This window comes from Salmo salar, chromosome ssa07, assembly GCF_905237065.1.
Source record: "Salmo salar chromosome ssa07, Ssal_v3.1, whole genome shotgun sequence".
In the NCBI taxonomy this organism is placed as follows: Eukaryota; Metazoa; Chordata; class Actinopteri; order Salmoniformes; family Salmonidae; genus Salmo; species Salmo salar.
In genome coordinates this window covers 16,230,786-16,358,861 of record NC_059448.1, presented here as the reverse complement: position 1 = coordinate 16,358,861, position 128,076 = coordinate 16,230,786, and the positions used below count along the sequence as shown (strand labels likewise).

Below are 128,076 nucleotides of genomic sequence, written 5' to 3'. Positions count from 1 at the left end.
CAAGTGCGTCGGCTCAGTCAAGAGTCGCCAGAGCTGCCCGTCAGTCAAGAGTCGCCAGAGCTGCCCGGAGATGCCAGAGTGGCCAGACTGCCCAGAGATGCCAGAGTGGCCAGACTGCCCAGAGCTGCCAGAGTGGCCAGACTGCCCGGAGCTGCCAGAGTGGCCAGACTGCCCGGAGCTGCCAGAGTGGCCAGACTGCCCGGAGCTGCCAGAGTGGCCCCTCGGCCAGGATCAGCCAGAGTGGCCCATCGGCCAGGATCAGCCAGAGTGGCCCACCGGCCCAGAGTCTGCCGATTACGAAGAACCAAGGGAGTCGAGCAGCAACCCTGAACTGAGTAAGCCTGACAATCCAGAACTTAAAGTGATTAACTGTTCAATTAATGAGTCTGCATACAGGGTGGAGAGGAGGAGGTCTGCCCATGATCCAGAGCAAGGGGAGTCTGCCTACGGTCCGAGGTTGATCGGGGTCGGCACTCTGGAGGACAATAGGCCGGAGCCTGAACCACCACCTGCATAGGTGGGTTGGGGAGGGGGGGGTGTAGCACTAGTGCCGTCGGTGACGGCAGCCACCCTCCCTTCCCTCCCTTTAGTTTAGGGGGATTTTTGTTGTTGTTTGGGGTTTTTGTTTTTCTTGAGGTGCTTCCGGGGTTAGCACCTTTAGGGGGGGGTACTGTCACGTCCTGGCCAGTATAAGGGTTAATTGTCATTGTAGTTTGGTCAGGACGTGGCAGAGGGTATTTGGTTTATGTGGTTCGGGGTGGTGTTTTTGTAGTAAGGGCATTTGATTTAAGTATTCCAGGGTTTTTGGGCACTGTTTGAGATTCATGTAATTCTATGTTTAGTCTAGGTAGTCTGGTTCTATGTTTAGTTAATTGGGGTGGGGACTCTCAATTGAAGGCAGGTGTGGTCTATTTGCCTTTGATTGAGAGTCCCATATATTAGGGTGTATTTGTGTTTGTCATTTGTGGGAGATTGTTTCTTGTCTAGCGTATGTGAGCCTGAGAAGACTGTCTGTAAATCGTGAGTTCGTTTTGTTATTTTTGTATGTTCATTTTGAGTTTATTAAATGTTCAAGATGAACAATCTCAATCCTGCTGCATATTGGTCCTCCTTTTCCGACGATGATTTCGCCATATCGTCTGACGACGAAGAAATCCGTGACACAATGTGAGCAAATGAGGTGAGAAGGGAGGTAAAGGCAAAAAAGCCATGGTGGCGAAGTAAATACAATATAGCAAGTAAAACACTGGAATGGTAGATTTGCAGTGGAAGAAAGTGCAAAGTAGAAATAGAAATAATGGGGTGCAAAGGAGCAAAATAAATAAATAAATAAAAAGTACAGTAGGGGAAGGGGTAGTTGTTTGGGCTAAATTATAGATGGGCTATGTACAGGTGCAGTAATCTGTGAGCTGCTCTGATAGCAGGTGCTTAAAGCTAGTGAGAGAGATAAGTGTTTCCTGTTTTAGAGATTTTTGTAGTTCGTTCCAGTCATTGGCAGCAGAGAACTGGAAGGAGAGGCGGCCGAAGGAGGAATTGGCTTTGGGGGTGACCAGAGAGATATACCTGCTGGAGCGCGTGCTACAGGTGGGTACTGCTATGGTGACCAGCGAGCTGAGATAAGGGGGAACTTTACCTAGCAGGGTCTTGTAGATGACCTGGAGCCAGTGGGTTTGGCGACGAGTATGAAGCGAGGGCCAGCCAACGAGAGCGTACAGGTCGCAGTGGTGGGTAGTATATGGGGCTTTGGTGACAAAACGGATGGCACTGTGATAGACTGCATCCAATTTCTTGAGTAGGGTATTGGAGGCTATTTTGTAAATGACATCGCCGAAGTCGAGGATCGGTAGGATGGTCAGTTTTACAAGGGTATGTTTGTCAGCATGAGTGAAAGATGCTTTGTTGCGAAATAGGAAGCCAATTCTAGATTTAACTTTGGATTGGAGATGTTTGATGTGAGTCTGGAAGGAGAGTTTACAGTCTAACCAGACACCTAGGTATTTGTAGTTGTCCACATATTCTAAGTCAGAACCGCCCAGTGTTGTGATGCTGGACGGGCGGACAGGTGCAGGCAACGATCGGTTGAAGAGCATGCGTTTAGTTTTACTTGTATTTAAGAGCAGTTGGAGGCCACGGAAGGAGAGTTATATGGCATTGAAGCTCGTCTGGAGGGTTGTTAACACATTGTCCAAAGAAGGGCCAGAAGTACACAGAATGGTGTCGTCTGCATAGAGGTGGATCAGAGAATCACCAGCAGCAAGAGGTCTGGCGGACTCACTAAACACAAAGGCTATCTATACATTTAAAAACATCTGAAATAAATGTGCCATCTCGTTTGCTTGATCGGACCCTTTTTTTCAATTTTCGCCTAAAATGACATACCCAAATCTAACTTCCTGTAGCTCAGGACCTGAAGCAAGGATATGCATATTCTTGATACAATTTGAAAGGAAACACTTTGAAGTTTGTGGAAATGTGAAGTGAATGTAGGAGAATATAACACATTAGCTCTGGTAAAACATGCGTTTTTTGGTATTTTTTTGTACTATCAAATCAAATGTATTTATATTGCTCTTCTTACATCAGCTGATATCTCAAAGTGCTGTACAGAAACCCAGCCTAAAACCCCAAACAGCAAGCAATGCAGGTGTAGAAGCAAGGTGGCTAGGAAAAACTCCCTAGAAAGGCCAAAACCTAGGAAGAAACCTAGAGAGGAACCAGGCTATGAGGGGTGGCCAGTCCTCTTCTGGCTGTGCCGGGTGGAGATTATAACAGAACATAGCCGAGATGTTCAAATGTTCATAAATGACCAGCATGGTCAAATAATAATAATCACAGTAATTGAAATGCTAGAGAAAGGCCATAATGTATTATTCAAGCCCAGGCACAATTTATATTTTGGCCACTAGATGGCAGCAGAGTATGTGCACAGTTTAAGACTGCTCCAATGAACCATTGCATATCTGTTCAACATTTTGTATCAAGACTGCCCAAAAGTGCCTAATTGGTTTATTAATAACTTTTCAAGTTCATAACTGTGCACTGTCCTCAAACAATAGCATGGTATTCATTCACTGTAATAGCTACAGTAAATTGGACAGTGCAGTTAGATTAACAAGAATTTAAGCTTTCTGCCAATATCATGCTAATCGCATTAGCCTACGTTAGCTCAACCGTCCCGAGGGGGACCCACCAATCCTGTAGAGGTTGAAATTATTTATACTTTTACTTTTGATAATTAAGTATATTTAAAATCAAATTATTTTTGACTTTTACTCAATAAGTATTTTACTGGGTGAAACACTTTTAAAGGAGTTATTTTCTATTAAGGTATCTTTACTTTTACTCAAGTATGACAGTTGAGTACTTTTTCCACCATTGCCCCTTTGCTAATATAACAGACTCCACTCTTCTGGGAAGGCTTTCCACTAGATGTTGGAACATTGCTGTGGGGACTTGCTTCCATTCAGCCACAAGAGCATTAGTGTGGTCGGGCACTGATGTTGGGCGATTAGGCCTGGCTCTCAGTCGGCATTCCAATTCATCCCAAAGGTGTTCGATGGGGTTGAGGTCAGGGCTCTGTGCAGGCCACTCAAGTTCTTCACACCGACATCGCTTTGTGCACGTGGGGCATTGTCAGGCTGAAACAGGAAAGGGCCTTCCCCAAACTGTTGCCACAAAGTTGGAATACAGAATCGTCTAGAATATCATTGTATGCTGTAATGTTAAGATTTCCCTTAACTGGAACTAAGGGCCTTGCCCGAACCATGAAAAACAGACCCAGACCATTATTCCTCCTCCACCAAACTTTACAGTTGGCACTATGAATTGGGGCAGGAAGCATTCTCCTGGCATCCACCAAACCCAGATTTGTCCGTCGGACTGCCAGATGGTGAAGCGTGATGCATCATCTCCAGAGAACGCGTTTCCACTGCTCCAGAGTCCAATGGCGGTGAGCTTTACACCACTCAACACTTGGCATTGCGCATGGTGATCTTAGGGTTTTGTGCGGCTCCTCGGCCATGGAAACCCATTTCATGAAGCTCCTGATGAGCAGTTATTGTGCTGACGTTGCTTCCAGAGGCAGTTTTATGCGCTACGTGCTTCAACACTCGGTGGTCCTGTTCTGTGAGCTTGTGTGGCCTATCACTTCGCGTATGAGCTGTTGTTGCTCCTAGAAGTTTCCACTTCACAGTAACAGCACTTACAGTAGACCGGGGCAGATCTAGCGGGGCAGAAATGTGCTTTGACTTGTTGGATAGGTGGCATCCTATGACAGTGTGTTATGAACCGGTTCGTAGCCCGTAACAAAGAGGGAGACAACGCGGAAATAAAGAAATAACAAACATATTTATTTATTTAATAAAGTAAACGATATCCAAGTAACAATGGTGTGTGTGTAGTCAGTAGTGTAAGTAAGTGGATGCGTGCATAGATGGTGATAATGAGGGGTGTTGAGAGGTGCTAAAACAAATGAACACAAAGAACCCCCAAAATGCCGCAACCAAAAACAACAGTATGTCTGAATAGAGAGCGTCTCCTCAGACTATGGGGGAGAAAGGTGTATTTATCCCCGGGACACATCCAAATCCAGGTGTGTCCCATTTCGCTGACGAGCCTCCGGGCTTCGCCCACCGACATCCTATTAAGGAAAACAAGAGCAAAGAGAAAGAATTCGGCAGACCGAGTGGGAGGGTCGTCACACAGTGCCATGTTGAAAGTCACTGAGCTCTTCAGGAAGGCCAGTCTATTGACAATGTTTGTCTATTGAGATTGCATGGCTGTGTGCTTGATTTGATACACCTGTCAGCAACGGGTGTGGCTGACATATCCAAGTCCACTAATTTGAAGGGGTGTCCACATACTTTTGCATATATAGTGTATCTTTATCCCCTGCAGCTCTGAGTCTGCCCCCCCCCCAGGCAGACCCTGCACAGGTAGCTACTGGAAACTGCACACTGGAACACATTTATTGAATTTACTGTTAACCACATGCAGGAATCCACATTTATTTAATTTGACTGTTCAACAAAAAAAACAAGTTCAACTCTATGGCACACATAAATATTACACGTACAATCAACGAGAAACAAGATTTTTTTCCCTTTTTGATAATTTGCCGGCCTTGTCGTGTACAGAACAGTAAACCATAGCAAATTGTTTTGGAACAGCTTAGTGCACGCCTTTGATTCTGTAATCGCTCCCTGAGCGCCTGTAGTTCTGCTAGTTAGGTGGGGAGAAGTAGGTTATTTATGCCTGTAGTTCTGCTAGTTAGGTGGGGAGAAGTAGGTTATTTATGCCTGTAGTTCTGCTAGTTAGGTGGGGAGAAGCAGGTTATTTATGCCTGTAGTTCTGCTAGTTAGGTGGGAAGAAGTAGGTTATTTATGCCTGTAGTTCTGCTAGTTAGGTGGGGAGAAGTAGGTTATTTATGCCTGTAGTTCTGCTAGTTAGGTGGGGAGAAGTAGGTTATTTATGCCTGTAGTTCTGCTAGTTAGGTGGGGAGAAGTAGGTTATTTATGCCTGTAGTTCTGCTAGTTAGGTGGGGAGAAGTAGGTTATTTATGCCTGTAGTTCTGCTAGTTAGGTGGGGAGAAGCAGGTTATTTATGCCTGTAGTTCTGCTAGTTAGGTGGGGAGAAGCAGGTTATTTATGCCTGTAGTTCTGCTAGTTAGGTGGGGAGAAGTAGGTTATTTATGCCTGTAGTTCTGCTAGTTAGGTGGGGAGAAGTAGGTTATTTATGCCTGTAGTTCTGCTAGTTAGGTGGGGAGAAGTAGGTTATTTATGCCTAGGTTATCCTCTGACCCCCATATCTCTCAGTAACTTTGAGGCTAAATCACGACACCACCATCTGCACTGTGGCTGCCGCAGCGTACAGAAACCATGGTGCTGCAAACACAAGATTTTACAAGCCAGAAACATAAACGCGCTAGGCTAGTACCTACAGTATTCATGTCCCTGTATTCAAGTCTCTGTCTTGTCACTACAATGCTAACTAGTAGCATCTTCAGGCACTGCAGTGCTACAAGTGAAGGAAGGATCAGATGGTTGATTATTGTGTTGGAGAACACAGGTGGCCATTACCTCTAAAAGGAGAGAAAATGTCCCCCCTCTCACTGTCCTCTAACCCCACCCCCACGATAAGCCATGCAGATGTTTGGGTTGCTAGGCAACAGGGCAAGGTCCAGGCGAACTGGGAGCGATAAGTGCGTTATGCTAATTTAGGCGTAGCAGTGGCAGAGCCGGCGCTCTCATGGAGCCGAGGGCTCAGAGAAAGACCCCTTTTTTCCTTCTTCTACCCCTGAAGGAAGGAAATTAGAAAGGCAGGAAGGAACGGAGGAAGGAAGGAAGAAAGAAAGAAAGAAAGAAAGAAAGAAAGAAAGAAAGAAAGAAAGAAAGAAAGAAAGAAAGAAAGAAAGAAAGAAAGAAAGAAAGAAAGAAAGAAAGAAAGAAAGATGAAGAGAAGGAGTGGAGGAGTGCTTTTAACCTCTTTGCTCTGGCACGAACATTCCTGCCTTCATACTATGAATTTGGTACCCTGGCACACTTCCATTGGTGCATTTAAGAGGATTCCCCCAAAATATAATTAACTGAAAATAGCTCTTTCACAGAGCACTAAACTTAAGTCCACAGCCTCTAATGCCAACATTCTGGGATGAAACCAGAGTTTTTTTTTATTTGACATTTTTTATGATTCTACAGATAACAGACAGAATAGGTAGAGGGCAGAACACACACTGATCCCCTACCAAATCAAACCCACCCCAACCCCCTATGCTCTAACAGAGCCCCACCCCAAAACCAGACTTAAAGCAGGCATGATATACAGTGAGTAAAATAATCAAATAGTAAAACAAATGCTAAGATATTATAAAACAAAATGTTAAAACAGTAAAAATAATGATACAAATTCTAATTTGGGTTGGTTTATGGAGTTGTGAAATTAGTCGGGTCCGTGTCTTCTACAAAGGATAGGAAAGGTTGTCAGATATTATAAAATGTAATTGCAGATACCCTAAAGGAGGAGCGTATTTTCTCTAGCTTGAGATGATGCATAACTTCCTTTATCCAATGGTTAAAAGTAGGAGGAAACTGATCCTTCCACTTGAATAGTATAAGACGTCTAGCTAGAAGAATAGTAAACACCGGTATGTTGACCATAGAACTGTTTAGACGGGCCTCCTGTGGTGCCCCTCTGAATAATGCAATAAAGCCAGAAGGTTCTATAGGTCTCTCCAGTATCTTAGAAAACGTCTGAAATTGATATCCAGAAATCTGTCAATTTCGGGCATGTCCTGTCACGGGCATCGTAAGGATTAGACCAACAAACCCCGAGACACTCTAAACAAACACCCCCTCTTACATAAGCACATAGACCAACAAACCCCGAGACACTCTAAACAAACACCCCCTCTTACATAAGCACATAGACCAACAAACCCCGAAACACTCTAAACAAACACCCCCTGCCACGTCCTGACCAAACTACAATAACAAAATACCCCTTTACTGATCAGGACGTGACAGTACCCCCCCCCCCCAAAGGTGACCCCGGATGACCCCGGATGCACCTTAAACAAAACACACAAAAATAAAACCAAAACCAAAATAATCCAAAACTAAAGGGAGGGAAGGGAGGGTGACCACCGTCACCGACGGTTCTTGTGCTACACCCCCCCCTCCCCCAACCCCCTACTACGGAAGTGGCTCAGGCTCCGGCCTTACTCCCCAACCTACCCTGTTCACCCCTGCTAAATACTCAGTAAACTTTACCCCTCCCGAAGTCTCTGGGCTATGGTGCATCGCTGAAGACCTCGGGCTGATGTGTGTTGCTGGAGACTTCGGGCTGATGCGCGTCGCTGGAGACCTCGGGCTGAAGGGCGACTCTGGCTGCGCCGATTCCGGACTGTAGGGCAACTCTGGCTGTGCCGATACCGGACTGTAGGGCGACTCTGACTGCTCCGATTCCGGACTGTAGGGCGACTCTCGCTGCGCCGATTCCGGACTGTAGGGCGACTCTCGCTGCGCCGATTCCGGACTGTAGGCCATCTCTCTCGGTTCCGGACTGTGGGCCGTCTCTCTCGGCTCCGGACTGTGGTCCGTCTCTCTCGGCTCCGGACTGTGGGCCGTCTCGCTCGGCTCCGGACTGTGGGCCGTCTCTCTCGGTTCCGGACTGTGGGCCGTCTCTCTACAGGGCACTGTCGCCGGAATCTCTGGACGGGGCACTGTTGCCGGACTCTCTGGACGAGGCAGTGTCGCCGGACACTCTGGATGAGGCACTGTCTCCGGACACTCTGGACGAGGCACTGTCACCGGAAGCTCTGGACGGGGACTGCGCACTGAAGGCCTGATGCGTGGGGCTGGCTTAGGAAGCGCCAGACTAGGGACACGCACCACAGGGCTAGTGCGAGGGGCAGGAGCAGGAGCAGGACGAGCTGGACTGGGCTGACGCACTGAAGGCCTGGTGCGTGGGGCTGGTAGTGGAGGTACCAGACTGGAGACACGCACCCCAAGGCTAGTGCGAGGAGCGGGAACAGGACGTACTAGACTGGGCTGACGCACTGGAGGCCTGGTGCGTGGTGCTGGCTTTAGAGGCGCCAGCCTAGAGACACGCACCTCAGGGCTAGTGTTAGGAGCAGGAACTGGATACACCGGGCCATGGGTAAGCACGGGAGGTCTGGAGCGCATCTCCTGCACAACCCTTCCTGGCTGGATGGTAATAGTAGCCCTGCACGAGCGGAGTGCTGGCACAGGGCGAACTGGGCTGTGCAGAGGCCTGATGGTTGCCGTGCGTAGAGCAGGCGTACGGTAGCCTGGACCTAGGAAGCGCACTGGTGGCCAGATGCTCTGTGCAGGCATCCTCCTTCCAGGCTCAGGTCTACTGCCTGCCCTAGCCAATCTCCCCGTGTGCCCCCCCAAAAAAAAATATTGGGGGTGCCTCTCGTACTTGCCCATCGGCGCGTATAATGCCTCATAATGACGCCGCTCTGCCTTGGCTGCCTCCAGCTCCTCCTTAGGGCGTTTGTACTCCCCAGCCTGGTGCCATGGTCCTGCCCCGTCCAGGATCTCCTCCCATGTCCATGATTCCACATAGTCCACATAGTTCCTCTGCTGCTCCTTCCTCCGCTGCTTGGTCCGTTTGTGGTGGGTAGTTCTGTCATGGGCGTCGTAAGGATTAGACCAACAAACCCCGCAACACTCTAAACAAACACCCCCTCTTACATAAGCACATAGACCAACAAACCCCGAGACACTCTAAACAAACACCCCCTGCCACGTCCTGACCAAACTACAATAACAAAATACCCCTTTAATGATCAGGACGTGACATGTCCAAAACATGTAAAGTAGCAAGAGCCTGCTTACATCGGTCACAAGTGGAATCTATTTCTGGTCTCATCTTGCATAATTTTACCTTTGGCCAATGCAGCTAATTAACTATTTTAAATTGAATTACAGCATGTCTTTGACATAGAGATGAATGTATTCTCTGAAGCATACTGTACTCTGCCACGTTTCGTCTGAAAGTTGCTCACCTAAATCCTCTTCCCATTGGCTCTTAAGAGAGTTCAGGGAATCCAGGTTGTGCAAGTTTAATAACGTATAGATCAAACTTATGCCCCCTTAGATTTGTTTTAAATGTAACCTTTATTTAACTAGGCAAGTCAGTTAAGAACACATTTTTATTTACAATGACAGCCTACCCCGGCCAAACCTGGACGACACTGGGCCAATTGTTTGCCGCCCTATGGGACTCCCAATCATGGAGGCCGGATGTGATAGAGCCTGGATTCAAACCAGGGACTGTAGTGACACCTCTTGCACTGAGATGCAGTGCCTTAGACCACTGCGCCACTCAGGAGCCCATTTTTAAAGGGTTCACTTTAAAAATAGAATCTAGAATGGAGGTAGGTGGGCGTGATGGGAAGTGACTAGAGTATGAAGATACAAAACTACGCAATTACAGGTGTCTAAAGAAATGGGATCTAGGAATACTGAACTTTTGTATTAACTGTTCAAAAGATGCAAAATCCATATCAATGTACAAGTCGTTCAGTGAGGAGATCCCTTTTCCAGACCAGATATGAAACGCCCAGTCTAATAATGATGGAGAGAATGTATGGTTCTTTAATAATGGGGCAGAAGTTGAAAATTCACTGAGACCAAAAGATCACCTGAACTGTTTCCAGGTTTTTGGAGAACGTTTCACAGTCGTTTTTTTTGTGCATTTGGAAACAGGCTCAGCTAATGAGGTGGGGCCACAGGATGAGATCTCCAAGGTCAACAATTTCGGACCTATAACATCAGGGATTTCTGTCATCCAATATAGAATGATTCATATATTAGCTGCCCAGTAATAATATTGAAAGTTCAGAAGTGCTAGACCACCATGGGTATGAGATCTCTGCAATACGCTCTTATGTATCCAAGGGGTTTTCTTGTTCCAGATAAAAGCAGATATCAGTTTATGGAGTCTATGGAGATAAAAAAATATTTTGTCAGAAAGATAGGAATGCATTGAAATAAGTATAAAACCTTACGTAATACATTCATTTTAACAGTGTTAATTCTTCTGCCCAAGGAAATAGAAAGTAAATCCCAGCATTCAATATCCTGTTTCAGACAGTATCAATGGAGGGAAATTGGCTTTATAGAGATCTTTGAAATTATGTGTGACCCAAATTCCCAAATATTTCAATTTCTGTGGAGTCATTCTGAAGGGAATATGACAAAAATAAATTTGCATGGCAGAAGGATTAATAAGCATCAATTAACTTTTTTGTAGATTAACCTTATGCCTGGATATTTACCAAACTTTCTGCTCTAAGCCCCCTCTTTGAATACCTTTGATAGTGGTGTTATTACGTATTGCTATGGCTAAAGGCTCAATTGTGATGGCAAACAGCTGAAGGGATAGAGGACAACCCTGTCTTGTCCCACGTTGAAGCTGGAAATAGGATGAAAGGTTATTTGTGCGCACTGCAGCCATGGGGAGGAGTAAAGGACTTTGATCTAGTACATAAAATTGGGACTGAATCCAAATTGTTTGAGAGTATAAAATGGATAATCCCATTCCACCTGATCAAATGCCTTCACAGCATCAAGTAATAACAATATATCTGGAGTGTCAGATGAAAAGGGATTATAAAGTATATTATAAAGACATCTGATGTTGAAAAAAGAATGACCATTTTTAATGAAACCAGTTTGATCTGTAGAGATAATGGAGGGAAGGACTGACTCAAAACAGCAAGCAATCATTTTAGAAGTATCTTTACATCATAATTCAGTAAAGAAATTGGCCTATATGAACCACACTCAATATTAATTTTTTTACTTTTTCAGAATAAGTGAAATACACGCTTGTCTCATTGTTGAGGGTAAAGAGTTTGAGGAGAATGATTCTTCAAATAGAGGGGAGAGAGTTGATCTGAGAATTCTTTAAGAATTCGCTCTGAAATCTGTTGGGTCCAGGGGATTTACCACACCGCATAGATTTAATTGCCAACACAATCTCTTCTACAGAGAAATGTTCTTCTAATTCTGCAGCTATATCAGGTTCAACTGTAGGAATATATCAGTTCTTAAAGAAGGTGTCGAGTAAGGTAGCATTACCAGCGGATTCGGAAGTGTATAATTGTGAGTAAAAGTTATGAAAGTATGAATTTACCTCTAATTGATCAAAACATTTGTTACCCAGCTTGTCAGTTATCTCAGGTATGGTCAATTATGAACATGATTTCTCTCCATGTTCATCATTTTTGTATTGAGATTTACTAATTAGAGTCTGGCTCTACACTTGACATCACGAACTGTATGTTTTTACTAATTAAAATGACTGCTCCTCTAGTTTTAGAAGGAACATTGGAATGATATGATTGACCGATCCACTCTCCTTTTAAACGAGTGGTAGAAAGTGTGGAGATGTGTCTCCTGAAGAAAGGCAATATCTTCTTGAAGGTGATTTACATGAGAAAGAACCCTTTCATGTTTCACTGGGTGATTTAAAGATTTAATATTCCAACTAGCAAAAGTGACTGAGCAACCAGCTGTCTATCTCATGATATTAGGCCTAGCCATGTAAAGTCAGGTGGGAATACAATAACAACTGATCCATTACATTTTTTTTCCAAAAATAGCAAATAAACCCCAAAAATTAAGTCTGGTATGAAAAAGAAAACCCATCCTGGTCACCTAATAGAACAAGGTAACCGCTAATCCCCACGCAAAGAAATCCACACATAATGTGCTTGTAGTGGGGAACACTAGATCTATCGAGTAGAGAGCCCTGCTGAGATAGGATTTAAAACAAGTGCATAATAAATAACATATACTTATTTACAACCCAAAACTAGGCTGTTTTAAAATAAATTATAAAACATTTTATAAATCAGATCTTACAGCAATACCACTAAATTAGCGGCAACGTCTTTAAAGTAATGATGTAACCTAATAATAGAACTGTGCTTTATCTACCCTGGATACTGGTACCGTCGATAAATAGAAATAAGCAACTTCATGGTAATAAAATAAAACGTTAAAACAAAAGGAGAATTGACTCACCAGAACTAAGGCACTAACATTACTTAATAATCACAATATCAACTCATGTCACTGGCAAAGCTATACAGCATCTACGAAAGAGAGACTGAGTCTGCAGTGGTAGACACATTCGTCTATTACCGTAATCGCCAAATAGGTGAACATTCAGCCATTTTCTTCGTCCGACCTCAGTAGAATGTTCGCCTTTACGAAGGTCATTGCCTTATGGGGGTCTTGGAACTTTTTCTCGGTGCTGTTGTATGTTATACGGAGCCGTGCAGGAAAACCGACACCTTACCGAACGTCGGTTCATCCACGGAGCAGACTCTTGACATCAATAAAAGCGGCACGGTCACGAGCAACGCTGGGGACATAGTCTGGGAAATAGAGATGGGTGCTCCATTGCATCGAATTGGGCCAAATTCTCTGGCACCACGAAAAACATCAATACAATCTTGATAGCAGTGTAGTTTAGCCACAATGACACAAGATTTTCCGCCAGGCTTTCTTGCTTGAGAGCCCCGATGTGAGCGGTCTACAAGGATGTCTTTATCCAATTTGAGGGCTTCCTTCAATAACTTTGAGACTGATGAAGTAGAACTTGAGCCCGGGTCCTCAGCTACCCCCATGATCCTGATATTGGATCTTCACATATAACCTTGTAAATGTATGCATTGTTCCTTAAGGCTAGCCACATCAGTTTCGAGCTTCTTAACTGTGGTATGTAGCATAGTTGTGTAATCAGAGCATGTTGACAAGCCTTGTTCCATGTCTGAGACAGTTTTCTTAACTGTATCCAGTTCAGTACGAACTACTGCTGTATGCTTTGCGAGTTCATTCTTGACTGCTTGTAACTCCGACTTAATAAAATTAAAGTCCTCACTGAGTGCCTTCTTGAGTTCTGACTATGTTCGCATAGATTAAATGTTCGCTCTGAGGGCAGCAAGAATCTCGGCCTTCAAATCCCTGGTGTTAATTTTTTCACCGAGCCTAGGGGAGGACCCGCTGCTCCCACTTGTTGAAGAACTCGAGCTCCTCATCTTGGGCCTAGTGTTTTCTCTTTTGTCAGTGACTCCACTGAACTTAAACTTTTGCAGGTTATGTGCCATTTACGCATTAAAACAAAAATAAGTAAAGCACGTCATTCAAAGGCTGTGTTTCCTAGTTCTTTTTGGGTCAAAGCACAAAGAAAGTATTAAATAAATGCAATTTCAGCAGGAGCTCGGAAAAACGTGATCTACCCCATGGCTTCCTCACTAGTGCCACGGGATGAAATCAATTTAACAAACATTCTCCCAAACCAGGGCAAACACAGTTAGGTGGAGACATGACATAAAAACATGTAGAGTAATGATGAAAGTGAAGAATGGTAGGCACACTGAGAGTGATGCAGAACACTATCAATCCAATGCATCCAGTTTGTGCTAACTGGTAAGGGGTATTCTTCATCACACCATGGTGTCCATAAGACCATGTTAATTGGCCAAATCATGAATGGTTCAAAAGAAGGAGCCCTGCGATCCATGGGGAGGGGTCAGAGGTTACAACCCTGTTAATGGGGGCACAGGGAGGGGTGAGGGTTACACATACGTCCCGCAGGACTCAAGGAGTTAATCCCGCGCTGTCTCAGTTCAGAGGTTAGAACAGCTGTTGGGGGTAGGAGGGGCTATATGATTTTAGGAGGGAACCACTGAGCAATCCCATTGCAGAGGTTGGTATTAAGCCTAATCTATACCTTACGTACGCAACACAAGAAGGCAAGGACGTTCCACGTTCCACGTAGCAAAAACACGCAAATATGTGCAGTGTATTTTTGTAACTCGCTGCCGCCAGTTTTGCATAGCTCATTGCTTTTTTGAGTTGTGTACATTCTATCTGGCCACAGTTTCTGTCTGGCCACATTTGACCCTAGGGACTGCTGTTTGGCAGACCTGCACGTTACTGTATGGCTGTATGTTGGACATGTGTGCATTACCTCATTTGTCCTGATTGCATAAATGTTTTATATATAGTACCAGTCAATGGTTTGGACACACCTACTCATTTCAGGATTGTTCTACATTGTAGAATAATAGTGAAGACATCAAAACTATGAAATAACACATATGGAATCATGTGGTAACCAAGAAAGTGTTAAACATTTTTAGATTTGAGATTCTTCAAAGTAGCCACCCTTTGCCTTGAGGACAGCTTTGCACACTCTTGGCATTCTCTCAACTAGCTTCATGAGGTAGTCACCTGGAATGCATTTCAGTTAACAGGTGTGCCTTGTTAAAAGATAATTTGTGGAATTTCTTTCCTTCTTAATGCGTTTGAGCCAATCAGTTGTGTTGTGACAAGGTAGGGGGGTATACAGAAGATAGCCCTATTTGGTAAAAGATCAAATCCATATTATGGCCTATTGTGAATAAAGCCTTCATGGTCAAATTGTTGCAAAGAAACCACTACTAAAGGACACCAATAAGAAGAAGAGACTTGCTTGGGCCAAGAAACATTATCAATGGACATTAAACCGGTGGAAATCTGTCCTTTGGTCTGATGAGTCCAGATTTTAGATTTTTGGTTCCAACCATTGTGTCTTTTTGAGACGCAGAGTAGGTGAATGGAGGATGTCCACATGTGTAGTTCCCACCATGAAGCATGGAGGAGGAGGTGTGATGGTGTGGGGGTGCTTTGCTGGTGACACTGTCAGTGATTTATTTATAATTCAAGGCACTTAACCAGCAATAGATATCCCAGCATTCTGTAGTGATACACCATCCCACCTGGGCTACTTGACCAAGAAGGAGAGTGATGGAGTGCTGCATCAGAGGACCTGGCCTCCATAATCACTCAACCTCAACCCAATTGAGATGGTTTGGGATGAATTGGAAAAGAGGCCAACAAGTGCTTAGCAAATGTGGGAACTCCTTCAAGACTGTTGGAAAAGCATTCCTCGCGAAGCTGGTTGAGAGAATGCCAAGAATCTTCAAAGCTGTCATCAAGGCAAAGGGTGGCTACTTTGAAGAATATAAAATATATGTTGTGTCCAAACTTTTGACTGGTACTGTATATATTATTGAAGGATATGAAAAAAGCAGCTATACAAGTTCAAGCTGTAAATCCTGTTTGTGTTTTATAACAAACGGCTTCATTTTCCTTTAGTTCCCTTTCCATATTCTCTTGTCTTGGCATGGGAGGATGATACCTCCACTAGAACTGACACTAATTTGGCTTGGGTTGTCTGTTTTGCCCCCAAGGCCCTACACGTCTGTCAGGATTTGTGGGAGGGAGAGAGAGAGAGAGCTTAGTTAGGAGTCTTGGAATGGCAAGAGCCTCCAGGGAAAGACTCTATAGTACAACTCTCTGTCCGCCTGTCTGTCTGTCTGTCTGTCCGCCTGTCTGTCTGTCTGTCTGTCTGTCTGTCTGTCTGTCTGTCTGTCTGTCTGTCCGTCCGTCCGTCCGTCCGTCCGTCCGTCCGTCCGTCCGTCCGTCCGTCCGTCTGTCTGTCTGTCTGTGAGAGGTTTGAAGGAAGGAAGGAGAGAGAGAGTGGGAGAGAGAAACAGAGAGAGAGGAGAGAGGGAGGGGGAAGAGTGAGAGAGACAAAAAGTGAGTGAGTGAGATAGAAAGGAAGGAAGGATTAAGAAGCTCCTTGAGAGAGAGAAAAAGAGTGAGAGACAGGAAAACAGAAAGAGAGTAACTCAGAAAGGAAAGAACAGGGAGCTCCTTGAGAGAGAGAGAGAGAGAGAGAGAGAGAGAGAGAGAGAGAGAAAGAGGGAGGGAGAGAGAGAGAGATAGAGAGAGGGCGGGGTTACACCAGTGCTGGAACGCAACTTTCAAAGTTCAAAGCCTGACGATTCCTTCACCACTTCCTTACCCTGTGCAGGGGCGGCGGGCCAGATGGATCGGGTGTGACAGTGTGCAGCTTAGTGCGGCCCGTAATGATGTGCGAAGAACTCGGCAAGAAAGTAGAAATGTTACCCCCATTTACTCCCTCTCTCTCCCCCATACAATAAAAAAGTACTTCAGGATGGCATGCCCTCCTTCCTGTCTGTCTGTCTGTCTGTCTGTCTGTCTGTCTGTCTGTCTGTCTGTCTGTCTGTCTGTCTGTCTGTCTGTCTGTCTGTCTGTCTGTCTGTCTGTCTGTCTGTCTGTCTGTCTGTCTGTCTCACTCATGTTCTCTCTCTCTCTTCCTCTTTCCCATCTTTCTCTCTTTCTCTCTCTCTCTCTCTCTCTCTCGCTCTGTCTGTCCCCCCCTCTCTCTCTCTGCAGGTCCCATCCCTCCTTCCTATTCTGTTGTTTAAGCTGGGGAAGGAGTGGGACCCATACTTGTTCCACGCTGTCCTCTACTCGCTGCCAAACCTTGGGACCCACAAGTTACTTCGTCGTATCCCCAAACACAGGGGGATATCCTCAACGTAGTGGGGAATTACATACTTTTATCTGATATAACTAGTACGTCAAAAGACAGCGGTCAGTTTTATAGAAGACCTCCAGCTAAAGAAATGATGGGATTTTGAATGTCTCATGCTAGAAATGACATGTTAGTACTGTGGTCAATTGACATATATTCTGATCAAACACTCAATTTGGCACCATTATCAGTTTAGCACAAATGCTAAAGTGTGAAAATATAATGCGAGGTAAAGAAAAATGTGAGTGTGTGTGAAAGAGAGACTGAGTTTGAGTGTGTAAACAAGCTGAGGAATAGATTACTCAGGTTTGCATCATTGTCTTTCATTGAATAAGATGCAAAGCCTGCCAAGAGAGCCTGCTTTCATGTGTACTAATTCATGCATGAGTGTCTTTGAAAAGTGTCATGGTTGTCGTGTGTGTGTGTGTGTGTGTGTGTGTGTGTGTGTGTGTGTGTGTGTGTGTGTGTGTGTGTGTGTGTGTGTGTGTGTGTGTGTGTGTGTGTGTGTGTGTGGGTGAGTGTGTTTGTGTGTGTGTTTGTGTGTGTGTGAGTGTGTTTGTGTGTGGTCTTCTCCTCTGAAGTGTGTGTGTCTGTATCAGTTGTGTGTTCCCTCCACTGTCCCCTCAGTCTTCGCCCTAACCCCTCCACTGTCTCCTCAGTGTTCACCCTAAACCCTTCACTGTCTCCTCAGTGTTCTCCCTAAACCCTCCACTGTTCCCTCAGTGTTCTCCTTAAACCCTAAACTGTCCCCTCGGGGTTCTCCCTAACCCCTCCACTGTCTCCTCAGTGTTCACCCTAAACCCTTCACTGTCTCCTCAGTGTTCTCCCTAAACCCTCCACTGTTCCCTCAGTGTTCTCCCTAAACCCTCCACTGCTGCTTCCGTGTTCTCCCTAAACCCTCCACTGTCTCCTCAGTGTTCTCCCTAAACCCTCCACTGCCTCCTCAGTGTTCTCCCTAAACCCTCCACTGTCTCCTCAGTGTTCTCCCTAAACCCTCCACTGCCTCCTCAGTGTTCTCCCTAAAGCCTCCACTGTCTCCTCAGTGTTCTCCCTAAACCCTCCACTGCCTCCTCAGTGTTCTCCCTAAACCCTCCACTGTCTCCTCAGTGTTCTCCCTAAAGCCTCCACTGCCTCCTCAGTGTTCTCCCTAAAGCCTCCACTGTCTCCTCAGTGTTCTCCCTAAACCCTCCACTGTCTCCTCAGTGTTCTCCCTAAACCCTCCACTGCCTCCTCAGTGTTCTCCCTAAAACCTCCACTGCCTCCTCAGTGTTCTCCCTAAAGCCTCCACTGCCTCCTCAGTGTTCTCCCTAAACCCTCCACTGCCTCCTCAGTGTTCTCCCTAAACCCTCCACTGCCTCCTCAGTGTTCTCCCTAAAGCCTCCACTGCCTCCTCAGTGTTCTCCCTAAAGCCTCCACTGTCTCCTCAGTGTTCTCCCTAAACCCTCCACTGCCTCCTCAGTGTTCTCCCTAAACCCTCCACTGTCTCCTCAGTGTTCTCCCTAAAGCCTCCACTGCCTCCTCAGTGTTCTCCCTAAACCCTCCACTGTCTCCTCAGTGTTCTCCCTAAACCCTCCACTGTCTCCTCAGTGTTCTCCCTAAAGCCTCCACTGCCTCCTCAGTGTTCTCCTTAAAGCCTCCACTGCCTCCTCAGTGTTCTCCCTAAAGCCTCCACTGTCTCCTCAGTGTTCTCCCTAAACCCTCCACTGCCTCCTCAGTGTTCTCCCTAAACCCTCCACTGTCTCCTTAGCATCCTATCTAACATATGGAATTGTTTTAAGATGGTCATACCAAGGATAATTTAGCTATTACAATTTTAAGACCCCTTAAGGTATCAAAAAATATATATACTTTTTTGGGGGGGATTAAACATTGAATTTGGCATTTCTGCTATTAGCTAATAGAAACGCATTGAATAACAGATTCAACACATGGAAAAACAGATAGTCTCAAAGAAAATCTAAAAGCAGTTCGTTCTGAAGTGTCTGTATAAGAAATAATATAAGAAAGATCAGGAAACTTTGTTTTATTTCGTTTTTACATGTATTTATCCCATTATTTTAGGCACCAAACTATCTCCATATATACTTGCAGACATTGTTTTAACTGGCACCAGGGACCTTCAGACAAGTCTTGTGAGGCTTGTGGGTGTCCTAGAGCAAACGGAGGCACCATAGGACCCCTCTCAGCTGTCCACAGAGGGGTCCTATTAGTGTTCTATAGCTACAGATGTTTTTGTGAGAAGACCGATATTCAGGGTGTCTCATGGTCTGACAAACACCGCTCTAGCTCTTCCACCTTCCACCGCAGATGCGGAGCGGAGATATCATCGGATGCGGTGGATATATCTAGCTTAAACAGACAGATTTTGCTTGGGATTTTTTTATTATGTTCATTCGATTTCCGTGGGGGCGGAATACTGTCTTACTCATCTATTGCAAACATAGGATAGCTTTGTTTTCTGGCGGTAAACATTGATGATGTGTTTATTCAAGTTGGTGGACATGGGCTCCACATAGAGGGCCCTGGGCCCCAAGCTGAGCTGTGGTTCCAAAGGCCATAGTGAATTTCGTGGCTCACTGTCAAGACAGAGGAGTATGAGGTACAGTACCACTCTAAATGGTCAAAATGGTTTCTTATGAATGTAGTGCATTTGAATTAGATTTAAGCAACACCCGAACCTTAGACCAAGACTTTTTCATGCACATTAATAATTTGATATTAAACGGATTATGGCAGTAGGCAGATTATGCATTAGTCATGTAAACACCTTACTCTGCTTATCTTAATCGGGGTAAGATGAAAATCGAAGTAAGCATACGCCGATTAAACATCTGGTTTTCTGAGCAATCTTTCGAATTTTTAGGACATGTAAACACCTTAATCGGTGTTCCAGCGGTGTATTTGATCTGGGCATATGCTAGCACCAGCCGAGAGCCTCCCTCTTAATAAAAAGGGAAGTGAGTTCGGAACAACTGAGTGTAGCGTAGTAAAGGTAGGCCTCACATACAAACTTTATACGTCCGAAATCAGAATCAAATATGCTTCCCAAAAATAGTGTGTTCGCTGTGGTGGAACGTTTATTTTGATTGCCAATTTTTGGGCATTTATCAGAGTGCCATCAGGTAACCTGATGTCAGATGTGTCCATGTAAAAAGGATTATTAGGGGAATCGTTCTTCTTGCAAAGCATGTAAACCTTTTAATCGAACTGCCCATGCACAGTAATCGCGTTATTGTGTGCATGTAACCGTACTCATTGGTTTGTCACCCTACAGAAACTCAAAGACAGGTGGTTAGCTTTCTCTGGGGCTTTGCTCTCAACAAGGTTGGTGAAACCAGAGAAATCAGCATACATTTTTCATACACAGTTTTTTTTCACTACAGTAATGTTACAGACGCACAACATTGACACATTTGTGTGTGTTCCAGGACTCTGAGGTAGCCAGTTGTGGCTACAAGACTTCAGAGTTCCCAGAGGCAGCACACACACTCCTTCACCTCCCCAAGCTAGTGAGTCAACACTCTCAACCACCCAGCAACGTTATAGTGTTGACATTCCGCTTCATTCCCGTGTGGCTCAGTTGGTAGAGCATGGTGTTTGCAACGCCAGGGTTGTGGGTTTGATTCCCATGGGGGACCAGTACGGAAAAAAAAAAATGAAATGTATGCATTCACTACTGAAAGTCGCTCTGGATAAGAGCGGCTGCTAAAAATGACTAAATTCCAAGTCTCAATAGATATGAATTTAGCCAAAAGGACATGTCAAATATTTTGCCCATCGAGTCTTGCTATGCTGTTTTGTCTTCATATTTTTTGCCAATCATGTGTTTGGTATGCTGGCTTGTCTCCCTGATAGGCCAGGCCGGCCAGAAAGCTTCCTGAAAGTGAGGAGGAGGAACAGGGGAAAGAGAAGGAGAAAGAAGGCTCCTTGGCCTAACATCCCTCTGAGTCCTACCAGGTAGAAGCTGTACCTGTCCAATATACCCCACATCTCTGACTACCTTGGTTCTTTCTCCTTTCAAGTTTAAAAACAAGTCAATAAGTAGATAAAGTCATATAATGAAAAAGGAAAAGGAAACTAAAAATGATTGTCACACAAACCTGGTAGGTGCCGTGAAATGTGTTGTTTTACTGGGTCAGCCATAGTATTACGGCGCCCCTGGAGCAAATTAGGGTTTAGTGCCTTGCTCAATGGCACATTGGCAGATGTTTCGTCTTGTCGGCTCAGGTATTTGAACTGGTGACCTTTCAATTACTGGCCCAACAGGCTAACCGCTAGGCAACCTGGCGCAGTATAGCTGAAGTAAGATAGCTGATGTCAGTCCTGTAATACACGCCACAGCGGCAGTATCGAGCACCGTGCCAACTTTCGGGGTTTCGGGAACTCAATTCAATACGGTATTTGTTCTGTGTGAAACTATTCAGCAATACTCACCGAGGACTGTCTCTGTGCTGAAACGCAACACCACAGAGCAGTTGACTCAAATAAATCAGAAATTCGTCCCGATCCTTCAAGACAGTCGCTTTTCGCCAAATTCTACCCCTGTCCAGTTGCCTGCTCCAATGTAATTTAATGAATCGTGTCATTTATATTAAACGATAAGGAATTCTGAGAAGTAAACCAACACTAAATGTCCTTTTGCCGACTTGCTTTGTTCACATATGTCCCCTGCCACTCTTTCCCATCTCTTCCCTTCTCTGCCTCGTTAAAATAAAGTATGTTTGTTTACACCATAGTCTCCCATTGCGTGTGAAACTGTGAACATACTTCCCTGGTCTTACACTGGCTGGGGACTTCCATTATGACATCCCTTACATAGGCCTGGGTTTAAATAGTATTTGACTGAGGCTTCCAGCTCACGCACTTGAGCTCATCCTGACATACCCGGTGAATGGGCCAGGTGCTCCACAGGGTGTACCGCTCTGCCCTGACAGGGGTCAACCTCCGGTCAGACCAGGGGAACACCGTAGCGAGGATCCCAGCCGTCATGCTGAAAACCTATGACAAAAACAAACAGCCTGGTCTCCAGCCTGGCAGGTAGGAAGGAACACACGTACACCCGCAAAGAGAGAGGTTCAATAAGATCTCAATGACGTCACCTGAATTGAAATATAAGGATACATTAATACAAATGGTGAATCATCCAGTCAGTTAAATGTATTCAAAATAAACTATTCTTGACTGCATGATTTACTATGCATTTAGTATACTGTTCATGAAAATAAAGGTAACATTTCTCAAATTAATATTGATCATTTATTTGACTAGGACCAGGTTAGCTAGGTTTTCTGCAAATGAAGGTTTATGTGATTACTGTTTGTATGTTCCAGCCTGCTTCCTTCTCTCCTATGACCTGCCTGTCCAGACCGACAACCAATCAACTGCTTCCTCCTCAGCAGGGGGCGGAGCTACCAGCAGATGTTAGCCCATGGTTTCCCAAACTCGGTCCTGGGGGCCCCCCTGGGGGCCCCCCCTTGTTGCACGTTTAGTTTTTTTTGTGCATGCCTTGGGGTCCCCTGGACCGAGTTTGGGGAACGCTGTGTTAGCCACTCTCTTTCACGAGGTGAGCTCTCCTCTGTCCCTCTCTCTCTCTCTCTCTGTGTAGACACCTTTCCATTTCTCCCCATCCAGCTCATATTTCTTCTCTCTTTCCTTCGCTCATATTCTCTCTGTCTACTCACATTCAATCTTTCTTCTTTTTCTGCTGCCCTTACTTTTTCAATTTCTCTTTGTCTCCTGTCTCTCTTTCTTTCTCTCCTTCTATAATCATCAGTGGCTGTCTGTCATGTCCATGCCTGAGATATTTGGTTCTCTTGAGGAAAGTAACCTGACCATTTCTACATTTCTTCAAATGTATTATCTTAATTTGAGCCAGTTTGCTACAGCAGGAAAATAATCCTGCAGCAACAGGAATATAAGTATTCTGTGGATTGTAATTAAGGGACATTTTTGTAGGGGTTGATACATTTTTCGTAAGGGGTCATCAAGTCTGAATTTTCAAAGTAGAAATGACAAACTTCATAAGCCTTTTTAAATCTCAAGTACACTACAGGTGTTAAATGTCCTGCATTGCAGGAAAGTTATCCTGCAACAGGGTGTTCAAATGTAGATCCTACATCTGTACACACTTCCAGAGGTTTCATCTGGTGATCGCCTGTGATGCAACCAACAGCCATGTTTCAAATGGACAGTTGGTTGTAAGCTACAGTAACAGTCTCATGCATCCTCAACATGCTCCACAAACTGTTTATTATAGCAGTCCATTCATCCCAAGTGTTTTCTATATGAGAGTTCATTTTCTAAACGAGTTTGTGTACATACAGGCTTCCACTAGCCAGACAAAACGCCTTCCATGAAAACTCAACACCAAGGAGTGTTTTTGTGTGGGATGATCTTCGATCTTTGGAACATGTTCAGTTATTTTCATATGAACATGTTAAAAGATGGACGACCTACGTCCACATGTTTCTGTTCATTTGTACACATACTGTGCTGAAACACATGTACATGTATGCACATAGACTGTCAGTCTTTCTATTCTTCTCTCTGTGGTCAGGTGAACGTTCAGCCTTCCGAGTGGCATCGTGCCCGTCTCCTATCACAGGCCTGGCGAGGGTTCAGGAGGCGAGCTAATCACGCCATCCTACAGGTGTGTGTGTGTGCGTGCCGTATGAATACTGCATGTCTTTCTGTTTATCTGAGTTTGCTGTTCAGTATGAATACGGTGGATTTGCGATCATGTTGCTGTCATACAGATCCTATTAAATTACTAGAGGGGCTATGTCATCAACCCTAAAAGTTCCAGGATGGGGTGAAAATGGTATGCCATATTGGTCAGGGAGAAATCCATACCAGTCTAATTGGAATGAATGGCAGTAGATGCATAATCCTGATTTTACTTATGTAGGAAAATAAAAGTAAGGCATGTGATATATCAGAAATTGTGTAATAGAATTATTGTCAATCTAAAATATTGTCATATAACAGTTTATACAGGTTTTATACCAATCTTCTGTATAAATAGTCTCTATAATACATGTAAACAGACTATAAATGTCTAAATGTTTGTTTTCGTGGAAAGCTGAGAGTGCTATCATGTGATACAATATCAGTACTTGTTGCATTTACAACTTGTCTAAGTCCCATCATCAACTGATTTCAGCCAGTGTACTGCTGTGGCTTGACTGCATTGTTTGAATGGAATGTTGGCATCAGTGGCGGCTGCTGATGGGAGGACAGCTCATAATAATGGCTGGAACGGAGCGAATGGAATGGTGTCAAACACATGGAAACCCCGTGTTTGATGTATTTGATACCATTCCGCTCCAGCCATTACCACGAACCCGTCCTCCCCAATTAAGGTGCCACCAACCTCCTGTGGTTGACATACTGGCAGTATGGCATATCACATGCTTACATCTAACGTGTACATGTGGAGCACGTGGGGATGTGTGAAACTTACTCCTCAGTCCGAAGTGTTCCCTCTTGTGCCAGCGAATAGCTAGACGCTCTTTTCACATGGCACCACCTGGTGAGATGCCTCAGAGGAGGAGTCACGTGCTCGCAGGGTAGAGCTCGTGCCAGGTATCGGCCAATTGTGGTACTTGCTAAGCAACCAGCATGACATCTTTTACACATGCGAATAGAATCATTTACATTTGAGTCATTTAGCAGACGCTCTTATCCAGAGTGACTTACAGGAACAATTAGGGTTAAGTGCCTTGCTCAAGGGCACATGGGCAGATTTTTCCACCTAGTCAGTGTAACGGTTGTCGTCGGATAAAGTGGACCAAAACGCAGCAGGAATATGTGCACTCATCTTCTTTTATTTGGTGAAGAAGGAGAACCAAAATAAACACGTACACAAAGAAAACACAACGACTATTCACAGGCTGGTAAGGCACAAGGCTATACACAGAACATAGAAATACACTAACATAGAACAGTGCCCAAAAACCCCCGGAATACATAAATCAAATACCCTACTAAACAAACCACCACCCCGAACCACATAAAACAAATACCCTCTGCCATGTCCTGACCAAACTACTATAACAAATAACCCCTATTACTGGTCAGGACGTGACAGTCAGCTCGAGGATACTGGCCCTATGCTCTTAACCGCTAGTCTACCTACCACCCATTCCTCTAAAACTGCATGGTTAGCTAGCTACAAAACATACAGTGCAGATAAATTCTTAAAATTCACTATTTTACACAATATTTTATCACAGCATTGACAAACCATGGTTGACCAACCCCCTGATCAAAATGGCTGGCCTTTATCCCATCATAAGAAGGTTCATGTCCATTCTGGTAATTCCTAATTGTATGTTTGCTGTACGGTTCTGCTTGTTGTGTGTATGTGGTTGCTGTGTGGTCATAGTTGCGATCCAGGGGAAGATTAGGAGCAAGTGACCATAATAAGTGACCATAATACCTACAGTATTACCCATTGAGCTGTAATATAATGAGATAACTAAAGAACAGAACACATGAAAACACACACACACACACACACACACACACACACACCTGTCTTTAAATAGGGGTGGCAGCGTAGCCTAGTGGTTAGAGTGTTGGACTTTTAACTGAAAGGTTGCAAGTTCAAATTCCTGAGCTGACAAGAGGTACTAATCTGTTGTTCTGCCCCTGAACAAGGCAGTTAACCCACTGTTCCTAGGCTGTCATTGAAAATAAGTATTTGTTCTTAATTGACTTGCCTAGTTAAATAAAGGTAAAAAAAAAACATGCCGTTCTATTCCACTATAATGTAGCACATTTCCTTGGTCCCTGTGACCTATTTAAAACTACAGAAGAACAGGGGCTGACTTGTGCTTTGTGGAGATGGTCATTTTCTGAATCACTTCCTCTGTGGCCTCCACCATAAAGCCTTGTCATTTCATCCCTCTCCCTATAATCAAAAACATCTCAGCTCTTAACATTACTCTGCCCTTTACTGCTGGGGAAACACTAATACCTGGTAAAAATATATTTAGTCGTTTCTGTCACTGAATTACACTACGAGATTGAAAATAGTTTGTGTAGTTGTTGCATACAGTTTCACATGTTTTACCCAGAGCAACTTACATTAATGCTTGCATACATTTTCCGTATGGGTGGAACTTGAACCCACGACCCTGACGTTGCAAGCGCCCCGCGCTACCAACTGAGTCACACAGGACCACTTTTCTACTATTCATGGCTGACAACGCAGATTCTTCCAGAAAGATAACTGATAACTTATATAGTGCACTATTTTTGACCAGGGAACATGGGACACACACACTGTACTAACCCTGGCCTGCACTCCTCGCCCCATGGTGCAGAGCCCCACCCTTTACCTCAAGCCCAGATGGTCCACTGTTTAAGCTCTCTAGGCTGGTAAATGAATGACTGGCTGGCCAAGACACAGCGCATGGTAGAGACAGGCAGGCTCTGTGCGTCATGTACCAAGCAACACATCCATCTACTGTGTGCATGCAAATGTGTGTGGGCACACACACACACACGCTCATTCCTATATGATATGTGTACATATATACTGTATATGCATACACACACACACACACACACATTCCTATACGATATGTGTACATATATACTGTATATGCATACACACACACACACATTCCTATACGATATGTGTACATATATACTGTATATGCATACACACACACACACATTCCAGCAGGAACATCGGGGTTAGTGGATGCTTTCACTGGGGCAGACATCCGCCATTTCACCCAGCCATGTGAGTGATGTTCTGTGCTCTGATGAAAAGAGTGTGTGTGTGTGTGTGTGTGTGTGTGTGTGTGTGATCATAAATCAGGCATGAGGAGATGAAATATCCCCCATCCCCCCTCCATCCAGCAACAGACTCTAAATTATCCTCCTCTATCCTCCTTGTCTTCTGCCCCCTCTTTTCTCCCTCTATCCCCTCTTTTCTCCCTCTATCCCCTCCCTCCCTCCCTCTATCCCCTCCCTCCCTCCCTCTATCCCCTCTCTCTCCCCTCCCTCTCTCCCCTCCCTCTCTCTCCCTCTATCCCCTCTCTCTCCCCTCCCTCTCTCCCCTCCCTCTCTCTCCCTCTATCCCTGGGATAGACTGGGCAAATGCCATCCTTCAAACCCTTGAGTAGTTGAACCAGGTGGGTTAATACAACACAAGGATGGAAGAGCACTGGCCTATAGCCAAGCTGTGTGGTTGGCGAGGGCGATCAGTCCTGCTACGGTTGTCATGGTCATCCGGTGCGACACCTGTGTCTTCGTGGCAACAGGGGTAGTCCGACGGTGCAGGGAATCTCTCCATCTTGGCTCTCAGTGGTCTGGTTGCGGTGCTGGACAAGTACAAGAGCAACCTGCCCGCTGACACAGAGGCTTGGGGAAGAACATACTCCACCCGTTATGGGAGTATTGTATTTTACAGCACCAGTACGTACTTGTTATTTACTAGGAAATGATGTGGTGTCAAGGCATACTAGTTCCGAATAGTGCCTAGCGGTGCTTGTATAATGAATTTGAAGTAAAAACAACCAGGTAATTCATGCTAAGGTTGTTACTGTGTAATTATCATTCGATCGTGTTATTTGTTAGTAAACAGACACGGGAGGCAGATGGTTTGAGTCTTTGATATTTATTAATAATCCAAAAGGGGTCGGCAAGAGAATGGTCGTGGACAGGCAAAAGGTCAATACCAGTTCAGAGTCCAGGAGGTACAGTGGCAGGCGAGTACAGAGTCCAGAAAACAAGCAAGGGTAAAAACCGGGAGGACTAGTAAAAGAGACTAGAAAAAGGCAGGAGCACGGGAAAAACACGCTGGTTGACTTGGAACATACAAGACGAACTGGCACAGCGAGACAGGAAACACAGGGATATATACACCGGGGATAACAAGCGACACCTGGAGGGGGAGGAGACAATAACAAGGACATGTGAAACTGATCAGGGTGTGACACAAACCAGAAAGAATCCAGTTTTACCACATCATTCCATGTATGAACCGAAGCAGGACTGCTTTTCTCACTGGGTGTTGCTGTAACTCTCTCCCTCCTGTGTTGTGTGCTGTAGGTGTGTCCTGAGATCCTGGCCACATCCACCTGGCTGGCCATGGTCCAGGACACTCTCCTCAGTATCGTCAGCAGCAGCTACAAGCCCAGAGGACAAGTCTTCCCCTGGTTCCTGCACGTCAGCCTTGTACAACAACAACCTAGCTCTCCTATAAGCCTTATTGAGACGTCACTCAATCACATAAATCTTGCTATATTATTCACTATGGGAATAAAACAAAACACTATTGACATCTAGAGGCTATAGAAAAACTAGTTTATGCTCTATAGTTTTAATTCATATAATGTTGTCTGGCTGGGGAGGCTTTATATGTATTGTTAGTTGTCAAATAAATAAATCAAGTCTAATAAAAAAATAAAAAAATAAAAAGATGAATTATCGAATTATAATGTTCTTCCATCCCTCCCATCTCAGCGGTCGTACTCAGAGGAGAACACAGGCAGTGCCATCGCCCACTCCTGTTCCTGGTGGTGCCCGTGCTGGTGGCCTGGCACAAAGATAGTGTGCCCCAGGTCCTAGCCACCCTGAGGGCAGGGCTGCCCGGCTCGCCCAACACAGATGACTCCTAGGCCGTCCTGTTCCATTCTGGCCCTGGGATGCTGCTGTCATGCCTACACCAGGAGAGGCTCAGGTAGGGGGGTCTGCCATGGGGTGGAGGGTGTGGAGAGAGGGTGGTTTGTTGTGTGTGTCAGAATTGACTCTTGAGATGTGATGTGTCTGTTTTGTTTTGTTTTTGTTATGTTATGATGATTGTTGGTATTGTGACGTTGAGTGACTTTGGGTGTTACTGTATTTATTCAACAGTACAAGTTAATTTTTGTATGAGGGAAGCCTTCAACAATGTACTCCCTACCATGTTCCCTTCCCCTCCTCCTCTCCTCCCCTTCTCCCTGAGTGCGGGCTGTGAGGTGGGCCTGGTGCTGGGGGCCCTGAGTGGTAGTGGACAGACAGAACACAGGGCCCATGTGGCCCTCACCCTGGACAAGCTGCTGGAGGCCCTACAGTGGGACAGCAGCAGTCAGGCTCGCATACTGTATAAGGTATGGCCCAAATCTTCATATTAGTCATACAAATATTATTTATTACCAATAACGTTGTCAATCACTGCTGTTTTACTGCCATTTTTGTTTTGCCCTTTAATAAATCATTTATAAGGTTAATAGATCATATTTCTTAATAGTCTGCTCACCTTTTATAAATCCTTATTTCTGCATTAGTAAATGTCAGTATGCTATCTCCTTCCTTGATTCCTTCCCTCCCTCCCTAGGTCTTGGCCTACTCTGTAGCAGGTGTGGGGTGGTACCCTGGATCTTATTGGCTGGGCCTTCCGAGTGGTGCAGCGGTCTAAGGCACTGCATTGCAGTGTTGCAGTATCACTACAGCCTGGGGTATGATCCCATGCTGTGTCACAACAGGCCGTGACCGGGAGTCCCATAGGGCAGTGCACAATTGGCCCAGCGTCGTCCGGGTTGGAGGAAGTTTTAGGCACTCTAAAAGGCACTCTGGCGAGTGCGATGAGGCGGGACGGGCGCCTACAGGCTGACTTCGATCATCAGTTGAACAGTGTTTCCTCCGACACATTGATGCGGCTGGCTTCTGGGTTAAGCGTGCGGGTGTTAAGAAGCGCGGCATGGCGGGTCGTTTCGGAGGACGCATGGCTTGACCTTCGCCTCTCCCGAGCCTGTTGGGGAGTTGCAGCGATGAGACAAGATCGTAATTGGATATCACAAAATTGACTCTGGAGCAGGTGGTTCATGGCCTGTCATCCTGCGGACACGATAAGGCTGAACACATCAAACCCTGCCTTCTGGCTGCCTGGATAAAGATCCTACCGTCTGAGGTTCTGGCTGCTGTCAACAGCCTGGTGCCTCTGCTGGGATCAGAGACTGGCCTCCAGTAGGTAAATATTTTTACGTTTGAGAGGGGATTAGTGAAATGTAATGCTTAAAAGTGCTGTACTGTACTGTACAAATACAAAAGGTAATCCTCCGAAATGAACAGTTCTTAAACATCCCCCCAGATGGAGCCAAACGTCCACTTATGGCAGTGTGTTCTGAGTGTGTTCTGAGTGTGTTCTGAGTGACAGTGTGTGTCTGTTCTCTCCCTTCCAGCTGAGGAATGAAACTGAGCAGTTCCCTTGGGAGCATGGCAGACTGAACAAGGTCCTTCGGGCCATCACAGAAGAAATTGTTCCAAAAGCTCACAAGAAACAAACAACAAGCAAACCCTGCTCTTGTCTTTCCCCTGTAGATCATGGTGTTCTCTGGGGCCATAGGGCTGTATTGTGACAGTACATTTCTGGTGGGACACCTCCACCTGGCTCACTTCTGCAGCAGCCACAGCTGCACAGCAGGTGAGGACCACACAACAACATGCCTCAACTATCATACCTACAGAAAGGTGGCTCCATAGAAATCCTCTAATTCAGTGATTCTATATGTACTTCTTGTAATAAACCCCACTGGGAACAAAATACAGAGTGTGAGAGCTCCATTAATTCTTCCTACACTGTCCCCTCTCCCCAGATGCATACTCGAGGCCACTTGAACGAGGGCCTCTCCGTGTGGATGAAACATGGGTCTGAGGACAAGCTCCAGATGTACGAGGAGACCCTGGGTCTGCAGCAGTTCCAGCAGGACGTCTGCCCCCAGTGCCTGGCCCTCTGTTTATCCCTCCTCCGGGCCCTGGTCTAGGCCGTTGCCCCCCCCCCCAACACCGTTTGGGCTGTCCTGTGTTCTACTACAGAGAAGATCTTCAACCTCCTCCCAAACCACATACAGGCAGGGAATTCTTTATTTTTAGGCTAGTGCACTGGTCAGTTATTTTTCTGACTGAATCACATGACAAGGAATGTCTGATGTGTAAGACCAGTGATCACTAAACACATTGAATTTTGACCATCCACTGAGATGTCTGTCCATGGTTTATTGTATGACCAAGAAGTGGACATGTACGTGGACCTGTACAATTGACCATTTATTTATTATGCAGTTTATTTTTATTTTTGTATTAATCAGTTACCCAATCACGGCAGGGCCCCCCAGTTACCCACGTGGGCCCCCTGCCTCCTCTCCCATCTGATGATTAGCAGAGTGGCAGCAGGCTGTCTACACTCATTGAGAGCGGGCTCCTGAATCCTACTGTGGTTGGTGGTTGCAGTGAAAAAATATAAATATATACTACATATATAATATATACAGTATATATTTCCTTAATAATTATTTTATAAATGCATTTTTTTGTAAAAAAAAATTGTTGCTGCCTCTTGGGCCCCCCACAAGCCTGGGCCCAGGGGCTTCAGCCCCGGTAAGCCCCTGCATTAATCCGGCCTTGCCCCTAACAGAAAACCTTTTTGTTCTAGTCACAAACTACTCGACTAATCATCAATTACCTTTATTAGTTGAATCCGGTGTGCTTGTGCAGGTTTAGAATCACAACATGTCATGTTGAGGGGTACTCGAGGACCAGCGTTGGTAAACACTGGTTTATTACAAGTATACTTTGTTGGTGTGTCCAAACTAATGCAGTGACTATTGGAGTTGATGGGACTGCTTACGGCATGACCACTGTCAAATGTTGGGACTCAAGGCAGGTGAGTACAGTATTTTAACCCGCGCTATTCACAGAAACATGTACACACCAGTGGAGGCTGCTGTGGGGAGGTCGACTCACAATAATGGCTGGAACGGATCGAATGGAATGGATTTGATACCATTCCATTGATTCCATTCCTGCCATTACCATGAGCCCGTTCTCCCCAATTAAGGTGCCACCAACCTCCTGTGATGCACACATGCTGTGTTATTTCTGTGTATGTACAGTATCAGTCAAGAGCTTGGACACACCTACTCATTCCAGGGTTTTTCTTTATTTTTACAATTTTCTTACAACCTCATGCTAATGACATTAGCCTATGTTAGCTCAACCATCCCGAGGACTAACACCGATCATATATAATTTATTTCCTTCTTAATACGTTTTAGCCTATCAGTTGTTTTGTGACAAGGTAGGGGTGGTATACAGAAGATAGCCCTATTTGGTAAAAGACCAAGTCCATATTATGGCAAGAACAGCTCAAATAAGCAAAGAGAAACAACAGTCCATCATTACTTTAAGACATGAAGGTCAGTCAATCCGGAAAATGTCAAGAACTTTGAAAGTATCTTCAAGTGCAGTCGCAAAAACCATCAAGCGCTATGATGAAACTGGTTCTCATGAGGACCGCCACAGGTAACGATGAGTTCTAAGGGTTAACTGAACCTCAGATTGCAGCCCAAATAAATGCTTCACAGAGTTCAAGTAACAGACACATCTCAACATCAACTGTTCATAGGAGACTGTGTGAATCAGGCATTCATGGTAGAATTGTGTTAGAGTGTTGGGCCAGTAACCGAAAGGTTGCTGGATCGAATCCTCGAGCTGACAAGGTAAAAATCAGTCATTCTGCCCCTGAGCAAGGCAGTTAACCCACAGTTCCCCGGGCACGAAAGACGTGGATGTCGATTATGACAGCCCCCCACACCTCTCTGATTCAGAGGGGTTGGGTTAAATGCAGAAAACACATTTCATTTGAATGCATTCAGTTGTGCAACTGGCTAGGTATCCCCCTTTCCCTAATGGGCACCAATAATAATAAGAGACTTGGTTCTGGCTGAATGGCCATCCTTCAGGAATTACTTTTGTAATGTTGCCCCTCAGGATGTTGAGCATGTGGAATTTGTAGCTGTGGAATTCAAGGAATGGCGTGATTTCTGACTTACAAAACATGTATTTGTTAGCACTGGTATGCAGTTATAGTCTGTTAATTGCCAAGTGCACTGTGCAGTCTTTAATCAGGAAGTCTATTGTGTGTCACATATACTTGGGCTGAATAACCTGGACTCCATTTCCCGTCATCCTGTGCAGGCAACAGACTTCCTGCCCCAGGTATTGGCCGCAGCGGTCGTCTCCTGTGGGCGACCACACCATGCCCCTCCTCCTGGGCATCAGGGCCCAGTGGTTTCCATGGCAACGGTGTTCGAAGCCGCCTCGGTCTACCTCACGCCATGTGTGTTAATGTCGCGTTGGTCGAGCAGTCTGTCTCACTATGCCTGCTGGGATTGCCCCACAGCCTGAGTTAGCTATTGGCTAAGGAGCCCTGGAGGGAACAGTCACAGAAGGTAGGTAAGTGCCCCAGCCTTCACATACTCTCGCAGCCCCAACTACAGACACCTTTGACAGGGCTTTAGTGGAATATTAATGAGTAATGAAAATGTTTGGTTTATCATGTGTAATAACACATTTTATACTTGCACATTATTGTCATTAAAGCGCATTGTAGATGCAAAACTAATTTCTAGGCAAGCAGACAACAAAGTATTTTCTCATCTCATTGACAAAATAAAAATGGTGTGTTTCTGTGTTAGTTCATTGACTGGCTCTTCAGCATCACAGAGGGTCCTGATACTGGACTATCAGAGACCTCCATCAACACAGCCAAAGGTGAGACAAAGCACCACACAAAATAAAAAGTATTGCGACAAAAGGGATCCCACACATTTTTCCCCCAAAAATGAACATTTTATTTTATTTTACATTGTCGGCACAGATGCAAATATTTGGAACATTGACCATTCTTCTACTTGCTTAGTAACATGTAGTCCCACCCCATCCCTACAGCTGCCTTGCTGGCTCTGAATGTGTGTATTGCGGGTGGTATACCAGGGCAGCAGCTGCGTATGGGTGGAGCCTCAGAGGTGATCTGGGGGTTAGGGATGGAATTAGAGAGGGAGAAGACGAACTCCCCCACTCTGAGCTGTCCTGCTTAAGACAAGGGTGTCCAATCTTATCTACAAATAATACAATTACTCCTAAAGTGATATATCCTAAAAGAAGAAATCCATATCATGTCCTTCTCATCTTCTTATTCCAGTTATCAAGCTGCAGTTTTCTCTCCCTCAGTGAATGCCACACTGTAACATAAGCACCTAGAATGACAAAAGGTTGACTCACAGTTGTTCCAGTGCTTGAAACATTGTTTTCAAACTCTTTTCAATACACAAAATAGACAAAGTGGAAGGCAAAATTGCTAAAAAAATGGCTTTGTTTTACTGTTGCAACTCTCTGTCCCACATAAGTTGTTCACGGCAAAACTCATGTTCTCTGTATTCACTAAAACACACACACACACCCTGGAGTTGGAACATGGTTTTCAGGTACATTTCCTGACTACAATATCTTGGTCAGGTCAGCCTGCTGTGCAAACTCACTTCCTGTCTGCTCTCACCCTAGTTTCCTCAGAACACGTACTGCCTGACACATCACCACCAACTGTGATGGGATAAAGCAGACACTGGGACTGGTTAAAACAATACCCAATGAAAGCGTACTATTACATTTATCTATCTATCTTCACTCTGTGTTTTTAGTCTTCATTTTCTTTAAAGGTGTAAGGGTGCGTGCTGGTGGCAGGGAAGTCAGGCGCAGGAAATCGAACTTGGTATAAAACGGAGCAGTTTAATAAGTGCTCAAAAACTCCGAAAACCAAAATATACAAAATAATCCAAGTGGGTACAAAACCCATCGCACACCAGAACATATCTTGCACAAAGCTTATAAACAAACAATCACCGACAAGGACAATGAGGGAGAACAGAGGGTTAAATCCACAACATGTAATGAATGGGATTGGAACCAGGTGTGATACAAGACAAGACAAAACCAAAGGAAAATGAAAAGAGGATCAGCGATGGCTAGAAGGTCGGCGACTTCGACCGCCGAACGCCGCCCGAACAAGGAGAGGGACAAAAGGGGCATTCCGTAAGTTGTAAACATGCAATGAGCCCTGAGACTATAGATAAAGAGTCTATAATGGATCTGTCGGTCAGGAACTAAATCCTGTCAGGAAAATAACATTCCAAACAACCTGTAAAACCACTGCTGAATGTTTACAGTCAAAGCATCGGTCTGACACCTTCATTGTTTACTGAAGCTTCATTCCCATTTAATAGAACCCTCATTCTTCAAAGAAAAAGTAGGAATTTTCACATCCCTGCAAGGAATTCTTTTCTAAAACCAAGGGCTGTATTTTACTGTAACGGTTGAAATAATCAGTAAGCTGTGGCAATGACGTCTTCCTGTAAAATACGAGTAATGTACATTTACCTTCTGTGATGACTGAGACCATGCAGAGGGGGATAGACAGGGTGTATCGAGCCCACAGCATGGCAAAGGAATCAAATCAAACTTTATTTGTCACATGCGCCAAATACAACAAGTGTAGACCTTACCGTGAAATGCTTACTTACAAGCCCTAAACCAACAGTGCAGTTCAAAAACAGTGAAGAAAATATTTACCAAATAAACTTAAGTAAAAAATAATAAAAAGTAACACAATAAAATAGCAATAACAAGGCTATATACAGGGGGTACCGGTACTGAGTCAGTGTGCGGGGGTACAGGTTAGTTGAGGTCATTTAGTCATGTAGGTAGGGGTGAAGTGACTATGCATAGATAATAAACAGTGAGTAGCAGCAGTGTACAAAACAAGTGGTGGGGGGGGGTGTCAATGTAAATAGTCCGGTGGCCATTTGAATGCATGCCCGTCTAACACAGGAGTGGATGGGGGGTATTTGCAAATGTCAGACACAACCAAACGTAACCCTTTAAGCACCCCCTAGGGTGGTAGACATTTTTGTTCCAGCCCAGCACTTACGCACCTTATTTTACTAATCGAGAGCTAGGTGAATAGTTGAATCAGGTGTTAATGCTGGGCTAGGACAGAAATGTGCAACCCTTACTTTTATACAGTACGTCTTAGTTCCGATGACATAACTTATCTAGAACGTTCCACAGGTAAAACTGGTTTCCTCTGGAACTCCTCTTGACTGATTACGAACAGTAGGACGTTTGTCTCCGTACTTGGACAAGGAAACGTTGACATGAGACTACTTTTGAGTTCTTTGATTTTGGCATGAACTACTACCACAGGAGTCAATGGGGTCATACTGAGCTTTCCGATTTGACATAGAGCATCACTTATCTCCATTTGTTGCTCGCACAATCACATACAGTCACATACAGACCAATCAGACATGAATTGCTCTATCCTAACCTGTCCAATTTGACCAGATTGGTGAACTGAACATCTTCAATTATTGGATGAAGGTTACACTTTGTAGTATTTGAACGGGGCCCAAACTGCAAAGAGACAGAACACGTTAGGCTTGGGAGAGGCACACACTTGAATAAATCGTGGCAGGAGGCGTCCCTTCTCGATCCCATCAGCGTTGTGGAAGAGCTCCAGCATGGACAGCATCTGGCATAGGCTCATCACAACCTCTACAGCATAGAACGTGTCAGCTCAACCTGGTCTCAGAGCATTTCGTATTATTCTGTATGTAAACCCGAGAAACTCCATTTAGTATGATATGTTGTTTCATATGGTATGTATTAATCTGTGGATATCCATCACCCATTTTGTTTGATATGTTACTACCAATTACAATTGATGCACCGTAAGTACTTAAAAAAAATCTCCATCAAAATCCATCAGTTTAAGCTAGAGATATCTGTTTTTTTGCATTGGATGTGTCTCAATCCACCGCATCCACTGTATTGCACTTCTGTTTGGGCTACAAATTAATGGGAAAGGGGAGATTCTTACAAATATGATAGTGTTCTCTGTTTTGCTCTACGACCCCCACAAGTGCCACGGGACTCGCCTGAAAGTAACTGGTTTAAAATGAATGGAGGTAGTTTAGTGCTTAAACTAAAAAAGGGGTTAAATATGTGTACAGTACCAGTCAAAAGCTTGGACACACCTGCTCATTCAAGTTTTTTTTTGGTTTTTTTACTATTTTCTACATTGTAGAACTATGAAATCAAACTATGAAATAACACATATGCAATCATGTAGTAACCAAAAAGGTTATATTTTAGATTCTTCAAAGTAGCCACCCTTTGCCTTGATGACAGCTTCGCACACTCTTGGCATTCTCTCAACCAGCTTCATGAGGTAGTCACCTGGAATGCATTCAGTTAACAGGTGTGCCTTGTTAAAAGTTAATTTGTGGAATTTCTTTCCTTCTTAATGCGTTTGATCCAATCAGTTGTCTTGTGACAAGGTAGGGGTGGTATACAGAAGATAGCCCTATTTGGTAAAAGACCAAGTCCATATTATGGGAAGGACAGCTCAAATATGCAAAGTGAAATAAAGAATGAATACAAACCATACAAAATGTAACATACTGTACTAAATAGAGCGTCTCCGATTTACATACAGAATAATACGAACTTCTCTGAGACCATGTTTCAACGCTGCATGGATAAACATAGGTCAGTGTGTCAATTCAGTGTGTTCAGTCAGTGGTGTTATTGCATGCAGAGACCAGTTGGCTACATTGATGTCAGAAGTGGGAAGACACCATACGGCCATTGGAAGAGTGAACAGACCCATGAAGGGGCTAGAGAGAAATTGATGTGTGGATGTATGGGGATGCAATAGCTTATGGAATTTGGCACTCCAGTTATGCATCTTTTTTGCTGGTGTGGGCCAGGGGTTTCAGTAGCAGGTTTCTGTCTGTCAGATGTGGAGTTAACGCCCTCTAGTGGTTGATTTTGTACATGAGCTATTCAAATACAGGCCTTGGGGGTTTTAAACTTTACTCTACAATCTGGTTTTCAACCTTACCCTGTAAACCAGTGGTTCACAATCAGGGGTACTGGGACCCCTGGGGGTACTTGGCCTATCCACAGTGGGTACTTGAGAAGACTCATGAGACAGTAGGCTTACTGGTAAAATGCAAATGAGGGGGTACTTCAGGGGTCAAATTCAGTTGGTGCTACAGTAACCGAAAAACATTGGCACTGCCGTACACCCCCCCTGTCTGACTTGATTTGAAGTACTTGAGGTAAAACCACAAACAGTTTTGGTATTTGTTTGGTATTATAAGGATAGCTCATGCAAACATCTCCACAAAGTCAACTTTGGGCTCATAGTGTAGTATGGAATGAATCCATGTGAATAACATGTCGTACCTCCCCCACCGTGGGTGTAACAGAAGCCATGCAGCGTGACATGCCAAGAGGTCTGGCCTATAGCTGCAGCCTGCCACTCTGGCACCTCAGCATCGGGGTGAGAACAGCACCCACAGGGTCCAATCAGGGTGGGGTAGGGGTGGTAATGGTGGGGGTTAAGCGTGTGTTCGAACAGAAACACTGGAGGGAGCGACCCTGGATGCCTTGCATGGCTTAGATTATTAATGACAGCTCACTATATCTTGCGTAGCATTTTTGAAAGATACATGCACTTTATTACTGCATAAAAGGGGCATCGAGCAATTTGCATTCTTCAGATCACACTGTCTCATCGACGAGGCTTTAGATTCCCATCATACAAGAAGGTCAAAGTGACACCGGAGAAGTACTCAAGTTCATTCCAAGTTTGCAGTTTTTAGATGCCGGTGTCGCTGTCTGTCCTTGCTCTACCACAGTACGGTATGAAGAAACGACTTACTGAAGGGGGACGTTAGGACGCTCTCCAAACAATTCCAAACAAAGCGACTTCATGTCAATATGACTGCCTAATGTGATTGATTACTGGTTAGGCTATACTTTATCTTACACTTGACTATTTATTTACCTGATGTTTAATTTGCAAATAGTCTGGGTAGCCATTTGATTAGCTGTTCAGGAGTCTTATGGATTGGGGGTAGAAGCTATTTAGGAGCCTCTTGGACCTAGACGTGGCGCTCTGGTACCGCTTGCCGTGCGGTAGTAGGGAGAACAGTATATGACTAGGGTGGCTGGAGTCTTTGACCATTTTTAGGGCCTTCCTCTGACACCGCCTGGTATAGAGGTCCTGGATGGCAGGAAGCTTAGCCCCAGTGATGTACTGGGCCGTATGCACTACCCTCTGTAGTGGCTTGCGGTCGGAGGCCGAGCAGTTGCCATTCCATGCAGTGGTATGGCAACTGCTCGGCCTCCGACCGTAGAATGGTATTTTAGTAAATACCAGGCAAGCACCCTCTCAACTGTCAGTTTAGTCCATGATCTTACAGACAGTCTAAGGTCACCCACCTAGAAAACAACCCTCCTCAAAACGGATTGATAGATGGACCAAGTGAGAATCATGTTTCTGTGAAAACATATTCTCTGTTTTCAGGGTCTCATTACGACCACAGGCTCCAGCCCTTAATATAGTTCTCTGTAGACAACCACAGGAGCCTGGTTGCTAACAGACAGCTCTTCAGAGAGCAACAGACCTGGTGCCACAAGGAGGCCTGGGAAAATACAACCCAATGAGGTCAGTGTTGTCAGGGCAGGTGACTAAAGAGAGGCCCAGTGTCCGCTCAGATCTCCCAGGCAACCAAACCGCTACCAATGTTTTCCATTGCCTCCCAACTTAATCCTAGACTTAGAGGTATGTGGCCTTTGTGAGATGGGATCAATCCATGGTAATTCATGAAATTTGTTGAAATTCCAATTCAAGAATGGAGAAGTCCCATGTCGAAAATGTTGATTGAAGTAACTATCAATCACCATTACAAGTCCAAAGGTTATTCTTATCACCCACACAACATAGGGTCCAGTAGCAGGTTCCATACTCCCATGCCAGGGGCCATATCAGATAACCTTTACACCTAGTATCTACCCTTTCTTTGGGAATCCCCTGTCCAGCTCCAGCCCTAACCCCATTGGCTGACTGGCTGATAAATACATAGTGACAGATGGTGAAGCGGTCAGACTCCCACTGCCCCGTTCACCAGGCCTCTTCTGGAGCCATGCAGGCTGTCAGGCTCCCACTGCCCCTTTCACCAGGCCTCTTCTGGAGCCATGCAGGCTGTCAGGCTCCCACTGCCCCGTTCACCAGGCCTCTTCTGGAGCCTTGCAGGCTGTCAGACTCCCACTGTCCCGTTCACCAGGCCTCTTCTGGAGCCATGCAGGCTGTCAGGCTCCCACTGTCCCGTTCACCAGGCCTCTTCTGGAGCCATGCAGGCTGTCAGGCTCCCACTGTCCCGTTCACCAGGCCTCTTCTGGAGCCATGCAGGCTGTCAGGCTCCCACTGCCCCGTTCACCAGGCCTCCTCTGGAGCCATGCAGGCTGTCAGGCTCCCACTGTCCCGTTCACCAGGCCTCCTCTGGAGCCATGCAGGCTGTCAGGCTCCCACTGCCCCGTTCACCAGGCCTCCTCTGGAGCCATGCAGGCTGTCAGGCTCCCACTGCCCCGTTCACCAGGCCTCCTCTGGAGCCATGCAGGCTGTCAGACTCCCACTGCCCCGTTCACCAGGCCTCCTCTGGAGCCATGCAGGCTGTCAGACTCCCACTGCCCCGTTCACCAGGCCTCCTCTGGAGCCTTGCAGGCTGTCAGACTCCCACTGCCCCGTTCACCAGGCCTCCTCTGGAGCCATGCAGGCTGTCAGACTCCCACTGCCCCGTTCACCAGGCCTCTTCTGGAGCCATGCAGGCTGTCAGACTCCCACTGCCCTGTTCACCAGGCCTCCTCTGGAGCCATGCAGGCTGTCAGGCTCCCACTGCCCTGTTCACCAGGCCTCCTCTGGAGCCTTGCAGGCTGTCAGACTCCCACTGCCCCGTTCACCAGGCCTCCTCTGGAGCCATGCAGGCTGTCAGGCTCCCACTGCCCCGTTCACCAGGCCTCCTCTGGAGCCTTGCAGGCTGTCAGGCTCCCACTGCCCCTTTGTGATGCTACAGATACAGGGTGAGGAGGCCATCCGTCAACTACCCAACACCTCCACGTCGGTGGACCACTCCTGTTCCTGTTATGTTCTCTCCTGTGTGCGTGAAGTGTGAAGCCACAGCCACGGCTAACATGGCGTAGTAGAAGAGGTCCAGGATCCATGTGTGAGGTTGTTACCTTTGTCGTAGAGCCTTTTGTATTTTAGCATACGGTTGTTTACGCTCTCTTTTTTTTATCTGTCTCTCTCTATCTCTCATTACATACAAAAATGCCACGGGCATATCACGAATCATCCAGCCATTGGGTAACATCTGCTACCATGTGCCTTTATAGATCACATTTAAAAAAGGTTGCTCTTTATTTGGATAGTCCGCAATAGATGATTTATAAATGCTCAAACTATCAACAAACTATCAACCGCAACTGTTGATATGCAACGGCTTGCTAGGGTTAGGGTTCTTGGATAGTTAGTTGAATAACTTGTGGATGGTTAGTTGAACATCTATAAAACAGCTGTTGCAGACTATCCAAATAAAGTGTCACCAAAAGTACAATAAAACATTGGAGCGTTACTTAACATCTGGATTTCAATCCAGACCCATAAAATATAATGTATGTGTGCTTTGTCTATGAATTGAGATGAATGAGAAGGCCCATCTAGGAAGCCTGTATCAGCTACGAAGAAAATCTCTTGCCTTGCCTCCAGATAGCTGCTAGATTTTACTGGGCATTTCACAAGACATCTTTGCTCTTGTACTGACCAATAGCAGAGTATAACCAGAGAATAGGCCCTAGAAATTGTCAAAGACTTCAGACACCCTAGTTATAGACTGTTCTCTCTGCTACCGCACAGCAAGTGGTACCGGAGCGCCAAGTCTACGTCCAAGAGGCTTCTAAACAGCTTCTACCCACAAGCCATAAGACTCCTGAACATCTAATCAAATGGCTACCCAGCATTGCCCCCCCCCCCCTTTTACTTCGCTGCTACTCTCTGTTGTTATCATCTATGCATAGTCACTTTAATAACTCTACCCAGATGTACATACTACCTCAACTAACCGGTACCCCAGCACATTGACTCTGTACCGGTACTCCCCTGTGTATAGTCTCGCTACTGTTATTTTACTGCTGCTCTTTAATTACTTTACTTTAATTTCTTATTCTTATCCGTATATTTTTTTTAAACATTTTTCTTTTTTTTTGTTTATTTCTATTTAAAAAATGTATTTGTTAAAAATGTTTATTTTTATGTAACTGCATTGTTGGTTAGGGGCTCGTAAGTAAGCATTTCACTGTAAGGTGAAACAACCAGATAGCATGTGACTAATACAATTTGATTTGCTTTAACTAAATCCATTGGGGTGAATACAGTACTGTGCTGAATACCTTGAGGAATTAGGTAATTGCTGTAATAATCACCTTGGAAATGTCTATAGTAACGTTGTACACAGTGAATACACATTGTACAGTGAAAATACACTGAAGCCGTGTTTGCATGTGGTGGACATACACGTTATGGGTTTTGTGTAACAAAACGTTGCAAAGTAATAGATCATACCAAATCACTGATCCAGTGGAAGTCTGCAGTGTGTGTATTGGTGAGGGATTGGGCATGTGCAGCCAGGTCACCCGTGATACAAGTCAATATTAGACGTCCATCCATGTCTGAGGACGTTGGGACATGACGTGGAAACCGGCCACTAGGCCAACAGTGAGCTCTGTTACCTTCAAGTAGGTTTTGGTAAGCATCTGCCTCTGATTCCAAAGGTTGCAAGTTCAAATCTAGTGATTTAAAAGGAGTTTTTTAGATTTTTGTTTTAAGCCTATCACAAACCTTAACCCTTACCTTAGTCATTCGGAGTAAATGCCTAACCTTAAGATTTCTGAGTTAATGCCTAAACTTAACCCTAACCTTAAAAATTCTGAGTTTATGCCTTAACTTAACCTTAAACACTTTGAAATTTGAAATTTGCAACAGCTTTGAAATTTGACATTTGAGAAACATGGACGAACGTCTAATTCTGATGTGAGACTGTGAGAGCTAGTTGGTGTGTGAGTGTGTGTATTCTTGTTAACTACCCGCAGAGGACTTGGAACCATTTACGATTAATGGCCGACATGATTTAACACCTGCTGTTTTGATATGGGCTCCAAAAGTAACTGTATCTACTCCTCAAGGCTTGCACAGACCAGACCAACTGTCTGAAATAGCCCTCTAAATTTACCCTGTTTCAGTGGGAGAAGGAAGGTTTAGCCTTGGTCACAGCATGGAATGGTGTTTTTGAATGCAAGGGGTCCTCATAGATAGACAGTGAGGTCTTGGTACTAGTCAAACAGGAAAACAAGTGACAGATAGACAGATAGGCAGACAGACAGAAATATACAGACGGATGAAACCATTTGGATTATGCAACGGGGGCCCGGAGTTATTCAGATGCAAGTGGCCCTGACATAACTGAGTGGCCCTGACATTGCCCTGCGGAGCCATGGGGATTTTACAACATGGGCCTCCTTGTTGGATGCCTATCCTGACTCCTCAATGGCAACTTTGCTCTGATTGCTCATGGGCCTTTTCAATTGATAGATTATTTTCCTCTCCTTCTTCCCTTAAGGTTATCACGGATCAAACAGAATTGGAAAAAGAAGTGCATGTTTGCATTAAATCTATTATCCGGTTATGGGATGTAACAAAAGATGGCTTGTAACAGAACGTGAGTCATGGTGAGTCAGATCACTGAGATTTGTGTCGTGCTGAGTACAGGATCTTCATTTGAGCCAGTTTGCTACAGCAGAAAAGTAATCCTGCAGCAACAATAAATGTGAATTATTATGTGGATTATAATGGACATTTTTTGTAGGGGTTGATACATTTTATGTAAGGACAAATCAAGTCTGAAATTTGAAAGTGGGAAATTACAAACTTTAGAAGGCTTTTTAAACCTTCGACACACTACAAATGTGCATTTCCTGCTGTGCAAGGAAATTCTCATCAACAAAATAGTGATCAAATTAAGATCCTCCATCTGCAGGGCGGCGGGCTGGTCGTGACATGACCAGTGCTGTAAGTCTTGGCAGGGGTGTGTGTGTCTCTCTCCGGTATGAGTCTTGGCAGGGGATGTGTCTCTCCGGTATGAGTCTTGGCAGGGGATGTGTCTCTCCGGTATGAGTCTTGGCAGAGGATGTGTCTCTCCGGTATGAGTCTTGGCAGGGGATGTGTCTGTCCGGTATGAGTCTTGGCAGGGGATGTGTCTCTCCAGTATGAGTCTTGGCAGGGGATGTGTCTCTCCAGCATGAGTCTGCAGATGTTGAATCTCAGAATGGAGTGTTGATAATGTCTGGTTGTCAACACTGTCTGTCACAGGGTGCACACGCACAGACGCACACACACACCCACACACACACACACACACACACACACACACAGATGCATACACACACACAAACACACAGATGCATATACACACACACACACACACACAGGGCACTATTCAATCTAAACCGGTCTCCGGGTCACAAAGTGAAAAATGGTGCTCTTCCACATCAGGATACAGTACACAATACAGTATATCACTTTCTACCATGTGGTAACATGTGATCAAACTATTTATGAAGCAGACCTACACACTACACACAGTGCTCCAGCGTGAAGTTTCCCCTAGGTACAGATCTAGGATCAGCTTCCCCTCCTCCAATCCTAACCTTAACCACATGGGGGAAATGCAAAACTGATCCAAGATCAGCTTCTAGTGGCGACTTCACCCTAATCCCCATCACGCACTTTTATGAGACACTGATAACAGATCATCAGATTGATATGAACAATAGAAACACATCAGTGTTTAGCGAGGCCAGGTGAAACCACGGCCTGTTTGTACAGTCAGGAGCCCTGTGCCTATTTTCCCTGTGAGCAGCTGCTCACTAACAGCCCATAGCTCATACCTAGAGCCCTATAGAGCCATTACCAAACACATTAATCACCTAGAGAAATTGCATATAGCGATATTGGTGTATAATGATAACACTTGACTAAATCCTAAAGGACACTGTCATAATACTGTCAAGTCATAAACAGCTGATGGCAACTCAGGGCGACTTACATATATGACTGTTATACATAAATAACTTGTATCATGACTTACGTATATTTCCGTGTATGTGCACCAGCTCTCATGGCTGTTGATGTCCACATGTCATTATTATGAGTATTAAGATAAAGTCTTTATCATCAATACATTTGCTACTATCTTTAATTTCACTAGCTGAAAAAAAGCTCTTCTCGGGACCGTTTAGAAGTTTTAGTTATGACTTGGTCAACAAGACGTAACGTTTCGAGCAGGAGATATTTGCACCAAACAAGTGTCAATCACATGTAGTCTAATTCTGAAATAGTAAACCTATAATAAAAAAATTCAGCTTGTAATGCATAGCGAATTCTCTTCGATTCAGAGCGAGATACGGTATGCACAGGGGCGAAAATCTGATATCAACTTTGGAGGGGACAATTACATGACATTTTCTCAAGAGAAATTCCTGAGGGGGACACCAAAAGTAGTGCTGTAACACATAGCCTACATTGTAATATGGTAAATATATATTGAAGAACCAAAGAAATAAGGTGTTTGCCGTACTCCTAACTACCGGTACCCAAAACTGCACAACTAATCACAACAGCAATACCATTGCCTTTAACAAATCTTAGTTCAGTCACCAGTTTAAGTTGAGAGTGGGGGTATCCATGGCATTTTCCAATTATGTTCCTAATTTACAAGTAAAAAAAATTGAGAACCTTTCATAATGTTGCCAAACAAAGACTCAACAAACTTACCTGAGACTCCCTGTCTCTGCCAGTCTGTCCCTGCATATCTGTCCCCAACTCTGCTGTCTGTGTGCCATCTGTTGCCTGCTCTGCCTAATGACATCATTGTGAAACATTTCCATTAGAATTTAATTTCTTTCTTATGAACACTTTATCAACTAGTCTTTGAGATATTAGGCTACTAGGGTTCTTACTTTACGTTTTGGTGTACTGAAAAATACTCTGATGTCTGTCTTTTATTTTTATGCCATTTTTCTACCTGGTTGGCTGGCTACACACACACACAGTGTGTAGGTTATTTACAGTAGGAGATGGGCTTCTATCTTATCTTTTATCATTCTATTTGGGCTTCGATCTAAAAGATAGCTAGCAAATGTGAAACGGATTAAAATGACAAGAGTTGACAGCTGTATGAGTTCACCATTTACACAACATATGCTGCAACCTTTTGTAATTTTAATAGTTTGTTTCATATTGGCTGGCTTCCAACAATAGCTGAATTTGCAAAGCTAGCGAGCACCAATTCCGTTTCAGTGGTGTTTACTATAATCTTTGCTACCCGGGTTAAATAAAGGTGAAATAAAATAAATAAATAAAAGTTCCCTTGCGACAATTTAGCTTTTGCAACGAGACCATTAAATATATTTAAGACAACGGTAGAAGAGAGTGTAGTTCTGTTCAGTTTGGACTTCAGTTTATCGCTAACCTTATCACAGGGACTTTGAAGCACTAACTTACATCATCTGCATGCTGATCTTGGAATAAATTGACGATAGCAAAGATTCCATCTTTGACGAGGCCACATAAATGGAATAGGTACTAGCTAGCTTAATAGTTCATATTTACGCGCTAGCTCTGCTAGTGTGTGTGCACGATTGACTGGATTAACCTCACGTCAGTTACGATCATTGAGTGCCTTTCAGACAGTGGATACGACCCCTCTGTTACCTTGCCAACTAAGGAACTGGCAGTGGATCAAACCATTGTGAGGCAAAGGGTTGGGGGGGTCGCAATCTTTTGAAACTTAAAAACACGCTATTAAGTGTCTATAATCAGCACAATTGCTTTCATTGCGTATTATTAATATTATTTAAATTACATAGTTATGTTTCAGTGATATATTGTGGGGGACAAATCATATTTTTCCAAGGATGGGGGGGTCGTGTCCCCCCCGTCCCCCCGGGATTTCCGCCCCTGGGTATGCATAACAGTTAATATTGCGAGCTCATTTGCATGTGAATTGACGGAGGCGGTCCTAGGAGCTGTCTACTTCCACGGTTGAGCTAAAACAATTCTGAAAAGGTGACTTTGAAGCAGAACACAGGAAAAATTGTTGTGTTGTTATGAAAATCAGTACCTTAAAATTCTATCTAACTCTAATTTGATGCATTATGAGTCATATTACATATCAAGAGACATTTGAGTCTATGTATAACTTTACAAAATAAGTTTATAAATGTGCTTTTATGGAAAATAAGATTTTAAGTGTTACATTTCATGATTTAATACATTGCCTGTAATGACTGTCATTAGCCTACGCAGTGCGATTATTTATCAACACAAATCACTAGGCCTATTCATTGACATTGGAAGTAGAGAATACAAAACATAGAGTAGGTTATTGAGGTGCAACCGTGCGTAATCACCATCGCCTGTGTGTATTGCGAAACAATACTGTCTTATTGTGGCATGTGCCCACAAGCAACGCTCACCACATGACTATCCTATTCCCAGTGACACGCATCTCAATTATCGTGTGGCTTAAACCCCTGTGCGTGAAAGTGTGATAATACACAGACACTTTTACAAGCGTTTACATTAAGCTGAAAATAACTCCCATCGTCTTGTGGACGGGGCAGCTGATGATTTGTTTGCTGGGTGGAATGTACGTGGAGACAGCCTCCCTTGTCTGCCGTGTGAAACAAAACACGCCGCACATAACAACCGACGTTTAAAATAGCCGTTTTATCATTTCGTCACCATTTCTATGTTTGTGTTCTAGCATGTATTTTAAGAAGGGCAGAAACGGGTCCGTTTCCACACAGAATGCCATCTCCGTTCAACCTCCCGTTCAGGCTTGGACCTGGAGCAAATACATCCATTATAGTAGGCCTAGCTTAAAACCTGTTTGGGCTAGGGGGCAGTATTGAGAATTTTGGAAAAAATATGTGCCCATTTTTAACTGCCTCCTACACCAACTCAGAAGCTAGAATATGCATATTATTGTTCAGGTTTGGATAGAAAACACCCTAAAGTTTCTAAAACTGTTTGAATGGTGTCTGTGAGTATAACAGAACTCCTATGGCATGCAAAAACCTGACAAGGTTTCATGCAGGAAGTGGCCTGTCTGACAAGGAGTCGTGCGTCTTGCATCTGTTTATTGAAGAGTAAGGATCTTAGCTGTAACGTGACAATTCCCAGGGCTCCAATAGGCTCTCAGAACCCGGGAAAAACCTGAACGATGACGAGGCAGCCTCTGGCTGAAACAGATTATCGCCTTATCCAAGTGGCCGATCAGAGGACCATTGAATGAGGCGCGTGCACGATTCGCCCCCGTGGAGAAATTTCATTCGGCTGTTTAGCTTATTGCAGATTCCCGGTCGGAATATTATCGCTTTTCTACGAGATAAATGGCATAAAAATTGGTTTTAAACAGCGGTTGACATGCTTCGGAAGTACGGTAATGGAATATTTAGACATTTTTTTGTCACGCCATGCGCCATGCGCGCGACCGTTATTTACCATTCGTATAGTGTCTAGAACGCATCGAACAAAACAGAGGATATTTGGATATAACGATGGATTATTTGGGACCAAACCTACATTTGTTATTGAAGTAGAAGTCCTGGGAGTGCATTCTGACGAAGAACAGGAAAGGTAAGAACATTTTTCTTATAGGAAATAGGATTTTGGTGAAGGCTAATCTTGCCGGGTGTCTAAATAGCTAGCCGTGATGGCTGGGCTATGTACTTAGAATATTGCAAAATGTGCTTCATCCGAAAAGCTATTTTAAAATCGGACATATCGAGTGCATAGAGGAGTAATGTATCTATAATTCTTAAAATAATTGTAATGCTTTTTGTGAACGTTTATCGTGAGTAATTTAGCAAACTGTTAGTAAATTCCCCGGAAGTTTGCGGGGGTATGCTTTTTCTGAACGTCACATGCTAATGTAAAAAGCTGTTTTTTGATATAAATATGAACTTGATTGAACAGACATGCATGTATTGTATAACATAATGTCCTAGGTGTGTCATCTGATGAAGATCATAAAAGGTTAGTGCTGCATTTAGCTGTGGTTTGGGTTTTTGTGACATTATATGCTAGCTTGAAAAATGGGTGTCTGATTATTTCTGGCTGGGCACTCTCCTGACATAATCTAATGTTTTGCTTTCGTTGTAAAGCCTTTTTGAAATCGGACAGTGTGGTTAGATTAAGGAGAGTCTTGTCTTTAAATAGCTGTAAAATAGTCATATGTTTGAGAAATTGAAGTAATAGTATTTCAAACGATTCAAAAATCGCGCCACTGAATTCAGGTGGCTGTTACACGAATTCGTCCCGCCTTGCCCATAGAGGTTAATGCGTTCCTTTTGTTCACGCCTGTGAAAGCGCACACCGGTTCGTAAATAGCTCGTCATTTTTAGATGCTTTGCTTACAATGGCTATGAGTTAGAATATCTGGAGTTCCGGCGTGTCCAATGGCCTCCGAAGTGACAGTCCCGAGCGCCGCTGTCGGCCAGAGGCTAGCGCACAGCAATACCTCCACTAGGAGCCTGTGGTTGGTTCTCTGGACATCAGGGTGTGAAGTAGGAAATCCTGAGGACTTCTATCTCTATTGTTTCTTTTCTATCCCATGCCAAATGTAAAATTGCCAGCATACAAGGTGTGCGTAATGCAATGGAAACAATGGACGCATCCGCGAAGAATCTAACTCACCCAAAGGACACCGACGTAAAAGCGCATACCCGATAGCAAGGATACCACTGGGACGCAAGATGAATCGAAGTACGTTGAATTGAACGATTTACTTAATTTGGATACAGACGTCACGAAAACTGTCAACGTTTCTGTCACCAGTGAAGGAAGTCAAATGTCGACTTGACGCGGGCAACTGGGAGTCGAGCGCAGAAGTAGAAACTCCTGGATACGGAGACATGGCGAGTAAGATGACTGATCATATCAACAGTGATACATTTAAGGAGGATATTGTCGCAAAGGAGTGTGCCAATGGCTATCTATCCGGGTTTCTTGGAACTTCCTGCTGCGCCCAGGTTCCCATTCTGAATGAAAACATTATGGCCAGCACCGAATCACAACAAGACGTTGGTAATGGAGCGCACACCCGAGATTTTACCCCAAAAGAGGACGCAGAAAATACACCTGTTGATGAACAAAATGACAATGAAGATTTACAATACACTGACATGTTAAGCGAGCAAAGTGAATCGGATGATCACGTGAGCTTGGTGCTGTCCGGTGATTGTGATGATTGCGCGCCTTGCAGTAGGGAGGATGAGACTCATTACATAACCACGCACGAGATCCAGCTCTCCGAGCTTTCAGATCACGATGTCGACTATGATATCGAGCAGGGGTGGGATGATAAACAGGTCAACTCTTTTGTCGATGATGCTGCTTTTGACAGTGATGGAACGACGGCAGGGAGAGAGGAGAGGGTGAAAAGCAATCAGGGTCTGGCTAATAGAGGAGCAGCAGTCAGCACTAAGATGGAAAGTGATCTCGGTGACAGGGACAAGGGCGCCATCTCAGAGAAAGGTCTGTCAAAGAAGCAAAAGAATGTTGCAGGGCAGATCCACCTGTCAATCAGAACGACTTCCCGAGTTATAAATAAGCCTAGCAACGTCCAAGAAAATCAAAATAATCTTTATCGTGCCAAGCACGCCGCAGACATGAGTCGCTATGTTTTTAGAGGAGCTGGGGATGCAAATACGGAGAAATTCTGTGATAGCGCTAAGTGTTTTATTGCCTCCCCCGGACGCTTTCACTTTGGTGGCAAATTAAAAGGGAAAGATGTTAACGAGTATTCCAGCGGAGCATCCAGCGCTTTCAGTGATCTTGACGACGCCGATAAGGAAGTGCGAAACTTGACTGCCAGAGCGTTCAAGAGTTTAGCATACCCGTATTTCGATGCCATCAATTTCAGCACCTCCAGCGAGTCCTCCGCTTCCGAGCTGGGGCTGAACAGGTGGTCAACTTTTGTTGACCTTAAATATGGCAACATGAACATGTATCAGAGACGGGGACCGAATATAGGGTCTAATAAAAGTTCTACGTCATCCTCAGAAATTGCTAAGAATAAAGACAATAAAGGATATAAGGGTTTGGTATTGGCTAACACTAAAACGCACCCGAACAAGCTCTTTGCTTTGAATGGCGCCCTTTCTGGTCACTATAACCCATCTTCCGCAGCAAAGAAATGTGAGTTTACGGGGGAATTTGGGCAGGGGCACAGTGGGATTATTACGCTCACAGAAACATTAAATGTTTGTTGTAATGTCACGTCCGGGATGTCGGGGAGTGAAAGGCGCTCAAAATGTGCAAAAAACGCAACAGGATCACGTTCCACAGATGACGTTACCAACACATTGCCAAGCCGCCAGGGGAGTGAGGCCAGCAAGCACCCATGTAATGAAGGGGAAACCATGGAAGACACACACAAGAAAGCAATATTAGCCTCGAGCCTTCTTAAAAATGTAATTTCTAAGAAAATGCAGTTTGAGCAGGAGCGCAAAATGGAGAGGGGGGAGATAAGCGAGCCCTATCACGCGCCATCTCCCTTTCTCAAACAAGAGCCCGAAATTACGCACAGGGAGAGGGATAGGACTACACCAAAGGAGTCTAAGGATTTTCAAAGGCAGAACTCGAAATACTCAGAGGCGAGTTCTGACCTAACTATTGTTTGTGTGGATGAATTAGGGGATTTAGTGGACACCAGCTCATGCGATGCCAAAGACGACTGTCGGAGACAAGACAGTTTAATTATTGCATCAGAAACGAATTTAGAGTCGACAAATGAAGTAGGAATCGATGCTAAAATAGGAGCATTCGAAGCGTCCAAAAGCACGCTGCTACGAAGTCAAAATAGCGCATTCAGATCCTGGAGGGACGGTGAGCTAGAGTTTCAAAAGGAACATAAAAACGATAAAACTCCAGAGGAGAAACCGTCTTCGTCCACCGACAACCAGGGGGAAATGGACTTGTACACTGATCCAGGCAACAGTAAGCTTATCAAAATGACACATTTGCTTGTGCCAAATATCCAACTACTACTATCCAATGAGATAGAAGTTTCAAAACCCCTGCAGACTATGAATTATTTAACCCGCGCGCCCGCGGATCAAGGAGAGGGAGGTGTGAAGTTGGGCACCAACAACACCCTATACGTCGCTGATCCTAGAAGTATTGTAACATCTAAATCGCCGGAAATTAAAATCAGTTTACGGAGTGTAAAAAAAAACAAAGGCGACCCGTTCAACGTTGCAAAGCTGGTGCCTCCCAATATAGGCTGTAACTCAGTCAAACTGATAAAGCCAGGAGACGAGTCCAGGTGCCAAGCGCTCGCTACGGCGTTGAAGGCTGAGTCTTCCGAAAAATTACCACACCTCATGGTCAGAGACATACGAGACCACAGGGCCAAGCTGCAAACACCTATACACCAAGTTAGAGATGTGCGTAAATTGGTTAAAAGTTCTTATCACTTTGTGTCTTTGGATAATAACGCTACCGCCTGCGACTTTCACTCAGATCAGAAACTTTCCAAAAAGGAATCTTATAGAAACCCTTCGTCGCTTTCCCCCATCAAAATAAAGTATCAGTCTGTGAATAGCAATAGCAATGTGAATGGGAAGCAATCTGTAAATCAAACAGAGAATTCTACATTTAAGCTCAACGAGGATTCATTTGAAGTTTTCAGGTCATCACCCCAGCAAGAGGTGGCCAAAAGCGGCATCCGAAGAGCGTCAGGGAGAGTGCCATTAGGCAATACAAAACAACTGAAAGGTGATTCGTCCCAAGGCCCCATTGAGAAAACACCTGACATCGGTGACAAGACAAAACCTGAGTCTAAATTGTCCAACCTGGCTGCCTTGGAGAAATTACAGGATGCAGTCAAAACCATGGAGCGGCTGTATGTTTTTGATAGAAATGAGTGGAAGAGGAAATCCGAGCCACCCTCTATATTATCAGACAGTCATGTGCTCTCTCTCATATCCAGCAAGGAGGATGGGTCAGAGAAGGAGGGAGTGAATGTGGCCAATGCCATGGTGGCCATGCCAACATTTAACATGGACAAGCTCATCTGGAGAGACTCGTACCCAAACTCTGACAAAATCCCACCTGCGATGACCACCTCGCCCAGCTGCAAAACGGCACCACCCAAGCGAAAGGACTGTGTTTAATGACAGCTCCGAGGCTTCAGGAAACCCCACCACGAGTAACAATATCAAGGCACCATCACAGCTACATCATTTTTCACAATCCCCTTACTGCAAAGGCTTCAGCCCAGTGTCTAATACACTCCCAGCAGCTGAGGAACGTGGAGGAGACAGAGAGAGAGAGAGAGGGCAAGGGAGAGGGAGAGGGAAAGGTCCAACAGTGTGGAGGCAGACAGGCCCGTCCAGATCAGCAGTGCCTCTGCCGAGCCTGAAAACTACCTCACTATCCCCGTCAAGTCTCACTACACCAGCGCCAAGCAAGCCGCCGTGTCTGCCGATGGTGGCTATGAGAATACAGCCATTTATACCTTCACCACCACGGGCGCCAAGACCCAGACGGCCAGCCCACCTGGTCACGGCGGCGTCCGGAAGCAGGAAGAGACCCGACAGTCCCCACAGAAACGCTCCACCATCGTCATAGATACGAGAGCCCAGGACACGTTAACCGCCACGATCTACCACATGCCCATGGCTCAAAGCATGGCGTCTGCCCAACTTCAGATGTACTGCTTCTCCCCGACCATGGCCCCACAAGCCGTGCCCCACACTCAGAGAAAGATGCTCTTTGACCCCAGCACAGGGAACTACTACCTGGTGGACACCCCTGTCCAGCCGGCCACCTGCCGCCTCTTCGACCCCGAGACGGGCCAGTACGTGGAAGTGCCCATCTCCCAACAGCCCATGTCCCCCGTGCCCATGTCCATGCCCCAAATGCCGCCCGTGCCCATGTCCATGCCCATCTCGCCCTTAGCCCTGAGCCCCAGATCCTACGGCCCCACCTACACGATCTACCCAGGTTTTATGCCCAGGGGTTCTCCAATGGGAAGCAGCCAATGATCAGCATCACCTCCCAGCAGGGGCCCTGCATCATCGCCCCGCCCTCCTTCGATGGGACCACCATGAGCTTTGTGGTGGAGCGTAGGTAAACGGCAGGACGTGTCACATGATACATAAGTGATTTTATTTGAGTAGGCTATCGTAAACCGTACCATGTTGTTCATGTGATTTTTAGCTTTTATTTGCTTCCCAGCAAAACTACTTGACAGACCATAAAGGGAATAGACGTCATTGAACTGTTAAGCCAATAGTGTAGGCATGCCCCAGATAGATATGGAAGTGAACATCAGTAGCATAATTGGTAGCATAATTGATAGCATAATTGACATATACAGTATGACAGTATAATTGACCATCTATATAACTTTCACACCACTGTATGTGTCCCTACACTATTGTGTAGTGAATCCATATTGTTATTGGATATTGTCCCAGGTTACTTTTTGTGTCAGGTCTCAGGCTATTTTAAGAGAGGGTTGACCGGTGTTCGGAGTTGAGGAGCACTGTTTTCCCACATCTCCTAGTATACAGTACTAGCTATTTACAGCAATAAAATGAAGGATGATATAAATGAATGAAGACCTGGGCTGGGCCAGGGTGGCGTTGGTTGATGTTTGTTTTGGAAGGGGAAGAGGTATGGCAAGGCCAGTATAGCAAGGGGGGGGAATTAAGGCCCTTGGCTGTGGCAGTGCCGGGCTGCAACGGGGCCACCTTTTTATAGGACACAGTCACATAGAAGGGAGAGAGTGAGAAGCGGACCAGTACCTTCAGCACTAAGCCATTACATAAACAAATCATGGGGACATACTAGCGGGGAAGCAAGCGCAGAAGACGGTTAGATTGGGACTTCCCCTACCCAACTAAAAAGTTATATACCAAGTATATTCACCTTGGTTACGGTTATTGACCCACACATGGACTCAGTACCGGGACCCCAGTATAAAGCCTCGTTATTGTTATTTTATTGTGTTACTTTTTTTACTTTGGTTTATTTAGTAAATATTTTCTTAACTTCATTTTCTTAAAACTGCATTGTTGGTTAAGGGCTTGTAAGTAAGCATTTCACGGTAAGATCTACACCTGTTGTATTTGGTGCATGTGACAAATACAATTTGATTTGATTGATAAAACAAGGGGTATCAATGTTATTTGCTGAACATGTTTGTGTTGTAATTTCTGTGGTTCATTGTTTTTTTGGGAAGGATATTTCCATACATACCGCATTTGTAGCAGTGAATAAGCATGAATGCGGCATGTATGGCTTATTGACTGTTTTATGAATTCCTGTAGGTACCCTTAAAAGTGTTACTGTTTTTTATGTAGGAAACATGATACATTTCCGGTTTGCTAATCCTAATCTCCCATTTCATTGTGTTCTGTGTCCCACACAGGAGTGACTTTTGATGTTTCCAGATGTGTTCTGGACCGTCCAGTGCCACTAATCCTATCGTCTGGACTTTATAGTTCATGCATCCATCACGGTCATCACGGTCATCATGGTTATTAGTCATTTCAACAGACATAGAATTGTTATTGCCTCACCCTTCTCTGAAGTAGATTACCATCCCCTTCTTCTAATCTTAACACCTCTGTGTTAAACTTGGGAGTTTGGTTGACATTTTAAATAGTTAAAAAATATCCACTGGTTAAAGAGATCATTTTGGAGTTTGGCTATGAGGCCCTTCATCTACTGTACCAGAATCAGATGAACCCGTAGATACCATTGTTATGTCTCTGTGTCCAGTATGAAGGAAGTTAGAGGTAGTTTCGCTAACTAATGCTAACTAGCGTTAGCACAATGACTGGAAGTCTATGGGTATCATCCTCTAACTTCCTTCATACTGGATACAAATCCCAAAGTACCCCTTTAATAAAAGCATTTTTTTTTTACCTAGTGCTGTATATTTTGATTTTGATTTATATGATTTTGTGTCCTTTGTGATTTCATAGTGCAATAGTCATGCAATTAAATATAACCACAATTGTACTCACAGGCATTCATGATAATCAATTTAATCTGGACATTGAATTAATAATAGTAATCATAAAAAAAAACATGTATTTTCACGAGAGAAGCATAATTATCAAACCATGCACCATTGGTCATTAAGAAGATTTGCCTTTCAAATCCATTTGTGTGGGACCGTCAGCCTTTGTGTGGGATCCCCACCATCTTTATTCTAGCCCAGCATTAACACCTCTGAGTAAACTAATCAAGGGTTGAGTTATGTTAGGTTTTCTGTGCAAAAATGAGCACTCCCTGAGGGGTCCCTAGGAATGGATTGGGCATCATGTTGTAGACATTTTAACATTGTAGTAAATTAGCAGACACTCTTATCCAGAGTGATTTACATTAGTGAGTGCATACATTTTCTTCATACTGGTCTCCTGTGGCAATCAAACCCACAGCCCTGGAGTTGCAAGTGCCATGCTCAACCAACTGAGTCACGCAGGACCATTAGCTTTTTCTCATTCTCCACTGTGTTCTCTAAATGTATGACTTCCGGGAGGGTGTAGGTTGTCCCATTTAGTTATTTAGCAAGTGCATGAAAGCACACTTGGGCAGCACACTTGAACTCAGTCTTCAGAGTGCAAGGTAGGAGAATAGGACAGGGCTTATGCATCTTTTTGTGTCTTTCTTGACCTTGATCTGAACCTGCACTTGGCTCCCTCCCTTCTCTCCGTCACGGTGCCACCTTCTGTTTGCTATCTCGTTGTTGGTGATTTTAGTTAAGTACAGGATGATCTTATGATATATATTTTTTAAAACCTTTAGCCTACAATTTCCGCTGCCCCACGGAAATGTAATTAACAATACAAAAATCCCATCAAAATCCGTCTATTTAAGCTAGAGATATGTTTTTTTGCATGGGCTGCGTCTCAATCCACCACATCCGCCGATATGGCACTTCCGCATCTGCGGTGAAAGGTGGCAGAGCTAGAGCAGTGCAATCTCACATTTATGAACTGAAGTTGTGTTTTGGAAATATTTTCTTTCCAGACCCCTATACAGTATATGCAAGCATATTACTGTTTTATATTGATGTGTATAGCAAACCACATGCTTTTGGAACTGCTGGTCAGTCCATCTGTCTCCCTTTATGAGTATGTTTTGGGATTGCTATTTGATATTTCTTATGCAGGATAGCCCACTGACACAATTTAGGGCTCTATTCAATCCGTATCGCGGAAGTTCAGCGTTACAGCGTGATTTAAACTGAAAGACAATGTTCCCACATTAGAGAGAGACTGCATTCAATGTCGGCTCAATCAGAAATTACCTTCACGTTTCTAGCGTGCAATCTGTAACGCTTCAGCAATACAGATTGAATAGAGCCCGTACTTTTATAATTTTACTTGTCTTAATGAATGAAACATTGCTCTGTGAAAAAAATACAATTGATTTGCAGCAGTGGAATGTTTCAGGGTTGTCTAGGGCTGAACGTTTTGTAACCCAGTACATTTTATAGGTTTTGTTGGATAAAAAAAATGTGTCACAATCTTTTGGAGGTGTCATTGTGAAGGGAAGTGTGTGTGCTAACAATCGGACAAAAGGACTAGAGAATGTTGAGGGTATGCACAAGTCTAAAAATAATGGTTGAAAGGAGGAAGAGAGATTGAGAAAAAAAAGAACATTTGTGTCTTTTAAATATTGAGATCTCTCCTTCCACCTGACAATATGGACGTAGAACATGAGAGAAAAAGAAAAGATTAAGATGATTTTTTGTGAAGTAGCAAAGGAATATAATTGGCCTCTACTGGCCACAGGAAATGTAGATAACTAGTGTCAGTTAAAGAAAACAAACACAGCACAGAATACTTTATGGTGGAAAATATGTTGCTACTGCGAATGAATGTGTTTTTGCAAGCAAATATACATTTTGAGAGTTGTTCAATGAATTTGAAATACTTTTCCAGAACTTGTTCTCTTTTTCTTATTTCTTTATGTTATATACAGAACAGAACACATATGTTGTAGTGAGTTTGATTTTAAAGGGGGGCTGAACATTTTTTGGCTTTCTAGCGGGCATGACGAGCGGGCATTACTGAAGCCAAAAGAGAGTTGTCTTGGGTGTGGTTTGATGTGGATGTTTCTTGGTTGTATAGTTTCCATTCAATCACATCAAACAAGGGCAGTAGTGAGCAGTGACAGCGAGGTAAGCTAAGCTAGCTTTGCTATGGAGAAAAGTTTTGAAGTTGAGGACTTCTCCCCTCCTCCCTTACAAAAAAAGATTACAGTTAGAGTGCAGTATAACAGCAGTATGCTGCAAACACTGTGTCCAAAATAGCACAATTTTGCAGTGTTACTGCAGTTAGAGTATGTGCTGAAAACTCAGAAATGCATCAGAAATCATCCTTTTTTTGAGAATATCAAGATCCGGATATGGACCTCAGTCAAGAGATATCTGGAATCAATATAGCTTCTTATCTTGAATGTGCTGGAAAAAAAACAGATATGCTATGTACAGTATATAGTTAGTATTTGTCAACATGAAGAGAGAAAATAGGATATCACATACTGTATCTCAGGATATTGAATGAGGCCATAGGAAATGTCCATGTGTGAGATTAGGAGTAATCCCAATTTTATATACAGTATGTCTAAAATACACATCTGGACTCCAAATATGTCAGGATGGTGCATTTCCACAAAAGTCCAAATGTGCATTGGAAATGGTCTGTATTCTATAGAACAGGTATTCCCAAACTGGGCTACGTACACGCAATGCTGTCGGGGCTACGTCAAATAGAAATGTGATTCACATTTTTTTTTAATTATTATAATAATTAAATCTTCACATTTTCAAACAGTCCGTTTATATTTTCCAACGGGGCTATACATTTGGGTGAGGTTTTTTTCTCGCCCGAGTAGCCTCGTTTCACCGCCAAAAATAAAATGAAACCATCTAGTGTTCGGCGAAATAAAAACACAATGTCAAATACAGGTAGCCTAGTCAAATAATTAACATCCAATCACTTTAACCGTTACTCGCGGGAATTCCACTAATAGTCCATATGTAGCCAAACGTAGCTGCTGCTCATTCCGTTTGCTCGAAAATTGATAAATAGTAAGGCCCGCGTCCATAGAGACACATACCAGCTCTTCTGGTAGCACTGCTACTACCAGCAGTACTACACCTGCACCTGTCGACGGCACAAGTTGTTCTGCTGGGAGTAGTGCCTTTCCTCAGCCACAGTGTGTTATATGTGTAAAAGTACTATCTCACAACTCAATGAAACCTTATTCTTGCACAGACATTTAGAAACAAAACATGCCAATATGAAAAATAAGCCACAGGAGTTTTTTGAGCGAGAATTAAGACGACCTTTGAGTAGTAAGACATGTATGAAAGCAACAGATACCACTAATAAGAACAGGCTAGAAGCGTCTTATATGGTGAGCTACCGAGTGGCTAGGACAGGCAAGCCCCATACTATTGTGGAGGACTTAATACTTCCTGCTGCCGTGGATATGGCTGGGACAATGCTGGGGGAAAAGGCCCAAAAAACTATACAGACAATTTCTTCATCAAACAACACTGTTTCACAACGAATCAGTGACATGGCAGGAGATGTTTTGAAACAATTACTGCTTCACATACAAGCCAGTGAATTCTATGCGTTACAGCTGGATGAGTCAACAGACGTGGCGGGCCTGGCACAGCTCCTGGTATATGTCTGTTACGTTTATGGGGGGGTCAATTAAGGAAGACATCCTCTTCTGCAAACCACTGGAAGCCAGGACAACAGGAGGGGATATTTTTAAAGTACTGGACAGCTTTGTGACATCAAATGGACTTTTGTGGTCAAGATGTGTTGGTATCTGTACTGATAGGGAGACAAAGTGGAGTGGTAACGTGCATGGCAAGTACAATATGCTAAAAAAATCAGAGAGAGAGAGAGAGAGAGAGATTTCCTCTGATATTGTGATTGCATTATCTGGTTTAGTTTTAACTTGTCTGTCCCGTGCAGTAAAACTCCATCCACATGGAGCGCCGTGTTGTGTTAATAGGCTCGCCACACGCTGATACAAAGAGAAGAAGAAAATGCGGAACTAAAAGTCATAGTTACGTTTCAACCCTCTTTGACGAAGGCATACTGGCTGAATTCCAAATTCGCAGTCGACTAAAACATGTCTAAACTACAGTCGTTTAGTGTATTTTTAGATGATCGCTTATCGGCGGCCGCTCTTGAGATTTTCGGGGCAGTTGAGAAAACAGTAGAGGAGTACCAGGAAGAGAATGATCGTTTAAGAAGAATGCTGCTGATCACGCCGGAGATAAAACTATGTATAGGTTCGTATGTAGGTCTACTAGCTAGTTATAGTTCTAATAAATTAATACACTGTTTAGGCTAGCGGTGATCATTATTCCATACATTTTTTAAACAGTTATCTACTGTTACTTTTACCGTGAATGGAGAAAAAAAGTGTCTGTCACGAAAATCTGATTGAAATAGCATAACGTTACATATATCTGCACTCAGTTATGACTAAAGGCTGAATTAAATCTAGCTGAGTATCTCACCTCCCCCCATAACATTTAAAACTATATAAATATAAAAATATATATACAAAAATAAGACTCAGAAATATCAAAAAGAAGTAACAAAGACTGATACAAACAAGTTGTAGTATATACATACAAATATAAAAGATAATCGAATTATTACACTATTACCCTATTACTAACAAAAAACACACAAACAAAACTAAATTGCAAAAATCCTATATCACACAAATGCACAAATAGAATAACACACTTATAAAGAAGAGAACCTGATTATTACACTATTGCACTTCAAACAAGAAACACGCAAACTAAATAGCACAACTGCCATCTAAACCCTGACCTTTCTTGCCTTCCTTGATGCAAAGTCATCAATTACATCATCATAAGAAATGTGCCCAGCAATTGCATGGTTAATACTGATGACAGCAAGGCCACTAAGGTGTTCCTGTAACATGGTGGACCTCAGGTAGGATTTGTTGAGCTTTGAAAAGCTCCTCTCAGCTTCAGGTACGGTCACTGGAAGAGTCAGACAAATTCTGAGACTGGTTTTATATTTTTAACGATTTCGCACAAACCAGAAAAAAATGCAACAATATGTCTGTGAAACTATATATTCATAGTATTATGAATTCATTGTGGTATATTTGGTAGCATTTCGTAGTGTGACTGATTCTACTAATTGCATTAGTACTGTACAAAGTTAGAGGTGCGCTATTTGATAGATTCCCCCGTACCCCTACCTTGGGCTTCCAGTGGGGAGACCTGAGCTCAACCTACCAACGCCCCCCTCCCCATCTCATACTTCTGAGTGGGAGACCTTCACAGGCAGTAGCTCACAAACTAGAATCAGGGCGCCCACTCCGACAAGGTTAATTGACCCACAGCCCCACACGGTGACATGATATCATTGACGTGACGTGCAAATGTCACCATTACAATTTTTTGTGTGCGGGCGCCCCGTGCCGCTGCCGTGGGCAGCTGCCCATGTTGCCGACACCTAAATCCGCTACTGCTTAAACCCTTACCATGTAGCAATGTTTGTCCTCTGTTGCGCTCCTTCCTTTGATTGCTGAAATCCATACTTTTTAATAAAAAGTGAATCAAATAGACCCACCGACTGTTTCCTGGTTGAGATTGTATTGGCACATGTGCAATCGCACTTAGTTGGCATCTTAGAGCAACTGTCGATGGTTGTACTTTAGGAAACAATCGTGGTTGTATTTAATTAAGGTTTTATTAAAACGTATGGATTTCAGCAAACAAAGGAAGGAGCGCAACAACAGAGGACAAACATAGGTACATGGTAAGGGTTTAAGATCCATTGTTGAAGTGTCGATGCATAGCGAGTCAGAAGTTCATTTTAAAAACTCTAGTCTGCTCTCAACTCCTCCTGTACTCTGCAATATTACATCATAGCTTCAGATTTGCAATGGTCGATATGCAATAATGTAATCTGTACTTGCATACACTGTTGTAACTTAGGTCATTTGAAGCCTGGCACATTTTCAACCAACCTTTACTTGCCGATACTTCTTTAATGATTCATTGGAAGGCACTGCAGTGTCTTATTAATGAGGGGATTAGATTAAACTATGTCCCTTCACGTGACTAGGCGAAGCCGGTGAGGGAGGCGCACCCTGCTCAAATCAAACAGTAGCGTAATCTGTGCTGCTCGGTCATATTGTCAACAATGCGGCATAATGCATCGTTTATAAACATCGTTCTATAAAATAAATGTCAAACTAGTTTTCATTGGGAAGGCAGGTAAAGCGTTTTTATCCAAATAAATCACTTTAGCATGTGAAAACACTACTCATTAAGCGCCTATCAGAGTCCAAAAGGATGTTCCTGTCCACCCAGCAGTGTTCTAGAATATGGATCTGTTTGCTCTAATTCTCAGAGCACCTCACACAATTTCCAACCGTCACCACATTAATAAAATGAATAGGAGTCGTGTTGGTTGGGACACAGTGGTGACAGAGCGGGACAGATATGTCACAATGGAGGTCAATCGTGGCTTTGGACTCTGAATTGCGCATTACTCCACATGCTCCTACGTCACTTTTCTTTTGAGGCAACTTCGCCTTAGGCCAGAGCGGGCCACCAGGCTTACGGCTGGGGTGTAGCCCGGTTCCAAAAGGAATGCTGTCACTTTATATAGATAACCTCTGCTCCTCCTCCTCCTCTCCAGACTCCTTGCAGCCCTCTCTCACCATCTCTGAAGAGGAGGTTCTCCCTGAGCAGCAGCACTGTGATCAGGAGTGGAGCCCCAGTCTGAGGCAGGAGGAACCAGAGCCCACACAGATTAAAGAGGAACAGGAGGAACTCAGGACCAGTCAGGAGGAAGAGCATCTTCGGCTCTTTGATACCAACGACTCCATATTCACGCCTTCCTGTGTGAAAAGTGAATGTGATCAGGAGGACCCATGTCAAGAAGCCATACTAGCTGAATACCCAACTCTCAGTCTACTGAAAATGTCTAAACTAAAGTTATTTAGTGTGTTTTTAAATGAGCGTTTAACAGCGTCTGCTGCTGTCGAGATTTTTGGGGCAGTAGAGAAAACGGTAGCTGATTACCAGGAGGAGAATGATAGGCTACGGAGACTGCTGCGGCTCACCCCAGAGATAAAATTACGTAGAATAGGTTTGTATGCAGATCTACCAATGTCTAACTACAGTTGTAGTCAATTCATAAACTGTTTAGGCTTTCAGTGATCACAATTTCAAAAAAAAGTAAAAGTCGTTTTTACTTTTGCCGTGAATGGATAAAAGTAGCACCGAAGTGCCAATGCTTCCCTCGCTTGGACAGCAGCGTCACACATTTTTCCATTGACGAATGTTGAATACAATTACATTTGAAGTTACTTCCCGAAAGTCCTTTTGTTGCCCTTCTGATTCCAATGCTACATTGGAGTTACTCAAGGTCCCTCTGGGATTTTTCTGCCATTGTAATCCTTGGGCGTGCCGCCTAAGTGTTTTTTTTATGTTCTCTTAAATTCAAACAGTGTGTTATTTAAAATAAAATAAAAAAATCAGGATCTAAAATGCTAGGGAACTAGCTTTAAAACTGCAAAGAATATGTAGAATTGCAGGAAATTTGCTTAGAAATGCACACATTTCTCTACACCGCCAAGATGGGGGCCTCTAAAATGTAGTCGGGCCAACCGGGCTCATTGCCACGCCCACCACCTAAGCCCCTTTTTTATCCAGAAACAACCCTGCCTTTTGATTAGCTGAGGATGATGATTTGATCAAGTGTGAAACGCTTTATCTAGAAACAATGGATTGCGATACGGTTTTGGAAACCTTGAACACTCAATTTAATAATAATCCAACATAACTTTACCACAGCTTTGAGGTGATATACAGTTGAAGTTGGAAGTTTACATACACTTAGGTTGGAGTCATTAAAACTCGTTTTTCAACCACTTCACAAAATTCTTGTTAACAAACTATAGTTTTGGCAAGTCGGTTAGGACATCTACTTTGTGCATGACACAAGTAATTTTTCCAACAATTGTTTACAGACAGATTATTTCACTTATAATTCACTGTATCACAATTCCAGTGGGTCAGAAGTTTACATACACTAAGTTGACTGTGCCTTTAAACAGCTTGGAAAATTCCAGAAAATGATGTCATGGCTTTAGAAGCTTCTGATAGGCTAATTGACATTTGAGTCAATTGGAGGTGTACCTGTGGATGTATTTCAAGGCCTACCTTCAAACTAAGTGCCTCTTTGCTTGACATCAGGGGAAAATCAAAAGAAATCAGCCAAGACCTCAGAAAAAAAATTGTAGACCTCCACAAGTCTGGTTCATCCTTGGGAGCAATTTCCAAACGCCTGAAGGTACCACCTTCATCTGTACAAACAATAGTACGCAAGTATAAACACCATGGGACCACGCAACCATCATAACGCTCAGGAAGGAGATGTGTTCTGTCTCCTAGAGATGAACGTACTTTGGTGCAGAAAGTGCAAATCAATCCCAGAACAACAGTAAAGGACCTTGTGAAGATGCTGGAGGAAATAGGTATAAAAGTATCTATATCCACAGTAAAACGAGTTCTATATCGACATAACCTGAAAGGCCGCTCAGCAAGGAAGAAGTCACTGCTCCAAAACCGCCATAAAAAAGCCAGACTACGGTTTGCAACTGCACATGGGAACAAAGATCGTACTTTTTGGAGAAATGTCCTCTGGTCTGATGAAACAAAAATAGAACTGTTTGGCCATAATGACCATCGTTATTTTTGGAAGAAAAGGGGGGAGACTTGCAAGCCGAAGAACATCATCCTAACCGTGAAGCATGGGGGTGGCAGCATCATGTTGTGGGGGTGCTTTGCTGCAGCAGGTACTAGTGCACTTCTCAAAATAGATGGCATCATGAGGAAGGGAAATTATGTGGATATATTGAAGCAACATCTCAAGACATCAGTCAGGAAGTTAAAGCTTGGTCGCAAATGGGTCTTCCAAATAGACATTGACCCCAAGCATACTTCCAAAGTTGTGGCAAAATGGCTTAAGGACAACAAAGTCAAGGTATTGGAGTGGCCATCAAAAAGCCCTGACCTCAATCCTATATAAAATTTGTGGGCAGAACTGAAAAAGCGCGTGCAAGCAAGGAGGCCTACAAACCTGACTCAGTTACACCAGCTCTGTCAGGAGGAATGGCCCAAAATTCACCCAACTTATTGTGGGAAGCTTGTGGAAGGCTACCCAAAATGTTTGACCCAGGTTAAACAATTTAAAGGCAATGCTACCAAATAGTAATTGAGTGTATGTAAACTTCTGACCTACTGGGAATGTGATGAATGAAATAAAAGCTGATATAAATCATTGTCTCTACTATTATTCTGACATTTCACATTCTTAAAATAAAGTGGTGATTCTAACTGACTTAAGACAGGGAATTTTTACTAGGATTAAATGTCAGGAATTGTGTTTCATATTCTTAACGATTTCGCACAAACCAGAAAAAAATGCAACAATATGTCTGTGAAACTATATATTCATAGTATTATGAATTCATTGTGGTATATTTGGTAGCATTTCGTAGTGTGACTGATTCTACTAAAACTGAGTTTAAATGTATTTGGCTAAGGTGTATGTAAACTTCCGACTTCAACTGTATATATATAATTTTTTTGCCTCCCTTGTTTCCATTAGCTAAGGAAGCATCATAGTTCAGGTAAATGTGCAATGGAAAACACCATCTTTTGTATTTTATAAAATAATTTTGGGGTAATATGAAAGTAAAGTTTCTAAGGTTTCCAAAACTGTATTGAAAGTGAGGACAAATAATGGTCAGAGAGTGTTGGGACTTTCGTACACATTGGCTTCGGTGTGTTTCATAGTAGGCAATAGGAGTGAGAACCCAAGCCATATGTGGCTTGTGTGAATGAGAGCAAATAGCTAGATATCTTCACTCAGACATGTCTAAAGGCTGTATACAGTGCCTAGTGATGGTCTCCACACCCCGTCCACAGTCATCACCTTCCTCTATGATATACAGTCACTAGTGAAAGTCTACACATTTTGCTGCCTTAAAATTAAATCTAAAAAGGGATTACATTACATGTGTTTCCCTACAGATCTACACAATCTATTCCAAGGAAAGAAAAGTATAGACAGTTGTCAAAATTGTTGGCAGGTTTTCCTTTAACTTTTAACCAGGGCTTTCCTCCTTTTTAAATGTATTTTGATCCTGACAAACTCCCCAGTCCCTGCCAGTGACACACATACCCATAACATGATGCTGTCACTGCAATACTTGAAAATACAGAGGATCAACAACATTGCATTCACTCCACATTACTGGCCTGTATGACAAAATGAATGTAAGAAAGCCTGTGTTAAAATCCACTCCAAATCATCCATTCTTTTTGCAACAAGGCCGTTAAATAATACTGTAAAAAAATATATAGCAAGGAAATTAACGTTTTGGGCCAAATTAATAAGTACAGTTTGGGTCAAATCCAATATAACACAACACAGAGTGAAACACATTTTCTAGTATTGTGGTGGGGTATGCTTGTTATGGGAATGCATTTCATCGGCACAGACTGCATAGTTTGTCAGAATCAAAATAAATATTAAAGGAACAAAGCACATTTAAAAAGTTAGAGAAACACCTGCCGTAGTCTTCCGAAAACCTAACCTGGAATAGAGATTTACATTTTTCAGTGGGACAATTACACAAATGTGAATGCCAAAGACAACAGAATGGCTTTCCAAGAGGTGTTGCGTGTTCCTGAATGGTCCAGTCACAGTCCTGACTTACATCTGCTTGAAAATCAGAGACACGGTTTGAATATTGCTGTTCATCAATGATTCCCAAACACAATTGACTGAGCTTGAGCACTTTTTGACAGAAACAATAGATATATGTTGCCCTAAGAGTTGTGCAAAGTTGGTAGAATCTGATTCAAAATTATTCACAGCTGTAATGGCTGCCAAATGTGCTTCCACCAAGTATTAACTCTTCAATGTGAAGACATTCACATCTTAATGTTTTATTCATTTGGAAAATGTTCTATAATCTTCTTTCATTTTGGAGTAGGTTGTGTATATCGGTAGTAAAAACAAAAATGTAATCTAATCCCTTTTTGGATTTAATTTCAAGACATCAACATTTGAAAACTGTTCAAGGGGTATGTAGACTTTCACTAGTGTCTGTATACCGTAGAGATATACAGTACCAGTCAAAAGTATGGACACCTTCTCATTCCAGGGTTTTTCTTTATTTTTACTATCTTCTACATTGTAGAATAATACTGAAGACATCAAAACTATAAAATAAAACATGGAGTCAAGTAGAAACTAAAGTGTTAAACAAATCTCTATTTGAGATTCTTCAAAGTAGCCACCCTTTGCCTTGATGACAGCTTGGCACACTCTTGGCATTCTCTCAACCAGCTTCATGAGGTCGTCACCTTGAATGCATTTCAATTAACAGCTGTGCCTTGTTAAAAGTTAATTTGTGGAATTTCTTTCCTTAATCTGCGTTTGAGCCAATCAGTTGTGTTGTGACAAGGTATGGGGTGGTATACAGAAGATAGCCCTATTTGGTAAAAGACCAAGTCTATGTTATGGCAAGAACAGCTCAAATAAGCAAAGAGAAATGACAGTCCATCATTACTTTAAGACATTAGGGCTCCCGAGTGGCGCAGGGGTCTCGGTGCTAGAGGTGTCACTACAGACACCCTGGTTCAAATCCAGGCTGTATCACAACCAGCCGTGATTCGGTGTCCCATAGGGCGGCGCACAATTTGGCTGTCATTGTAAATAAGAATTTGTTCTTAACTGACTTGCCTAGTTAAATAAAGGTTACATTTAAAACATTTTTTAAAGTGAAGGTCAGTCAATCTGGAACATTTCAAGAACTTTGAGTTTCTTCAAGTGCAGTTGCAAAATCCATCAAGCACTATGATGAAACTGGCTCTCATGAGGACAGCCACAGGAAAGGAAGACCCAGTGTTACCTCTGCTGCAGAGGAAAAGTTCATTAGAGTTACCTGCCTCAGAAATTGCAGCCCAAATAAATTCTTGACAGAGTTCAAGTAACAGACACATCTCAACATCAACTGTTCAGAGGAGACTGTGTGAATCAGGCCTTCATGGTTGAATTGCTGCAAAGAAACCACTACTAAAGGACACCAATAAGAAGAAGAGTCTTGCTTGGGCCAAGAAACACGAGCAAAGGACATTAGACCAGTGTAAATCTGTCCTTTGGTCTGATTAGTCTAAATTTGAGATTTTTGGTTCCACCGCCGTGTCTTTGTGAGACACAGAGTAGGTGAACAGATGATCTATGCATGTGTGGTTTCCACCGTGAAGCATGGAGGAAGAGGTGTGATGGTGTGGGTTGCTTTGCTGGTGACAATGTCTGTGATTTATTTAGAATTCAAGGCACACTTAACCAGCATGGCTACCACAGCATTCTGCAGCGATACGCCATCCCATCTGGTTTGCACTTAGTGGGACAATCATTTGTTTTTCAACAGGACAATGACCCAACACACCTCCAGGCTGTGTAAGGACTATTTGACCAAGGAAAGTGATGGAGTGCTGCATCAGATGACCTGGCCTCCACAATCACCCGACCTCAACCCAATTGAGATGGTTTGGGATGAGTTGGAGCGCAGAGTGAAGGAAAAGCAGCCAACAAGTGCTCAGCATATGTCGGAACTCCCTCAAGACTGTTGGAAAAGCATTTCAGGTGAAGCTGGTTGAGAGAATGCCAAGAGTGTGCAAAGCTGTCATCAAGGCAAAGAGTGGCTACTTTGAAGACTCTAAAATATATTTGTTTAACACGTCTTTGGTTACTACATGATTTCATATGTGTTATTTCATAGTTTTGTTGTCTTCTATTATTCTACAAACCCTTGAATGAGTAGGTGTGTCCAAACTTTTGACTGGTACTGTATATACTTCTAGTGTTCGATTTAATTCTGTGGTATATAGATAACCTTTGCTCCTCCTCTCCTTCCCTCCAGACTCCCTCCAATCCTCTCTCGCTGTCTCTGAAGAGGAGATTCCCTCTGAGCAGCAGCACTGTAAGCAGGAGTGGAGCCTCTGTTTGGGGCAGGAGGAACCAGAGCCCACACAGATTAAAGAGGAACAGGAGGAACTCAGGACCAGTCAAGAGGAAGAGCAGCTTCAATGGCTCTTTGATGCGGAAGACTCCATATTCACTCCTCCCTGTGTGAAAAGTGAATGTGATCAGGAGGACCCACATTGGTTCTTGACTCCTCCCCAAACCCAGACTGTGGAGAACAGAGAGAGTGACTCTAAACCAGTGAATCTCAGACCTTTTGGCACTGTGACTTACCTAAAGGGTCTAGACACTTCCTGTGACCCTCCAGATAATCAAAACAATGCCTCCAGCCACAACTCAGACATAAGCAGCGACCGGGTCGGACTGAACAGCAGCCCTTTACTGGATTCCAGCTCACCATTGAATCCAAACCCATCAATGGGGGAACACTGTTTGAAGCTCAGCACCACGTCTAGAAAAATTCACTGCTGCCGTGTCTGTGGTGAAGCGTTTGCTCTAAAAGCTGACCTGCAGAGGCATGTGACTCTAGCCAAGAAAAGACTCAGTGAATGCCACTTCTGCAATAAATGTTATAACTCCATCTGTAAACTGAAGGCCCATGTCAGACTCTGTCACAGTGGGAAACACTGCACCTGCCCCGTTTGTGGCAAGACCTTCAAATACAAAAAAGATCTGTCCAGGCACATGAGGATTCACACAGGAGAGAAATCATTCCACTGTGGTGACTGTGGAAAAAGCTTCAGTCAGAAGGGAGACCTAAATAAGCATATACGGACTCACACAGGAGAGAAACCATTTAGCTGTCGTGACTGTGGGAAAAGCTTCAGTCTCAAGGAGAACCTAACCAAGCATACACTGACTCACACAGGAGAGAAATATTTTAGCTGTGGTGACTGTGGGAAAAGCTTCAGTCAGAAGGGGGACCTAAGTAGGCACATACTGACTCACACAGAAGAGAAACCATTCATCTGCGGTGACTGTGGGAAAAGCTTCCGTCGTAAGGATAACCTAACAGATCATGTTCGGAGTCACACAGGAGAGAAACCATTTAGCTGTGTTGACTGTGGGAAAAGCTTCAGTGCCAAGGGGAACCTAAACGTTCATAAATTGACTCATACAGGAGAGAAACAACATGGCTGCTCAGTCTGTGGTAAAAGATTCACTAAGAAGGCTTCTCTGCTGACACATGTGAAAAACATCCACAAAGCAAGAAGACAAGACAAAAAATGAACGAAGAAAGAAAATTAGGACATAGATACAGAGAGTAGGTTTTCAAATTTGTACAATAAATGCATTATGTGGGTGGAATACTGTATCCACACAGAATAAAACAATAAAAGCCCTGTGATTGTAGTGACTGCCCATTACTGCTTGTCAATTATCAACCATTTATAGACATTACATATTTGTTTTTCATAAATGAATTGCAAGAAGCAGGCAGTAACTCTTTATATACACACACCTCACCAAATGCATTACCATGCATTACAGTGATGTCAATAATTAGTTTACTTGTCTAACTTTTGCGTTGTCCTGTCAAGCCATTTGGGCAAGATAAAGTTGTCACTTGGCCAGTGTAACTTGATTGGCGGCTATGGGTGCCTACTCTTGCCTATGATTAGCCAACTTTATGGAGGAGCTGTCAGATTATACGTCTGTCGACAGTGATGAAGTCAATGTCCTATTAATTTGATGTTGAAAAGTGGTGAAGTATTCTTTAAAGGATTGACTAACAGTAGTACTATTATAACTAACAAGACTGAACTGTACCTAGGTCATCAGCAAGAAGTCCTTAACTGCGCTCTCCCTCTTGCACCAATCAAAGAGCTGCATGGCCACAAAGTTTCAAATCCCAATCAGGAGCAGCATCCTGGGAAGAGACAGAGACAAATGGCATCTTAAAAAGCAGGCGTTTACGTCAGATAGCATATCACGTAGTATTAAGTCATGTTTTGCCGAGCATATACCACAAAATATGAAGTCATGTTTTTTTCACATGGAAGCCTTGAGCCTATCATATTTACTTCACACAAAGTTGGTCCACAAGAGACCGAATGCAGTTCTCATCAGAACTGAAAATTCAATCTGGTCTGACCCAAGTCCGGTGAGCTGAAAGGCGGAGCACTGGCCCGTCACCACAGAAATTAAATGAGCCCGAAAAAAGGCTGATTTCTAGAAAACAGTAGGCTATATTGATGTAAACTGGTGTTGAGAACAACGAGGCGGAGGTGGGCGTGTGAAGATATGAGGAAACAGTCATTGGGCCTAGAAAAAACGCAGAGGAAAACTCACATTAGTTAACTGAATGATGAAAATATTGGAATAAAGTTGGCTAATGCAATTGAAGGCATGTATCAAATTCTTGCATATACTGAAACTCCCAGTCATATATAACCGTTATACTAATTTAAAGAAATAGTTGTGTGTGGTCAGCACCGTTTTGATTGGGACAGCGCCATCGCTCTGCTTTGAGACAAGCGTGGGGATAATAAATCAATCAATGTCAGATCTTTGTTTCCACTGAATCTCCGTTTGGATATTTGATAACAATTAGGTTGGGAAAATGTTAGTTAAATTGAGCTGAATGCTAATGATCAATTGATCAGTACATTTTATACAAGTGGATTTTGCTCTTCACTCGCGTTAGTAGCCTGTCCTACTCCCAACAAAAAGCCTGTGATTTGCCTGATAACCAATGTGATTTTATTTCAATGAATCTCTGTCTGAATATTTGGTTAATTGATCTCTGGTCGGACAAGTGGAAGTGTTAGCTCATTTATTCGTTGGCTCGTCTATCAATGATCAGAAACATTTACCATTGTAACGGCCGTCGTCAGAATTAGACCAAGGTGCAGCGGAGGATGTGTTCATCATTAGAATTTTAATTCAAAAAGAGAACACTTTACAAAAACGACCAGAAACAGTCCTGTCAGGAAAACACACTAACAGAATACAATTACCCACAAAACCCAAAGGAAAAACATGCTTCTTATGTGTGACTCCCAATCAGCAACAACGAACTTCAGCTGTGCCTGATTGGGAGCCACACACGGCCCAAAACAAAGAAATACAAAAACATAGAAAAAGGAACATAGAACGCCCACCCAATGTAACACCCTGGCCTAACCAAAATAAAGAACAAAAACCCCTATCTATGGCCAGGGCGGTACAACCATGCAATAATGTAACCTGAATCAATCTACTGACTCGCGTAGTAGCCTTATAAGCATATACCAAGCTTTTTATTTTGAAAGCCTTTTAATTCAGCTTGTGTCATGCTAATGTTGCTTTTTGTGACAGGCTGAAACAACTTTAAAGATGACGACCACAACATGTAAAATCCTCTAAAGTTCTTGCGAGGAACCTGCACCTCTATGTCAACAGAGCTCGGTGCTTAGCACCGGATGTATGTATTAGGTTATGAAATCCAACTTTTTGGATATAATGTTAAAATTATAAACTGGGTGGTTCGAGCCCTGAATGCTGGTTGGCTGAAAGCCGTACGGGTATGACAAAACATTTATTTTCACTGCTCTAATTACGTTGGTAGCCGGTTAATAATAGCAATAAGGCACCTCGGGGGTTTGTGGTATATGGTGGATATACCTTGACTAAGGGCTGTATCCAGGCACTCCACGCGAACAGCCCTTAGCCGTGGTATATTGGCATATTCCACACCCCCCCGGACCTTATTGCATGAGTATATGTTAGAGGAAGACCCCACTGAACGACTAATAACATGAATAATCATATTTGGATTGGTAACATATATTTCATAAGGAAGTTCAATTTCATCAAGGTTGGGGTTTTACTACAAGGTACAAACCAGTTAACAGTCGACGCCTTAAGTGCGTTGTGTACGAGTGCATACTGTGTTTTACGTGCACTTCACTGTTTTTCCAGTACCAATTCAATAGCATTCTTAATTTCTCCTGATTTCTCCTGATAACTGCATTCTCTGGTTTAGTTATAGCTGGTCTGTGCCTTCCAGTAAAACCCATCCATATTTTGATAAACTATGAGTGAGAAAACGGTTCTAATTAGTAATGTGATGATCATTTATTGCATGAACTGAATTGGAAAACGCATTGAAACAGATGATTATTGATAACTGAAACAGCTTGGAGCGGATGTGGCAGCCCCCAAACACGTTTCAGTCGACTGAGAGTTGGGAATTCAGCTTGTTTGCCTTCGTCAACGAGGGAAGAATGGTAGTCACAAACAAAAACCCTCATTAAAAAAAAACTCTGACTTTTACTTCTGCATTGTCTTCTTCTTCTGTTTGCATCAGCGGGTGGCGAGCCCATAAATATAACACAGTGCCCCATGTGGATGGGGTTTTTCTGCACGGTACAGGGACCAGTCATAACTACAAGATATGCACTTAAAACACAGTATGCGCTCATACACAATGCACTTATCAGGAGTCGACTGTTAATCATTACTTCCCAAAATAAACAATATCATGAATGAGCAGCACTTGGTCAAACTATATGAGAAATACCCTTGGACAAATGCAAGGACATCTTTTCTGGAAAGCACTTTTTTTATTTTTATGTATCAATAACATCAATCACACCATTCTCTCACCCTGAGAAACATTCCAAAAACAAACAACCAGGAATTCCAGTTTCTTATGGCTTGAAGACATCAACAGTCTTTTAACAGCAGGCCTGATTCCCATCATACTGTGTATTCATGTTTGATCATTACCTCATCATTCAAATCAAATCAAACTTTATTCACATTATTCACATAGAACATTTTACAAAAGTAAATCCATCACACAGCTATTCATCTGAAACACACAGTATGAATGATTCAGAGTTGCTTTGCTTTCCTAAAAGTATTGTCCACATCCTGCCTTTTTACTCCCATCTTCTGACAGAAGATCTCTTAGCCCTAATTTCTTTCAGTTTTGTCCAGTTTTCTTACTTTGGGGGGAGCTAGGATCCAATAGTGGGCTAGGATGCAATGGTGGGCTTCTGTCAAGTCCTACTGGGTCTCTGCTTAAGGATGAGAGGTGGCTGGAGGTATTGTTTTGATTATCTGGAGGTTCACAGGGAATGTCGAGACCCTTTAGGTTGGTCACAGTGCCAAAAGGTTTGAGATCCACTGGTTTAGAGTCACTCTCTCTGTTCTCCACAGTCTGAGTTTGGGGAAGAGTCAAGGACTGAAGTGTGTCCTCTTGATCACATTCACTTTTCACACAGGAAGGAGTGAATATAAACTCTATGATATCAGGCTCCAGCACTTGAAGCTGCTCTTCCTCCTGACTGGTCCAGAGTTCCTCTTTAATCTGTGTGGGCTCTGGTTCCTCCTGCCTCAGACTGGAGCTCCACTCCTGATCACAGTGCTGCTGCTCAGAGGGAATCTCCTCTTCAGAGACAGCGAGAGAGGTTTGGAGGGAAGGAGAGAAGGAGCAGAGGTTATCTATATACCACAGAATGAAACAGAACACTTGAATTATAGATCTCTATGATCTATACAGCCTTTAGACATGCTTGAGTGCAGATATCTAGGTATTTCCTCTCGATCACACAAGCACTATAGGGCTTGGGCTCTCATGCCTACTATGGAACACAATGCGGTCAATGTGTCCAAAAGTCCAGACACTGTAACCTTTAATAATCCACAAACCTTAGAAACTCTATATTCATATCACCCCAAAATAATTTGATCAAATACAAATGATACACTTACTGTGCGCCCACAAATGATTTTTGCATTGCACATTTACCTGAACTACGACACTTCCTGAGCTAATATGGAAACATGGGAGGGAATAAAAAAAACGTTGGCTCAAATCTTTTGTATTTTTTGTGTTATTTTAGGATGCTAATTAAGTTGTGTTCAAGGTTTCCAAAACCATATTGCAAACAAGTATAAATTGTACTTAGACCGTTTCATGCTTTCCCCCTCAGCTAATCAAAAGGAAGATTCAATGTCTCCAATGAAATGCATTGGAGTAGGGATGTTGAACATTCAGCCTGCTGCACAGTCATATGGAAGCTCTAGTCTAGAGCACCTGGTTAAATTGTGGTTAGGCATTTTTTTAAACTCTGTCTATAGTTAAAGTAGTAAGAAATATGTAATAGTTGTAAAAAAATATCTGAGTGTGCTTGATTTAATATCATCCTAAATTGAAATAGTAAATTATTTTGACATTTAATTATTTTATATTTCACAACTTTCCCCATGGTGTTACTACATTACACAGAGTAACGTTTTCACCACACAAGAATTACAGGAAATACACATTGTTTTTACCTCAAATTGGTGATGTTAGTATAAAGGTTTATAGTCATCAGATGACACACAATTGATTGCCTAATTCAGATCAATATCTTTGGTTTTGTACCAGTGTTTGTCATAAGCGCCTGTCCGTGATGGAACTTATAATGCAGCTGTCATTTTCAGACCAGGGTGGCATGAAAAAATCTGAGCGCCTCTCTTATAAATATCTCTGGCCTCAATACAATACACGGACGAGGGTCAAACTATCACTCAAATGAGAGCCAACACTAGCAGCTATTTAGAAATGTATATGCAGTGATGATTCGGCGAAATTAACTAGTAGAAATATTGTTTTTCCTAAGATTTGTATTGGCTGTCTTCTGTAAACATTGACGGGTTTCGATTAAGATGGCCCGGCTGCTCAGGGTTTGCGTTGTTTAAAAGGGCAAGTTCGTTTTGCATGGACCGGTACCCTGGGTGAGTGGAGATTTTGCTTAAGGACCAATAGACGGGTTAGCTGACAACGTCACGAAAATGATGCGCTTCAATGGGGCAGAAGGCCGTGATTCTGGATGGCCAGATAGCTAGCAACAATTACAAAAAGCCTCCATGTGGGGAATCGTAGGTGTCTTGGTTCAGCTAGTTTTTATTTTATTTTGTTCTTAATAGGTCTGCCATGTCTTGTTTCAAGGTGTTTTGACTTTCATGTATATGCTAATATGGCTACAATTCGCTAGCTAGCTCACAAACAACCGTAACTATGTATTTGAGAGACAACAAGTGATCGTTGTGCAAATGTATTTGTTTTCAATAAACATTGCAGACAAAATATTGTTTAGGCTACATGTTGTCAACAATCTCTAAGCCAAACCAGTCTGTTTTGCCCCATAGTTGCGCACGCCTCAGTTTTGTTGCTAAACAACCCGTTTATGGAACGGTCTAAAATAAACAAACTCCGCCAACCCGGGGTACCGGCCATGTAAAATAAACTCACCCAAAGTGATTGCATTTATTTCGCAACCAGCTGCTTCCTATGCCTGAGCCGGGAGACCCGGTCTGGCCGGTGATGTCAGCTCAAAACAAAAGTGACGTGGTAGAGGTATTTTTGTTAATAGAATCGTACCGCAATTAAGAAACGATTCACATTAATATGGAGTATTTGGCTGTTTTGACTTCAAGCGACAATTCGCCTTTAAACAGAACATGTATGGTCCTTGGACTAAGGAGTACAGTTTAGTCCAATATTAGGCTACATACGCACCGATTCTACATAGTTTATCTGGCGTGATCCGCAGCATTCTTCGTAACCGATCATTATCTTCCTGGTACTCGGCTACCGTTTTATCTACCCACTTTAAACGCTGATCTAACAATAACAAATACCCCTGACTGCAGTGTGCAGTTCTGGGCCGGGATCAATGTGGGCTTTTGTTGTCCATCTGAGGTTTGACAGTCACACACTGAATACAAACACACACGTTTGTGCAAGGCACACGTTGAAAACAAACATATTTCATTTTTGAAGATCGTAAGAAACATTATATGAAGTGGTTCCAGCACATGTTGTAACACTTTTTGCTTCATGCTATATTTGAGACAAGCTACTGATATTGTTGCAGTGAACAACAGACTTGTTATGTATGTCATGTACTGTTACAATTGTGTTGATGTTATAACTTTGTAATTATATTATTTAATTGAGCATATATATACAGTTACTACCTCTCCTGATTTATAATGCTATTTACTTTCCTCATGAGAATGGAGACAGTATACCATACAGACATACTGACAAGCTGAATGTGCTTTGTACATTAAGTTATACCAGCTCCAGTACAGAGATCAGAGACTCGGGTGACTTACTAAACATCAAAACACAATTAACAATTGAAACAATTAACACAGCAGACAAAAACAAGGTTTCTCCACTCCTCAAAAATGGCTTCATTCCTGCTTCTCAAAAGAGGCAAAGGCAGTCTTTTTCTTGTTGTCAACTGCCTCCACATAAACTGTGCTCTGTTGATTACTGTTGCTGTAGCAATAGCAACAATGAAAGTGTGTCGCATTTCTACAACTGAAGCCACACTTTATGATTGTGAACTCTGAAAGAGAGGAATAACATTTAATCAAATACACTGATGTAACTGAAAAAACAGGGCAAATCAAAAAACGTGAACATCAAATATATTCAATAAACAAAGAAATACATAGTTTATTGAATAATTTCATGACTGTATATACTATGTGTAGGTTGTGTAGACTCGCTATGTGTAACTTAGGGAATGGCCGTCGGCATCAACGATACACATTTAGAGCCTGCCAAACACAAGGCATACATTGAAGAAACACAGAAAATCAACGATCAAATCGATTACATAACTGTACATGTAAACCTAGCCTTCCTGCTCAAATAGGCAAATTTGTCCAAATATGATTCACTTACTGTAAGCAATTAGCTAGCTCACGTGCAAATGGGTGCTAACTGACGCTATGCTAACATCGGTGCAGTAGTTGGTTATATAAAAATATACCACTGCACTGGTATAACATGAATATTACAAAGTACATTGTCTTATTTTCTTTTTTTAAATTTAGTTTATTGCAAAAATAATATTACACATAAATACCGGGACAATCCTGTGAATACAATGAAAACAATGAAATAATTAAACACCAGGCAAACCCTCCCAAAGAAAGAATAATTCAGGACATCATTAATATGTGACAAGGCAATGAGACATTAATAGACATTCAGAGACATTACTTTTAATCATTTTTCCAACTTTTTAAGTTTCACAAGTTTGAGGGATTTATAAAATTGTAACATTTTTTTAACTTTTATTTAACCAGGTAGGCTTGTTGAGCATAAGTTCTCATTCACAACTGCGACCTGGCCAAGATAAAGAAAAGCAGTGTGACGTAAACAACAACCCAGAGTTACACATGGAATAAACAAACATACCGTCAATAATAGTTCAATGAAAAAAAACTACAAAATAAGGAATTTTTCCACCCCATTTACATTTGTGAATATAATATTTGGCCAAGAGAATAATAATGTTAATAAAATAGTTCGGAATAACAAGGATAAGCATAATGCCATTTAACATCATCAATGCCAATTAACATCAAAGGTAAACATACAGTTGAAGTCATTTAAATTTACGTCATTTAGCAGACGCTCTTATCCAGAGCGACTTACAGTAGTGAATGCATACATTTCATACATTTTTTTCCTCCGTACTGGTCCCCCGTGGGAATCGAACCCACAACCCTGGCGTTGCAAAAACCATGCTCTACCAACTGAGCCACACGGGACCACCAGTCGAAAGTTTACATACACTGTTGGAGTCATTAAAACTAATTTTTCAACCACTCCACAAATTTCTTGTTAACAAACTATAGTTTTGGCAAGTCGGTTAGGACATCTACTTCGTGCATGACACAAGTAATTTGTCCAACAATTATTTATAGACAGATTATTTCACTTAAAATTCACTGTATCACAATTCCAGTGGGTCAGAAGTTTACATACACTAAGTTGACTGTGCTTTTAAACAGCTTGGAAAATTCCAGAAAATGATGTCATGGCTTTAGAAGCTTCTGATTGGCTAATTGACATCATTTGAGTCAATTGGAGGTGTACCTATGGATGTATTTCAAGGCCGACCTTCAAACTCAGTGCCTCTTTGCTTGACATCATGGGAAAATCAAAAGAAATCAGCCAAGCCCTCAGAAAAAAAATTGCAGACCTCCACAAGTCTGTTTCATCCTTGGGAGAAATTTCCAAATGCCTGAAGGTACCACGTTCACCTGTACAAACAATAGTACGACAGTATAAACACCATGGGATCATGCAGCCGTCATACCGCTCAGGGAGCTTACCAGAAACATTTGACCCAAGTTAAACAATTTAAAGTCAATGCTACCAAATACTAATTGAGTGTATGTAAACTTCTGACCCACTGGGAATGTGATGAAAGAAATAAAAGCTGAAATAAATCACTCTATTATTCTGACATTTCACATTCTTAAAATAAAGTGGTGATCTAACTGACCTAAAATAGGGAATTTTTACTAGGATTAAATGTCAGGAATTGTGAAAAACGGAGTTTAAATGTATTTGGCTAAGGTGTACGTAAACCTCCAACTTCAGCTGTATATGGAAGTCTATTCCACATCAAGTAACTGACGCAAGCAGTAAAATTAGATTTAAAAAAACAGATTACATAAACACCTTATGGAACAGCGGGGACTGTGAAGCAACACAAACATTGGCACAGACACATGCATACACACACACACACGATAACATACACACTATACATACACATGGATTTAGTACTGTAGATATGTGGTAGTGGTGGAGTAGGGGCCAGAGGGCACACAGTGTGTTGTGAAATCTGTGAATGTATTGTAATGTTGTAAAATTGTATAAACTGCCTTAATTCTGCTGGACCCAAGGAAGAATAGCTGCTGCTTTGGCTAATGGGGATCCATAATAAATACAAATACATTGACTTAATGAAACTAATGGAATTAATCCTATCATCGATGTTTAAAGATTCTAAATCTTAATGCCAAGAGTGTGCAAAGCTGTCATCAAGGCAAAGGGTGGCTACTTTGAAGAATCTCAAATATATTTTGATTTTTTTTAACACTTTTTTGGTTACTACATGATTCCATATGTGTTATTTCATAGTTTTGATGTCTTCACTATTATTCTACAATGTAGAAAATAGTACAAATAAAGAAAAACCCTGGAATGAGTAGGTGTGTCCAAACTTTTGACTGGTACTGTACATGGGTAATATGACCAGTGAATTGTACCGCTATAACTACAGTCTACATAAGAAATTAATTTGGAAAATAGGACATAATAAAATGTTGTATTGAGATGAATCGATAATTCTTCATAGGTCAAGTTATGTGAATAATAAATACCAAAGCAAGTACAGAACTGTTGAAACACACAATCCAGAAACAGTGTAGTAATTATTAAATACAAGCAATTAAACAAACAATAAAAGGTACTTCACACACCCAAAATGTCCAAATGAAGCACTGAGCTGCAAAAGGGGGACAAGGAGGTGGAGTCTTTCTTTTATCGTCTTCTTACCGTCTTGTTAAAAAAAACGTTGTCTTGTTACTGCTGTGAAAGAAAATAATTTGTCCTCACAATCAATTAACACTATTCCATTGAACAAGTTTACAGGTTAAGGAAACCAAAATAATATTTTATAATTTGAGTGATCTATCAGTCATTCTAGCAGTGACTCAATGATTATGTTCACAGAGTAGGAAAGGCTCACCTATGAAAATGATCACAAAAATCAGGCATACCAATCCAGGCAAGGTCAGATGAATCCAAGTCCAACAGCCTGATAAGATTCATCACAGGTTAAATATAATATAGTATTACATTCACACAGAGGATATACTCCTAACATTTGAAAAGAAATGTCCTCTAAAAACGTGCTGTGTTTAAGTCATCTCTAGGTGTCTTCTAACTAGGCTGTTTTTCTGACCATCTTTTACTTTGACTTATTTTGCATCACTTTGTGACTGGTGCTGATGTATAGGGCTTTATACATTGGATTGATTGATCTCACCTGGGCCGATAATGCTCTTGTGGATGTACAGACCTTGCAGGGAGACGTGTGACACTCTACAGGAATATGTTTCGCACCCAGAGTCCTGAGGGGAGGGCCGCAGCCGGACGAAGGCTGCCACAGAGTGAGTACCGTCATGGTGTTGGATGTGACTAGAGTGCAAGACGTTCCCCAGCTTTTCAGGCCGTTGACCACTGCTGGTCTCCTTGAAAAGGTCAATGTCCACGTCCAGGGGGTAAAAGCCATTAGCCTCACACACTACCCTGGGGATCTGCTCCTCCTTTGTGGTCAAGGAAACATTAGGAGGCTCTGAGGGAGGAGAGGAGTGAAACACAAAAGACGGGCATCTAATGTCTGCCATGCATCAGTGTGATTATTTAAAGTTGCTCTTCCTCAAGTCATTTTCAATGATTTCAATTTACTTCCTGATTTGACTGAATTGAAAACTAAATTGACCCCAACACAGTGAGCTGCCTCCCTCATACCCCCAGAGGTCTCACCTATGATGTGCAGCGCGATGTCCACGCTCCCGTTGAGTGGGGGTACGCGGACAGAACACACGTACGTCCCCTCACTGCTCACCTTGGTGATGGGCACAGTCAGGGAGGCATCCCCCCCGGCAATGCCCTTCACTGCCACCCCGCTGCCCTCTGTCTGACCTGAGCTGCTGGAGTAGCTGAACAGCTTGGTCCGGCGCGCTCCGTGCCGCTGTAGATGCCACTCGACTGTAAGGTGAGGGACCTTGTGGTCCACGGCAAACTGACAGTGCAGGGTCCTCTCTTCCTGCAGGCCCACCCGCACGGATGGAGAGCGGGTCATAAGCACCATCACAGCTACATAAAGACAGGCCACAGGGAGAGTGTGAGGAAGGTAAGGGCAATAGAGGAGAGGGGAGGTACACAGACAGATCTTAGGTTGGACCACTGCCAAACATACCTGTATAAAATCATAGACACAAGAGTAGATGTTAAAGTGTATGCTGTATTTGTATGTACGTCCACAATACAAAATAAATTCATTGGTCTGCACCATACCCGAGGCACTTATTTGTTCTTTAACTCCGATGGTGAGCCAGCTGAGGAAGTCTGGCTGGTGGGCCGACATGGTCGTGGCCGGGGTGACTCTGAGGAAGGAGGTGATGTTGAAGAGGCCTGCGGTGTGCCGCAGTGTGCAGGTGAACCAGATGTCGTGCCCCGTTCCTCCCAGGCTTGGCCAGCGCACACGGCTCATCCCTTTGCTGTACCTGTGGATGTCACACTGCAGTTGATCCACCGGACCCTCCACAAACTTCCTCATATCCACCTTAGATGCTGGGGAAGACACATCTGGGTTAGAATTCCAACAAACACAAGTAGCAGAATAAGAAGGACTTTGTATGTAAGTTGTCTCTTACTCAGGGTTGTTGTAGTAGAAAATGTGCGGATAATCCCAGAGCCCTACACTCTTTGAAAAAGGGTTCTTTGGCTGTCCCCATAGAACAGTGGTGCCCAACAGGTCGACGATAAAGGCTTGCGCTCCTTTTTCCCCGCTGTTGGCATTAGGTGCAATTGATTCAGACGACCTGCGCACCGATAAGCAACATGTTCCCATTTTTAACCATTTAATTTGTCACACCGGGTATATGTGTCTAAGTCGAGTGTGCCTACTGCGCTGGCCAATTCTTTGACAGTGTTTCTGTGGTCATGGTTTTTAAGTTTTTATTCAGCACTGTCACTGTTTTTAATCAACACTATTACAAAACAAACTATTCTCTGTACTTCCACTCACGCTGCAATGTATGAGTAGCCAAGTGTATCGATAGCCCTGAGTTTTTACTATTATTAGCAGCTGACGTGTTTATTTTAATATCGAGGAATATTTCACATTCTCTTGTCAAAGGAACAACAGAAATTTGTGCATGAGGCAGATGCGGTGCTACTCCAGTTTCGCCATTGGTTGGAAGACGGTGTCCCCCCTCTCTGGTCAGTCTCAACTGAGGCCTCTCCTTAGACTAAAGGCGTGTTCATAAAAATTGGGAACTCAGAAATTTCAGATTTCAGTGTGTTCAAGACAACTGGGAAGTCGGGAAAAAACATGATTCTACTGGGGAAAATCGTTTTGAAAGGTCATCTAACTCGGAAACTTGGGCATCTTTCATGAGCTCCGACTTTCCGACCTGAAGATCACTGACGTCATGATTTGACCCCCCATCAGTCCAGTAAAGTAAAAAGCGAATTATTTACATTTACGCTACGCAAGTGCTACACCAACTGATCCATTTTGTTATCAAAGCTTGAGTTTTGAAATATAATATGGTCTAAGAATACCAATATTGTCAGGCCAAGCATAGAGCTAATATGCTATGATCACGTATATTAGTCATATTAGTCCTACTGCCCAAACATCATGCCTACAGAACAGTTTTTAGGATAATGTTAAATTTAAGTCATGTTTTTTATTTTTTATTATCAGAGCAGTGATCTTGACTCAAAAAATGTTTGTGAACACTGCCATAGAACTAGGAGAACCCTTTTTGGTTCCAGATACAACTCTATTGGCTTCCATGTAGAACCCTCTGGGGAAAGGGTTCTAACTGGAACCAAAAAGGGTTCTTCAAAGGGTTCTCCTATGGGGAAAGACGAAGAATCCTTTTTGGTTCTAGATAGAAAAAAAGGTGCTAAGAGTCCATAAACCATACCAATAGCTCAGGAAAAACCCTAACGCAAAACACACTGCGTAATAGGTGGGTAAAGCCAATGACAAAATCAAAATAGTTTTTGAGTTTACTCTCCACTAAACGGATCTGACTCACCTGCAACAAGGAACGTGATTGATTCAGACAACAAAGCGCTGTTCCCTGAGTTTTCAAACTGCAACACCGCATCTCTGTAGCTGTTATTAGTTTCAATGTGTCCCTCATCATTTGTCCATACATACTCATCTTTCAGTCGACAGCGCAGCCATTGCACCTGTAGGAATCCTAGCACACCTGGGGAGGAAAGAGAATAGTGCTGAGCAATTAAACGATATTTCGGTTGTTTTTTTGTGTGGTTGGTAAACACGTAGGCCTAATTGACCGACGTCGGTTTAATTACTTGCATTCCATTAACCACAAAGACCATAACTCATTGTGGCAGTTTATTCCTGCTCAGACGGATCCGAGAGGAAGAGGCGAAGCGAGAGGTTTCACTCTCGGCAAAATCTGTCCAAAATAAGCCCTATGGGTTTATTTTGGATTTAAGCTTGTCGCCTGCCTTCCCGTCTTTGGGACAACGACTCCCCTTGTTAGGGCGGAGACATGAGCGTCTCGTCATTATATAACGATCTTTGGACGGATATAGAGATTACAGTATGGGGAGGACGTCATGTTAGATTGGCTGGCTGACTGCTACGGCCTGAGCAGAGTTGATTACTTTAAGGAATGACAAATAATAAAGTCACCAAATAACAACTAAGTAATATACACAACATAAATATTGTATTATTTCATAGTAATTTCCTATTTTGCTATTGATGTCTACCCAATGTTTTGGCAATTGAATGTTCATTATTTATTTTCATTTAAAAGCTCTATTTTATAATGCATTTCATGTGTTCTTTTAAAAATTACATCGAAAACCACGAATATTTTTTTTAAATAATCAACCAACCGGCCTAAAAAAAAACAGTAATCGCTCAACACTAATGGGGAGGTTGTGAACCGCCACAACAGGGATGAAAGATAGCATGAAGGGTAAACAGAAAATAATAACATTAATAACAGAATATATGTTCTAATTTACCTGCATATGGAATTAAACAAAGGAGAACAGTGAAGGTTTTCATGTTGTTCAATAGCTCCTCTCTCGTTGCAACTGAAACAAGTTAAACTTTTACTTTCATTTCTACCAACATAATGTGCATAGCATGGTTGTGAATTTGCATAGATTGAACCTAGATCTTTGGCGAGCGGCAGAGCGTCATAAATTGTGCGACTGTGCAGTGTTTGCAGAAGAGGACATATTGTGGGACAACGGAAAAAGGTACATGTGGAATGGCCAGACTGACAGGGAACATTTAGCCGATGTATTATGTTTTTAGAGGGTACTTAAAAAAAAATTAAATGCATTAGTTAGCGAATGTGTGTGTGAATTATTATATGCATGTGGTTGGTAAGCGTTACTTTCCCAGTAGTACGTGCATTTGAACACTACCTAGTAGTAGCGACAACCAGGCTGTTTGCAACAGAAGCAAAAACACACGACCAATGTCCAGCGAATATTTAACACCGTCAAAGGAGAAGAATGATGTTGCCAGTGCCACTGAGAATAAGGAGGGACAGAGCAGTGCTTATAAAAAAGAAACCGAGACTCTCTCAAAAAAACAGAGGAAGAAGCTTATGAGGCACCAGAAATGGGAAGAGGAGAGGAATCTTCGCAAGTAAGTAGCTAACTTGGTATACGTTAGTTACTGTTTAAGTATTAAGTAATGTTTTCAATGAAAACTTCCCCCATGCATTCACTTAGTCTACTTCTTTGTGACTATGTACATATTGACAAATTATTGACTTAACAGTAAGACATCATCATACTGCTTACAAACAACAACAGAATTCAACTCTACATAGATTGCCACTATTGACTTATGGGAAGTTGTGCCTTGAAGCATGCACACATGATACATTTTAATGTTGATTTTCGTAAGCAGGAAGTGCCTTGTTGTGTATGATCATGTCATATTGAAATTGTCACAGAAATTTGCATCCTGTAGCACAAACTCCAAAATGTTCTGGGACATTGTAAAGTCCATGGAGAATAAGAGCACCTCCTCCCAGCTGCCCACTGCACTGAGGCTAGGAAACACTGTCACCACCGATTTAAATTCACGATAATTGAGAAATTCAATAAGCAATTTTCTACGGCTGGTCATGCTTTCCACCTGGCTACCCCTACCCCGGTCAACAGCTCTGCACCCCCCACAGCAACTTGCCCAAGCCTCCCCATTTCTCCTTCACCCAAATCCAGATAGCTGATGTTCTGAAAGAGCGGCAAAATCTGGACCCCTATAAATCAGCTGGGCTAGACAATCTGGACCCTCTCTTTCTAAAACTATCTGCCGCAATTGTTGCAACCCCTATTACTAGCCTGTTCAACCTTTTTCGTATTGTCTGAGATCCCCAAAGATTGGAAAGCTGCCACGGTCATCCCCCTCTTCAAAAGGGGAGACACTCTGGACCCAAACTGTTACAGACCTATATCTATCCTACCCTGCCTTTCTAAGGTCTTTGAAAGCCAAGTTAACAAACAGATCACCGACCACATCGAATCCCACCGTACCTTTTCGCTATGCAATCTGGATTCCGAGCTGGTCATGGGTGCACCTCAGCCACACCCAAGGTCCTAAACGATATCATAACCGCCATCGATAAAAGACCATACTGTGCAGCTGTATTCATCGACCTGGCCAAGGCTTTCGACTCTGTCAATCACCACATTCTTATCGGCAGACTCAACAGCCTTGGTTTCTCAAATGACTGCCTCGCCTGGTTCACCAACTACTTCTCTGACAGAGTTCAGTGTGTCAAATCGGAGGGCCTGTTGTCCGGACCCCTGGCAGTCTCTATGGGGGTGCCACAGGGTTCAATTCTCGGGCCGACTCTCTTCTCTGTATACATCAATGATGTTGCTCTTGCTGCTGGTGATTCTCTGATCCACCTCTACGCAGACGACACCATTCTGTATACTTCTAGCCCCTCTTTGGACACTGTGTTAACTAACCTCCAGACGAGCTTCAATGCCATACAACTCTCCTTCCGTGGCCTCCAACTGCTCTTAAATGCAAGCTAAACTAAATGCATGCTCTTCAACCGATCGCTGCCTGCACCGTCCAGCAATTACAAATACCTATGTGTCTGGTTAGACTGTAAACTCTCCTTCCAGACTCACATTAAGCATCTCCAATCCAAAATGAAATCTAGAATCGGTTTCCTATTTCGCAACAAAGCATCCTTCACTCATGCTGCCAAACATACCCTCGTAAAACTGACTATCCTACCGATCCTTGACTTCGGCGATGTCATTTATCACTGTGCCATCCGTTTTGCCACCAAAGCCCATATACTATCCACCAAAGCCCAATATACTATCCACCACTGCGACCTGTATGCTCTCGTTGGCTGGCCCTCGCTTCATATTCGTCGCCAAACCCACTGGCTCCAGGTCATCTAGAAGTTGTTGCTAGGTAAAGCCCCGCCTTATCTCAGCTCACTGGTCACCATAGCAGCACCCACCCGTAGCACGCGCTCCAGCAGGTATATCTCACTGGTCATCCCCAAAGCCAATTCCTCCTTTGGCCGCCTTTCCTTCTAGTTCTCTGCTGCCAATGACTGGAACGAATTGCAAAAATCACTGAATCTGGAGACACTGAATCTGAATCTCCCTCACTAATTTTGAGCATCAGCTGTCAGAGCAGCTCACAGATCATTGCACTTGTACATAGCCCATCTGTAAATAGCCTATCCAACTACCTCATCCCCATATTGTTTTTTTGTTGTTGCTCCTTTGCACCCCAGTATCTCTACTTGCACATTCATCTTCTGCACATCTATCACTCCAGTGTTTAATTGCTAAATTGTAATTACTTCGCCACTACGGCCTATTTATTGCCTTACCTCCCTTATCTCACCTCATTTGCACACACTGTATATAGATTTTTTTCTATTGTGTTATTGACTGTACGTTTGTTTATTCCATGTGTAACTCTGTGTTGTTTGTGTCACACTGCTTTTGCTTTATCTTGGCCAGGTCGCAGTTGTAAATGAGAACTTGTTCTCAACTGGCCTACCTAGTTAAATAAAGGTGAAATAAATTAAATTAAAAAAAATATTGTCTGACCTTTTATAGTGTCATGAAATCCTTACATTTGACTAACTTTTTGTTTGTGGTGTGCTTCCCAGGCAGAAGCGGAAGGAGAAGAGGCAGAAGAGGAGCCTTGAGAGGAAGAACCAGGGGGAGGAGGGAGGGGAGTTTGTGGGCCGGAAGCGTTTGAGGAAAGAGGTGACGACCAGTAGCCCCCTGAGACTGGTGATAGACTGCAGCTTCGACAACCTCATGATGTTTAAGGTAGGTCGGTAGGCTGTCATGGCCCCCGTGGTCAGTCGGGCACAACATTGTGGAATGTTCAGATAGAAAAAAATAATGTAGAACAGACATTCATCTCAGACATGTAGAGTAACGAATCAAGTCAACTCTATTTATGGCATTTCTGTTTGTCTGCAACGTTCCGTGTAAATACAAGAAAGGCACGGTATTGAATCCTGTGTTTGTGTTTGTATTGTCTCCCCTGTGTAGGATGTGAGGAAGCTCCATAAACAAATCCAGAGATGTTATTCAGTTAACAGACGAGCGGTGCACCCTGTTCAGGTCAGCCTACCTGCCCCACTGGACATCATCCCCATCCCCTGCAGCATCATCCATCAACCTCCACTGAAGTCAAGTGATTCAAGACTGAAGTGGTGTTTTTTCTCTCTTCTTCTCCCAGTTTTATTTAACCAGCCTTGGTGGACAGCTGAAGCAAAACATGGATAAGACTGATGAAGGATGGGTTAACTGGAAGGTGAGTGTACAAAGTCTGTTAGTTTGAATACGCACACGGGTCAATGCATGTTGAAATGACCTTGGGAAATACAGAGCGGTGTGTTTCCGGGTGGTTAAAGAGAGCTGTAGCTGGACGAAGAGTAATGTGTCATTAGGCCATAGGACTTTTATAGGTGAAGAGGGAAAGGCTGCAAATTACATTACCACCTGGTACCTTCTGTGCGTGTGTCCGGAGCAGGATATAACGGTGAAAACAGAGGCGTACCATGAGGTGGTGGCCAAGGAGGAGCTAGTGTACTTGACCTCTGACTCTCCCAATGTGCTGACAGAGCTGGATGAAACCAAGGCCTATGTCATCGGAGGCCTGGTGGACCACAACCACCACAAGGTCAGTACCACAGAATTGCCTACAATATTTGAAGGTGACTATATGGTCGATTGCCACAGGACAGCAAAAATATTTTTTTTATCTAACAGATTGGGTGTGTTGACCAGGAAGTCAGACATCCAATTCCAAATCGACCCCCTACCCCTAGACACTTCACGTAGATCTGAGCCCTCTTCAGGTCCCATGTTTGTCAGTTGTTGGTCTGACCTTTAACCTTGTCCTGTAGGGCGTCACCTTTAAACGGGCTCAGGAGCTGGGGATCGACCACGCACAGCTCCCACTGAACAGCTTTGTCAAGATGAACAGCCGCAAAGTGCTGGCGGTCAACCACGGTGAGGAACTATCCTAATTATTTACACCTCAAGATATGACACCAACTCCATTTACTGTGGCCTATTCATGTAGTTTTGACCCTTATCAAATGATTTTTAAAAAGCATTAGTGTCCACTACATGACCAAAAGTATGTGGACACGTGCTCATCGAACATCTCATTCCAAAATCATGGGCACTAATATGGAGTTGGTCCCCCCCTTTGCTGCTGTAACAGCCTCCACTCTTCTGGGAAGGCTTTCCACTAGATGTTGGAACATTGCTGCGGAGACTTTCTTCCATTCAGCCACAAGAGCATTAGTGAGGTCGGGCACTGATGTTGGTCGATTAGGCCTGGCTCGTAGTCTGCTTTCCAATTCATCCCAAAGGTGTTCGATTGGGTTGAGGTCAGGGCTCTGTGCAGGCCAGTCAAATTCTTCCATACCGATCTCAACAAACCAGTTCTGTATGGACCTCGCTTTGTGCACGGGGGTATTGTCATGCTGAAACAGGAAAGGGCCTTCCCCAAACTGTTGCCACAAAGTTGGAAGTATAGAATCGTCTAGAATTTCATTGTATGCTGTAGTGTTAAGATTTCCCTTCACTGGAACTAAGGGGCCTAGCCCAAACCATGAAAAACACCCCCAGACCATTATTCCTCCTCCACCAAACTTTACAGTTGGCACTATGCATTCAGGCAGGTAGCGTTATCCTGGCATTCACCAAACCCTGATTGGTCCGTAGGACTGCCAGATGGTGAAGTGTGATTCATCACTCCAGAGAACGCGTTTCCACTGCTCCAGAGATCAACAGCGGCGAGCCTTACGCCACTCCAGCCGACGCTTGGCATTGCACATGGTGAAGTTAGGCTTGGAAACCCATTTCATAAAGCTCCCAACTAGCAGTTATTGTGGTGACGTTGCTTCCAGAGGAAGTTTGGATCTCTGTAGTGAGTGTTGCAACTAAGGACAGAGGATTTTTACGCGCTTCAGCACTCAGTGATCCCATTCTGTGAGCTTGCATGCCTACCAGTTCGCGGCTGAGCTGTTGTTGCTCTTAGACGTTTCCACTTCAATAACAGCGCTTACAGTTGACCGGGTCGGCCCTAGCAGGGCAAAAATTTGACGAACTGACTTGTTGGAAAGGTGGCATCCTATGACGGTGCCATGTTGAATGTCACAGCTCTTCAATAAGGTCATTCTACCGCCAATGTTTGTCTATGGTGATTGTATGGCTGTGTGCTCGATTTTAGACACGTCAATAACGGGTGTGGCTGAAGTAGCCAAATCCACTTATTTGAAGGGTTGTCCACATACTTTTGTATATGAAGTGTATGTGATAGAATTAATGTGCTCAGGATTTTTTTTATGTTAATTTATGAATTTCTAAGTGTGTGTGTGTGTGTGTGTGTGTGTGTTACCTGGCACAGTGTTTGAGATCATGCTGGTGTACCTGGAGAAGGGGAACTGGCAGGAGGCCTTCTTCACTGTCTTGCCTCTAAGGAAAGGGGCCATGCCCCTGGGCCAGGAGGGCACAGCCACAGAGGAGGAGGAGGAGGAGGAGGAGGAGGAGGAGGAGGAGGAGGAGGAGGAATCTGACAGAGACTCAGACACAGCAGAGACAGTCACACCGACCACAATGGGCAACAAACAGGACCAGCAGTAGAACGTACAGGGAGGACAGGACACACTGCAGTCGGAAGACTCCCCTAAAGAAGAGTGCAGCATAGCTGTGTCCTAATATGAATTATTGATTGCAAAATGGTTGATTTTAGTGAGTTTTTTTATTTATTTTTTTGCAGAATTATAGATCCTTTTTAGTCAATGTTTTGTTTATCAAATTTCTTTTTTCGGCTTTATTTAATGGAAGATATTTTACTTGGAGTGCTTATATTAAGTGAACAAGTCGTACACATCTGCAGTTCTATGTTCTACCTTATAACCTGTTGTTGGTGCTCTGCAGCAAGCCTTGTATTGTTTCATTAAAAAGTAAAAACATTTTTACTTACACAGCAGACTGGTATTACTGGAATAAAAATAGTCTCCATATGTAAAAATGACTATTCTTACACAGGTCAGTCCCTGGATGGGAGACCAGATGCTGCTGGAAGTGGTGTTGGAGGATCTGAAAATATCCCAATATAAAAAAAAGAGTTAAAATAAAACGTTTGGTGATTCTACAGGAGAATCACTGCTCTAGTAGTATACAGTAGTGCCTACTACCCTCTTGTGGCCGAGGAAAGATAATACACCTAAAATAATTAGGTTGAAACCGGAAGTTTCAGACGCCATGGAAACACATGACGCTGACCTGTGGTGCTAAATTAACAGCTAGCTAGCATCAAACGAATAGCTAGCTACTGGTGAAATTAATGTATCGGAAACCAATGAAAGTGGTAGTTGACTTACAGTTTAGAGCGGTAAGACATTTTTGTTAATGCAACCAGCTAGTTACCTGATTCCCAGGCAGTAGTTTACTTGTGAAGCGTCGTGTACAGTGGTGCATAAACATTAGCTTTCTTGAGACTAAACTCAAATGTCTCTGTTCCAACACATGCATATCTAGCTAACTTTAGTTTGTAAGCTTTCATGCAAGATATATATATATATATATATATACACATAACAGTAATGACATTCGGTGATATACTTGTGGGATGCACCCAGTGTGTTTGATTTTTCCAGGCTATATAATTTTGATTTGCAGTTATGTAGCCTTGAGTGTATTGGTACTACTACTGCCTGTGCTATGAGACCAGGGCTTTCTTGGCACCACAGATGGTCATCATCATTGGAGAATTGTTGGTTCAAGGACCAATTTGGATCTTCCTTTTCAATTGCTACATTAAACATGGTGACCATGTATCTGCAAAGCCGGTGTCGTTCATCATGACACCATAACCAGTTTTCATTACATTTCAGGTATCATGCCCTGGTGTGCATTTGCCAGCCAAGGATGACATCTACCTCAGTGTGTGCTTCATGAGCCAATACCGCAAGTCGGAGTGTCTCCCCCCTGTCTTCCCTCTCCTGTTTCGAGAGAAGATGAGATTTGAGAAAGTGGGTTAATGCGACGTGTCTCTTCCTGGTGATTCTAAACCAAGTATGGCCTAACCCCTCTCCTGACGAGCTATCAGGAGTGCAGACTTTTGTTCTACCCCAGCTCTTGCACAGTATAAACTAATCAGCTTTTCATCTGGGGGCTTGATTTGTTGACTTTGAGCAGGGCTGGAACAAAAGCCAAAATGCCCTGTAGCTCTCTTGGATGCCAGGAGGTTGGCACCATGCAGCGGTTCTATAAACTAGTAACAGATCCATTCTAAAATGGGAATGAACTAGATTTTCTAGATGAGATTTGTTCAGTTTCTGTTCCCATCCAGGTGTTCCACTATGCGGTTGACCCAGGAGATGTTGCAGAGATGTTGGAATGTATGTTATATTTTATATATCTGGAGGCTGGTGGGGGGAGCTATAGGAGGACGGGTTCATTGCAATGGCTGGAATGGAATAAATGGAACGGTATCAAACAGAAACCACGTTTGACTCTGTTCCATGAATTCCATTCCAGCCATTACGATGAGCCCGTCCTCCTATAGCTCCTACCACCAGCCTCCGCTGCTGTAGGCCTATTTGATAAATTTTGCTACTACAATGTTGTATGCTCATATTCAACGATGGTGTTTGCTTATTTTTCCTCCCAGATGAAACGGTCAAAGTTGAGTTGGTACAGTTGATCCCCCCAGGTGCAGTAATCTTCAAAATGTTTAGAAATGACTTTGGTCCAAGTTTGTAAGCTAAGTGTTTAACTTTAACATGATACAGACACAGTCTTATACAGTGGTCCCCACCCCAGTCATCATGTACCCCCAACAGTACACATGTTTATTGAGGACCCAGACAAAAAAAACAGTTAATTTAACCTCAATGAGTTAATTCAGGTGTTTTTTGTCCGGGGCTACAACAAAAATGTGTGCGGTTCGGGGTACTAGAGGACCGGAGTTGGGAACCACTGGCCTAATACACCATAAGCAAGTTGATCATATCATAATATGCCATGTAGCAGCTGCTTTTATCCAAAACAACTTGCAGTACATTGGGCGCATACATTTTAGTATACGTGACCCCTGCAAGAAATTAACCCATGATCTTTGCGGTGTGTTCTTACTAACTAACTGAGCCACACAGGACTGCAGTGATTGACCTCTGTGTGCTTTGCTGCAGTGGGGGAGGCCCTGGCCTGCTTTGAGGAAGACGCCAGACGCTTCCTATTTCCAGAGCCCAAATTGGTTCCATCCTTCTCTGGAGTGGACAGAGAGGTTCTCATGACACGCTCCATTAGCTTCCCTGTAAGTAGGAGAGAGCTTACACCATCACTATGGAGAACCAGGCTGTAGTCCTGTTTCAGTGAGATGTATGAGACGGCGATGTTTCACTAGACACTGATTGATAGGTCCGATTAGGACAATACAGAGGCTGCGTACCTGCACAGAGAGGATACAATTTACGTTGATGCATTAAGCTGCTCTTCTAACTAGTGGATTGGTGTCAAGGGAATTATTTTATCCCCATGATAATAATTAACCAATAAGCCTTGACTAATTCCCAAGGTTTGTAAGACAATGGGTTAATAATTAGGCAAGGACTCAGCTTTCTGCAAAAGGTCTGTACAGTTTATTCAGAGAACGTTCTGTCCAACATTAACAAAGAAGTTCATTTTATCCTCTCTCTCCGCTAATGCACACACCTCCATACCAACAGTAGATAACCTACGCACACACATACACACAAACAATAGGTGAACAGTATGCCTCCCTTGACTTCCCACCACTGTTAATCACTATCCAGCACTGCCTGTTCTTTTCCCCCGAGATTACTGAGACCTTGAAGGCTACTCCCGGTCTCTACGCACACACACACACACACACACACACACACACACACACACACACACACACACACACACGTCTACGGTTCCCTTAGGCCCACTAATCACACACACACATTTCTCTCCCTTCTGGGTCTCTACTAGACCTTATGGAACTAACGTTCAGTACTTGAATTATTCATTACCCATGCTACATAACTACTAATTAATAATGGATTATTGATTCATTTACCTTTATTAGATAATTCTCTTATCAATTGGGCCAGTATCCATTCAAATGATCCGCTCTCTCTCATCTTCCCCAGGGCATTGCTCCAAGGTTAGAGTTCTCCACCAGAACAACCATCAGTGAGTGCTCTGCGAACGCCGAGGTCAACAGCACCCATCTCAGGTCTCCAATGGTAATGCTTTCAGTTTACGTCATTAGCGCTCTCCATAGACTTCCACTTAATGTTAATGTTTCTCTATTAGCTTGTTCCCAGATATTTTGGTGCTTTCGTAACTCCTATGGTCACCATGATATGGGATCAGGCTAACCCATTGTAGGCCAATGTGCAGGACTTTTTTTCAACCTCTTATTCCCTTTGGACCAAGGGTCAAGATTGAGAAACACTGAGCATATGGAATAATACTTTGCTCATTCACTCATTCAGTCACAGAGGACAGTGGTGCCAAAGAAACGCACTAAAAGGTTGCGAAAGGGACACCGGAGAGGAGATTGGGACGGTGCCCGGCGGGCACCAGTGATGCCCAGATCACGCTCCCTCTCCCCGTGCAAAGCCAGCCAGATGGACGGTTGTCATGGAAACATGGGGCGGCTGGCACAGCTCAGTTTGGGTTCCAGCTGGGATATAGATGAGTTTTTACTCCGTCATGTAAGTATATTTTACTTCTAGTGGTGTGAGCTGTCATGGTGACAAATGACAGTATGACATCTGCTATGTCATGACAGCGAGTCAGCAACAAGTTCATACATAGTTGTATTGATGTGTGCATGTTATATTATTTTGTGTGTGTGTGTATCAAATTGTATTAGTCACACGCGCCGAATACAACAGATGTAGACCTTAGTGAAATGCTTACTTAGGAGCCCCTAACCAACAATGCAATTAAAAAAAATAGGGATAAGAATAAAAGTGACAAGTAATTAAAGAGCAGCAGTAAAATAACAGTAGCGAGACTATACACAGGGGAGTACCGGTACAGAGTCAATGTGCTGGGGCACCGGTTAGTTGAGCTAATATGTACATCTGGGTAGAGTTATTAAAGTGACTATGCGTAGATGATAACAACAGAGAGTGGCATCGGTGTAAAGGGAGGGGGGTAATGTAAATAGTCTGGGTAGCCATTTGATTAGGTGATCAGGAGTCTTATGGCTTTGGGGTTGAAGCTGTTTAGAAGCCTCTTGGACATAGACTTGGCTCTCCGGTACCGCTTTCCGTGAGGTAGCAGAGAGAACAGTCTATGACTAGAGTGGCTGGAGTCTTTGACAATTTTTAGGGCCTTCCTCTGACACCGCCTGGTACAGAGGTCCTGGGTGGCAGGAAGCTTGGCCCCAGTGATGTACTGGGCCGTATGCACTACCCTCTGTAGTGCCTTGCGGTAGGATGCTGACTAGTTGCCATACCATGCAGTGATGCAATCAGTCAGGATGCTCTCGATGGTGCAGCTGTAGAACCTTTTGAGGATCTGAGGACCCATGCCAAATCTTTTCAGTCTCCTGAGGGGGAATAGGTTTTGTCGTGCCCTCTTCACAACTGTCTTGGTGTGCTTGGACCATGTTAGTTTGTTGATGTGGACACCAAGGAACTTGAAGCTCTCAACTTGTTCCACTAAAGCCCGTCAATGAGAATGGTGGTGTGCTCGGTCCTCCTTTTCCTGTAGTCCACAATCATCTCCTTTGTCTTGATCACGTTGAGGGAGAGGTTGTTGTCCTGGCACCACACGGCCAGGTCTCTGACCTCCTCCATATAGGCTGTCTTGTCGGTGATCAGGCCTACCACTGTTGTGTCATCGGCAAACTTAATGATGGCGTTGGAGTCGTGCCTGGCTGCGCAGTCATGAGTGAACAGAGAGTACAGGAGGGGACTAAGCACGCACCCCTGAGGGGCCCCTGTGTTGAGGATTAGCGTGGCAGATGTGTTGTTACCTACCCTTACCACCTGGGGACGGCCCGTCAGGAAATCCAGGATTCAGTTGCAGAGGCAGATGTTGCGTGTGCGTGCCCATGAGTGTGTGTGTGTGTGTGCGTGTATGTGTGTGTGTGTGTATTAACGTATGGCATTATAGACAGCAGTTGGCAGAGAACAGCACTCTGTTATTTGAACTGAAGAATATTCCCAGGTGTGGTTTTATCCTTGACCCTACCCAGTCATGTGGTAATGATTCCCTGTACTGGGCATAACACTCTCATTGAGATGATGACTCACATTCAGTGGTGCAACTTTGTTGATGAAGGAAATAGGACATTGAACTCAACTCATCAATCCATCCACCTTTGGACACTAGCTCTAAATAAAACCAACCATTCATTCCGTTTGGAAAATGATAGGATCATTTCAGGCTTTGGACTCCCAACTGAATGAAATAGTTTTTATTGTATTTTACTGTTGTTTTTTTACCCCCCTCCTCTTCTCCTCCTGTCCTTAGAAAAGCGACCCCTGGCTTGGGACTGGACACTCCCCTACACCCCACCTCTCCCCTGTCATGGCCAGACCCACCCTGGCCAACGACTCCTCTCCTCGTCTCCCACGGTCCCTGTCCTCTGACACAGACAATCTCCTGGACTACCCACCAGGTCCAAGCCAACGGTGTTCCCTGGCTAACTTAGGGAGATCCTCCACCCCTACACCCAGCCATTCCATGCTTTGGCACTCCCACAGTGAAAGCTCGAGACAACACGGGTATGTCAAGCTTACTTGAATGATCTTGATGTAAGCTCTTGGCTCCTATAAGGTGCGTAATGCCATTGACAAATGTCCTCCATCTCAGTTGGTCCAGACCTGACCCTGTCCTGATCCTTGTCTCTATCTCTATGGACAGGTCACGCCCCAGCTCCCAGGGCATGTGGGAGGAGGTACAAGACCGCGTCCGAGGACTCCTTACCACCCCTAGAGCGGTGCACAGACTCACCCATGTGAGTAAGACACATGTCACGTTCATCTGCAGTGGGTGTGTTGGAAACCATAACAGCAATCACACCAGCAATTTAACCTTGACAAGATTGAACAATAACTTAAATTGACCAGTTACTACCGTTTCCTTGTCAGCTTCATTGAGCTTGCCTGGCACAATGGAAGCAATAGAATAGTTGTAAAATGGCCAACCCTGCCCAGCTGCCACTCCAGACAGACTAGAACAAATGCTAAAAGTAGAGCCTAGTATTTGAACCCAGGTCTGCAGTCATGCCTGATCCCTACGCTTTGTTTGGAAGCTAATGTTTTGACCATGTTATAACTTGCCTCATCCTCGGCTCGCATCACCCTCATTCCAAAAATAATTTTAGTATTAGCAATTCCCTAAAAGTTTTGTGACGCGTCTGGCTGCCGTAGATGGGGGAATAGACCAGATAGACATGCAGAATCGATCCATAGGGAACTGGAACTCCAGCAGAAAGTCATATGCAGACTCCACTTCTCTCTCTCTCTCTCTCTCTCTCGCTCGCTCACTCGCTCGCTCGCTCGCTCTCTTTCTCTTTCTCTCGATGTAGTAAGACAGGTCTGTTTTTTATTGTCAATGACAAGATATTGTATCATAAACCAACTGGGATTAAGCTAGTGATGTGTATTTGTGAGAACTCAGTGCTAATGTATTGGTTGGTCCTCAGGGGGCCACTGACTCCGAGATAGACGAGGTGCTAGCCCGGAGGTCCATCTCCCCTAACCGATGCCCACCCTAGGGAGTCAGTGGGGAACGGCCTGGGAAGGTAAGAGGGAATAGTCAGATAGCCTCGCTGCGCTGACGTGTCACACTGTATTCAAACAAATATCTTCTTCTTCCAAACATGAATTACCATGACAGTATTGTATCACAATTATGATAACACAGTATGATCCCCGGTATTGATCTGCATTGGTATTGATCAATATTTGAATACCTTTAGATTTGTGTATTGAATGACAGTAGAAGGCCCGTCTAGAAATATTTCAATCAAAGTTGACGTTCCAGGGATTTTGATTGGATTTACCTGCCTTATTTCCAGGGGTGCTGTTCACTCAACAACTTGAAGCTTTATCTTCTATACAACCAGTGAAGAAGCCAAAGTGTCCGGTTCATTTCGGCATTGATGTCATACGATAATAATGTCATAATTCACTCTGTGTGTGTGTTACGGTTAGATGAAATGAAGTATTAAGGCATACGGTGTCTATTGAAGAGAAGTGATTACCAGAATTCAAAGCATCTCATTATATTAACGCTAATGTTATTAGTACATTTTGTATGTTTATTTATGGTATTGAATTGAGGCAGAAACCATAGAAATGCATATCATTATAGTCGTGTTCTGAGGACATGGTCATTTTGTGTGAATAAAAACGTTTTGTGTTATCTAACAACAACAAAAATCAGGAATTTCTCACCCTATATTGAATGTACAGTATTTGAAAATATAAGCTATGGTACAGTAACATCATATTGTTACTCTTGGGTGTGTTCAGGAGAGTGAAACCTGCAGATAGAACTGTAACGTGTAGAGCAGGCTGGGTTGCCTATTCTCCATGACAAAGAAGAATATCTGCTCAACACAATGTACATCTATCTGAACGTTGTCATGTCGCACCTTCCTGAATGAGCCTCTGGCCTCTAGCCAGCAAACGGGCTGACTTTGTGGAGTCCTCGGGTGCGTCGGTGGAAAGACATTAAAGGGGAATTATGGGTAGGTCGGTAGTGCTCTTTATGCTCTAACATCTCTCAGGGGAAATAGCCGGTTAGGTGATTATATAGTACTGCACTGACTGGCTGCTTCAGGAACATTTTGTTTCATCACTGTACATCACTGCACATCCAAAGGTCAGGTGCTGGACAGGAACAAACAAGTAAATGAAAGCAGAAATGTCCACAACTCTAATTCTGCATTCTCAACCATTTCCAAAACCACTCAAAAAGAGAAACGCCCAAGTTATATTTTTCTTTATTAGCTTACATCTAGTACATGTTGATTCATATACTGAAGTCATTTGTGAACTGTACACACCTTACCCATCGATTGTTGATCTCATCATAATGTGCTTTTGAAATGTACAGAAGAACCTGATTCACAAGCTTTATTTTGAGCTACATCTGATCAATCAAATGTTAGTTACGTCGCCCTTGACTTGCTTTCCTATACTCATTAACTCACCAACTTGAGAGATGTTCTATAATAACATTGTCTACTACCTCAAACTAGGCAAGTCAGTTAAGAACAAATTCTTAATGACAATGACGGCCTACGGGGGAACAGTGGGTTAACTGCCTTGTTCAGGGGCAGAACGACAGATTTGTACCTTGTCAGCTCGGGGATTCAATTCAGCAACCTTTCGGTTACTGGCCCAACGCTCTAACCACTAGGCTACCTGCCGCCCCAAAGTAAGGCTACACAAAATAATGAATTTGTTGGGCCACACAAAGTTATTACATAATGAGCTGTTTGGAAGGCTTTGTATCTAACTAAGGTTTCATGATTGAGGTTAGAAGATGTACTAACTGCATTCAATTGAATTCCTGGATTCTACTGCTGGGTCTGCCAAAACATTGCTTCAGAGGCCCCACAATTCTTTGTTTCTCTGACAAACAAACATGAAGCTTTTAAAGTTAGCGTTTATCAGAAAGCCTTTATTGTCAAGACAATCCTTATTAAAAAGTCATCCATCCTCTTTAGCAATTCATTATGAAAATATTTCACAGTATTCAATTAAACTCAAATCTCGTTAGTGTGCCCATCAACTCTACTTTCTTAAAGGCTATTGGTCACTTGAAAAAGACATTCAGCAGGTCTATGTTCATTACAAGTTTCCCACTGTATTTATTTGTAATATTGCTTCATGCAATAAAATTACATGGATGAATGATATAAAGTTAATGAATAAGATGTTTGGCACATATTGTAAAGCTTAAGAACATTAACTTTCACCAACAAATATACATGACTATTTAAAGAACAATCTCAGCTAAAGCTCCACACATACAAACCAATTATATTTATTTCAACTTGCTTTTATTAACTTTTTTTTTCTCGCTTTCAGGCCCACGGGGAAGGGGTGGTACGGGGGTCTCTGGATGTTGTTGGGGGATGGGGGGGGACTGATAGACAACCTCTGTTGCTGGGTGAGATGGGAAGGGATGGGAGGCATGGTTTCTGAGTGGGGAGGGCTAGATGGGGTGGGAGGCATGGTTTCTGAGTGGGGAGGGCTAGATGGGATGGGAGGCATGGTTTCTGAGTGGGGAGGGCTGATGGGTGGGAGGCATGGTTTCTGAGTGGGGAGGGCTAGATGGGATGGGAGGCATGGTTTCTGAGTGGGGAGGGCTAGATGGGATGGGAGGCATGGTTTCTGAGTGGGGAGGGCTAGATGGGGTGGGAGGCATGCTTTCTGAGTGGGGAGGGAGAATGCGGGCGGGTGGGTGGAATGGGTTGGGGTTGTCTTTGTATCTGACCCCCCCAGAACAAAAATGGACAAAACGAAATAAAAAGTCACACACAAAATAATTTGCAAAGAGTAGTCATCTTCTGAAGAGCAAACAAAGTCTGTTTGAGTCTTTGCAATATACAGTGTATTGAACATCAAGAATAGTTATTTCTTCTTCCATGCTATTTTTTGCAATACATATGCACAGCTCAGTCTGGCCATATATTATTTCAGTTACACCCACGCGCTGTAGGTATGAATTTCAAAAGCTCTGGCTCTTGTAGTCCCCTTTGTTCCCTCTATGTAAAAACAATAGCAAAAGTATTGATTCATTCAAAAGTGACTGTGTACATTGTCGGCACTATGTCAACATAACAATGGAAGCTCTTTTGGTAAAAGAGAGCATGGGTTCATCCCAAAGGGCACCTCATTCTCTACAGTGCACGACTAGTGCACTACTTTAGACCAGGGCCTATTTAGGCAATAGGGTGTCATTTCAGATACAGCCCAGCTCATTTTAAGGGCTGCTGAGGATTTTCACTTGTGGTTAAAAAACATACTGATCATCGGGGACAGTGCTGGAAAGAGAATCAAGATAGAACAGATGGTGGTGGCTGATATTGCTACAGATGTAGGATCTTAATTTGAGCCAGTGTGCTACAGCAGGAAAATAATCCTCCAGCAGTAATCCTGCATCAACAGGAAATGTTGGTCACAGAACTAGAACCAGGCAACAAACAGAACCAGGCTAAACATCTAGCAGCATTGGCACTTCTTTGCTCCCCCCCCTTCCTCCTAAAACTGGGAGGTCTCAGTGAAAGAGATGGCGTCGGTTTTGTCGACGGTGAAGCCGCCGTTGACATAGGACTTCTTCTCACACTCCTCGTTGTCCAGCGTGGTCCCCAGGGCGAAAGGGTTAGTCACGACCGAGGTGCCGTCCATCCTCTCCAGCTCCCGCATGGACAGCTTCTGAACAATGCCAGCTCCGTAGGCATCTCCCAGCACGTTGATCATGGTGCGGAAGCGGTCTCTGAAATGGCGAGTGAACATTGTCCGTTGATAATCAGTTAAAGACACTGTAGACTTTGCAATACGACGTCATCCTACACTGCGGGTCAACTTCCAGTTTACAGTCATCAACAACAATGTAACCTGCCAAGACCATCCCTCCTGGGCATTGTTTAAGGGATGGCACAAATTGGGAAGAGAATGTAGTGGCAGTCTTGGCAGATTTATGTTTTTGTTGTCTCCACTGTGTATGGTGATGGTGTGTTGCTGGGTCTACCTTTAAAACGTCACACCATTGGATTAATCACTAAAACAATATTTTATGTTGACAATATTTCACTCAAGGTATTACTCACAGCAGCCAATCCACAGCAATAATTAAAGTGACATCATTTGCCGGTAGTCCAACGGCAGTCAGCACAATCACCATGGTAACAAAGCCAGCGTTAGGTACACCGGCGGCTCCGATGCTGGCTACTGTTGCTGTTACACTGAAATCAGAGGAAACAGTAAGTTACCATTGTTACAATTGACATCATTTTACATGATTAGGTCTGTAACTTGACGATTGATACATGATACTAACATACATACTGCCATGACCTATTTCAACTGATTATGATTGAGTTTCCAGTGTGAAGTAAGTTTTGCCACGCACAAATCCATTTCTCCTTACATCACTCAGTGGCGTAGACATTCTGAGCAGCTGAAGTCGGAGACCGCCAAAGACTTTCCGTCTGATTAGAAATATGCCATGACACTTTCACCTGCCCAAAATGAGTACATCGAATACACAATCTCCTGTCAACCCAAGGTGTTGGGGACTTGCCTGATGGTGACAATCTGACCCACGTCAAGATCATAGTCGTTGAGCTGGGCAATGAAGATGGCAGCGACGGCCTCGTAGAGAGCTGTACCGTCCATGTTGATGGTGGCGCCCACGGGCAACACGAAGCGGGTGATCCTCTTGTCGATCCGGAGGTTCTCTTCGGCACAGCGGAAGGTGACGGGCAGGGTGGCAGAGCTAGAGGGAGGTAGCATTTAGGTTAAAGAAGGATGGATGGATGATTGGACAGGTAGGTGGATAATTGGACGGATGGATGGAAGAACGGACAGATGGATGGATTGGATAGATGTATTAAATGAATGGACAAATAAATAGATATGTCAGCGTTTACTGCTATGCTTTGCTATATACAACATAATGTATGATCCCCAATAGTGACCGAGGCTTACCTGGAAGAGATCATGAGAGCAGTGACCAGTGCCTGAGCCATCCCCAAGGCAAAGGTATACGGATTCTTCCTCACAATGACAAAGTAGATCAGTGGCAAAAAAACAGTAGAGTGGATAGCTAGGCTGAGGAGAAAAGTAAAACATTACAAAAAAGTGTTTGATTTTGACTCACTGTAAGAAATATCTGACTAATCCCTGGGGGTTAACTGGGGACTAAAACTCTTCTCCAGGTTATAATAACAGAATAAACAGGGCTGGGTATCAAAAGGCACCCTGTTTCCTTTATAGTCCTCTACTCTTTGACCACGACACATAGGCCTCTGGTCAACAGTAGTGCACTATATAGGGAACAGAGTGCTATTTAGGACACACAGGACAGCGTACCCCCCCCCAGACTCTGGATAATCATTTTCCTGGTCACCCAGAGACATAATTCTGTCCAGGAAATTTACAGTTGGACAGGCATTCGCTAAAGGCCTCATTACTGCATCTGCAGGTTGAGCAGTTTTAAATGTCCTTGGTTCTTATCTGTGCCGGGACAGAGATGGCATTTTACAGTATCTTTGCAAGAATACTGGACCCTAATGCCAGCTATAAATCTACCAATGTTGTGGAGAGAGAGAGAGAGAGAATGCTGGTTTAGGCTCACCCACTCAAAACTGTCACCATGTACATGCCCAACTTCCTGAAGATTTCCCAGTCTTCTACCTCGATGATCTTGGCAGCGATGAGGAAGAGTATCCCCACTGGCATATAGCTGTAATAATAACAATGGTTATGTTAATGCTATCAACATTTCCATCACCTCCACCACTGGAATAGCATTGAATACTACAGTACATTCATATAATAGCATAGAAAATAGCTAATGTGAACTACAAGATTCTAAAGATTTGTAGTGTAGCTAAGTGAGATGGAGGGTGAATTTTAAAATGAAAAAAATGGTATTCGTAAAGATAGCCTGTAGACTACACTGTACTTATGCCGCGTTCACATGCTAGTCAAAACTAGAAAACACTGGTTGTAGTTATACACGTGCCGTGTTCAACCAGTTAGCAAGTCGGAAATGTCCAAGTTCCAACTAGCATGTGAACTCAGCAATACATACCATATGATAATCTGGACTAGCCTCGTGGTGGCCTGTAGTTACATACCACATGATAATCTGAACTAGCCTCGTGGTGGCCTGTAGTTACATACCACATGATAATCTGGACTAGCCTCGTGGTGGCCTGTAGTTACATACCACATGATAATCTGAACTAGCCTCGTGGTGGCCTGTAGTTACATACCACATGATAATCTGGACTAGCCTCGTGGTGGCCTGAAGTTACATACCACATGATAATCTGAACTAGCCTCGTGGTGGCCTGTAGTTACATACCACATGATAATCTGAACTAGCCTCGTGGTGGCCTGTAGTTACATACCACATGATAATCTGAACTAGCCTCGTGGTGGCCTGTAGTTACATACCACATGATAATCTGAACTAGCCTCGTGGTGGCCTGAAGTTACATACCACATGATAATCTGAACTAGCCTCGTGGTGGCCTGAAGTTACATACCACATGATAATCTGAACTAGCCTCGTGGTGGCCTGAAGTTACATACCACATGATAATCTGAACTAGCCTCGTGGTGGCCTGTAGTTACATACCACATGATAATCTGAACTAGCCTTGTGGTGGCCTGTAGTTACATACCACATGATAATCTGAACTAGCCTCGTGGTGGCCTGTAGTTACATACCACATGATAATAGAACTAGCCTTGTGGTGGCATGTAGTTACATACCACATGATAATCTGAACTAGCCTCGTGGTGGCCTGTAGTTACATACCACATGATAATCTGAACTAGCCTCATGGTGGCCTGTAGTTACATACCACATGATAATAGAACTAGCCTCATGGTGGCCTGTAGTTACATACCACATGATAATAGAACTAGCCTCGTGGTGGCCTGTAGTTACATACCACATGATAATCTGAACTAGCCTCGTGGTGGCCTGTAGTTACATACCACATGATAATCTGAACTAGCCTCATGGTGGCCTCGTTTAAAGCATCAAAGAACTCCAGCAGGATGCGTCCCCTTTCACCCATCTTGCCGATGACGAGACCAAACGCCACACAGAACACGATGAGGCCCAGCACGTTGAGCCCATCAGAATATGACCCGACTATTATATAGTCCTTGCTGATGTTCTACAGAGAGGAGAAATAAGGAAGCAAGTATAAAAATAGAAAGAGATTTTGGTCAAAACATCCACAGGTGAAGTACTGTGTTTCAGTGGGCTCGTCATTTTCTTGTGCTTTTTCCTCAGATCACAACATATTGACCCCTGTCCACACAGTGGCATTATAATGTTCTACAAGTTGATCTGTGGTCATAGCCATCACACTCGATGTGGGTAGCCAGGTGTAGACGCACTAAGGCTCATCTGAAAAAAAGACACTGAAATGGACACATTTTCATACCACAAAAGATTGTGATTGGATAGATAGACATCTGATGAACTCTAAACAAGTAAGAAAAGAAGACCGGGCTTGCCAGCTTCGGTCCTATCAAATCACAGCTCTTGACACACAGGCGGATAAACATATGGAAACAGTAACACCTACCTCTGGGGGAAGAATGGTTGCCATGACAGTGGTAGAGAGAGGAGGGAACATTGTGGTTGTAGTGTTCTCCTTCACTTTAGAGGGTTCCAACTCTTTGCGCATTGTCTTGTACTGGTTCAATTGAAATAGTAACATTTCACATGGTTATATTTGAATGTAGATCATGTTTTCTCCTCAAAGAGCAGTGATTGTATAGCCTGCCCCAGATTCGTTTGTGCCGTCTTGACAGTTCTCATAAGAGTTGACAAGGCAGCACAAACAGATCTGGGACCAGGCTAGTGACCGTAAGCTTGAATGTACAAATCAGACAACGACTCTTACCTGTTGGAAACAAGCCTGCACTATGTTTTCAGGAAACATGTTTCTGTGGATCGAATAGGACATATGTTGAGATGCCAACAACGTGAGCCAAATGTGGAAATGTTATTCACTGTATCTCTGACTGATGTAGAATGGGCTTTTTATAGAAATTCTATTAAATTAAATATCATATTCATTTATTTGATTGCTAAATTGGTTCGGTTCGGCCACCCCTCCCCTCCCTCAAACTAACTTTGCCACCGCTGCTGAAAATAATTATAGGAGAAACACTGGAAGCCGTCACCTGACAAGATCCAGTAGTGTGTCGACAGTGTTGACGTTTTGTGTGACCTCTGTCCTGTCGATGTTTTCTGCCTTCTGAGAGACACCAGGTTTGATGGTTATCACCAATGCAATACCTGAAAAACATGTTCACCATCACTCAATAGTCAAATGTCATTCTTCATAACAAATGGGGGAACAGCTGAAAGGGAGTGAGACCAGGCGCTTTTAACTCACCCAAAAGGACTGCAATGATGGTGGTGGTTAAGTAATAAACCACAGCCCTCAAACCTATCTTTCCGGAAACATCCGAATCCAGGGCGGCCACTCCTGTGAACACAAACAAGACCTGTTCACCCAAAGGAAGCATGTCTGTCAACAAGTCCTCTCAATGACTAGGACTATTTTAGTTGTCTTTGACTAAGATATCTGTGCGCATTCTCTGATGGCCCCCTTCATTAAACATAATGCAGAGTGACTGAAATAGAGCTGTTGAGATACAATTCATCCCAAGTGACCTGTTATCATGCTGGAGATGATGAGGGGCAGGATGACCAGCTTGAGCATCCGCATCAGGATATCTCCCGGGAATCCAAAATACTGCTTATCGAGGTGGGAAAGGGAGGCATATTCCCTAACCAACACCCCAAGGCCTATCCCTGAGAGAGAGAGACAGAGAGAGAGATGAATAAGGTTAGTTTACGAAGGTTTGTTCAATACGGGTTGGTCCCGTGTGGCTCAGTTGGTAGAGCATGGTGTTTGCAATGCTAGGGTTGTGGGTTCGATTCCCACGGGGGACCAGTACGGAGAAAAAAATGTATGAAATGTATGCATTCACTACTGTAAGTCGCTCTGGATAAGAGCGTCTGCTAAATGACGTAAATGTAATACATCACAAGTTTAGTTCCCAGTTCCCACACTACCCATTCACTGAATATGAAGCATTTTCACTGTGGAAATGTAGTGGGAGAGAGGGAGATATAATGATGACAAAAGGAACAACATTGGTATTCGACCTGCATGCCATGTCAAATTAAAATGTAAATGTCGCTATTATTTAAGAGCTGCCAAGTAGAATACCACAGTATTATGACTATGTGACTTTCTCGTTTTTAGTTTATGGGCAAGGTGTTACATAACTTTTGCTTTGCACAGGGTTTCATGACAGGGGTTTAAGGTTGTGACATTGAGAAATACACTATGTGACGTTTATGGGATGGAGGGGGGGTTCGCCCATAAACGTCACATACAGTGTATTTCTCTGATCCACTTTCATCCTCCTCACCCTGTGTGTTATCAACCACTACAAGCCACCATAAAACAACCCTGTGAAAGGTTGGGAAAAGTGGTGACACAGCGAATTGTAACTAAATAGGTTACATCATTCCTAATTCTAAAATAAACCCTCATGATATACTGTACTGTATAGAAGTTGTTCCACACCGGTGGTGGTGGTGGTGGCAATACATTTTTTTTTAAAGTTATTTATTTATTTTACCAGGTAAGTTGATAATGGTGGTGGTGATTGTGGTAATGGTGGCAAGGTTGTAAGGGCTCCGCGTTGCGTCGTGCCTAAGAACAGCCCTTAGCCGTGGTATATTGGCCATATACTACACCTCCTCAGGCCTTAATGCTTAAGTAATTACCATTTTGCCATGCAATTTCTATCTGGTAATTTATGGAAAATAATGTTATTCCTTCAAAATGGTGAATCACAATCTCCACTGAGTTTTCATGGTTTCATTAAAAAGATGAGTCAGCACATTTCTTGAGATCTGGGTCTGTATTCACAGAGTTTTGTATTTTAGATAATAATAAATAAGAGTATATGGATATGGAGGGGACCTGATCCTAGATCAGCACTCCTAGTCAGACTATTTATGAATACAGGCCCTATGGAGAGTAAAATCTTACAGCATGCCACAATAGGACAGTTATTGGCATATTCGCAAAGCTAAATTACTTACGGTTATGAATTAAACATACAAGACGACGTCCAACAATCCCGCCCATGTAATAACTTAAGTACAGAACTGGCATGGAAGGGGCTGCCTTGCTACTAGAGAGTAAGCATGGCCAGCAACAGAGGCCACATTGTGTAGTAGTGAACTTTTATGTGCACTGTAAAGCCATTACCGTGATTTTGACAGTAGCTTACAAGCAGCTCTGTGGCAAGTAAAATTCTGTATTTCATATTACAGTACAGCTACTGTAATATAAATATGGTATTGAAGAATGTACTGTGTAAATGCTACTGTAATCGGAATGAATGGATGAATTAAAAAAATTCATTGAGGAGAGCGGTTTGTATTTCACAGTATTTTACTGTAATTATATGGGATTAGTGCAAGCAGGTTGGCTGCTCAGCAATCTGGTCTCAGAGCATTTTGTATCATTCTGTACGTAAATCCGGGACACTCCATTTAGTATGATATGTTACGTTTTGTATGGTATGCATTCATTTGTGGAAGTCCATCACCCATTTCGTATGATATATATGTTACGAACTACAATTCATATTATTTGTTAAAGATTTGTAAAAAGTACAATGTGTTACGAATTTGAAAAACGTATGATATGTTATGAATTAGGTTAGGGGAAGGGTTAGCTAACATGCTAAGTATACTGAACAAAAATAAACGCAACAAGCAACAATTTCACTGAGTTACACTTCATATAAGGAAATCAGTCAATTGAAATAGATTCATTATGCCCTAATCTATTGATTTCACATGACTGGGCAGGGGGGAAGCCATGGGTTGGCCTGGGAGGGCATAGGCCCTCCCACTGTGGAGCCAGGCCCACCCACTGGGGAGCCAGGCCCAGCCAAACAGAATGAGTTTTTCCCCACAAAATGGCTTTATTACAGACAGAAATACTCAGTTTCATTAGCTGTCCAGGCTGATCTCAGACAATCTCGCAGGTTAAGAAGCCAGATGTGGCGGTACTGGTCTGCGGTTGTGAAGCCGGTTGGATGTACTGCCAAATTCTCTAAAACAACGGTGGAGGCGGCTTTTGATAGAAAAATGAACATTACATTCTCTGGCAACAGCTCTGGTGGACATTACTGCAGTCAGCATGCCAATTGTACGCTCCCTCAAAACTTGGCCTTTTATTGCCCCCAGCACAAGGTGCACCTGTGTAATGATCATGCTGTTTAATCAGCTTCTTGATATGCCACACCTGTCAGGTGGATGGATTATCTTGGCAAAGGAGAAATGCTCACTAACAGGGATGTAAACAAATTTGTGCACAACATTTTAGATAAATAAGCTTTTTGTGCATGTGGAACATTTCTGGGATCTTTTATTTCAGCCCATGAAACATGGGACCAACACTTTACATGTTGCGTTTATATTTTTGTTCAGTATAGTTGCAAAGTAGCTAAAAAGTATTAAATAGTTGCTAATTAGCAAAAAAATTATAAAGTTGTCCGTGATGAGATTTGAAAATAGCTCAAACATATAACGCAAAAGTCTAGCAACCTGAAGGTTGCGAGTTCGTATCATGCTAGACGCTGGCATTATACGCCCATCCTTCCACCCCGACCAAACACCCTCCTTTCGTTTTTGCCTTTTGGTAGCCATCTGTGTTATATAACTATACCAAAACGTAACATATCATACTAAATGGAGTGTCTCAAATTTACGTACAGAATTTATGTACAGAAAAATAAGAAATGCTGTGAGACCAGGTTGGGCTGCTAGGTAAAGTGTTTACAAACATTGCAGCATATTAATAAATATTTGCACTTCTAGAGGCGTTACAAAGGCTTCCAAACAAGCAGCAACTACATGGCAAAACACACCAAAAGGAAATGACAAAATGCTAATTTAAAATACCATGCACCCACTAGGGGTCAAAAGGTTTTTGGCGCTCCAACAATAGGGTACGGTACTGTTTTCTGTGGAGTGGAATTACAGTACCATTCAAAATACAGCAATTATTTTACTGTTAATAATACAAATAATTACCATATAACTTAGTTTTCCATTACAGTGTGACATCTGATGGTGGAACTGTTTGTCTGTTTAAGGCATTACATGGCAAACAAACCAAATTACTGACTGACAGAGTGCCCATCTCAGTATGTAATCCAAATGAGCTGTTGACTCTCTGTGGTCACTCAAGATTCCATGACACTTTCTAAAGAATAGAGGTGTTAATTAAAGTAATATTCTGCAATTTTGAGGATGAAATTCATTAACAATCAGAACACTCAATCTTAGTCGAAGGAGGTGCTAATGAACATTGTTCAGTGCCTCTGTGTTCAGTTTCTTCCAAATGTAATGGTATTGTGAGCTTCCATAGTTTCCTGGTCGATGTAGAGCTCAGAAAAAGGTGGTTGGTGGCAGTACGTCGTGACAACTTTACTGTCACCAAACACACAAAGGTGTGTAGAATGGACCTTTGGTCAGAGCATGGGGCAAACCAGTGTAAATGAACATGTGTTTATTTGCTAGCAGCAAAATAATAATGTGTTTATCTACGACATGTATCAATCATTTGTGTTGTAGTGAATATCAGTTTGTGTGGAGCTTGTATTGGCTTTAATTAGGCAATGAGTAACAAGGGTGGGGGAAAAATCAAGTAAACACAGAATAGTGAGAATGCAAGATTGCATACAATGTTACAGAGGTGTAATTGATTAACTGAACTGTTGAACATTTGCTGAAATACATTTTTTTTTAAACAAACCTATTCTACTGTAGATTTCTTCACAAGAACGTCAATACTTATTTTTCATAAAACCACTAAACTTGGCACCCATGCAGGGGATCCAATCAGGTGCGAGATAGACACTTCTGCAAGTAGTGGTAAAAATAAAAGTGGTCAACCTTCTCCCTTATAGTTTTTGAAACCTGAAGATCTTTATATATCATTTCAACTAGGATGTCCTCCTGTGCACAGATAACAAAGTCACACCAGCTACAACCTGTGAGAAGGATTTGACCTGGTACCTGCCAGTAGTAAGCATGAGATCTCTTCAACTTCAGCTCTCCATTCTGTATCTTCAGGTATCTACATTTGGGCACTTGACCTCTAAGAGTCCAAAGTGTAGTCTCACACTGGGATCAAATATGATTCCATCTGGAGAGGATCCTAACCACGGAGCATCTGGGTGCACTACGAAGCCACACGGAAAGAAGTTAACATTCTTTAGTGTGCAGTACTCCTGTACAGCCACTGGCTCCATGGCTAGCCCCCTCTTCATCTCCATGGTCTGCATACCAGATCCCTTGAACATCCGCTAGGTGGTCAGCTGAGGTCTCTCCCCGGACATGGCAAACCTCTCGGAAACGAGAGGATGTTATTCTCGTTTTCCTGAGCCGATGCCATTCCGGGCTGCTGCTCTGCTCCCTTGTAGCAACCTCGACTTTGTGTGACGTCTCGTAGGTTGTCTCTAACGCCTTGAGGTGGAACTGCTCCTGATGGCTAAGGATGTAAGCACACTGGGAAGACTGAATCCTGTAGCCATCTAATGGAAGTATTGGTGGAGAAGGGGCATCGGCAATCTTCACAATTTCACGGGTCTTTAGCTGTGGAAGCTGATAGGACAGAACACTGCCGGCTTGCACTGGCCCAAAGGCGGACTCAACCAGGGGCACGTCAGCTGACATTTCCATTGTTGTCACAAGAGGGGCAGTAAGTGGAGGAAAGTTGGCATACGTTTCTGAGACGCGGAGAAGGTCCATGTCAGGCATGTATCCATTGAGTGCTTTGTAGAGAGAACTTCTGCAAAACATTTTAAAACCTTAACATCAGGTTGGAGAGATTACTATGACAAAGACTCATGTAACTTTTTCAGAAACAGCACAAGCCCAAAAGTTCAAATAAAATGATAGATGATATATTTCCCCCCAGTCTTTGTCCCAAACATTTGTCATTACATCGTAAAGACGCCACTGTTTAGGCTTATCATCTGGATACAAGAACAATCACAAGAAAATGTTTTCTAAAATGTTTCCATTCTAGAAACCTCCAACTTACCTTATTCCATCAGCACACGAGTTAGTAGGTTTACGGAACTCTATCCCATCAACCGGACCTGGTTTCACACCCTAATTAACAAGGATTTACTGTTTCATAGGCTGAATAATTTTCAGGTGCATTTTTTTTCATGGATATTGATAGACTCACAAGTGTTCTTGGCTTGTGCCAACGCTGTTCTGTGTCTGTGCAGCTGTGAACTGGTGGTGCAGCAGGAATGTTTTGTTGAGAGTAGTGCGCTGTCTGGTAAAGAAGGGCCACCAGATGTTTGCACATAGCACTTCCTGCAACACAGGAGCAGTGGCTTTGGACCACTATCACTGGTACGGAGTGCTTTAACACCATCTGTGAAGATATGTGTGACTAGGGGCTCATTTAACTATACAGGAATAGATTATGTCTCAGTAACACAATTACCAAACAATGCATCAACAGATCTTTACCAAATAATCTGTTAAATGGGCAATTCCAAATTGGGATTGGGACCCATCTTAAATATCTATCTACTGATAAGATTAAACGTTGACACTGTCTCCAACACATTTTGACCATGATGACAGTGTCTCACAGGAGATGTTTAACAAGGTCCCTAGTAGCTATATAACCTTTCCCTACTCGCATGCTGTGCGGCGTTTCACTCTTCCTCATGGAGCTGTGACAGGCAGCCCTCGCGGTGATCTCCCCTGTCAATGTATCTTTGTTAGATACTGTGTAGAAGACATGAATGACAATTATTTGTAGCTAGCAGATATAGCTAGCAAGCATAACTTAACCAAGCTAACGAAAATACACACATTCTCAGGTAGATTCTGTCAACGTTACATCATTTCACGAAGTAACTAGCTAGCTACAGTTAATAGTTAAATTAGCTAGCTAATGATTGTAGCTAGCTAACGTTAAATCTGTCACTGACTTGGTACTCACCTTCATAGTTGTCTATGTAGCTTCCTATATTCATCTTGAACCCCTTTCATTCTTGCTAGCTGGAGTCTCGGAGGCTGATTTAACAATTCGATGTACATCATTAATATTAATTTGAGGCAAGTCCTGAAGACACCTAGTAAAAAAACGGCGACATAGTGGTAGTAACGTTATATCGTCGATAACTAACTCTCCTCTCCATGGCAACTGTTACAATGTTATTATAAATGACAATGTTTTTTTTCCAAGAAAGTTCAATAAAAAATGGAATAGGTTATCTATTCGGTCAGGTTTATGTGTTTACATTCTGAAACTAGTGGGTAACTGCATAAGTAGAAATTGCATTATCCTTGTGGAGGGCCCTTCAAAGTCAGCATTTATCATTTAATGGTTTGACAGCCTTTTAAACACAATACTGCCACTAAGCCAAAGTCCATTTAGTCCATAAAATCATAAATGTTCAACCAAGCAAGCACAACAAAATGGTTACAGGGCAGGACAATTCAGTGATGGGCCCTAAAAATCAGTGGGCTGTTTTTTCCAAATTGTGCGGTACAGGGGCAGGACCAAGTTTGGGAAACCCTGCTATATGGAATCCTTGGTACGTCCCTACCTTAAACCCTAAACTTAACACCTAACCTTATCATAACCATAACCAACTTTTCAACTTCAATGGGGGGGTAGGGACGTCCCAAGGATTCAAAATCGCAAAGACTGATGCAGAATAACTGACTGACTGGACTGAAGGAGCCAGTGGAGTGGGTCAGTTCAGTCTAGTTCCGTTTGACTGGGGCAGTGAGACAGGCTCTGGGAGGCAGCACAGCATACAACAGTGCAGGGAACCCTGTCTCTGTAGGAGACTGGGCATCAGCGTAGCAGTGGCAGAGACTGCTGTGCACATCCATATAATGAACAGTCACACAGAAACACACATTATGACTAGCCACAGTCACACACACACACACACACTGTTCTGTTCGCATCCATCTTTGAACATCCTCACAGCTGCATGCACACACAGGTGCACACACGCAGCATGCACAAGGCAACATTATGCACACACAACAAATACACCCATGCATGCACATTACTACTCCCATTGGGCGGCGCACAGCGTCGTCTGGGTTTGGCCGGGCTAGTCCGTCATTGTAAATAAGAATTTGTTCTTAACTGACTTGCCTAGTTAAATAAAGGTTAAATCTTTTTAACTATTCTCATCAGCCAGTCCCCCAGCCCTACACATCCTTATAGGACCAAGACAGGCTTCTGGATGACTCTAAACCTGGACTGCAGCAGTGGAAAACATCAGGAGAGATTACAAATGTGTCAAAATAGACAAAAAGGAGAGAGGGAGTGGGAAAAGGGGGCGGGTGCACTGACAGAGCAAGGAGAGAGAGCGGAGACAGACAGGCAGCTACGCGGGAGTGTGTGACATCAAGCAGGGCTTCTTCACACTAAGCAGAGTGCAGACAATAGGGTTAGGGGGGGCTTCACTTTCACTTACCTAACAGCACCGACACAATGGTCGCAATCAGCAACCAGTTCCTCTTCAGTAAGCCTTTGAGGTCCCAGCCCCTGTGTTCTTTCATCTTGTCCACTGGCAGCGGTTTCCTTTAGCCCCCACAATAGATGGCACAATGGAAGTCGGACACAAAAGGATCCACGTATCGGGCGGCCAGCTGACAGATGTAAGCAGGCAGTAGAGGCCAGTAGCTGTATACGCTCCAGCTATAACTACCTAAACAGAAGATGCAGCTCTCCCGCCTGGCCGTCCGTTGTTTCTAATGGAGAGGGAGAAAAACGCCCCCTGCGTGTGTCGCTCTGTGTGTGTGTGAGGCAGAAAGTATGTGTGACAGAGAATGCGATCGATCAGCAGGTTACCTCCAACCCACCACCATTCCACACACACACCCCGTACCTCCCTCACAGACACACGAAGGCTCCATTCCCAGAATACACTGCCACCTACTGTGTCTTTAGACACCTAATCATTACTCTATCTAACACCAAAAGGCATTCTTCAAGAATATATAACACAAGACCCATAGCTAAAAATAAAATGACGAATTAACAGTTCTTTACAATTACCAAGTTCATTATTTTACGATAAAAATAAACATTCTGTATTTCACAGGTAGATATACTGTATACTGAAGAATGTTATGAAATGATAAGGACAGAAGAATGTTTAGAAATTGCTTATGTTCTAAATGTTTAATTAGAACAGCATTAACTAATCCAAATTACAGTTAATTTTATACAGAATTTGTAGATGTTCAATATATTACATTTAAATCATTCCAAAATTAGTTATTAGAACTATAATATTTATAAAATCTAATCAACAAAACGTATTAAAAAAAAACAGAATGCATGCATTAATATCCTCCCCATATCACCCCATATAAACCTGGGTGCTAGTCTGTCCACTGTGGGGCTGTTGTGGAGTATGCTCGGGTTACTCATGGTCAGGACAGCGGAGTGCCGGACTATCAGTGGGGGGCTGGACAGTAGATGGGCTTCCATGGGTCTGGACTGTGGAGGGGCTGTTTGCGGTGTCCGTCAGGGACTTTTGTCCAAATTTGCAGAACAAGCAACCATATCACACATAAAAGCAATCAATATGAATCCACAATAACAAATACGAATAGCCGACAGGCAGCGGAGAGACCAGGTGCATTATTGCGCATGAAAGAATAGTGAAGACATGAGACATGCAGCTCCTCTGTTGTTCTCTTAGGGACAATACAATTATCCTACCTAGAATAGCCTATAACACCACAATGCAATGAATAATTGCATTATTGTTTTCAAGCGAGTTTCAACATAGGCCAAATATTTATTATTTATATTTTAAAATGTATGATATTATATGTGTCAGAAACACAACCAGTCACAATGTTTTCCTCTGATTAGGCTTCTTCAAAAGAATCCTGTAGGCATGCGCACGTTTGTCCAAAATATCATTCCAGCGACCTCAAAATGGCTTGACGTTAAAAAGGTTGGATGGAAAACTGGTTATGTGAGTAACTTTACAAGTAATGTTGGATAAAAAAAATGTCACGACAACATGGGAAATCATGCAATTTATTAGGCTACAGGTAAAATAAGTTCTGATGAACTTCAGAGGGTGGTGAAAGTGCAAGGCGAATAAAAATGGAGGGTCTTATTCTGGTGACATGAGGATCTCTGCTTGGCTGACGTTTGACAAATACAAATGATCTCATCATGTTGTATGCTATACCCGCACAGTATCTGCAAATTGTTGGCTAGAGCGCACGAGCCAATATCAGAGTGGGCACATTCTTTATAACTACGCAACATTTATAGTGACAAAACTATCAGCTTAGCATTGAAAATGCGATGGAATCCCATTTAACTTGTATTTTTTAATTCGGTACATGGGAATTTAATCGCAAAAGTTATTTCTATATGCACTATGCACATACTTGTATCCCCAACAAGTCAATTTGATGGAAACACATCTCTGTTGAGAAAATGTCCAATACAACATACAGAGATATAGCCAGACAGACGCATGTTTCGAAACACAAAAAAAGAAAAACAGATTGCAAGTCGGACTGCGAATCGCAAAACAATGTTTCAACGTCAAGAACACGTCGCTCTACAAAGCACAACGGCCCGGAGAGCTCTGCGGGTAGTCAGCACCATAGACAGCAGTACCCAAGCAGAGATTCATCAAAACCATTAATCGCAGCACATGACAGGCTCATTTAGCTGACAAATAGGCCGATATTCAAAGATAAGTAGGTCTACAACTACAAAACTGGCACAGCGTAAGCAACACATGCGGCAGGCAGGCAGTGTCACACACACACATACCGCATGCCTATAGGTGCAGAGAGGTGATGATCAAGAGGGCCTGTAATAACATTCTGACTGCATTCATCTTAACCAAAGACCAATAAAAAAAGTTTAAAAAAAGTCACCAATAACAAAAGTCACCGGGTTCTCTGCTCAGCCGATCTAGCCATGTTGTGGTTTCACGCCCTCTTCCAAACTCAGTTGTTGCGTTGTTTTGTCAGGCCGTCTCTTTCGCAGTGTTCTCCATTGTGTCATAGGCCTCATCTGTGCGCATCTGTCTGATCTCAGCCATCCAGGTGTCAATTAGGTCCACGGCAGTGTTTACATCTATCCAATCATTTTGCAGATACTATAGTTAGACAGGATGTACGTTTTCTTTAGTAAAGAATTCCAAAACATAAATGTAAACTCAAATGTGCACATTTTTTGAATTAGGTCATCGACTTCAGAGGCCGACTTTGGTGTAAGCTGGGCTTCAAGGATCGTGGGCAGGGTCATTATAACCGCTTCTGTGGCCTGTTTCCAGGAGGCCCAGCTTGTGTCCAATAGGCTCTTCATAGTGAGAGTGGCTCTCTCCATCTGCATTGTTTTCCTGTTCCTCCTTAAGTAGGCCTATTTTAAACCTTGAGAAGCGAGAAGTCAAAAAGTAGTACAGGGTGCCCCAATATACCAACAAAAACACGTTGTTTTCGCTACACAAGGAACATGCATCATTCATTAGAATTAAATTGAGGTTGTATGCTGCAGCAGCAGTGCATATAGAAAGCCTTGTTCGAACAGGTTCTTTTATTAATCGACACCCGCGCCGAGGCTACGCTTCAAAATCACTGCTATCTGGGATCGTTGGGACCTCACTACAGTAAACCCTAACCATAAGGCCCAGTTAGGGTAAATTGAGCGTTTTTGGATTTTGAATTTGGAACCTTACCTTAAAACCACTTCCAATTTGAACTTCAAGGGGATAGGGACGTCCCAATGATACCGAAAAGCACAGAACCTTCCATCGCCTACAGTAGCCTCTGTCACGCCAGAGCTAGCGCCAGCAGCAGTGGTTGGATTTTCCATGCCGGTTTTCTTGTTGCACGGACGATGACTAGAAGAAGTAGGTTGCAAGGATGATAACTATGATAAGTAGGTTTTAAGTGGAACACAGGATGCAATTAAAGTTTAAATTTTCTCTCGCTGCTTGCGTTTTAGCGCACCTGATTTGTAACCTACTTTTGAATCCAGATCATTTTTTGCCTTAATGTAACTTAGCTAGCCCGGGGCCGGGCAACAGCTAGCCCGGGGCCGGGCAACAGCTAGCTAGACGTGACCTGGCCTCGATGAGCTCCTGCAACAGAGTAGGCTACACATCAATCGAATATGACAGGCCTTGGTCATTTCTTTATTGAAATAATAATAATAAAAAACATTGAATGGGCTTGGCTTGATTTTTGAATAATTGTCATGTTGTTTTGGTACTGTATGAAGTAGGCTGTAAGCAGTGGCGGAACTAGAGTTTTATACATGCGGTGTTTTATACTTAACCCAGAGTTCTTCAATGTGGCAGATATTGTGGTCCAAAAGGGTTACTTCATTAGAATTCTTTAACATACTATGACTAGTTAGTGTCTCTACCTCGGAACTGCAGCTGAATTTCTCTCTCACACTCACACACACTGTACTATACTCACATACTGGAAAGACTTGGGTCACTCTGTCTATAAGTGTTGAACATCCAAAATGTTTTCAGAAAATTAAGCTCAAGCACCAAGGAGATAAGATTGCAATGTATGTAACACACAAATGCTTAGTTAATTTACAAAAAATGAAATTTACAACAACAACAAAAAACACACTGCAAGTTGACATACCAGGTAGCAAGCCGAAATGGATATTACATATTACAAACTTAGAGTATCATATTCATGCTCATATACACTACAGTTCAAAAGTTTGGGGTCACTTAGAAATGTCCTTGTTTTTGAAAGAAAAGCACATTTCTTGTCCATTAAAATAACATAAAATTGATCACAAATACAGTGTAGACATTGTTAATGTTGTAAATGACTATTGTAGCTGGAAACTGCAGATTTTTTTATGGAATAGGCGTACAGAGGCCCATCACTCATGTGTTCTAATGGCACGTTGTGTTAGCTAATCCAAGTTTATCATTTTAAAGGCTAATTGATCATTAATATAAAACCCTTTTGCAATTATATTAGCATAGCTGAAAACTGTTGTTCTGATTAAAGAAATAATAAAACTGGCCTTCTTTAGACTTGTTGAGTATCTGGAGCATCAGCATTTGTGGGTTTGACTACAGGCTCAAAATGGCCAGAAACAAAGACTTTCTTCTGAAACTCATCAGTCTATTCTTGTTCTGAGAAATGAAGGCTATTCCATGAGATAAATTGACAAGAAACTGAAGAGCTCGTACAATGCTGTGTACGACTCCCTTCACAGAACATGCAAACTGGCTCTAACCAGAATAGAAAGGAGTGGGAGGCCCCGGTGCACAATTGAGCAAGAGGACAAGTACATTAGAGGGTCTAGTTTGAGAAACAGACACCTCCCAAGTCCTCAATTGACAGCTTCATTAAATAGTGCCCGCAAAACACCAGTCTCAACGTCAACAGTGAAGAGGCGACTCCGGGATGCTGACCTTCTCGGCAGAGTTGCAAAGAAAAAGCCATATCTCTGTCCAGTGTCTGTGTTCTTTTGCCCATCTTAATCTTTTATTTTTATTGGCCAGTCTGTGATATGGCAGCCTAGTTTTATATAGGCTACACCCTCCCAGCAGCGCAAACATTTTTCTTAGAAATATAACTTGGCCCTTTGCTTCTCCAAGCATGCCTAGGCTAGGCTATGGATCATTTGATTGAGACCTTTGAGGCCATACCACACTAGGCCTAGCAGAGAATCAGGGGTGAGGGGCAGCATCGGGCACACATATATTATATAAGCAATATAATAAGCAACTAATTAACAAACACTGATGCAATATGACATTTTTATATTTTTTTACTTTTATTTAACTAGGCAAGTCAATTAAGAACAAATTCTTATTTACAATGACGGCCTACCGGGGAACAGTGGGTTCATTGCCTTGTTCAGGTGCAGAACGACAGATTTTTACCTTGTCAGCTCCGGGATTCAATCCAGCAACCTTTTGGTTACTGGCCCAAAAGGCTCTAACCACTAGGCTACCTGTGCCCCATTTAAACGATTACAAATTACATTACCCTCTCCTGGACAATTTTTTTATAATAATACTAAACCCTCCTCCTGACAAAAAGCCTGACCCTCCCCCAGTTTCCTTTGGGTAACAATTGCTTATATTTGACAGCTCCCTAAAGTTGCCAGAGAATCTGAAAATTGTAGTGGAAAATTGTGTCGTATTAAGACAGTACACATTATTTTTTTTAGACGGCCCGCCATTAAAGATGGTTAAGGAGGAAAAGAATGCCTTTGCAGCCTCTATGGAGGATGCTTTATGTACGAGCCGGGAATGCACATCAATCCAAGAAGACAGTGGAGATCTAGCGCCCACTATCGGCTGCCTAGGCTAAAAAAAAAATTAAGTAGAGCAGGGCACCCAGTTCCTTTGTTAAGGTCCAAACACTTAGAAGACCCACCCTATCCCCTCAGCCCTCAAATTAAGTGGACGTTTCATGACGTCTGACGAGTATACACTTGCAGGGCAAGGGGTGAGGGAGGATTTTGTGTTGAGCATCCAGAAACAGTTTCACATTTATTTTGGCATTGTCTACATGTAAAACAATTATGGAAAGATATTCACAGTGTTATAATTGTTAATAGTCTTGATGACTTTTGTTTGTTATGGGAGAATGTGCTGCTCGGTTTCCATAACCATAATAAAGATAAAGAAAAAAATAAAGGGGCGAAGGAGTAAGGAATTATTTTTTAATGGACCACCCATGGCCGGAAATTCGTCACTCGTTCACCCCGCGATGATTGTGTTTTCAACCACCGGTGGCTTGTGGGTGCTTTATATATGCACTACAGTTAATTATGAGTGCATGTCTACTCATATAATTATTAATATATGCCTACTGTATGATAGCTAGCAAATTAATTAGCCTGCCTAGCTGGAACTTCAAAAATACTGCTCAAAAAAATAAAGGGAACACTAAAATAACACATCCTAGATCTGAATGAATGAAATAATCTTATTAAATACTTTTTTCTTTACATAGTTGAATGTGCTGACAACAAAATCACACAAAAATAATCAATGGAAATCCAATTTATCAAGCCATGGAGGTCTGGATTTGGAGTCACACTCAAAATTAAAGTGGAAAACCACACTACAGGCCCCCCAAAGAAATGCCACCCCACACCATGACTGACCCACCACCAAACCGGTCATGCTGGAGGATGTTGCAGGCAGCAGAACGTTCTCCACGGCGTCTCCAGACTCTGTCACGTCTGTCACATGTGCTCAGTGTGAACCTGCTTTCATCTGTGAAGAGCACAGGGCACCAATGGCGAATTTGCCAATCTTGGTGTTCTCTGGCAAATGCCAAACGTCCTGCACGGTGTTGGGCTGTAAGCACAACCCCCACCTGTGGACGTCGGGCCCTCATACCACCCTCATGGAGTCTGTTTCTGACCGTTTGAGCAGACACATGCACATTTGTGGCCTGCTGGAGGTCATTTTGCAGGGCTCTGGCAGTGCTCCTCCTGCTCCTCCTTGCACAAAGGCGGAGGTAGCGGTCCTGCTGCTGGGTTGTTGCCCTCCTACGGCCTCCTCCACGTCTCCTGATGTACTGGCCTGTCTCCTGGTAGCGCCTCCATGCTCTGGACACTGACAGACACAGCAAACCTTCTTGCCACAGCTCGCATTGATGTGCCATACTGGATGAGCTGCACTACCTGAGCCACTTGTGTGGGTTGTACACTCCGTCTCATGCTACCACTAGAGTGAAAGCACCGCCAGCATTCAAAAGTCACCAAAACATCAGAGAGGAAGCATAGGAACTGAGAAGTGGTCTGTGGTCCCCACCTGCAGAACCACTCCTTTATTGGGGGTGTCTTGCTAATTGCCTATAATTTCCACCTGTTGTCTATTCCATTAGCACAACAGCATGTGAAATTTGTCAATCAGTGTTGCTTCCTAAGTGGACAGTTTGATTTCACAGAAGTGTGATTGACTTGGAGTTACATTGTGTTGTTTAAGTGTTCCCTTTATTTTTTTGAGCAGTGTATAACCAAACAAAAACGTTTTATGAGATGTGTTTGTGCCGTCATGTGCATTAGTAGCACAATTTCTAACTTATTTCAATTCGTTTTTACTTACACTTGTATGGTGACTTCTCCATTGATGTTGTTTTTAAGTTAAGTTTTCGCGGACTTTTCTTGGCGGATGTACAATCGTCGCGAATTGAATTATGGGGAGTTTCAGGCCCAGGAGTTAACATACTTGTACACTCGCAAAGCCGTCTAAAAACGAGGTTTGAGGGGCTTACGTTGCAAAATTCCCTTGCTTGACTAATAGTTTTGACCGCTCGGGATTCCTCCAAGGGCATAAGGCGAGGTGTGTATTTTAAGTGTTTGGACCGCAGACCTAGAGTGCCGCAGGTAGGCCTACTGCAGGATTTTGTTCCAACTAGACATCAGATCTGACCAACTGAGCTAATTGATCAGTTCCGTGATTGCTTAAAATTCAACACACCTGGTCTTCCAGGTAGATTCAATTACAAACATGAAGTGCCTGCAGCACCCCAGGACCAGGGTTGCCCACCTTTTGAAGTAGAGCAATGGAAGAGTAAATCCCACATGGACAATATGCCTGAAATGAAGTGTGCATTGGTTACTTCCATAATGATTTCTTAATTCAGAATCACTAAACAATAATAGTTTCATGTTAATGATTTTCCCTCTTTCCAATGACCAGGCAGAAGATGATTAGTCCCAAAATATTGACTCCGCAACCCATTCACCCACGACTGGAACTTCAGTAATCACATTTGCATCCTGAAAAGAGAGGGGAGTGAAGCTTAGCGATGACAAAGGCCTTCTCGTTACAGACACGGTGAATTGCAGCAAGTCCTCATCCGTACGACGGCTTTCAAGGTAAGTAAAGGATGAGGAAATCTTCTTACCTGCCTGCCTATCAGGGTTTCACAGACTCGGTCCTGGGTATCCTCCTTGGTGCACTTTTTGGTGTTTGCCCAAACACTACACAGCTGATTGTAAAACAACCAAAGCTTGCTGATGAATTGGTTATGAGTCATCTGTGTAGTGCTAGGGCAAAAAAACGAAACCTAGTCCCCAGGACAGAGTTTGGGAAACCCTGCAAGTGAAGATGGCAAACATTGGTCTGCATGTTGATGAGCACACCAATAGATGGCAGTATCACAAGTTCATTTACATCAGTGGTGTGTTCACTCCGCTTTAATGTGTGCTACCTTGAGTTATGGTTTTTACTGAATGATACGTTTGCTCCTGTTTGGATGTGGTGAGGTGTGACCATCTAAAATAACTCGTGCAACACACCAAATGACCGGGATAGTCTGGGGCAGAACATAATTATAATAATTTGTACAAGCCCAATAATAGATTGTATTTGAAAATAACAATTTCATACCTTGATTATATTGAGACAAGATCACGTCTCTTTTTTTTATTTGTGGGAAACAGAATTCCTAAATTAAACTCATTTTTAGTTAAAATTCCTTGTGATTTTAGGCTTTTTAACCCCAAAAATGTAATACTACAAGTAATTAAAATCACTCACGGGCTGGTTTTGGCCCACGGGCCACCTATTGCCGATCCCTGACATATGTTTATCGCTGGTCATTCAGTACCGTTTCCGTTGAATTCAATGTTGCACACCGTTCTGTGGCACTGAATGCAACCCGGCTCTCGTGCAAGTGGGAACTGGAACATCTGTGTAGATGTGAATTACAGGTTATAGGTAGTATTTCTGTAAGCTTACAATTTTTAAAATCAGCAAAATTGAAATTGTAATATTTAATAGGTTTACTATATGAATACAGTTGCCAGGTTGGCTATTTTCAAGCCATTCAGAAAATATAGTTGACCAATTACTTAACACTGGAAGAAGTTAAGTTACACTAAAGCTACCCCTAAGAAAAATATAGTGTACTTAACTAAAACTACTTTGATAAAGTCACACACTACTTCCAAACTACTTTGTCATAAGTCTGAAATGTCATAGAATGCAAATAGCAATAACAGATTACTCTGTAGTCAAAATATCCTATTAAACACAATGTTTCAAGTGAAAATTAGACAGGTCTGATGCTGGAAAAGAAAAGACATTGTCTACTACATCCATGTTTTATTTTTACAAAAAAAGTAGTGTTTAATTCCAATATTTAATTACACCGCTACATGGCAAAAAAATTAACTACTGAAAACACTATCAATATTTGAATTTAGTTCAACTACCACCAAGCTACTGCAAAATGTAGTTAAATTACTAGTTTAACTAGTCCTACATGTAGTTCACTACTCCCCAAAACTGACTAATATAGCTGGAACAGTATGCTCAAATGACCCCTGGGAGTAACGATTAATATTATTTATTTATATAAGAGGAAATGTCAAAAGTACCATGGGAGTAAGGATTAATGTTTATTTATATAAAGTACCAAAAGTACCAATCTACAGCTCTAAAAAAATACCAATGGATGAAAAAAAATCTCTGCCCTTCTCAGGATAATTGATTTTCAAATGACTCCCTGTCATCAGTGGCGATTTTAGCATGTACAGTTGAAGTCGGAAGTTTACATACACTTAGGTTGGAGTCATTAACTCGTTTTTCAACCACTCCACAAATTTCTTGTTGACAAACTATAGTTTTGGCAAGTCTGTTAGGACATCTACTTTGTGCATGACACAAGTAATTTTTCCAACAATTGTTTACAGACAGATTATTTCACTTATAATGCACTGTATCACAATTCCAGTGGGTCAGAAGTTTAAAAATTCCAGAAAATGATGTCATGGCTTTAGAAGCTTCTGATAAGCTAATTGACATCATTTGAGTCAATTGGAGGTGTACCTGTGGATGTATTTCAAGGCCTACCTTCAAACTCAGTGCCTCTTTGCTTGACATCATGGGGAAATCAAAAGAAGTCAAGACCTCAGGAAGAAAAAAAAAAACTACAAACCTGACTCAGTTACACCAGCTCTGTCAGGAGGAATGGGCCAAAATTCACCCAACTTATTGTGGGAAGCTTGTAGAAGGCTACCCAAAACGTTTGACCCAAGTTAAACAATATAAAGGCAATGCTACTAAATACTAATTGTGTATGTAAACTTCTGACCCACTGGGAATGTGATGAAAGAAATAAAAGCTGAAAGAAATAATTCTCTACTATTATTCTGACATTTCACATTGTTAAAATAGTGGTGATCCTAACTGACCTAAGACAGGGAATTTTTACTAGGATTAAATGTCAGAAATTGTGAAACTGAGTTTAAATGTATTTGGCTAAGTTGTATGTAAACTTCCAACTTCAACTGTACATCTTGGTGGGGCAAACAAAACAAAAATGTGGGGATGCATGCCACTACACTAAACAATACATTAATTTCACTATAACGGTGCCTTCATAAAGCTGTCCCAACAGCAGTCCCAACACCTTACTTACCACTGCTACACCTGGCTATCAGCGGAGCCTTGTCTGGCAGGGAAACAATTCATTCAGACTCATTTACTACCTTTAAAAAAAAAAACATAGCTGATATGGCTGACTCGCTTAAACAAATGTGATTTCTACTGACAATTGAGATTTACAAACTATGGCATGAGAGGACAACAAACGGATAAGAGGCAATCCGTAATTTAGATGACATTAATGAGGTACTACTTGTTCAGCACTTTTTGAAATATACAGTGACAGAATTCAGAACATGAGCCGCTCTTAGTGTTCTCCCTGTACACCAAGTCAGAACCGTAGGATAAATAAAGGGGGCATATAAGCAGACAATGAAAGCTCTTACAATATTCGATGATTACGTTTCTCTAAAACAGGTTATAGGCTACATGTGCACCACCAAGTCAGAACAGTAGGTGAAATTAAGAGGGGGAAAATAGACCAAATTATTAGGGTGAGGCACATGGGCTATTAACAGTTTACTATACACCATACACTTAATATTACCTTCTTAGCTACAGCATGCATATTACATGATTTATGCAGCAGCATACAAGATGTTTTTGGGCTCCTCTTGTTGTGCTGTGCTCACTTGAATAGGAAGGTGGCGCAGCTGTCCTTCACAGGCTAATTTTGACATCAGTCTGGCATTCTCTGATTTTATGGTGCTTTCAAGACAACTGGGAACTTGGAAAAAAGTTTGAATCATGACGGCTGTGATCTATTTATTTCGTATATATTTTTTATCTCAATTTCCATCTACAGACTGAACATACTCTCCTGCAACCCGCCTCACCCAATGTGGTACGGATCTGCTATTTTTTACACTTTAGAACCGGAGCCCCCATCAGAAGCTAGCCAGCTAGTAGTCAGTTAGCCACTGCTAGCAGTCATCACCGTTAACTCGGACATCAGCCAGCCTCAGCCAGGTCAATTCCTGCCAGTCTGCACAGTGCGATATCAACCCAGAGCAAATCATACTGCTTTTTTTCTCCCACATATCCGGATTCCTACAGCAAGCTCTGAAACTTTACACCGGATCATCACAGCTAGCTAGCTGCTATCCGAGTGGCTACTCCTGGCCAACGACTCTGTCCCGAAGCAAGCCCCAGTTAGCCTGGAGCTAGCCTCAAGCTAGGCCCATCTCCCGGCTAGCCGAAGAGGTCCATCAGCCAATTCTTGGGCTACAATACCTATTTTGCTAATTTGGCCTGGACCCTTTTACTGCCAACACGGAGCCCCGCCGATCCATCATGACTGGTCTGCCGACGTAACCGTCCGAGGGGCTTTCAACAGGCTCTTCTGTTGCGATGTCCCCCGGAGGCCCATCTGCTAGCCCCTGCCCGCTAGCTGTCTGAATCGCCGTGTCTCCAGCTCGGCTAGCTACTCACTGGACTCTATGATCACTCATCTACACATGCCTCTCCCTAATCTCAATATGCCTTGTCTATTGCTGTTTTGGTTAGTGATTATTCACATCCTACCATACCCTTGTCTGTACATTATACCTTGAATCTATTCTTCCACGCCCAGAAATCTGCTCCTTTTACTCTCTGTTCCGAACGCACTAGACAACCAGCTCTTAGACTTTAGCCGTACCCTTATCCTTCCCCTCCTCTGTTCCTCTGGTGATGTAGAGGTTAACCCAGGTCCTGCAGCCCCTAGCTCCACTCCCATTCCCCAGGCGCTCTCATTTGTTGACTTCTGTAACCGTAAAAGCCTTGGTTTCATACATGTTAACATCAGAAGCCTCCTCCCTAAGTTTGTTTTATTCACTGCTTTGGCACACTCCGCCTACCCGGATGTCCTAGCCGTGTCTGAATCCTGGCTTAGGAAGGTCACCAAAAATCCAGAAATTTCCATCCCTAACTATAACATTTTCTGACAAGGTAGAACTGCCAAAGGGGGTGGAATTAGCCTGCAGAGTTCTGTCTTACTATCCAGGTCTGTTCCAAAACAATTAGAGCTTCTACTTTTAAAAATCCACCTTTCCAGAAACAAGTCTCTCACCGTTGCCTCTTGTTATAGACCCACTTCAGCCCCCAGCTGTGCCGTGGACACCATATGTGAATTGATTGCCCTCCATCTATCTTGAGAGTTTGTACTGTTAGGTGACCTAAACTGGGACATGCTTAACACCCCGGCCGTCCTACAATCTAAGCTAGATGCCCTCAATCTCACACAAATTATCAAGGAACCTACCAGGTACAACCCTAAATTTGTAACCATGGGCACCCTCTTAGATATCATCCTGACCAACTTGCCCTCTAAATACCTCTGCTGTCCTCAACCAGGATCTCAGCGATCATTGCCTGCGTGTGTAATGGGTCCGCCCCTCACCACCCCTCATCACTGTCAAACGCTCCCTAAAACACATCAGCGAGCAGGCCTTTCTAATCGACCTGGCCCGGGGTATCCTGGAAGGATATTGACCTCATCCCGTCAGTAGAGGATGCCTGGTTGCTCTTTAAAAGTGCTTTCCTCCCCATCTTGAATAACCATGCCCCATTTAAAAAAAATAATGCAGAACTAAGAACGGATATAGCCCTTGGTTCACCCCAGACTTGACTGCCCTTGACCAGCACAAAAACATCCTGTGGCGTTCTGCATTAGCATCGAATAGGTCTCACAATATGCAACTTTTCAGGGAAGTCAGGAACCAATATACTCCGTCAGCAAAGGTTAGCTTTTTCAAACAGAAATGTGCATCCTGTAGCTCTAATTCCAAAAAGTTTTGGGACACTGTAAAGTCCATAGAGAATAAGAGCTCCTCCTCCCAGCTGCCCCATGCACTTGAGGATAGGAAACAT

At 43.1% G+C, this 128,076-nt stretch overlaps 8 protein-coding genes across 11 annotated transcripts; 5 read left to right on the top strand and 3 right to left on the bottom strand.

Moving 5' to 3' along the window:
- Nucleotides 1-49,161: 49,161 nt before the first annotated feature.
- LOC123743741 (uncharacterized protein C4orf54-like) lies at nt 49,162-53,040 on the top strand. Its single transcript, XM_045721603.1, has one exon. It carries the CDS (start codon nt 49,642-49,644, stop codon nt 52,903-52,905), a length of 3,264 nt encoding a protein of 1,087 aa, XP_045577559.1. The 5' UTR covers nt 49,162-49,641; the 3' UTR covers nt 52,906-53,040.
- Nucleotides 53,040-55,668, top strand: LOC106608610 (uncharacterized protein C4orf54 homolog). The gene is made up of 2 exons (XM_014206640.2): nt 53,040-53,863; nt 55,170-55,668. Exon 1 carries the CDS (start codon nt 53,404-53,406, stop codon nt 53,776-53,778), a length of 375 nt encoding a protein of 124 aa, XP_014062115.2. The 5' UTR covers nt 53,040-53,403; the 3' UTR covers nt 53,779-53,863; nt 55,170-55,668.
- A 4,171-nt stretch (nt 55,669-59,839) lies between these two features.
- LOC106608635 (zinc finger protein 92 homolog) lies at nt 59,840-70,203 on the top strand. Its single transcript, XM_014206704.2, has 3 exons — nt 59,840-60,074; nt 62,482-62,934; nt 68,789-70,203. Exons 1-3 carry the CDS (start codon nt 59,912-59,914, stop codon nt 70,078-70,080), a joined length of 1,908 nt encoding a protein of 635 aa, XP_014062179.1. The 5' UTR covers nt 59,840-59,911; the 3' UTR covers nt 70,081-70,203.
- A 9,141-nt stretch (nt 70,204-79,344) lies between these two features.
- On the bottom strand, nt 79,345-84,609 carry LOC106608637 (tapasin-related protein). The gene is made up of 7 exons (XM_014206707.2): nt 84,461-84,609; nt 83,491-83,667; nt 81,734-82,009; nt 81,200-81,532; nt 80,700-81,008; nt 80,400-80,468; nt 79,345-80,239 (listed from the first exon to the last, which is right to left on the bottom strand). Exons 1-7 carry the CDS (start codon nt 84,501-84,503, stop codon nt 80,214-80,216), a joined length of 1,233 nt encoding a protein of 410 aa, XP_014062182.1. The 5' UTR covers nt 84,504-84,609; the 3' UTR covers nt 79,345-80,213.
- Nucleotides 84,610-84,652: 43 nt separating this feature from the next.
- Nucleotides 84,653-90,960, top strand: LOC106608639 (tRNA methyltransferase 10 homolog A). Its single transcript, XM_014206709.2, has 7 exons — nt 84,653-85,097; nt 87,613-87,778; nt 88,007-88,078; nt 88,197-88,271; nt 88,491-88,640; nt 88,867-88,972; nt 90,381-90,960. Exons 1-7 carry the CDS (start codon nt 84,925-84,927, stop codon nt 90,614-90,616), a joined length of 978 nt encoding a protein of 325 aa, XP_014062184.2. The 5' UTR covers nt 84,653-84,924; the 3' UTR covers nt 90,617-90,960.
- A 215-nt stretch (nt 90,961-91,175) lies between these two features.
- Nucleotides 91,176-98,404, top strand: spata6l (spermatogenesis associated 6-like). Of its 2 annotated transcripts, none has more exons than XM_014206708.2 (11): nt 91,176-91,370; nt 91,873-92,010; nt 92,331-92,379; nt 92,652-92,693; nt 93,172-93,296; nt 94,141-94,236; nt 94,489-94,710; nt 96,485-96,738; nt 96,878-96,971; nt 97,662-97,760; nt 98,037-98,404. In XM_014206708.2, exons 1-10 carry the CDS (start codon nt 91,323-91,325, stop codon nt 97,731-97,733), a joined length of 1,140 nt encoding a protein of 379 aa, XP_014062183.2. In that variant the 5' UTR covers nt 91,176-91,322; the 3' UTR covers nt 97,734-97,760; nt 98,037-98,404. The 2 variants fall into 2 exon arrangements, with proteins under 2 accessions (XP_014062183.2, XP_045577556.1); XM_045721600.1 differs by having other exon boundaries at nt 92,314-92,379.
- Nucleotides 98,405-99,628: 1,224 nt separating this feature from the next.
- On the bottom strand, nt 99,629-114,758 carry LOC106608636 (excitatory amino acid transporter 3). 3 transcript variants are annotated; one of them, XM_045721598.1, is made up of 13 exons: nt 114,310-114,650; nt 112,809-112,882; nt 106,412-106,552; nt 106,131-106,223; nt 105,916-106,030; nt 105,633-105,675; nt 105,312-105,422; nt 104,710-104,894; nt 103,334-103,441; nt 102,685-102,807; nt 102,278-102,472; nt 101,805-101,939; nt 99,629-101,470 (listed from the first exon to the last, which is right to left on the bottom strand). In XM_045721598.1, the coding sequence occupies exons 2-13, from the start codon at nt 112,840-112,842 to the stop codon at nt 101,236-101,238; spliced, it is 1,518 nt and encodes a 505-aa protein (XP_045577554.1). In that variant the 5' UTR covers nt 112,843-112,882; nt 114,310-114,650; the 3' UTR covers nt 99,629-101,235. The 3 variants fall into 3 exon arrangements, with proteins under 3 accessions (XP_045577554.1, XP_014062180.1, XP_045577555.1); XM_014206705.2 differs by lacking the exon at nt 112,809-112,882 and having other exon boundaries at nt 114,310-114,758; XM_045721599.1 differs by lacking the exons at nt 102,685-102,807; nt 112,809-112,882 and having other exon boundaries at nt 114,310-114,758.
- Nucleotides 109,218-112,801, bottom strand: LOC123743740 (uncharacterized). The gene is made up of 3 exons (XM_045721602.1): nt 112,035-112,801; nt 111,885-111,955; nt 109,218-111,629 (listed from the first exon to the last, which is right to left on the bottom strand). The coding sequence occupies exons 1-3, from the start codon at nt 112,227-112,229 to the stop codon at nt 111,044-111,046; spliced, it is 852 nt and encodes a 283-aa protein (XP_045577558.1). The 5' UTR covers nt 112,230-112,801; the 3' UTR covers nt 109,218-111,043.
- Nucleotides 114,759-128,076: the final 13,318 nt, after the last annotated feature.

What these genes read in the sequence shown, in the direction of transcription:
- LOC123743741 (XM_045721603.1), top strand. Translation starts at nt 49,642, where the DNA reads ATGGCGAGTAAGATGACTGATCATATCAACAGTGATACATTTAAGGAG.
- LOC106608610 (XM_014206640.2), top strand. Translation starts at nt 53,404, where the DNA reads ATGCCCATGGCTCAAAGCATGGCGTCTGCCCAACTTCAGATGTACTGC.
- LOC106608637 (XM_014206707.2), bottom strand. Translation starts at nt 84,503, where the DNA reads ATGAAAACCTTCACTGTTCTCCTTTGTTTAATTCCATATGCAG. An exon ending in AGAACAAATAAGTGCCTCGG is followed by an intron (nt 81,533 to 81,733) that starts GTATGGTGCAGA and finishes GTCTTTATGTAG; the next exon opens with CTGTGATGGTGCTTATGACC. An exon ending in CAAGAGCATTATCGGCCCAG is followed by an intron (nt 80,469 to 80,699) that starts GTGAGATCAATC and finishes GAATCTTATCAG; the next exon opens with GCTGTTGGACTTGGATTCAT.
- LOC123743740 (XM_045721602.1), bottom strand. Translation starts at nt 112,229, where the DNA reads ATGGTGTTAAAGCACTCCGTACCAGTGATAGTGGTCCAAAGCCACTGC. An exon ending in GGCACAAGCCAAGAACACTT is followed by an intron (nt 111,956 to 112,034) that starts GTGAGTCTATCA and finishes CTTGTTAATTAG; the next exon opens with GGTGTGAAACCAGGTCCGGT. An exon ending in TCGTGTGCTGATGGAATAAG is followed by an intron (nt 111,630 to 111,884) that starts GTAAGTTGGAGG and finishes AATGTTTTGCAG; the next exon opens with AAGTTCTCTCTACAAAGCAC.
- LOC106608636 (XM_014206705.2), bottom strand. Translation starts at nt 114,394, where the DNA reads ATGAAAGAACACAGGGGCTGGGACCTCAAAGGCTTACTGAAGAGGAAC. An exon ending in CATTGTGTCGGTGCTGTTAG is followed by an intron (nt 106,553 to 114,309) that starts GTAAGTGAAAGT and finishes TCTCTCTCTCAG; the next exon opens with GGATAGGCCTTGGGGTGTTG. An exon ending in CATCTCCAGCATGATAACAG is followed by an intron (nt 106,224 to 106,411) that starts GTCACTTGGGAT and finishes TTGTGTTCACAG; the next exon opens with GAGTGGCCGCCCTGGATTCG.
- spata6l (XM_014206708.2), top strand. Translation starts at nt 91,323, where the DNA reads ATGTATCGGAAACCAATGAAAGTGGTAGTTGACTTACAGTTTAGAGCG. An exon ending in TGTTGCAGAGATGTTGGAAT is followed by an intron (nt 92,380 to 92,651) that starts GTATGTTATATT and finishes TTTTCCTCCCAG; the next exon opens with ATGAAACGGTCAAAGTTGAG. An exon ending in GGTACAGTTGATCCCCCCAG is followed by an intron (nt 92,694 to 93,171) that starts GTGCAGTAATCT and finishes GCTTTGCTGCAG; the next exon opens with TGGGGGAGGCCCTGGCCTGC.
- LOC106608635 (XM_014206704.2), top strand. Translation starts at nt 59,912, where the DNA reads ATGTCTAAACTACAGTCGTTTAGTGTATTTTTAGATGATCGCTTATCG. An exon ending in GGAGATAAAACTATGTATAG is followed by an intron (nt 60,075 to 62,481) that starts GTTCGTATGTAG and finishes CCTCCTCTCCAG; the next exon opens with ACTCCTTGCAGCCCTCTCTC. An exon ending in GATAAAATTACGTAGAATAG is followed by an intron (nt 62,935 to 68,788) that starts GTTTGTATGCAG and finishes CCTTCCCTCCAG; the next exon opens with ACTCCCTCCAATCCTCTCTC.
- LOC106608639 (XM_014206709.2), top strand. Translation starts at nt 84,925, where the DNA reads ATGTCCAGCGAATATTTAACACCGTCAAAGGAGAAGAATGATGTTGCC. An exon ending in GAGGAGAGGAATCTTCGCAA is followed by an intron (nt 85,098 to 87,612) that starts GTAAGTAGCTAA and finishes TGTGCTTCCCAG; the next exon opens with GCAGAAGCGGAAGGAGAAGA. An exon ending in GAGCGGTGCACCCTGTTCAG is followed by an intron (nt 88,079 to 88,196) that starts GTCAGCCTACCT and finishes TTCTTCTCCCAG; the next exon opens with TTTTATTTAACCAGCCTTGG.